The sequence below is a fragment of the Melanerpes formicivorus genome, unplaced genomic scaffold (assembly GCF_026170545.1).
Source record: "Melanerpes formicivorus ecotype bairdi unplaced genomic scaffold, bMelFor1.0.p_v2 SCAF_18, whole genome shotgun sequence".
In the NCBI taxonomy this organism is placed as follows: Eukaryota; Metazoa; Chordata; class Aves; order Piciformes; family Picidae; genus Melanerpes; species Melanerpes formicivorus.
In genome coordinates, this window is record NW_027142370.1 from 6655545 (window position 1) to 6799723 (window position 144179).

The 144179-nt window shown below is 39.8% G+C and overlaps 1 long non-coding RNA gene across 2 annotated transcripts; it reads right to left on the reverse strand.

Moving 5' to 3' along the window:
- Positions 1 to 34676: 34676 nt before the first annotated feature.
- On the reverse strand, positions 34677 to 92231 carry LOC137446648 (uncharacterized). Of its 2 annotated transcripts, XR_010988688.1 has the most exons (9): positions 92107 to 92231; positions 66594 to 66642; positions 65139 to 65298; positions 57233 to 57367; positions 45029 to 45192; positions 37258 to 37389; positions 36613 to 36831; positions 35742 to 35840; positions 34677 to 34874 (listed from the first exon to the last, which is right to left on the reverse strand). It is a non-coding gene; the product is annotated as an uncharacterized lncRNA (long non-coding RNA). The 2 variants fall into 2 exon arrangements; XR_010988689.1 differs by lacking the exons at positions 34677 to 34874; positions 35742 to 35840 and adding an exon at positions 35867 to 35923.
- Positions 92232 to 144179: the final 51948 nt, after the last annotated feature.

The following is a 144179-nucleotide window of genomic DNA, read 5'->3' on the forward strand; positions in this document are numbered from 1 at the left end:
GTAGATCAGTGGGAAGGTAACTTTAAGATTTTGCTCTGTGCAGTCAGTCTCAGTCTGTTTCAGTCTTGGTCTGGACAGCTGTTTCTTCCTCTTCTGTGCTTGGCACTGACCTTGAATGAATGAGATAAGAAACTAATCCTTTTTTTCTTCCCTTAACATATGCTTTGAACTAACTGAATTTCCCTCAATAATTACTTTTCTCTCTAACCCTTTTTGGGGGAAAAAAAGGAGGACATGGGAAGAGGGGTTTTGGGGGGGACCCTCCTCCATCGAGGAAGGGGAAGTTTTCTGTGTTGTGTTCTTTCCTGTATATTTTTTGTAAATACTGCATATTGTGTATATATTCATTGCATTTCATCCTGCTTGTAAAAATACAGCTCTTTTCCATTTTGCTTCTCCAACTGAGTTAGCCACGGGGTGTGTGTGTGTGTGTGTGTGTGTAGAACTGGACTTCTCTCACTACCACAATGACTTAAGTCTATATTCAAATGATTTTCAACAGAACCTACAGCAAGGTTTCAATGCCAGCTCCTCCTGTGCATGCACACAGAATGTGCACAAACATCACTCCTGAAAGTTCCAACAGAAAATTATAGATGGTGCTACTGTAACAAAACACCAGCTTGTGAAAATGGCTGCAGTATTCTTCACCACTCATGTTATTAGACATATTCTGCCAAATAGGCCAATTTGAACTATTTTCAAAACAAAGGGAAAGTAGCAGCGAGCTGTATCACACAAATGTTGTATTAAAAATGTTTATGAAAAGTGTGAAGCAGCTATCCCAAAGTTTAGCAGTGCTGTAAACACAATTCAGCTGATCTTCCTGAATTTTTGTTGTTCAAGAGATAGTTCTATGCCACTTCCTTTTGTGTTCCTTTGGGTGTAATTAGTTCCTTCCTCTTGTCTCAGAAGAAAATAATAATTTGAAACAGCGTCCATGAAAGACACAATGCTGCTAATGGGTTCTCAGAACCCAAAGCATGTATTGATAAAGTGGAAATGCTCTAAGGGAAAATTTATTTCACTTGTAATTCATTTGGTTCCTGCCATAATTGGACAAAGGAGTTGAGTAACTGCCAGGGAAAATGAGAAGTTGAGCACTCAATCACCACCCCTGCATTTCCAAAATTTTAATTGCATTGTTCACTGTCAGACTTTTGGGGGGAAAAAGTGCTGAAGATGGAACGTGTCATGAGTATTGTATTGCTGACAGAGCCTTTTTTTCTTATTCCAGACATCTCAATCACTGCCAAACAGCACAACCCAGCTCCAAGGAGCGCGGCTCTGGTACGGACAGCTCCTGCGTCAGTCACCGGGGAAATGCAGGCAAATTATGCAGATGAGGAATGCAATCATGTGGATCTTCAGGGGAAAAGTAGAATAATAACATTCCTCAGTTATGTTTGAGTATTTAAATGAAGCTGAACCTTTCATGTGCACAAATTGCAACAGCGGTGTCCTACTGTCTGATTTGTAAGTACTTGATTGAGACATTGGGAGCTGGATTGACAGGGCGGTTAGTTAATTTTGTAGATACACACTGTCGTGAACAAAATCTGTGCCTAAACCTGTAGGTGCCTAAAACTTCCTCTGCATCAGCTTTCCTCTGGGAAAGCTGTTGGTGCATTGTTATAGCCACTGAAGTCTTCACAGCACTGAGATACTTGGCAGGTGACTAAGGCCTAAGTCCTGCCAAGGTTCACAAAATATTCACCTACTTTACCTGGAAGTCTTGAGGCAAGAGATGTGTTTGGGCATGAAGTAATTAACAGTGTATATTGGCCTAGAGTAAGAAAATGAAAATGCACGTGAGTCTATTGCTTTCAGTTCATGATAATCACTTGGAGATGCCAGGGCTGGCTTCCTGCCTCTGTGCCAATTAATGTTCTAATCACTAAATCAGTATTTTCTAGTCTGGTGGGTAATTTCTGGAAGGTAGAGGGCAGGAAGGGGAAAGTATGTTATTTCCCTTTGCAGTCATGAAGGAGGACTAGCTGGAGGGTTTCCACTTGGGATGGTGGAGAAAGGCTATCTGGCTTGAAATGAGCAAGTAAAATAGGGTTCACCTGTGAGAGGGTAGCATTTTAAAGGGAAAGGTAGCTCACAGCAGCCATTCCTACAACTCTGCCTTTCTGGCAAGTCCTTAGTCTATTTTATGGGTGAAGTGGAATACTTCTGAAAAGCATGAATAAGAAATTCCCCATGCCGTGATGCTGCTCTGCTCCATCTGCACTCTCTGCTCCCACACTCCTGGTGAGTAATCCCAGTGGTGAACTACTGACTGTAAACTCCTCTTGTGCTTGAAACAACCTGATGGGTTCCTGGCATTCATCAGAAAGAGCTTAGTGTTGTGAATCTCTGAGAGCATTAGAACACTAATGAGAAATGTATCTTAAATTACACTCCTCTTCAGCCATGTCTGCCACACTGGCCATCAAAATCCAAGTACAAGGAATTTTGACCCCCCCCCAGTTTTTGTGCACTTCACTGCCCTTGTGCTGGGGTGGCTAATTTGAATGGTCTGCATTTCACAGGGTGAAAGATCATTGAAAATACAGGTTTCTGATATCCCCAATATTCTCCTGTGAATTTATTCTTTAAGAGTATTTTAGGGATAGCACTCAGCACACTGAAAATGTTAACAAGTGCAAGTTTAAGTGCCACTGGGTAGATTTTTTTATGCCAAATAAATAGTCTTCATTGTAACTTTCAGCTGAAGTCAGAGGAGTTCCACAGCATATTGAGGTAAGTTCAGTAAGGTGAAGTATGAAGCAGAAGTGTCCTAGAGTTTTTATAACAGGACAGACATATTAAACCTTCCACAGTCTTGTTTGTGTTTGAAATAACTTCACAAACAGCTATTCTTCTTAGTGCTGTGAAACCACCCACCACCACCCCACCCCACATGTAGCTTCAAAGGTGCTAAATACTTGTGATAATTACTGCATCAGATAATTAGAGGTGTTTGCATTATCTATCACTGCTCAGTGCTGGAATGGTGAGCTAGAAAGTTACTGTAGAGTTCATTAAAAATAAGCAATGGACTTGGTCACATCATCTTACAAGAGAAGTTATCATTGGGTTAAGACATTATGGATGTCTGTGAGAGGTGATAAATGTGGCACCAGGCACACTGGTAGAGCAAGGTGATTTACTTGTTAAATTGCTGGCATAGAACCAATTGTCATTGCTGCATGTATTATAAACAAAAACATGTGTTCTGCATGCTTCATACATGTAATCTGAGGAATGGGGGAGTTTACTACAGCCTGATTAGCTGAATGATTTATGATTTATTTCAGGGCAAAAATGGAATGACATGGGCTCATCTGGAGCCAGCTGAACTGCCACTCTGCTAATGTTTCAACACTCTCTTTGTAGGTGGAAGAGGAAACAGTATGAACTATCACATGGACTGCTTTCTTTCACTGCAGTTTTGTGTGCAGTAGAAGTAACTGCTTTCCATTTGAGTACTGGTAAGTAGCAGAGGACACAGTTTTGATACAATTAGAGTTTAAATGGGCTGTAATAGATTATTTCCTTTTTAGTCTGATTTAATCTATATTAATTTTTGTTTTAAATGGCTTGCTTGTAATGGTTTGTTGCCATGCTTTGAAATGCTATGCAAAGTATATTCAGTCTTGTAGTCAACATAAATGAGCATAATTTAAAGCCTACTTCACATTTAAAATGTGTGGCCCATCTACTGTGCCACAGAAAGCTGGAAAAGCTTTAGGTTTTTTTTTTCTGTGTATGATTTTTATATAAACATAGAGGAAGAAGTAATGCAAATAGCACATGAAACACACAGCTTATGAAACTTGCTGAAATGATCAATGGGTTTTATCCCACAGGATTGGGTTTTTTTTTTTCCCCATGTTCTCTTGAGTGAACGTTGCAAAAGTAATTTTGGCAGCATGAATTCTTAACTGTCACTTACTTTGTTAAACTGTGTTAGTCTGTGTTCTACTTAATGTGACTGTGGCCTGCATTACAAGTGTTTTCCCTCAAGCTCATTTCAGACATATTTTGGTGCTGGAAATGGCTGATGCGTGGTTTTCCCCCAGTTTTATAAGTCTGCTCTTACTGGTGTCATTGTGTGTTGCTGTAAATCTCTACAGTAAAGCAAAGAAAAGATGAGCTATAAAGAGTGAAGCCAAAAATGCCTTTTTCTGTAATTACTCATTCTAGCAGTCTTTGTATGGGGTGGGGAGAGGTGTGAGGGCAGGAGACAATTGTGTAAATAACCTTTAGAATTAGCCGTTCACCTGGATGTCTGGGCCACAGCAATTCGCTTTCTAGTTGCAGTTCTGTCAGAATATTGAAAGAGTTAAATGCATTATAAAAAGGGAGAAAGGGGAACTACTGCTGTAACACTGAAAGTCTGGCACAAACCAAACCCACCCAAAACTAATGGAGAACTAAAAGTGTAAGACTGGGGCAGAAAAGGAGTCACTTAATGCCTTGCCTGGACAGCCTTTGCTCAGGCAAATTTGGTGATGTTGGAAGCTATGAACTGTTGGGAGAACTGCAGTGCCACAGCTCTCACCTACTGAGAAGGTAGGACTTTATGGCTCCCAAAGTCTGCTCTCAAGGCTTGGGTATAGGACCAGTGACACGTAATTGAATGTTTCCTGTCATAGCACAGATCTAGCTGTTGGTACCCTGTTGCCCTTCAGCTGGATGGAAATTCTTGGGGATTTGTCTCATGACAGAACAATTTAAGTTATTATGGGTTTGCTGTAGAGCTTGAGGAATAAGAGCACACAGTCTCAAGCTGCACCAGGGGAAGTTTAGGCTTGAGGTGAGGAGAAACTCTCTCAGTGAAGAACTCATTTGCCATTGGAATGTGCTGCCCAGGAAGGTGGTGGAGTCACTGTCCCTGGAGGTGTTTAGAAAGGGATTGGACGTGGCACTTGGTGCCATGGTTTAATCATGAGGTCTGTGGTGACAGGTTGGACTTGATGATCTTTGAGGTCTCTTCCAACCTTGGTGATCCTGTGTGATTCTGTGAATAGGTTGTGGCTGTTAACCAGTGAGAATATCTTACTGTTTTAGCTCTACAGAGAGAGGTTCCATGGCTGTTCTGAGCAGTAACAGAAGATCTTTGTTGTAAAATCACAAGAAACCTCTTTCTGGCACCCAAGAATCTTGTAAGGCAAATGTGTTATATGCCAACTATGCCTCCCATGTGAAAATATTATAAATCCTCAGTGTTTTATTGGGAAAGCACTACCAAGCTCTGAGAAAGGCTGCTCTCAATAGCTTCAGTTGTTTGTTCCTGTCTTAAAGGAGGAATGTTGAAATTTGTTGTGAGCAGGAATTCCTGGCAAAACAAACTCCTGGGAATGCTGGAGACATAACTGTTTCTCCCTGCTAATAAACACTTCAGGCTTTAATTAGATGAGTCCAGGCAGCACCAGGGTGACTGTCCCAAATTTTGCACTAATTGGGGAAATGAAAGAATAGATGCACTTCAGGAAGAGGAGTAGCGCAGCACTTTCTCTTCAAGGTACACATACCTGTATGGAGATGGGCTCTGCCACTACTCATGCCACCAGCAGAAAGGATGCCTTTGGAGTTGTTGGGTTAGGAGTAGCTCCCCTGTTCTGTCAACAGTTCTTTGTTGTAATTAGAATGTTGGACTGTCATGACTTTTGGCGAAAGTCTCTAAGGTAGCACGTAGTCCCAGGCTGTTTGGAAGTTAAATGTCTCATGACAACAAGTACACCTGGGGAATGCAGAAGGTTGATCTATGCCCTAAGTTATCCTGGACTAATTTATATTTGTGTGCCTGAGATTGCATCTGTATTATTATTATTATTTTAAACTTCTTTTCCCCTCAATCCTATTAACTTGAACAGTTCTTTCAAACTATTGTCTGATGCACAGGGATTAAAGTCAATAAAAGAAGGAAAAGCAGCCTCCTTAATTTCACTGTAGATTTTAATCACAGCTAAGGAAAAATTTGGTTGCATTCATCGATATAGATCTGGGCTGATTCCTTTGAAACCAGGAAGGCTGCATTGAATCCCTGAATTCAGTGCTGGTGCTGTGAATTTGAAGGAGATGTCAAGAGAGAAGCCTGTTCCTTAGGATTTGAGAGGGCCTTTGTTTTTAAAAGGACCAAAGATACTGAGGAGATGCTGCTATTAGAAAGTGGAATTATTTTCAATACTTCTTTTTTAATAGGTAAGAATATACAGTGAATTACAACGGATTTCTTTCATAACAAAAATGACTTTTGAGGGGCAGATATTGTATAAACCCCAACATACTCTCCTAAAAAACAAAATCTCTTGTGAGAAATAGAATTCTTTGTCTTTCAGTGAGGGATGTGACTTTCTGGCTTTAATGCAGTTAGTGCTGAAAACAAAAGAGCAATTCCACTGCAAAACACAGGAAAAGCAAGCCTTTGGATTACCGCAGTGTACAGTAGCTGCAGTCAGTTCTTATCTGAGGACAAAACCCACCCTTTGCAAAGCTAAGTTATTGGGTTGCTATAATGACTTACAGAAAAAATTCTAACTGTCCAGAGGGCAGTTATTAGGGCAACAAAAAAGGAAAAAAACCAATTAAAATTTGCTTACATTTTGCTTTAAAATCATGTCAAAATAAGTCAGGGGGAAAAAAAAAAACACATGTAAGAAAAGTTAGAAAATACTTCCTAGTTTAAAGTGAGCAGGGAGGTCATTCTGACCCTGTACACTGCACTGGTTAGGCCACACCGCCAGTACTGTGTCCAGTTCTGGGCCCCTCAGTTCAGGAAGGATGTTGACTTGCTGGAATGTGTCCAGAGAAAGGCAATGAAGTTGGTGAGGGGTTTGGAACACAAACCCTATGAGGAGAGACTGAGGGAGCTGGGGCTGCTTAGCCTGGAGAAGAGGAGGCTCAGGGGAGACCTCCTTGCTCTCTACGACTACCTGAAGGGAGGTTGTAGCCAGGTGGGGGTTGGTCTCTTCTCCCAGGCAACCAGCACCAGAACAAGAGGACACAGTCTCAAGCTGAGCCGTGGTAGGCTTAGGCTGGAGGTTAGGAAAAAATTCTACACAGAGAGAGTGATTGCCCATTGGAATGGGTTGCCTGGGGAGATGGTGGAGTCACCATCATTGGAGGTGTTTAGGAGGAGACTTGATAGGGTGCTTGGTTGCATGGTTTAGTTGATTAGGTGGTGTTGGATGATAGGTTGGACGTGATGATCTTGAAGGTCTCTTCCAACCTGGTCTGGTCTATTCTATTCTATTCTATTCTATTCTATTCTATTCTATTCTATTCTATTCTATTCTATTCTATTCTATTCTATTCTATTTAATTCAATGCTGAGGTGGGAAAACCATCCACACTCTGAACTAAACAAAGCAGGGCTTTTGGATACAGTTTTCTTCCAAATTCCACGTGATGTAAAAATTTGGCAACAGACTTCCTGGTTTTTGATAGGAAACTTTGTTCTCTATCTGATCAAAATCAGTTTTGCAAAAGTTGTTTTTTACACTTGATGGTTTTGGCCAAAAGAAAAAAAAAAAAGTGCTTATTTTAAGAGGTTACATTTTCTGATAGACAGTTGTTTTCAAAATATCTCAAGAAAGGTCTTACCTGAGCTAACAAACTAAAACTGACAAATGGCAGACATCCAGCAGCTGTAGGCAAAACAATATGTTAAAAATAGTGAGTACCTCTATATTACTAGGATTTCTGTGTAGAAATCACGTGAGAGAGCAGAAAGCAATATGTATAACAGGATCACAGGATATTTGGGGTTGGAAGGAACCTCTGGAGATCATTGAGTTCAACCCCCTTGTCTAGTGCAGGCTGCACAGGAACACATTCAGTCGGGTCTTGAATGTCTTCAGAGGAGGAGACTCCATTACCTCTTTGGGGAGCCTGTTCCAGTGATCTGTGACCCTTACAGTAAAGAAGATCTTTCCCATGTTGAGATGGAACTTCCTGTGCTGTAGTTTACATCCATAAGCTACTTATCTACAGCTACTTATTTAAATCTGAAATTTCCCTGGGAAAGCAGCAGAACAGCATTTTGAATGAGAAGGGGGAAAAAAAGGAAAAGAAAACAAACACTCTGGCTTCTAAAAATTACAGATAAACCTCTTTTAGATCTGCTGGACTAAATCGCTGCCCAGAATCTTACGCACCATGGAACAGGGTTTACATCAGAACCCCAAGAAATATAGAGATGTCAAACTCTGTTTTTTTCCAGACAGAAAGGATGTTTTTGTGGAGTGTTTAAATTTTCACAGCCTGTCACTCAAGTGATGCTGTTGGCAAGCCTGGCCTGCTTTTCCCAGCGCTAACGGAAGAGTGCCAGGTGGCAGCTAAGGATGGGAAAGAGCAAAGAGAAATTTAAAAAGACCACTAGAGAAAGTAACTAGAGAAGCCTGTGGCTGAAATTCTTCCATTGTGAATGCTGTTTGTTTCATAGCACTTAATTTTCTGACAGGCGTTAGTGGATGGAAGAAAAAAATCCTCTTAAAAAACGTGTAATGGAAGAAAGCATACACACAACACATCCTCTAATTTGCACTTAGTTTGCAGCTTGGCCTGGAATTTCTGCAGAAATGTACACTTTACTGTCATGTGTTTCAGTTTTGTTTCTAAAAATGTTTCTACACATGGTTTAAGTTCTCTCTGAAACTGAGGGTTGTGCTATTTTGAAATGGAGATACTCGCTATGGGGTTGTTTTTTTGTGTGTGTGTGTGGTTTCCTTATCCATCTTTGTGGTTTTTTATATGGTAACTCTAGTAACATATCCTGCACAAGAATAAAAAAGAAGGCATCAAGTTACTGATACGAAGGGGAAAGAGTTGACAAAACTAGCCCTCTGACTTTCACCTCATCTTTACTTGGCAGTTTGGTTCTTTCTTGGGGGTTTTGCTTTCCAGACACAAGTCAGAGTAAATAATTTTTATGATAATCAGGAGCCTGTATCTGGAGGTTACACACCTGCTCCAGGCTGTAACCACATGAACTGTGGGTATTGCTCAGGTGTACTTTCCCCTCTGTTGCCCAGGATAAATTATGATGAGAAAGGTTACATAGGGGCTGTTTAAAATGAGCTGATGAGGCTCCCGTGAATGAATTGGTAGTACAAACCGTAGCGTCAATGCTTCAGCTGGTAGCACTGCTCTGTCACAAGCTCAACGTGACACTGGGGGCATTGTACTATTGAGGAGTTTCCTGCTTTGTAAAACAGATGTCTGCATCCTGCTGATGCACAGGAGCTTGAATGTCTGAAGAAGTATTTTTCAGACTTAGGTGGTGGTGGTATTCTTCCTAATAATTACCTTCTACTAATGTAAAATGCCCTATGCTTTCATTCAGATACCTTTGATGTTTGTCACTTTTCCTCCTTTGCAACTTTTCTTTGATCAATAAGTAGGAAGCACCGTCTTTTAGTACCTCTGTAAAGTTTTTACCTCAATTTGTAAGTCAAATTTATTAATGTTAACTCTAATTACCAATAAATTAAAGAAAAAAATAATCTTTTTATTTATGGCAAAGATAGTTTAAAAAGAACATCTGAGAGCTTCCATTCAGTTTTGCTCCTGATCTTATTGAGACAGATTTGAAACAAATTAAATGATTCATGAGTTCATCCTGGCTGGATATCAGTACTTTTCCTGATACAAAAAGGTTAATGAGCTGGAAACTGGTGAGAAAAATATTCGAAATGCTAAGTCTGCTTTCAGTAGAAGTATCTTGTGTGCTGGTAATTTCCCTTCCGAGCTGCTGCGCTCTATGGTGTCAACAGTTACTTAAGGACTGATTAGTACATGGACTATCAACACAACAGGCTGTGTTGTAATGCACTTTTGAAGGTGGTATTAGGATTTTTCCAGAGAGTACATTCTCAGAAACTTCATATAAGAATGTTTGCATTTTTAACTTGGTGTCACAGTTCCTCTCTACAGCAGAGCTGAGAAAAGTGCAAGGATTTAAAGGGTAACAATATAATCTGGCCAGCTAGAATTAAATAGCTGAGAAGGCCTATTGCAGCTGGCACAACCTGCAAGTCCCAAGCTGTGTAAATGACACCTGACCTTGCCTACTAAAGGGGTAGTTCCAGTATAGTCCTCATAGGTGTTTTCTGGTCTTTCATGACAGCTGCCAGTGAGTACCAAAACGCTTAGGCTGAGGCTGCATGCTGCTTCCTGCAGTCCTGAATTACCCTCCAATGGATTGCTTCAGCTGCTGTGGGTTTTCCCATGAATGCTAATTTTTTGTAATGTAGCTGTAGCAATACTACTGTAATATGTGGGTCTGTATTTTAACATCACCATGTCAAGCTGTGAACATGCAGGAGGAGATAAGCTAACTACTGCTAGAAGTAATCTTTGTGCAGTTTGGGCTTTTTTTTTCCCCCTTCTTCTTCTCAAATTGAATATAAGAGATGAGAACATTTCAGTGTTAAACAATGTCTTAAATTAGGTGTAGCTCTGTGCATAAGTGTATGAAAATCAGTAACAGAGGACCAAGGGTAAGGTTTGACTTTCATACTATTTTACTTCTGTATTACTACTTCTTGAGCACTGCAGTGTGTAAGGCACCTCTGAAAACAAGAAGACAGACTTATAATGAGTAATTATACCGTTTATGACCTCCACTGGGTATAATGGCTGAAAATAACTGCTATGGAACAACTCTGAAGATTGTACTATAAGCATGATTGTAAAGGCATGAGATTGAAAACGTTTGAAATGCAGGTGACTGTTGCCTAGGCAATAGGAAGGGCTTTTTCCACCTTCCTTATATAGCTTTGCCTACAGAATCTATTTCTTCTCGTGAAAGCCCAACCACGCCAGGATGAGAAAATGGCAATGAAAAATAAGTGCTCTTTCAAGGCAGAGTGACCAGATACAAGTTTAGCTTTTAGCGAAGCAATATTAGATATGGATCTAAACCCAGCTCTCAAACCCTGGCACCATGGGGTGGATGTACATGTAGAGGAGAGATGCAGGTGCTGTTCTCCTCACAGAATATATACACCTCATTATAAAACAGTGGTGTCTGAGCTGTTGTCAGGAAAGGACTAAAAGTCCTTGATCAATACTTTAATTCTGTTAACTCCAGAAAAGCCATCAGACACAATATTTCTCTCCCCACTGTGTTTTTCCCTTCTCTCCAGCTCAAGCAGGGAGAAAAGAGCACCTGAACTAGGTTTTCCTCTTACACCAGCATTTCTGAAGCATGTTTAAAATTATCTCTGCACCTGCAAGGTTAGGAATAGCTTTGTGCTGTTAGCCCTTTGCAGAGACATCCCAGCCCATTTTCATGACAAACCTGGATATGTATAAATATATTTTTAGCTCCCTGAGGGAAAAAAAAGACATTTATGGAGGCCTGAAATACTATGTGGGCTGTTCCAGCTGTGTTCCTTATCTGGACTCTTAAGAGACCAGGACCCCTAGGAGCTTTCATGGAGCTGCCCTTTAGCTTAAATAAAATTGCACAAAATTTGTCATCATCCTGCAGGAACAAATCTCTCCCCCTAGCATTGTTTACCGAAGTGATCTACTATCATTAGTTCACCATAGTGACAAGGTCCATCTCAGACTCTACACTTGTTATTTATGAAGATCAGACAGTGTAAGGCACACATGGTGAACTCAGTCCTGCAAGCATCTAAGGCAGGTCTGGAATCTGACAATACTGGTCATTAGCTATGACTCTGTTTGGAGGCTTCATTACTTAACACTTATTACTGCAAGAAAGTCAGTCCAGGGGGGTGGTCGAGGCCCCATCCCTGGGGGTGTTTAAGACCAGGCTGGATGAGGCTCTGGCCAGCCTGATCTAGTGTGGGGTGTCCCTGCCCATGGCAGGGGGTTGGAACTAGATGATCCTTGTGGTCCCTTCCAACGCTGAATGATACTATGATAATATGATAAGATGTCTTTTGTTCATTTTAAGGTATTAAGAATTTGTTTCATATTTCCCAACCCTTAAAGCTTTCACCACCCTTGAGGCTCAGTTTCTGCAGTCACACAGCAATCCCTGGGTCCTTGTGAAGCCAGCTATTGAATATTTAGATCCAAAAGAACAAGAATAACAGCATCATGAGAAGCTCAGTTTGCCAACTTCTTTTTCATCACTCTGTATCAGCCCTTAAAAAATTACCTGCAGGTGTCACAGGGCTCTCCTTTGATAGACACAATTTATAAAATAACAGCAGTTAGGCATTACCTGAAACATTAAGTGGATTTTTCTCTTTTGGTATCATAAGCAATAATGCAGGCAGTATGTAAAAAAAAAGGCATAATTCAGTCATATCAGTTGTCATCAGGTGTAAAGGAAAATAAGACCAAGCTTAGTCCTGTACATCAGTCCTGAGAGGAGTCATAATATAATGTCATCTGCATCTAAGTTCATATATTCCACATTTACATTGGCTGCACCTAGTGAGTTCTCATGCCATGACCAACTCTCAGCTAACTTAGCAGAATACTTTTTCCTTGCCATAACTAAAAAAAAAATGGAACAAAACTTGCAGTAATTTTGTTTTGAAGTCGGTATCCCTCCAAATGTCTGCACCTTGGGATTAATTGATGAATAACACATGAAAATCATAAAGTGTGTATCAACATGTCTGCCACTATCAAAATTCATAAATTCTCAGAGGGTAGAAATATAAAGAACTTTCTGATTGATTGAGAGACAGCTGTGAAGCAGAAAAATATCTTAACCAATGACAAAACGAATAGCCCAGTACTAAAAATGGGTCTCAAGTGACCAAGTTGTTGCTGCTGTGAAACATCTTGACTGCTATGTGGTGTGATCTAAACTGCTTTAAAAAAAGTTTAAAAGAATCATTTATTTATGGAATTAGCCACAAGAATCTGCTAGCAGCTCTTCACTGTGAGGGTAGTGAGATACTGGAACAGGTTGCCTAGGGAGGTGGTAGAAACCTCATCCCAATCCTCAAGGTCTCTTCCAAGCTTAGCGATATTGTGACTGTGATACTGTGATCTTTCCAACCTTATACTGTGACTGTGATACTGTGAGGCCCCCCTGCCCATGGAAGGGGGGTTTGGAACTAGATGATCCTCGAGGTCCTTTCCAACCCTGAAAATTCTATGATTCTATGAATTCTTTGACCTTATAATCATGTATTGACTTTTCCTTGGGTCAATATTTGGAGAGAAAAGAAAAACTGTCAACAATGGCTCACTCCTGCCAAGTGCTAATCACTGTGGTCTGACTACATAGACCACCACACAGAACATCAGGATTTGATCCCCTGACTCTCATGACAAAAGAGCAGGAGTGACATTCCTCTCAGTTGAACATGTGCTTTCCTGTTTGTCTGGATTATAGCACGCCTCTGGGAATCAAACCCTAAAAGCATAAATTGATAGGATTTATAAATCTGTGCTGCTTTGAGCTGTCTTCAGTAATATTAATGTATTAATTTCAATGCCTCTCAGTTTGATTTTGTTGGCAGTAACTTCTATTTTTTAATGTATATATACCATTAATCAAGGAAACGCATCCTAATTGGGCAGGTGCCAGTTACCCAAGCTTGTGTGTAGTCAACATCAGTTTTGCACTTCTAATTTAGTTACTTTCAAACTGCTATTCACTGTGAGACTGAAAAAAATTCCAAATCATGTCTTTGGAGTGATTAGACTGTTACTTAGATTAGAATGTTGATGCCTCAAGGGTTTGGCTTGGACAGACATTCCAAAAAACAAACACACACCAAACAATAAACAAATTATGCAAATCCTGGTGGAGACAGTTAGCAACTTGTTAGATTTTTCCTTGACTTTCAACACAAATTTATAATTTTTCAATGGCATCACTTGAAAAAGACAGGTCTCAGTTGGAAATTTCCTGCATCATGGAGCATTGCCAGTGCAGGAGGTGTCTTGAAATGCACCTCTTTCTTCTGATCATTTCTATGATACCTTACAGGTGCAGGGATGTGCATGTTTTAGGAGGATGCTTCACACTTGTGGTTATTTCCCTACACTTCTAGTTAGGGTCAGGTATCCTATTTAACTAGTGGAATATGTAATATAGAATCAAACCTTACCTACTCTATATTATGAACCTAAATTCATTCTTTCACTTGTATTGATTCTTTGCTTCATAGTTTTAACAAGGATAATGACATTTTCACAGAAAGAATAGCTTCAACATTTGTGTACTGCTGGCAGCCTTAGTTCTTTGTGCAAATGATTAACAAAACTATGAGAAACTTATCATGTAATGGTGGTAAGCTTTAGTAGCTCTTATACCAAGAAAGGTAATAACTACCTGAAGGGAGGTGGTAGCCAGGAGGGGGTTGGTCTCTTCTCCCAGGCAACCAGCACCAGAACAAGAGGACACAGTCTCAAGCTGTGACAGGAGAAGTTTAGGCTTGAGGTGAGGAGAAAGTTCTTCACAGAGAGAGTTGTTAGCCATTGGAATGTGCTGCCCAGGGAGGTGGTGGAGTCACCATCCCTGGAGGTGTTCAAGAGGGGCACTTGGTGCCATGGTTTAGTAGTCATGAGGTGTTGGGTGACAGGTTGGACTTGATGATCTTTGAGGTCTTTTCCAACCTTGTTGATTCTATGAACTACTCCTTGCTTAAGGTTTTGCACCTGTGTGTGTAGTCCATAAACATAGGGAGGCTGAGATGCAGAGAAAGTAGAACCAAAATTTCCAAGTCAGCACAAGCTTTTTTAAAAGTGAAAGAGCTGATCACAGGAGGAATTTCTGACAGTATCTGCCTCTATGATTTGTTCAGTACTACTGTCAGCCATGCCACATTGTCAAAAAATGCAGAAGCCCTTTCACATTTTCCCATGGAAGCTCACACAGGATTTCAGGGCACTCCAGGAAGGCAGCCTTAAGCACAGGAGGTCCTTGGGTACGAGGCCAAAGCTCTCATGCAGATGGCAGGGAACTTGACTTTTTTTTCAATAAGCATTTCCAACAAACCCAGAAGCTACAGGACCTTAGAAAAAATGAAATAAAGAAGATTACAGAATCTTAAAATAATTGGAGTGGTAGAGCAAACACAGTCTGGCTGTTCTGTCTGGAAGAGAGAATGCTGAGGGCTGAAGAGCCTTTATCATAGTCTTCTCTGCATCTCCCAGATGTTTCTGGAGGATCTCTCAAAGTCTCAGAAGAAAGATGATGGAACTCTGAAGTGTTATTGCCTGAGATCAGTTCTGTGATGCTTTCCACACAAAATATTGTCTTTGTTGTATCATATGGTAAAATAACAGGGGAAATGTCCTTGCTCTAAGAAGGCATCTTATCAGGAAAGGTCCTTCAGTCAAGAGGTTAGCAGGGAACAAAAAACTGTGACATCAACTCCAGTGGGTCTGTCAGTATGCAGTGGATTGGAGAACTGAAATGGAAATTTCATGCCTAAAAATGTGTGGTGGTGTTTTGTCCTTAGGATTTGATCAGGTAGATGCAACAGCAGCCTTATTCACAGAGAAGTAAGCTAAACCAATGTTTTATTAAGATACAATATAGCTTTCAACATAGGTGTAGCAGATGACGCAAGCAGAGTGAGGACTCTACAAAGAACTCATTTCTGAATCACTGTTTGTCACTGCAGGTGATACAATGGCAAAGAACAGGCTTTCTTTTGAAGTGATATCCCATTGTTTCATTTCATATTTCTTCCCAAAGGTATAATCAGCTAATCATGTGGAAGTCATTTCTTGAAGTGCGAGAAATAAAGCCCTTAAGGAGATGCTTCATCGCAAAGCGTGGCTGCTATAACGTGAAAGTTTTTTAAGTGGTGTAGCACTGGGCATGTTGCCCACATGAAAAGTCACCAGATGGGTAAAAAAAAAATAGTTCTCTAATAGATTGTTGTTCCTTAAGTGAGTATGAATCATCAAATGGTTGAAACTTTTGCATCTGCATGAATTTACTCATTTTGATGAGAATGAGTCAATGAGTTAGAAATAGGCCGGTTAGGGATTTAAGGTGTCTTCCAAGCAATGGTACAAATAAAAGGAACATTATCAAAATATAGTGTTAACAGCAGTAGGATCTGTTTCTGAAGTCTTGCTTTGACTGAACTTTAAATAGCTGGTGCTGTTTTGACTATCATGCTGACTTACATGTTTCAGAAGTCTGAAGAAAAGATATTCTATGTAAGGTACCTGTTTAGCTGCGAAGTAGGGCCAGAAATCTCTCATAAAACAGGCTCATCAAAACCTAATAAACAGCTGCTGTCATCACAGTTTTATACTTAATCTAGACAAGATTAAGTTTTCATAAGAATTAAGTATAAGATATGTCTTTAACTTGTCCTTCAAATCCATTAGAGTTTTTACCAGAAAACAGCATACTAAATTTTAAATCCTTAAATGTCTTTCTCTGGTGAAAGCTGAGGTCTTTCTCTAGAAGCAGCAGAACCAGTGATGTAGGGCAAAGGAAGGAGTGGAGTAAATGGGGCTACGAATGGTAAGAACTCCTGCTTTAGACCTGGAGACTGTAACAGTGCTCTGCCATGGCATTTAGTTAAGCTTCACAGATTTTAGTTAAGCTTCACAGATAGCTATGGGCCTACAAGTCCACCAACTTGCTTCTAGCTGAATCCCTTCCAATCTGAGCTTGGCTGTAGCTAAAGAGTTGCCACCACATGTGATAAGTCCTGTGCTTCACTAAGCACTGGTAATGAACATTTCTGCCAGCTGCTCTTCTCTGCTACATGCCTTTGCCTAACTCAGAGGAAGTTTCAGCTGGAAGCCATCACAGAGAGTTTGGCAATCGCTCTTTGCCAGGCATGCTATAACATCAGCCCAGCAAAGGCATCACACTTTCTGCTGTGTCTCTCACCTACTCCTCCAGCTGCTGGAAACAGCAGCCTGAAGGAATTTGTGAAAAGCTTTTGCTTCCTGCATAGAAATCCATTGCGTCGCTCAGGCTGTTGCAGCTGCTGCTATGGCAAAGCCATCATGAGCTATGAATTTTCATGATAGTCAAGGGTGAGTCACAGTGTTTTACACCTGCCCCCAGGCACTTCCTCCAAAAAAAAATATTAATAATCTAACAGTACTTTTCTGTAGCATTTTGATACCCTCCTCTCATATACATCACACTAATGTGTTATTAGTTCCCACTGAATAAACACTCTATTGTTGTCTCTTAAGCATAAATGGATATGCAATTATGGGAAAGCCCTCCTGTTTGGAACAGAAATCAGGAGATATTATTTTAAATACTTCTATTTGCCAAATCATGGTGTTAGACATTATACCTACTTTATGTCTTATTTTCTTTTTATGTTAATGTTTCTCTCCCCTGTGGCTGTATTACACATATAGAAGGTGGTGACTGAATACAGTGAGGCAAATGCTTGGTAAAAACAGTGAAATAGCAAAACCCTTCTTCCTTCTTCTCACCCCTCCACCTGCCTCTAAGTATAGTCAGTTTCATGTCACATTAGGAAGAAACTTGAAAGACTTAAAAACAGGAAAGAAAAAGGCAGAAGAAAGGGAGGAGCATACTCTGGCATTAGGAAAAGCTGTGCATATTTTCTGTGCCCTGTCATCTCAGGCATGCATCAAAAAAGCTCTCCTCTTATTTGAGAGGAACGTGATCTCTACTCCAGCACACAAGCAGGAGCTGCAGGCTAATTGGAGTGGCAATAAAACTTGGGCTGTATGAATGTAGGAGCTGATTCTCAGCAGTATGGTACAAGCTATTGTGATATTCAAGGCTGGACATCACCTGCTGAAATTAACAGTTTAGCTGAGTCCAAAAGGATGGAAACAGCTGCAGGGATAAAGGAAGATGAATCACATGACACAGAGTAAATGTAGCTGTGATTAATGGGACATCACAGAACAACAAAAAAGAGAAGCAACTGGGGAAAGAGATAACTACCACCACAATGAGCAAATTATTGTCTAAGGTGATGTAATTAACTCCAAGCCTCCCCATGGCTTGGATGGCTGATTCTGAAGACGCTTACTATTGTGCCATGATAACTGCAAGATTCTGGATTCTTAGTTTAAATACTGGGCTATTAAGCTTCATTTTTACCCATTGCAGGGAACTGATAGGGTGTCAGAGTTGAATATATGGCAATTTGTAATAGTACAATTACCATACACTGTTGTGACTCATACAACTAACATTCTGTGTGAGAAGACAATTGGAAGAAAAGCTTAAACACGGTGCACCATGATTTATGGGGGGCCTTTAAATGTTTGAATTCAAGACCTACCTATTGATTATATATATATTTTATTTTTGATCTCTGTATGAAGTCAAAGCAGCTCCCCCAAAGTGTTTTGTTACAGTAGGTGTGATTAAAAGCGGGGTTTGCCCTTATTAGTTATATCCTGGGTGGTGCACGCTATTTTTCTTGTTCTTTCCAAAGAACTGTTTTAGCCCTGGGATGACTTGCTCAAAGATTCCTTGATTCACAATATATCATCTTCATCTATTTAGCAAGACAAAAGCTTTATTCAGATCGTTTGCTAGCAATTCCTACTGCTTCCTTTCTTCAACTTAGAAATGAAGATTTATAGGTACCTGAAGGGAATTTGCTGACAACTTAAAAAATTGGAGTATTTCTAAAAACTCAAACCCTGAAAACTGATAAGTGGAGCCAGAATTTTAATTTTCTCCACTGGCTGTGACAGTCCAATGGTTATTCTGAGCTGTCCTAAAGATAAATAAGTTAAATAAGGCACTCCCTATAATTTGCTATTCAAGTGCAGAAAGAAGTTTTAAATTGCTTGTAATTTTACTATAAAATGCATGTTGGACTTGGTTCACAGCAATCTTGCATTAGATTCTGCTGTGGTGACAGATCAACTTCACTCTGGCTGCCATGTCTATTCAGGTCTGAGAGCTGTAGAATGATCACTGAACTGTAAATCAGAACTGCCAACATTTGAAAGCCTTTCAGATCAAAACTCAGAGCCCAAACTGCCTGATGATTGCATCCTTGGTTTCTCACCTTATTTTTCTTCAGACTTGTTTTTCCTGTGTCTGATTATCTCTATCTGTCTATTGTGGTTCTGCAGACAGTCCTTGCTGTGTCCTGCATGATGGTCTTTTAAAATTCTCTTCACCTCTGAAAACACAACATTAATTAGTCATATTAAATTTCCTGACTTCAAAATATTCATGTCTTCTAAGTGTTTTGCAGCTCTTGCATATCTGAGGTGCACTTGGCAAAGGTGATGCATAGGCATTTCTGCAGTTATTGCTGAGATAGCTTTGCAGGAACATTGTGGGCTGCTGGTTACATGCAGCTTTTTGACCACTAAAGCCAACGTTTTACTGCCTGCTGTCAAGGTTTAAGATTGAGAGATTCTTGCACTAGATCTGTCACAGTTCCATTTGTTTATAAAATGTGTTGCACAACGCAGCCCAATCTCTCCTTTGACCTATAGGTATTATAGCTGTATAAACAGAAGGTGAAGAGTAATAGCTCTATGCAGTCTATGATCTGATGTAGCTTTTAAAACAGTTCTTTGGGAAGGGAAGGTTTCATTCTTACCGTTCATAACATTCTTTCCCTCCTGTACTTTGTGCCACATGCACAGTAACAGTGCACTGCTTAAACTGCAGTACAGCCACAAAAATATTGTGGTGTTAAAATAACTAAGAGAAGCTAATAATTACTACTCCTTTTAAAATCACTGTTACATGATTATTTTTTATATCATGTTATGCAATACCCATGCAACCTGTTGTAGGTAAACCTGCTCTGGTAAGGGGGTTGTATGAAATGACCTCCAGAGGTCCCTTCCAACTCCTAGAATTCTGTGATACTGTCATTAAAATTAGGCTGGGATTTTGCTGGTATTTAGGCATGCTCATGCAAACCAGGATCAGTATCTGTTTGCAGAAGTAATAAATTGATAGCCCAGTATTTCCTCATAGATTTTAAATTCCTCATGCAAAAATTCTGTCAGTCTAAGGAATCCCAGGGAGGTGGTGGAGTCACCAGCCCTGGAGGTGTTCAAGACGGGATTGGACGTGGCACTTGGTGCCATGGTTTAGACATGAGGTCTGTGGTGACAGGTTGGACTTGATGATCTTTGAGGTCTCTTCCAACCTTGGTGATTCTGTAATATATTAGTGAAGCTCTTACATTGCAAAACAAAATGAGGAAATTCTGAAGCAAAATGTTTCTGATTTGCTCTTTAAAGAAATCTTTGAACAAGACAATTCTTTATATAAATGCCAGGTTTTAAAAAGCTATTAGGAGTACATCAGTCATACTGCAGTCACCCATGCTGAAGTTGAGTTTGAATCCACTGTTGAATGAGATGGGAGTGCTTACACATGCCATTGTTTAATTTTGCTGATCGCTGCAGGATTCTCATTAAGAGAAAAATCCATTACCAGTAAGCAGTTTACTTGCACTAGTTCTTCACTTTAGTTTTCTGCATTATTAATAAACATAATAAATGTGATTTATGAAAGACTAAACCAGCAAGTCCAGAGCAGAATGAAGTAGGTAATGATATGGCAGGTACCCATTATGTTTAGGATATGGAATTGTCACAAGTATGCTTCCTTAAGCAGAAGTGACATATGATTTCCCATTACAGGATTAACCTGGTACAGCTATTTTGCTCATAAATATTAAAAGGAAACCATGCTGGCTGGAAATCCAGTATACTAGTAGCTGGTGAAAACCCCAGAAAGCTCAATCATGGGACAGAATAATAAGAATGCTTCCTTATTTTACAAATTATTATTTAATAATGAATTCCTGTGTTTCATGCAGTACATGCCTAGCAGTCAAACTGCAGCAGATCCATATAGAAAGCAGGCAGAAGAAAGAGAAAATGTGCAGATACAGATAATGCAGCACTCATTAACAGCTGACAGCAGAATCATTCTTGGAGCAAGATCTGTACCCTGTTGAAGGCAGAGGCAAAAACTCCATTATCTTTAATGTGGTCAGTATTGCTCTTCTTGCATTTGAGACATTCATGGATAGTTACTTCACATTCTTTGGGGATAATAGCATCCTTGACTAGTTGCACTGAGCAGGCCAGCATATGGTTCCATTGCAGATATTATAGGACTTCTGATGGTTATTTCCTACAGACCATGTTATCTGGGAAAAAAATGGAGCCAGTGTGAAGTATAACTTCCTTTCCTCCTCAATTTATGGTTATTATTGTCATAAATAACCTCTCAAACTTCTTTAAAAATAGGTTCCAGACACCAGTCATTCTTAAAAGCTTTCTCAATGTTATGTCCCTAAACTAAAACTCTGGCTCGGTGGTAATTACTAGCTAAGAGTGCTCTTTATTCCTCCTCTGAAGGAAATACACTGTAAATGCATCTCACAGAATGACCTCTGAAAAAGCCCTGCCTTCATGGCCACAGCAATACAAAGCTGTATGCTTCTATGTGATCAAGTTAACAAAGGAGGCAGGGAGAAATCTGCAGATCCCTTCACTGTTTGCTACTCTGGGATTCTTTCAAGAAATGGAAGTGGTGCATTGATCACCCATGGTCCTTGAGCGGATCCTGAAATTTTCTTTCCCAAAACAGTATTTCCTGCAGCCAGGAATCTATTGGGAAGGAAGAAAACTGCTTGCAGACCGCATCCATTTGCGGATGGTAGTTCTGCATCCTAGGAGCTCTGCACAGGCTATTGAAGTTTTAAAAAAGGAGTCTAATCTTGCATCCATCAGCATGTGTGACTGACACATGCTTTCTAAGCAGTTAGATGTGGAGATCTCACTTGTGAAGCTTCATCCTGTTCCTCAAAGATAGGGTACACAGCAGAGAGGGAGATTATGCAGAAGGTCATGCAGGAGGTCTGGGACAGCTGTACTGGAGATAGGATGTAACAGCAGTACATTTGTCACCTAATTTAATCCCCAAGCAATTCTTGTCTAACTGAAGCTGTTTGGCTGCATATCTAGTAATTTCCTAGAGCAGGGGAACCTAATTAAAGCTTCTTTTTTTTCCCCCATTTTTGTTTTTAAGCATCAGGCAAACAATACCAGCAGAACTTTGCATATATTTTTTTCCCCAATTTTATTGGAGCAAGTAACAAAACATAAAAAAATATCAGACAGCAGTTATTTTCAGATGAAAGGCACAACTCACTTGGATATCATCTGTGTCTCAGAGAAAGTGTTCTTTTATTCACCCCCCAAAAAGAACTACTAACCCTTTTAATCTTATTCAGTCTAAAAGTATTCAAAGCCTTCTCAGCTCCTGCACCTGTGTCACCTATAGTTTTACATATGACTCATTAGCTTTTGTGCCACAAATATTTCTGCTTGAAAGATGTAGAAGGGTTTATTCTTTTCCCAAAGAGTCAGTAACGTTGAGTGCTCCACAACAGCGTGCAAGGCTTGGATGTCACGTCTAATGAATGGTGTTGTTAATCCTTAATTGTGTATTTATAGCTTAGTTTACGGTTAAACAGGAAGAAAACAATTTAAAAGTACTTATGGGAATGACAATAACTTTCCTTGGGGATTGAAAGTTGCCAAGATTAATGTCTCTCACAGAAATGGATTGTAGGAAAGAATGCTATCAGATCAAGGTTTATTCTATATATATCAAGCTGTTCTTGCTTTAGTTATCTCTGAATAAGCTATTGCCATCCTCATTGTGTGACCAGGCTTATTCAGGAAGAAAAGTGTGGGTTTTTTATTCCCTTCCCCCCCAACCCCTTCCCCATTTAGTTTAAACCATTTCAGAAATTCACTTTGCTCGCTCTAAAAGTCTTAAAATGAGTAGCAAAGTTGTTCAACTGGCATTACATTTAAATTATCTTTCAAACCCAGAACTATGTCTATTGCCTGTAGATTCCTTTATCTTCTTTTTTTCCCCCTGCAAGTGCACTGAATATCACTTTTGTCAGAGAATGATTACAGATACAAACACTAAAATAAATACTGGTTTAATGCCATGGAAAGCACATGGAATTGTGCCACTAATAAACAGAGAAATCCACAGTGCTACAGCCTGCTCTTTTTTTTCAGTGCTTTGTTTTCTGGTAGGTCTGTGCTGTCTGCAGTGACCCTTAGGTCCTTCCCAAGTTTATTGCATTTGGTGTAGAGCTCAGGAACATGAAAGGGTATTTCATATTTTATTTTTGTTTTTATTCCTCCATGTATCAGTTTGTGGTTCTCCATCACTAATTTCATTTAAGGATAGAACTGTCCAATTAGGACTGGAAGTACATATTTCATAAGTACAGTAATATGGTTATTGGATTTAAGCAGCACAGAATGAAAGGTCCATAACCTGTGGCATTCACTTTTTTTTCAGTGTTGTTGCTTTCACAGCATATTGCAGAAAATAGTAAATAAATCGAATGGAAAAGGACTTTCAGCTCTCCCTTTCTTGTACTGGCTTTAAAATTCACTGTGGATCTGGCATTCCTTCATCCATGTGCCTTTTGCAGGTCATGCCTTGTGCCTTAGCACATTACACGCTTTAGGACTCCCATTTAAAATTGATTAATCTCTTTATTTTCAGCTTTCACATGTTCTCCTGCAGCCAGTTTCTGAGTCTCAAACTGAATGATGGCAAAATTATCATTTGGAGTGGGGTAACACATCACAGGGCCTAAGTTTAAAGCCACTGTGCTAGGTGAAAATCACTTCTCTGCATTCCTGCTTTTAAAATACCTTTTCAGTAGAAGGCTGTGCCACAGATGAAGGGACCTAACAGTGAGAGTGCCAAGTAAAGCAAGCAGTAATTTCACCTTTCTGAGATTGTGGGCCATTTGTCATATATCCCAGAAATGGGTTTAGGTTTTTTAGGCTGTATTCTAGACTCTTTAGAGTTTTGGTTGGTTTGATGGAGAGCTACAGTTTATTTATTTACAATTACTAACTCAATTTTAGTTGCCCCAAATCTGAATGTTGAATGACCTTAGCAAGCAGCATCAAAGTAGGTTACCAAGCTGTGGCTACTCAAGACCTTCTTTAGTAGCTGGATTTACAGCTGTCCAGTTACAATGAGTTACACCTACTTGTGTGTTGTCTTCATTAGAATTTTACATCATTAACCACCATGGAACCTAAACAAGCATTTCTGCAGCAATAACCCAATCCCAGAGGATGTCTGTTTTATACCCACATACATTGCCCTCACTCAGGTTTTTCAACAGAATAGCAATTGCATCTCAATAACATGCAGCATGTTTAGCATGTAAGTGGTGTGTTGGAGCAGGGGAGTTAAGGATCATTGTCTGATAAAGCTTCTGGAACTGGCTTAGTAGGTGCTATTGGACAAGCTATTTCCTCTTTTTTCCCCCCATCCCTCATGCTTTATCTTTCTGCTGGGACTTAACAATACTGTCTTCTGTTGTACTGTGCCTTCAGAGCACTATAAAGGTAGCACTATAAAAAAAAGCAGCCTATTATTACTTCCTAGAGGAGGCACAGACTTTGAAGCTTAAGTTCAAAGCCTCTGTATTGAGGAGAAAAAAAATCACTTTCTATGCATTGCTTTCCCTGTCTCTTCTGCAAACTGTTCCAGCAACAGGATAGAGAGCAACTAAAAAGACTGAGGCAAGTGTTTTCTTGACCAGCAATATGTACCAAAATAGATTTAACCTATCTCCTAATTACGTGATTTTATGAGCAGAGCATTACAATTAAACATTACAAGGAGCAGCAAGCTTGTAGCTCAGCCAAATGTTTTGGTCCGTGAGGGAAGCATATCATAAATAGCTTCAACAATCAGTGGTAAAAAGAAGCTACCATCCCAGTCCTAGAAAAACAAAGCAGAAAAATGGAAGTGGAAAAGGGAATAATTAATCTGGAGTTTTGAAGAAGTAGGTGGAGTCTTGGTCTTCATGCTGAGATTGTTTTCATTAATTACTTTCACCAGCATACTGTAGAGATAGAACTGGCTCAGGATGTTGCCACCTTTACCTCCATCTCTGCCCAAATGCCATATGTTGGTGTGTGCTTTCTTTGTTCTGCATAGGGGAATATGAAATAATGTGGCTTTAAAACACTGTATGTTTGTTGTTTCCTGTGTGTGTTGATTTATTCTCACATGGGCTTGGAGTGTCTCAAAATTACACTTTTATTTTGCTGCTCATAGGGACTTTTTCCTTTCTTTAATGTCTAGTCATTTGGAGCAAATGAAATGTTGCTATATTTTACTTCAGATGTCAGACACACCTAGAAGCTGAAATTCCTCTCATGCAAAGATGACCTGGAACATCTTAGGCGCTGAAAGCTTAGGAAGGCATTTTTTCTAAGAGCTGCTGTGTCAGCTTCTCTGCTGCCTGTTTGACAAATCTCTCGTGTAAAGACATTCTCAAAAGGCTGGTTAAGCTAGTTTACAGCTGTTTTGTGCCACTGGAGAGGGCCTGAGGATTTCTGAGATTAGCTCCAAGTGGATTTGGACATAAACCCATGTAATGCTCTTCCCTGCCCCCCCAAGCCCCCAGTTTCTAAGTGTGTTAATGAAGATTTAATACATTTTACAAACCAACCAGTAATTCAGCAACACATAAACAGATAATGGTAGTGCTGAATGTTTTCTTGAACACCTAAAATGCAGAAAATAAACACCACATCCATGCCCAGAGTGTAAATTCCCAGTAAATTGTCAAACAGAACTGCATCACAATCCATCACGTCAGCTACTGACCATTTGCTTCCACCAAATGACTGTACAGACTCAAATGTGCTGTTACAGTTTTTAAGTGAAAAGCTTGCCATGATGCATTGGATTTTTCTCCCTCCTTAAAATCTGGGGGCCATGAGAAATGTAAATTTTCTACATAGCTGCAATTCTGGCCTAATTATTTCTTGGTCTTCTTCCCAGTCTTTCTCCACCCTAACAATTAACTCTTCCCCCTAATATTTAGCCTAAATCTTCTTTCCTGTTAATTAAGCTAGCTGCCTTCTTGTCTTACACACAGTGAATAAGGCAAAATGATCTTTCATAAGTGCTCCCCATGCAGATCTCCCTTTTTTTTTATCACTTACAGCCTGAAGCCGAGATGACTTCCTGCACTGGTGAATACTCTTTATACTCTGGCTCACGGTCCCCAGGTGAGGGACCACCGACAATTTAAACATGACTGAAGCAAAGTAATAGGGGGAAAAAAAAACCAAACAAACAAAAAATGTATAGATATAACTGAGTTTTAAAAGGGAATAAAATTGCACAAGCTTTTTTTCCCCTTATTCAGGTAGTGAGGCTGTCCTACACAACAGAGACAGCTTTTTCCAAGGTGTGGTTTGCAGGCTGTTCTACACTGCCTAATTTCCTTACAGAAAATTATGGCTTGGGCAGTGTATTAAATGAGAGAATGATGCTCTGAGTTTTGTGGGACTAATTGATATAATGTTTAGTCCTTCAACTCACAATAATATCTGCTTTTTCAGAACCATATATATATAGATATATATATATATATAAAATCTACCTGTTTGATGGACATGGAGTGTGAGGTGAAATTAAGCTTGCCAACATGTTGCATTTAATAAACACTAAGTTTTTTACTGCTCCAAAATATTCTCATGGCTACTTGTACACAACATTGAGGAGGACAAGTGAGAAGCAGTGGAGTTTTGCAGTTAGCACTGTCTCATTTTTAACATGGCTGTCCTGTAACTCCTTCATATATCTGTTTCTTAGGTGTATTTACTTGACCCAGAAAAAGACCCAGATGTAAAAGTCTAGTTGATAATCACAGAATTGCAATTAGCTGAAAAGTCTGTTAAGTCCATAAACAAACTTAAGAGCACAATCACCATTTAGCTGAACAGTGGTTTTCCTTGAGCACAGGATATACCAAAAAGCCAAACATCAATCAAAAGTGCTCAGTCTGGATAATAAGTCTTAGTCTCTGAGGGCTGTGAGTCAGTGAACTGAGTAGAACTTTCTTGTTTTACAGCAGCTGAAATGTTGGTGACATTTTTTATTTGTTTGGGTTTGGGTTTTTTTTGCATTTTGGGGTTCCAAATAGTTGCAAAAAGACTAAAGTAAACAACATTTCTTCTTTCCCGTTAGCTGACTTAAAGGTCAGCTGGCACATGCCATTGATTTGTGTTCTTTGAAACTACTGTAGCTAAACAAGTTTTAGAAACAAATTTATTATAGGTGTATTCATTGAGTGCTTGTAGCAGCACAGGAGAGTTTAATTTTGAATGCAATCAATAGGACTCTCTCTTTCCAAAACAATGTACAGCTAAAATAACTTTGATATGTACAGAGTGGGACTCCTGGCCACTGACATTTTCAGTCAATAATGTTTCTGAAATACAACAAACAGTGCCTTTAAAAATCAACTACACATTCATTGTTCTTGTGATACAAAGGTAACTACTTCAGAAATAAAATCATGCAGGGAAGCAAACACTCTTCCCTCACCCTCACAACAAAAAGAGCTGTTACAATAATGTTTATTTCTGGTGCAGGAAGTAATAATCAACAGTAAAGAGCAGCAAAGGATGGCGGTCAAGGCCTCTTACGGTAATAGCTTTGAATGCACTCTGTTCCTTTCCTTCCTGGGTTTCTCCTAGGACTTTTTCCCTAGCAACAGAAGTTATTCAACAGCAAATCAACTGAGTTAAATTAAAATAAAAATAAACCAATTTCAAACTACTTTTTTTGGGAAATAACATAAAGACATGAGTGTTTTGTCATCTACTTGAAGGAAGTTGATAGAGTAGATGTATTTTAGTTTTTACTTTGATTTTTCTACCACAAGGCTGCAAACCAGCTGTCTTTTTATAGGCATAATTTTAAAGGGGAAGGGTGATCAACTTCCAAATATATCCTTCAAAATATTTGGGTGTTCCTTGAAGTTTGTCTAGTCCAACCTCCTACTTCAAGCAGAGCCATCTGTGAAGATAGAACAATCTCCAAAGCTTCCTTCCAGCCTGAACTATTTTATGGTTCTGAAGTTTGGAGGGGTGGGAGGTGGGGGGTCTCAAAGACTCTACAATAAAGGTGTTAGCAAAGAGTGACCAGGATTAGAGTGTTCAAAGTTAATCTTATTTCTCCAGATATTCTTTAAAAGGCAGCTAGTTATCCTTAGGCATAAAAACAATGTTATAATCCCAAATCTCTCTGGCTGTTGTACAACTGAGGAAAGGGAATTTGGTTTCAGTTTAGTAAAACTACTGAAAAACTCCAGTTTCCTTTAACACTGTGGACTGTCCTTGCCATATAAATTTTAATATAGGAAATACCAACAATTTCCACTGTTCATTAATCTCCTGGGGAACACTACTGTGGGCTTTCCTCCAGTTTTCATCACCTACTACGAGTTTTGCAACTTCAAATATGAAATGCTTCTTGTCATAAACTGACAGTTCTTGTTCCACCCTTAATCCCATGAGGCTCTTCTGAAGAAAAAGGGAATGTAACAATCAAATTGCATGATAGGAAGTGACAGGTTGATTTGTAGCATTTAAAAGATGGCTGCTATTATTATTAGACAATTTGATAGAGTGGAAAAACACAATTCTCTCTCCTACAAACACTTTAGCACAGTTTCAGTAACAAAGTTGTCTCTTAAATATATTCTATTCACTGGGAGTTTTGCTCCTACTTCCACGAAAATAGCACATCTCTTATCTCAGAACATATTTATAGCCCTTCCTTTATAACTCTCCAAATATTCACACTGTGTTGCCAGTCAGGCAAATAGGTAGGGAAGCCCTGTTTTAGATTAACTATGAAATGTGTGTATGTAGCTACTCTCCTCTCAAATGCAAGTGCCTATGTAAGTCACAATTCGTTCAGTTCCATTCATCACAATCTAATGTCTTTCCCATTATGAGGTATTTGGTCCCCTGAGCATGGATGAGTAAATGAAAAGTGAGTCACCTTGGCACATTCTGCAGCTTACCAAGTGAAGAATTACTTAGCCTTCTGATTTTCACTTTTTTTTTTTTTTACTCCTCAAATTCAGAGGAAACATTCTTTCAGTTTTTTGGTACTTTGTCACAACAGATGGCATAGGAAAAACTCTGCATTTCTGTAATTTGGGGTACTGACCTGCTACCAGCCATGGGATAGCACACATCAAAAAATAAGAAGACATGACCCATTAAACACATGCAACAGCCTTCTAAATGCCTTCCCTAAAAAAGGTGAAACTGAATCTATTAAAATCTGCTATAAATTACATGTCATTTGTGAGTCAATCCAAGCCATCCACAGCAGTGATGGATGCCACCTCCACTGAACTAAAGTCAATAAGGAAGACAAGTCAGGAAGAAAGAACCACCTGGGTTTATGTGCTGTGCATCTCTACTCAGAAATTAGAGTTATTTATATACAGTCTTGTGGACAACTTTCTTCACTGCAATTGAAGCCTGATGATTGTTATGTTTTCCTCCTGCTTTCTTTCACTGATTTCATTAGAGCTACATTGGGTTACTCTTAAATGCAGCTTCTATTAAAATACATAGGATAAACCATCATTGATGTACAGACAAATTAATGGTAAGCAAGAGGCATCAAGGCACATGGTTGGTCCTCTACTTTATCTACTGTTCTGACTCTGTCTTAATCTTAACCCTTTTGGAATCGACTGAATGACATAAAAGCATTTTGGGCAGTCAATGCGCAGCCTTCAATTTCTCTTTAAGAATACAAGCAACAAATATAAGGGACAATCTGACAAATATAAGGACCAGTCTTTTAGCCATTTTTAATCCAACAGAACCTTGGATCACTGCATAACTAAAAGAGTGACGAATGACTGAAACTTCATTTAACAAATCAATCATTTTCCTCTATAGCTTAAAAAAGACAATCTCTTATTTCACTGATAAATGGACAGATATTGCTCAGAAGTTATAACATTTCCCACTGCTCAATTAATCTTCTTGTACTGAGTGGATTGACTCTAATGGACAGACTAAAAAAGAGAAAGAAGCAAGACTTGGGAGCAGAAGAATATAAAATGTTATCATTTGGAGAAGAGGCCAACTCTTGCAAAGTGCTACATCCACCGAAGGCAACGTGCTGTCACGTCTTCACAGCATGAAAAGCATCAATCAAAAGGGCCTTTCCAAACAGATTTTTCCACATTTCTCCAAAATAATTAAACTCACTTTTTATATTTACGTAATGAATACATGTCAACTATGAATACATGTCAACTATCAGTCTGCAGAAACTGCTGTTGCCAATTACTACACAAAGCCAGCTTAGAGCTGAAGCTCGAGATGCATATGCAATGTACATGCACGTTATCTCTTGGCTTAGGATCTGGAGAGCCAGCACACCCTGAGAAAGTAACACACTGAGAAAGGAAATCTATTGTCAGCAGACCAACTGCTGACAGTAGCCAGTAGCTGGCTTAGATGCCATAACTAGGTCTCTTCTTTGACTGTACAGCATGTCTGGGAACCCTGCGGAGTAGGTGGCTTGAATTCCTCATTAATCTGTTGCTCGCAGAACAGCAGCAAGAGCTAAGCCACAGCTAGCGGAATGTGGCTCTTCATCTCTTCCTGCCATCCACAGGCAGTCTGCGGGAAAGCTGGGAACTGCATTCACTTCTCTTAAGTGCTAATTACATTTCTCAGCTGCAAAGCAAATGTCTTGCAAAAACCTAAATAAACTTATGTGAGATACTTAACAAATGTGTAGTATAAATGCCCAATAAATCAGGGAACTTTTCCTGCAAGGTTTGACTATGAAAAAACACTTCATTATTCAGCAGCTGTGCCTGTAAACTCTGCAGTCATTTTATTATAACATATCGTTCTCTAAACTATTAGCATGAGTGTTGCAAGCACAATAAGGGTAAATGGATAGAAATGAGACATGAGAGAAACAGCATGACAATACCTCGAGTTCAAAGATGATCACAGAGATATTTTGCAACATATTTTTTTGCTCTGGTTGGTTGGGTTTTCGTTAGACTAGGAATATAGGTATCCTGAAAGTAGCTTTTGTTTGGGGGAGGGGGAAAACAGGCAAAAAGTTTATTCCTGGCCAGAAATGTGCATTTGTACTGTAGCACTTTCAGGGATGACCCATGCAATGTCCACACATTGTAATCTGAACTCTAGAGCCAATATCAGAAAAGTGAGTTCATAGACTCATAGAATGGTCTGGTTTGGAAGGGACCTCCAAAGGTCATCTGCTCTAACTTTCCTGCAGTAAGCAAGGACATCCACAACTAGATCAGGTGGCCCAGAGCTCTGTCAAGCCTCACCTTGAGCATGTCCAGGGATGGGACCTCAACCACCTCCCTGGGCAACCTGTTCCAGTCTTCCACCTCCCTCATGGTAAAGAACTTGTTCCTAACATCCAATCTAAATCTGATCTCTAGTTTGAAGCCATTGCCCCTCATCCTATCACCACAGGCCTTTGTAAACAGTCTCTCTCCATGTTCCATGGATATGCTGTGAATTAAAATTATTTCAGAGGTAGTTTTTGCAGGAAGAAAAATGATAAAAAAAAGAAGTAATGTGTGGGAACATTAGTAAAGGAAACAGAGGAAAACCTGGCCTGACATAGAAATTCCTCTGTTTTATCTACTTTGGGCCAAAATCTTAATGTCAGATCTTCTTTTCTTAAATTTCCCATTTACCACTGCAGCAAATTATAATATATTTCATTATGAACAGTGCAAAAATTTCATGAAGAAGGAAGTTTTAAGATAAAAGATTTCCATAGAGGCTCTTTCTAATTGGTCTGGACATTATAAATCTGGTTTAAACTCTCTGAGTCCCTACCAGCTGTGTGACAGGAACCTTTTGTGACAAACACTTAAATGGGTAAAACTGAATTTCACCCTCATCTCTCTCAGTTGTTACTGCACTACCCACTTACATGAAAGAGAATTCACTTTACTGAGGTAATTAGTGCAATAAGTAAAGGCAGAATGCAAAGCAGAAAGCAGACTGGAAGTTCACAATATTACCCTTATCCTCCCTGGGTCTGAATTTGGTTTCATTTCAAGATGGTAAAATACTGCCCTGGCTCTTCAGGTGCAGAGCATAGCCAAAGCATTCCAGCCCTCAAAATGAAACTCTGTGTTCTGCATCCAGATATAAAGATTCCTGAAGTCTAGGAAGACATAAAACAAAAATTAACTGTAATTTCATAACAGTCCATAGAGTCAGAAAAGCAGAATGATTGAGAACCATACAAGTAAAACTATAATTTCATCTAATGTTTCCACCCTAAAGTGTCATTTTCAGAGCTGAAACACCAGCCACCTGAGAAACATGAAAATCTTCTTGCACAAGAACAGTCTCTAACTCAGAATAAACCACAACAAACTACCTAATTATATTCAGATCAGGCACTCTCCACAGATGTTACACATAGGATCAATATCAAAGTGTAGTTACCCTGATACCTGACAACTGTAATTATGATCTAAATAAGCAGAGAATAAAATAAAGCAGAGGACCAGATGGAAAGTTCTTTATAAAAGCAATTTCAGGTACTGTAATGTGACAATGGTGATGAGCACACTGCACTTAAACAGCTTTCCCCAAATAGCTGGGCAGTCAGAGCATATGTCTGAAATAACAATCAGGAATGGTAATTATTGTCTAGAAGGCATAGCACTGTGACACAGAGCACAGAGTTGATTAGGCTGAACACTAACTCTTAAGTACTTCATAACCAAGGAGCTAAGAGACCAGAGACATGAAATTCATAACCTGTTGTTATGTAACTCATCCTCAATCACGTGTCAGGGGCATATTGTAACCCACACATGACAACAAAATATCTACTGAAACCAATCTTTGCTAAAAGCTCCTAAAATTCATAGGAGACATTTCTCTGGTGTCAGAACAAGAGGACACAGTCTCAGGCTGCGCCAGGGGAGGTTCAGGTTGGATATTAGGAAGAAGTTCTATACAGAAAGAGTGATTGCCCATTGGAATGGGCTGCCCGGGGAGGTGGTGGAGTCGCCGTCATTGGAGGTGCTCAGGAGGAGACTTGATGGGGTGCTTGGTGCCATGGGTTAGCTGTTTGGGTGGGTTGGATTGGTTGATGGGTTGGACGCGAAGATCTTGAAGGTCTCTTCCAACCTGGCTTGGTTTATTCTAAAATAAAGGTGTATTCTAGTGGCATGAGGAGACAGTATCAAAAGGTCAATACTAGACAAAACCCAAAGATGATACTTGATCCAATTGCTTCTGTAAAATGTTTTCTAGTGAACATGAAGATAATTTTATGAATTGTAACACAGTCCACAATTTCTATCCCAAAATGGCATCTCTTTAGTTGTTTTGTATGCTACCTAGCACAATGGTTTCCTGAGCATGTACTGTGGGGTACCCTGGCATGACTAGCTGTGAAATCTGAATGCTGTGCAGGGAGCTGCCTATTGCTAGATATTTTGAAGTGCTCCAGAGCAGGATGTGTCTTAAACTCTCTTCTCTTCAAGGCAATTGCCAACAGTATTATTAACCCAATATGACTTTTCTTAATATATGTTATTTAGTTTGCAGGTTGCTTGCAAGGGGTATACTTAGGCTGTTTTCCATAGCCAGCACACTGTTTGTGTTATGAGCTATTGCCCTAAACCACTTGTTACATAATTATGAGAAAATAGGACTTTGCTCAGGAGTTAGGATACTTGAGTCCTATTCTTGTCTTACTCAATATACATATCACTAGGTACTAATACAAAGAAGCATTATTCCAAGTCTCCAAAGACAAAGAAATTAGTCCATGCTAGAAAACTAAACAAACAATGAGACAAACCCAAGCAAACATCTATTTAAAGGTAAGCTTGAAGACACTACTTTTTCAGTAACTGCTTGATATAAGTACGCTTCAATCCTCTGTGTTATGTAGAGAGACCTGAGCTAGCTGCAAACAAGCTTTTGTACCACAGACAATCTGGTCACAACAGCATGGCCATCTTGGCAGCTTCAGTTGTCCTGCCTTTTGTTACTAGAAAATGATTTTGCTGGAACGTGAAAATGTTATTTTTTCTCTTTCTTTGATTTTGTAAGGACTTTTCTCTCTAAAAGCCTGACCAAAACCCAACAAAACATGCAAAAAGCAAAGCAAACCAAACAACCAACCACCAAACCAGAGATAATGCTTTTCCCCTAGTGTTTGATTTAGCCCTGGTGCAAGTAAATCTAAAACCAAGGCACTTCGTGGCACTTCCTAGCATGGGGCTTGAGGCAAGGAGGTATGAGCTCTAGTCCTGACTATTCATGTCACAGATGAAAGGGCAAATGCTGTGCTCTTGGCCAGAAACAGGCAGGTAGGAACAGCAGGTAAGAAAACCTCATGTTCTGCTTAAACTCTTATGATATGACAGTCTCCAAAAAGTCAAGGCTAAATAAGCCAAAGAGTGACATTTTGGGGTCCTTTAAGAATGGAGCACAGCAGTTTCAAGCTCACAGATTCAAGATCAACTGCAGGGAAGTGTAGCCTCTTCACTTTTGAGAGAGAGGCTTCACGCAGGGCCCTGCTGTGTTCTTACTGAACTTTTCTGTGTCCTAATGTCAACAATCCCTCAGCTAGACATCAGACTTCACACAGAGAGGTATGTCACTGGGCTGGGGAAGGAAGGCAGAGCCATGCCTAGCACACAGAGCAAGTCTGCTGACACTACCCAGGCATGGCACACTCGATGTCTGATTACACAGCAGCATTCCTGCTGCTTTAATAAGACTTTCCTCCTAGAAAAAAAGCAACTAAGTGTCAGGTTGTGGGGTGGCTTTCTCACAGCTCTCAACAGTTGGCACTTGTAAATTACTTTCATCAATGACCTAAATTAAACTGAACGAGAACCTAATGCCCACAGCTTCAGAGCCCCCGCCCTGTGTGTATGTACAGCTTCACCTGTATCATCTAGGGTGTGTTTCTTGACTCATCTGGGCACAGAAGTGGCAGCGCTGAATTAATGGTCACAAACACACATGGATATGGATGCCACTCTTTGGCCACCTTCACTGCTGCATTGTTGCTCCCATCCCTGAAAAGCACACATGATGCAACTGCAAATCAGTGATGCCCAAACCATTTGTATTAAGCAGCATATTTATTTAAAGGTAAAATCATTTATTTGAATAGGATCAGAATATGAGAATTGTATTGCACTTAGAGCATCAAGTGGCCTGGAAAGCTTCATGAAAGCATATAGCTGTAACTGATTTGTAGTCAGAGAAACTGAAGCAAACTGAAATCCAGATCTTGTCTTTGACCTATTCCTATCCTATAATAATTCTGATACCATTGTAAAGTCATTCTAAATTTCTCTTTTCAGTGCAGCTACTTTCACTTACCTTCTTCTGTTTTCCTCTAGCACGTGTCCTGTCTGCAGGTCTTTCTACTTCTCCCCCCTTTTGTTTCTTTCATTCTGCTGTACTTCCAACAGCCTTTTACCTTGTATCCCCAGCAATCTGTCTCCTAAGACACTAAATCAGCACTTGTGGAAGGCGATCCTCCCCTGACTGACTGCTGCTTCTCCAAGTGCCAATTCTGCTCAGTGGGAGGCTGGCGGCCAGATGGCAGCAGCAGGACACGTTTAAAAACTGTGATTCTTCACTGTCCCTGTGGAAAGGGTGGGCTTATGAGACCCAGAGTAGGTGGTACTGTTTATGTTCTTGCATTAAAAATTAATGTGGCACAGATTTGTTTATTTGTAGTTATCAGTGCAGTCTGCCCAAGTCCTGAGTATACTGATTTATAATATGCTTCTCAGAACTAAAAGTAATGTTTTCACTAGAAACTGGCACCATGTGAAATGGTCTTAGGTTTGTGTTTTGTCAGAAATTGTGATCTCAGACTGTGGCTAAATAGTGTGAAGATGTGAATAATCTGGAGAGAAATTCAGGCTCACCTCTGCTTTGATGTTAGCAAAAGCCACAGCTTCCCTGGTGTTTTCTTGGGGATGGAAAAGAACAGCACACTGTGACAGTGAACCCAGACTTGTCCAGACCTGAGAAAACAAAGTGAAATCTGGAGCTGGAGGTGGGATGTAGGCAAACCCCAGTGGAAAAAAACTGCAGCATGATCAGGGCTCTGTAAAGAAACCACACATGGGAATCAAAAACTTGAATCTGAGTACCACATGGGATCTGAGCTTAGCCTGCAAAGACAAAACATAGCCTAGTGCTATTCTTGTTGGAAAGGTTTTCATTAATTTGGCCTATGGAGAAAAGTTGCTCTCTTCTTGATAATATTAAGTCATGTAGAAGCAGACACTGGAAATCTGCAGACTCATTAGTTTGTTCATAAAGAAACATTTAAATACAGCAAAAAAATATCTACTACTTGAGAGTAAATTTTTAGTCCTCTGGTGAGTTCTTTCTGGAGAAGAAAAATATGTGCTCTGAGAAGTTTAGTCACATTACCACAAGAAAGACATTTCTGATCTCAGGTGTGAAAATGCAAAAACTTAGGTAAGACTTGCATAGTGTCATAGTGATACTAACATCTGCTTTGTCTCTTGCAAGGAAAAACCAGGAAGGCCTTGCAAGACAGAAATGACTGGATTATATTAGACTGCAGCTATGAATTAACTTAATCTCCCTTTATCTGGATTTTGCAGATTATTTTTTTATTGTTAGAGCCTTCAACAGAGGTGGTGATTAAATACTCAAACCAGCATACTGTATGACAGGCATATTTCAGCCAAAACCTCATGTGTGTGGATACTTTGAATTACCCTTCTTACCCACACAGTTTCCCTGATCCATTACTCAGCCTACCTTTGCTGTCTTTTGTTGACAGTCCTTTTGCTGTTGTAAAAGATTCCCGGGGATTCAAGCACAACCTCTGGTATTGCAAGGCCTCTTTTGAATACCAAATACACTTTGGCTCCAAGTCTCAGGTGATTAGGTGATGTCCTTCTTGCCTCTTTACATTCCTTCAGATTCATTTCAACACCAAAGGACATGGAAATTTACTGGAGGTAACTCTGAGATATTCTGTGAGTATAAAAAAGATGGTTAAACCAGGGAAAAGAGGACACTGCAGTGTTGCAGGGTGGTGATTCACCAGGGTCACAACTTCCTCCCTTCCTAATCTATGTTACAGCAAACCCAATGCCCTTTATCTTAACTCACATGAAGGGTCATGCTCATCCTTCAGCCCAAAGGAAAGAGGGAAAAAATATATATAGCTTTAGGTCAGTGAAGACAAGATCTAAAGTGGTTTGTGTAACCCTTCTGAAGTTTAAATTGTTTTGACTCTAAAAAGAAACAGTTTAAAAGATAAGAAGTCAAGTACATTTTGACCTTACTTTGAAATTTAAGATGGTATTACCTCTGACTAGCCATGAACTGCAAATTAAATTCAATTGATTATTTAATGAATCCCATTTTTCCTATGACTTTAACATGGATGAAAATTACCTTAGCTCTTTGAGCAGCAGGCCTTTTGTAAGGCTGTATTTAGCTCTTTGTCCTGGATCCCTTGATGTCCATTCGGCATTTCTGTCATCCTTGCTCTTTCTTCTTCTCAAGCTGACCACGTTTTTGTAGCACCTATATGAAGAAACAAAAGTTTCCTGGTTCAATCTTTTTAAAGACCTCGGCAGCAGATTAAACTGCAAGTTAAGTAGCTGGCATCCAGTAACCAAGGTCAGACTTCTGAAAGCCACCTGAAGTTTTATCAGTGGATGCATTAATATCAAGTAAATGTCATCGCAGAAATACCCCGTGTCTGTTCTCATCTGAGCTTTTTCCCCTGTGCTGCATGAATTCAGCTCCTAGCCAAGAAAGTCTTAAATTTTATACTTTTCACAAAATACTAAGGCAGATTTCCTATAAGAGATGAATATAAGCCATCCAATAAGTCTTGAAGCCTTTCCATCTCCCTGGATAGTTCTAGTGCCCTTATCACTTTAATATCAAAGCACTTAATATAAAGTCCTTGATGATCTTCTAGTTTGATCAAAACAAACCTGGCTTTGATCCTTTTCCCCATATAGGACTGAAAATGAAGAGGTTCTTGCAAAAAGGATTGAAATATTTCATCAGTGGGAAAAATTATTGCTTCTGTCAGTGTCCTTTCCACACCTGGGCAGCATCCAAATTTTTACTTTCCAGTTCTTTGCAATCAAAAATAGAATTCTTGTTCTCCACAACTTAAATTTCCAAAAATGGGATCCAGCTGGGACAAAGTCATGACAGTTTTCCTAGCTTGGAAAGTATTTGCCTATGCACATAAGAAGGTATCTATATATCTAGACTGAGAATGTTAACACTAGAATAGAATAGAATAGACCAGACCAGACGAGACCTTCAAGATCATTGCATCCAATCCATCAACCAATCCCACTCACCTAAACAACTAAACCATGGCACCAAGCACCCCATCAAGTCTCCTCCTGAACACCTCCAATGATGGTGACTCCTCCACCTCCCCAGGCAGCCCATTCCAATGGGCAATCACTCTCTCTGTATAGAACTTCTTCCTAACATCCAGCCTAAACCTCCTCTGGCACAGCCTGAGACTGTGTCTTCTTGTTCTGGTACTGGCTGCCTGGGAGAAGAGACCAGCATCCACCTGTCTACAACCTCCCTTCAGGTAGTTGTAGAGAGCAATAAAGTCACCCCTGAGTCTCCTCCTCTCCAGACTAATACACAAGTCCCATCCTAGGATGCTGGAGTCAATGGAAATTCTTCCAATTGTCATCAACAAAATAAACTTTCAAATCAAAACATTTTAGTGAAAAATAGAAAGGAATCTATGGGAATAAGTTTGGTTTATCAAAAGCCTGGTGGTAAGCTGAAAAATCTATTTAAAGGCTTGAGAGAAAGGGGCAGAGAAGAAAAAAAAATTAAACCCCACAACTTTGATATTTATGGGCAGATGTTTATTAAAATGTCTTTGTCATCTCCAGCAACAATCATAAATACAATTTATAATCTCCAATGTTCTAAGACAGCATAATAATTTCTCCTCTCTTTTGTTCAATCATCATTTTGTGATTAATTCAGTATTGAGGTTTTGTAGCCCTGTGAGAAGCGCTCAGATAACGGTAATGCAGACAGACCTAGTTAGGCTGAATCAGTTGACTGATCATTTCTCTTTTTTTTTTAATACATATTAAAAAGAATCCCCTCCAGACTCACAGAGCAGTGGCACACACAGTGCTTGTCACTTACTCTGCCTACCAATGAAATGTTTTGGCTGCTTAGGCACAACCATGCACAAATTAATCAGGTTTGACCGAGCTGCATCCTAGCTAAATCCTTATCTTCTGCAACATTGGTTTCAGAGCCTACAGTAGGTACTGCATATATTTTATCATTATTCAAGGCCCTTTGGTAGAGTCCCCTAATTTCGTAAACATATTATAAAGGAAAAGTGAAACCTGTGCTGCAGGAAGAACCTTTGTAATTTGTTTTGCTTACAGACAGGCTGAGCTACTTTTACTTCATGAGCTAAAAAAAAAGATTGAAAAAATGAAAAATCCCAGTGTGCACAAATATTTCCTGGCAAGCAACTATCATTTTTAGTCAAGCAGATAGCTTAGATCTAGATCTAATCCTCTGAAACTATGGGCTGTTTTCCCCAAATATACTTACTGTGCAGCAGAGGCCTGGGCTGGCTGTCACCCCCTCTAGGCAAGTTCTACCCTTGGTGCTCAAGGACAAAAGGGAAGAACTGAAGATGGAAAGCAACAGTTTTCATTAAAAATAGACAGATAGTTATTTGAGCACTGATGAGTGTCATGAACTGTGATGCTGCATGGGTTTATATGTCAGGATTGATTGACCTGGACATTTAAGAAAGCACTAGTTCTAATTCAAGCATCTCTATAGCTCCTCTGCTTATTAAATCATCTTCAGTGTAGACTCTCCAGTGTGCAACAGCAAGAGTGTTACACTGAAGGGTTTCCACCAGGTTAGGTATCTGTAAGATGTTCTTTGTCTCTCCAAATTTCTATTGTCATGAAACTTCATTTTAAAAAAATTAAAATAATGACTTTTCTTTTTAAAGCTTGTACCCTGAGTGAGATTTGATTAAAATAGGGAATTTGACTGAAATAGGCATACCAGTTCCAAAGGTGAGGGAAAGGGACGGCTCTGACAGATGCAGACACCATAATAACATAAGCCCTCTTCCCTTAGGAGGAAAAGTCTAATAAAGAAATCCTGTTCTTTCCAAAACCAAGAAGAGAGCTGTCACTTCTTCTGTTGAGGTCAGAAACACCAAGCCCAGGATGAGCTGTCAGATAAGCACTGCTGCAAGAGAGTAGAACTCAAGCAGTAGTTATTACCCCTTTACTGGAAGAATATCTTCAAAACAGAAAAAGAAGAAAGATGCTGGGAACCAAGGACAAGAAAATCACTCAAAAGGTCTAGGATTAGGAGAGACAGCAGGTAGGAATTTGGGTAGGATAAAGTCAGATACCGAAAAGACAACGAGCTGTGTACAGGGTAAAAATGCTGTGTCTGAGAGAGTGGAATAAACTAGAGATCACAGAGGCATTTGGAAGTAATTACATTGAATTTCGATAGGACAGAATTCTTGTTAGAGCACAGAGTTTGTGACAACAGGGAGAAAACAGAAAATAACATGGCTAGGTGGAGTAGGCAGATGGAAGAATGGATTGCTGGAACACTGGCTGCTTCAGGGAATGCTGCCTGTTTAAAACTGAAGATTAATTTCATCATCTGGGGCTAGAGAACCCATGGCATGGATTTTTGAATGATACAGGGAAAGAGCCATGGCTTTCCTGCTGTGCCCTCTCTATATTGCCTTGTAATATCTTTTTTCTTTCTGTTTAATTTCTTATTTATGGATTTTTGATCCTTGCCTTTTCAAATCTTTCCCACTGTTCAGATTCTTTCATTTTTGCTTGCTTTCCGATACCTGCTGTAGTCTGTTACCTCATGCAAAAACAAATGGAAAAGCCACTGAAAATGGAAAAAACAAGGTCAAAGTGTTATTTGGTATTGCTTCAACTTTTCAGACTGTTTTTAACTTGCATTTTGATTATCACATCATTGATTTCTAGCTCCTATCTTGCCCGCATCCCCTGATGCGTGTTTGATCATTGCTGTTCATGTGATTAATATTTAAATGAGAGCCTGCTAGGAATTTGCCTAGGTGTCAGAAATGGTTTTGCTATAGAAATCATAGGAATGGCACGCTGATGGCCTGGAAAGTCAGTCATCTTTTTTTGTACAGGCTAGGTGCTTAATGGGAAGTAGAAGTAAAATCATCCCAAGGTGGCCTGCTGCTGATTTACACTGTAACAGGCAAAGGACCAACAACAGGATTTCAAGAAAACTGAAGAAAAAAAACAAACAACAATAACAAAACAACCCACCACCAGAAAACAAATCAAACCAAAACCAAAACCCCTGCAGGACAAAGCCAACAATCATTTTTAAGATGTCTCTCCCATATTCCTTAATCTTGCAGACTCTGAGTTTTCACCAAACTCTCACTAGGACTTTTTTCCAGTCTTATGAATCAGCCTAATTGCACTGGTCTAGCTCCATGATTTACCCCAGCAGAATCCATGCTCTGCCTCTGAAAACAAATGAGAAAGCAATAGACAGAAAAAATCTCTTTGAATCACTGATGCTTTTCTTGTTTGGGTGCACTGTGACTTGAGTAATTTGCTCCTTTTCACAACACCGTGGCTCATATTTATCACTTCTCATGAATAATGGCACCCTTGCCTGTTCATTTCCATATATGCTTTTACTTTTCATGTCTCATAGGGAGTTTTCTTAGGAGAGCAGCTATCTTCTTTCTTCCTTAGCCAAGCAGGCACTGCAACTCTCTGGCATGTTCAGGAAAGAGTAGACCCATCTTTTTGTTACTCTTCTCAAAGGGCCGTCAATTAGATCTCATCCTCTTCAGAATTTTGTAAAATGGATACAATATGCCTCCAAGATACTTTCAGCTCATTTTTTTTTAATCATAATTTCATTCTTACCTTCAATGGCTCTCAGGGATGCTGCTTAGCTCCTCTGACAGACCAGGAAGCCTTGATTTTAACTTCCATGCATATCTGAAACTTTAAGTAGTTGCATTCAGCAGCACTGTGGCAGACTGGGAAGCTCCCTAGGTGCAGATGTGACACGACATTCCAAGTCTTGCAAAGTTTGAGTTTAATAACATGATTTGATAAGACACAAGAAGTATCTGGAATCATGAGGAGAGAAGGGAAGATGATGTAGGACTGTGAAGAAGAATCTAAATGAGATGGAGGTCTCACATCTGAGAGTGGGATGGTTACTACACTCTGTATTTTTGGTGTCCAGCATGCCCTGCAAAGGTTGGTAACAGCCAGCATTTAGATCAGAGAAAACAGAACTGGCTGAAATTTGAAAGAGCATTTTTCACTACAATATTGATGAAAATATGTTTTCTGATTTCCTGTGCTAAAAGCTTGTTTAGATAAAAGTTTTCCAACCAGCTCTAACAGCAGGCAATAAAGCTGAGTGTATTGAACTAGAAGTACAATGGAATAGTTTTTATGATACATGTTATCTAAGAATGAAGGAGCAGTACTGGAGTGCACTTGCAGATTGAGAATGACTTCAGAACTAATGTCACAGAGAAACATTTAGATAGACTGGAGTTGATTAACACAAGCAGACAGGACAGTGTAAAATAGCCTAAGTATGAGCTACAGCAGACAGATGCAGAATGCACAATGCAAGTCTCTGTTTTCTAGACAAGGACATAACTTTTAACCTCCTCATTATTTTCTCAAGGCTATTTCTTCTATGTATACTCAAACTCCTTGAAGTGACAACTGCCAATCAGATGTAACAAATTCCTTCACCGAAGGCCATACTGTGGCAGCCTTTTTAAGCAGTGATTTTCCTTGATGTTAAGACTACATGATTTATCTCTTCTTTTCTTTCTTTCTTTTTTTTTTCCCCCCCCTAATTCTGAGGAAACCCACCATCTTGTCACACATCCATCAGCCAGAACAATCTCCAAACTTCTAAACAGATTTGTGGGAGACTGCCAGAATGATTTTAAAAATAGACTGACTAGAAAAAGTGTGAAGCGTACACCATGTGTGACCCCCTCTTCTTCTAAGGAATGATTACATGCCAATTAGTGAAATTCTTTCATGTCCATAGGATCCTTCAGAGGAAAATTGGTTTTGACTAAAAAAGCGAAAAGAATCTCATGTAGATTTATTTGCTTTGAAGCAGTATGAAGGGTGGATGACTATGAAGCTAGCTCGTATGCTGAAGCAATTAATCATAATCAGAATACTCAGATTACAAATAAAGAACTTATGGGTTTGACTTTTGAACACTCATCAATAACATGCAGATGATTTTCTGTAAGATTTAGCAAAGTAGCTATGCCACTTTCAAAACTGGCATTCCAATCACTCCACAACTTTTGAGACATTACATGCTAGCTACTCGATCAGAAAATGATAATATGAAAGTAAACACTTGGAATGTTTCATATTGCTCCTTTTGTCCAGGTGGTGATGCATACACTAAGGTTAATAATCTATCAATGATCCAACATAGCTAATATTTGTATTCTTTAAAAGTCTTGATGCATGATGCTGGCATTGTCAGCAACCTGTTTATTTGTTGAGCTTCACAACCAATCTTGATTGCATATGAAAGGATGAGGAAATAAATTCGAGTTGTTAACAGCTCTGTTTTGAAGCAAAGAAAAGAAGAGTACAGTGCTGAAAAATGAGTGATCAGCACTTGCTAAGATCAATAACAATCACAAGAAATGTTGATCAGGAAGTTATTTTCTCCCTCAGTGACAATGCTAGCATGCTACCACATCAAAATCCAAATCCAGTTTTAGATTGCAAAGGGAAAAATAAAAGGGGGTAGGGGGTAGGGGGAAGAGGGGGCATAATTGCAAAATTGTTAACTATCTCTAGGTATGAGAGGTTCATAATCATTTCTATGAAAATTATAAAGGAGTCAAACTTCACATGGAGGTGTTCAGGAGGAGACTTGACAGGGTGCTTGGTTGCATAGTTTAGTTGGTTGGGTAGTGTTGGATGATAGGTTGGACATGATGATCTTGAAGGTCTCTTCCAACCTGGTCTATCCTATCCTATCCTATCCTATCTTCATCTTCTTCCACATTGATGGATTTTAATGTTGATCTCTCTCTGTTGTTTATCCACTGAACATTTTGAAATGCTGTGGCTGTAATCTAAATAACAGAAGAGTCTGCACAAAACATTTGCCTTAGGATTTTGCTACTATTAACAGAAAAAAACCCCACAACCATACAATAAAACCCAACAAGGGCAAACCCCCCAACCCAACACATTTTAAAGGAATACCTTCCTAGAAATTTAATTTGTGATTATGAAAAGCCAGGGACTGAAAACCAATCTGAAAGCCTTTGTTTTCAAACTCTGAGAACTTGTGGAAGTTTTTCATGAGGTCAAATGCCTTTCAATCCTTGCTTTTTCAGTAGCAATAACTCACTGCTTCTCTACTTTTGGTGTGAAAGGATCGCTTAAGGAACACATCTTCAAGAATAAGGAAACTTAGTTTACCCTCACAGCCTGACTTTGCCTTTTTGGAGGTGTTTCCAACAAATCAGCTTCCCTGCCATTACAGACCATTCTGCAGCAACACCTGTATGTGTTGCTGAAAACTGTTTGTAGTGTTTCTGAAAAGAGCAAACACTTACTCTGAGATACCATTACTATTTCAGGTGATATTTCTTTGCAGCTGTAGGACAGCCTAGCTCAACTTCTCTTTTCTATCAGCAACTTTCAGACTGGTTTTACTAAACAAAAGGATGTGACTTACAGTTGGGCTGGATGATCTTGAAGGTCTTTTCCAACCTGGTTGATTCTGTATTCTGTAACATCCTTTTACACACAGGCCCCTGAAGATTACTCCCCTCCCTTCTCCATCAAGTTAACTCCATTTTTCCTATATGCCCATTTAATTCTTTCCATCAGAGTAGCACACACTTGTTTGGTGTTCATGAAAGAACTTAACTACTTGTTTGCAAAGCAGTTCAACCCACAGTCTCAGGTTCAGTTTGGGTTATAAACATTTGGGGTTTTACTAGTGACTGTCTCAAAAGTTCAATCTGTACTGTTCTCCTGCTACGGCAATGGATGTCTTACACTCAGTTTGTTGGGGTTTTTTTTAGTGTCATCAGCAATATCACATGTCTTTAACTTGCCTGTGATTTTCCAGGACCTGCACATGCTTCAGTATTGATTTTTTGCACTTGATCGATTGCCTTGGTAGGTCTCTTTGCCAACATGCTGCGTGTTGTTTTGTTGTCATTTTCCTGGCTTGCTCAGGTACTCAAAGCTGCTGGCATATTTCCTTCAGGCCTGTTGGCTTCAAAAGAAAAATATTACTTTGTTTTCTGAAGTCAGAATGCAGTTTGTTTCCTTCCTTTTTTCTTTTTTTCTCTTTTTTTTTTAACCCCTGTGGGAAATGCACTTTACCCTCTTGTTTTTCCTCATTCTTTTATTGCAGTACAGAATGCTCAAAAGCGTGTGCTAACACAACTGTTTCCCTTACTGAAATGCTGAAAATATCTGCCTGAAGTAGGGCTCTTTCTTTTATCTTTTTTAATTATTCACCTTGGTGATTGCAGTTGGGAAGTATCTAGAGTTTCTTTTCAGCTTCTGCCCAGTGCCTGCCCATGTATTACAGCAGGGTACAGTTTGTGAAGCATCCAGCCAGCTTTTCACACCTTGTAGCTCTCTAGCAAAGGAGAAATCATCTTTGTTTTCATAAGCTTCATAATACTCTTAGAAGATGGGTAGCAATAAATCACTTGATGCAAGCAAATGGTGGAATAGGAACAATTTGATAGCAATTTGGGGTGGCTCAGACAGGAAACACCCTGCACAGAAATGAACAGGTATGGCTGTACAAGTATTGTATGAAGAAATAAAAGGTCTGATATTTCAGACACTCCATGTGCTCACTTCCTGTTGATGTTGAGAGTATTCTCCATCTCACTACATCTCAGTGTTGAAGTAATTTGAGAGATTATATTCAATAAGAAGTGGAGAATATAATTTAATGACTATTTAACACCTCTAAGAGCTGTTTAGAAGTTTGGAAATCTTGTTTTCACAAGATGTGCCAGTCACTCTTCTAGCAATCAGAACATTTGTCATATGTCTAACTCATGCCATTAGCATGCAACTAGAGCAATAAATATATTTCAGAATAGTTTTCTAGTGTCAGGCTTCTAATGAGTTCCAAAACCAAAACTTTAAGGTTTCACATAGAGGTCAAATTCCTCAAAACCCCATTAAAAACCCTGAATCCTGGTGTTGTAGACAAAGCATAAAACACATCCATAAACACATTGAGGATTTTTGTTCTGCAGTCACAAACCTGGAAGTCAATTGTACTTTCTGTGGTTTCTGAATAAAAGTAGCATTTCTAAAATGTTTTTGTATCAAGAGAAAAGCAAGCATCCACACCTTCCAGCAACCTCCTGGTTTGTCTTTTTCCTTCAGTGACACCCTGCTGTGTCTACTCAAACAGCAGATTTTGGAGCTCTGACTGCTACAAAAGCACCCAAGATTCCCTCTCAAAAAGTCTTATGAGGAGAGTGGGCATTTCACCTCTGCCATCTTTCATGTGCTCTCTTCCTTCATCCCACAAACCCAGAACAACTATTCCTTCATTACACTGTTTATACCTTTGCCCAACTCAACCTAGTCTGTGGCACACTGGAGTCAGACATGGACTGTGATACGGAGCTTTGGCAGGGGGGCAACAAATGAGAATGATTCCCTAATGCAGACTTGAATTGTGGTCCTTTCCCCAATCCTCCTCTCACTGAGCTACCCAATGGAGCATCACTACAACCATACAGTGCCCTTGGAGAATGACTTAGGCCACCCAGCTCTGTTGCTTAACTACTGTGAAAAGGTTACCGAGTGTGACTTCCTGGGGGAGCATTAGGGAATCTACAGAAGCAGAACAGATGTAAAGCTCTGCAAAATGCCAAGTTTAGTCAGAGATGATTAGAAGATGTTGAATAACAGACATGAAAAGGCACAGGTTACAGTTTGCATTAATTATAAATACATTCACACCTTGGTTAAGCAGACTTATGCTGTGGTTATGTGGACAAAAAAGACACAGGCATCAAGAAGCAAGCTTGCAGCAAATTTCTTTACATTATTTTCCTTTGGCCATTTCTTCCCCACCCCTCTCCCCCAGTTTAAGGATTACACCCCCCTACATGAGCTTCTTTTATTATCTTTGGGTCTGCCTACCTAGTTGTGTTTCTATGACTGGTGTTATAATTTTCGCAGATTTTATTAACTTTACCCATCTCATAGGTTCCATTTTCAAGCTTTGCTTCTTTTGGACAACAAAACCCACCTGTGTTTATTCCCTGAAGTTAAAAATGCCATGCAGTAATTCATGATAAGTGTTATTAAATAAATATGATGAATTGCAAGGTTGGGACTAGCTGGGGAAAGTGCTGCGAGATATTATTGAATGTTTAATGTATAAAATAATCTAGTAGGAAAAGAATATATATATATTTTCTCCTGTTTGGTTTTTATTTGCTTATTATTACACTAATTATTTTAAAGAATGATTTCAAGCAAAGCCTAAAGATTAGGTTTTAGTCCAGCGGTTCTGATTGTATTATTCTTAGGTTCCAGACAAAACCAAGATGGTGGCAGAAACCCTTCTAACAGGTTAAGCTGGGATTACCTGGTCACACATAGGAGAGCAATTTTTTTGTGGTAGAATCAAATTTTGCTTGTATAAGTTGGTGAAGATTTTAGATATGGGGATAAAATGGTATTTAATCTGTAATTCTTAACCCATGTTTCACACAGATCACATTAGTTGGGGTCATTTGAAATGGTTATATAATAAGCTCCCTGAGGGAGCTAGGATTGTTTAGCCTAGAGAAGAGGAGGCTCAGGGGAGACTTTATTGCTCTCTACAACTACCTGAAGGGAGGTTGTAGCTAGGAGGGTGTTGGTCTCTTCTCCCAGGCAAGCAGCACCAGAACAAGAGGACACAGTCTCAAGCTGTGCCAGGGGAAGTTTAGGCTTGAGGTGAGGAGAAAGTTCTTCCCAGAGAGAGTTGTTAGCCATTGGAATGTGCTGCCCAGGGAGGTGGTGGAGTCACCATCCCTGGAGGTGTTCAAAAAAGGATTGGATGTGGCACTTGGTGCCATGGTTTAGTAGTCATGAGGTGTTGGGTGACAGGTTGGACTTGATCATCTTTGAGGTCTTTTCCAACCTTACTGATTCTATGATACTTAAGTTGCATTTTCAGCTGTAGAGAACGTACATGAAATTCATCAGCAGATTTACATTCTGAATAATTCTCATTTACTGTTAACAATGGTTTCAATGTCACTAAAAGGCCCTGAAAAAATGTCTTATTCCATATTGTTCAGCTTAACTGGATCTAATAAATTCAGTTGGTAATTGAATACTGCAACAAACGATGAAAACATTTTTGACAGCTAACACTTAGAAATTGCTGATTATTTACACAATGATTCCCCTACTTGATTTTTTTAATTTGATTGGCTTCACAAGACATCTTTTGCCTTATCTAAATGGAAGAGTTTGACTTAGAAATGATATACATTCTTACATATAAACTTCATTCCCTGCTGAGAGCAATAAAGGATGAGTCTCCAAATGGAAATAATTTCACAATGCACAGTAGAGAGAGGCATCCCACTGCAGCTTTTCAATTATTGTCTTTCAGGTGACTCACTGAGAGAATTAATAACAACTGAGTGGAAACAGCAGCCCCTGGGTCAAACATTGATAATGAGACTTTGAATTACACTTAACATGAAATACACTATGGTGAGCCTCTTGTGAGCTAGCTTTTCTTAGTCATGTATTTTTACACACATAGAAGTCATTTTCTCTCCTTAACCTGAAAGGGAAGTTCAGCAAACTTCTTAATTCAACTGAAAAATGGAATAATCTCTCTGAAAGAATTATAGAGGTAGTTTACATATTTGCACTATTATAAGCTATTTAACTGCTGTATTTATAGTGACTCAAATAACTTGATAGTGATTTGTGGATGAAATAGTTTCCTCAAAGTACCATTTAATAACAGATGGTAACTTCTATAAATTATGTCAAATGCACACAGCTCAGGATTATTTATGTTCTGCTTATAAGTATTTTCTACACTATAGCATTATTTGATATGTCCAGTTTCAATCAAATGGTCATTTCACATCTACATGTATACATAATCTTTAGGTATCCTTATTTTTTCAGGTAGCAGCATTCAAAGATCCTATAAACCAAGCCAAAATGGTAAAAGCATTGTAAATCCAGTTCAGGAATCTTCCCCATTTCCTGGATTATATCTATTTCATGATGATTCTTCCGTGGTCTGTAAAAGTTAATAGACTAGAAAATGGGCTGTGCCATCTGTTCCAGTTGTGATGAGTTCATTAGTCTTTACCTGAAAATTTGAGTGTAGTTCTTAAACAGCTTCACTGTTGTTTGTGAATTTATCAGGCTTGTCTCTGTGAAGACTCTTTTCAGTTGTGAACTACTCTAACCAGTATTTCACCTTCTTGTAAAGAGACCACTATCCAAATTGTCATGCTGAAAATAATCAGGGATGTTAAAAGAAGGAAGAGAGCCTGCATTAAACCAAACTCACTGAGTGCAGGTTGCCTCCCATGTATTTCAAACAGGCTTTGAACACTCATCTAGTGAGATGAGTTCCTCAAATTGTTACTTGATGGTAAATCTCCAGGGAAAGAAATGCTCTTGAGATGTAGTGATATAGTTTTTCTTTTACAATCAGGGAAAAGTCAACCATAACCAGAAAGGACATAGTAGTTTGAGTTTTAATTAGGGGATGACTTTGAGGGAAGAGAGGTACTCTTCTGTGAAGTAGATTAATTACTTGGAGGTAAAAAGGACAAGTTTTTAGAAACTTCTCAATACCTTCTTGTTAAAACTCAGTGGTGATCCATGAAAGAGAGATTTTGAATGCTTTTTTTAAGTCACCTCAGTTAGCCTCAAAACGAATATCCCAAATAAGCATTGTATGTTCTTAACAGGAAGGAAACTATGCCTGTGAAGTAGATGCTCTTCCCATATGAATAATAGGTTAATATATTATTGGTATTGGTCATTGAATGTATTTCTAATGTGGACTTCCTTTTTTTCTACACTCCCCCATGGTGGAGATATTTTAGCATATGAATATTTTTTATAGTTTCTCTTCACTAGTGCTGGCAGACAGGGCATGCCTTCCCCCATTACTCACACTAAGAATAAAGTCTGTCAAACCCTGAACCTACCAGTGTCATGGCCTGACACACAAGTCTCACAAGCTGGGACTGCAGTAAAGTTTCAGCTCTAGAGATGCTGCAGACTTTTGATTTAAAGAAGTGTTAGGGATGTCATGAGAGCTGCCCTGTTTGCTTTAATCATTAGGATAAAAGGTTTTGTTTACAGTAGCAGATGGTGAACTGCTTCGATCCACTTCTTATGTCTCCATAAGTTTTATAAACTGTTAGAGCTGGTCAAATATCTTCAGCTGACATACAGTTCACTAAGACTTGTTTTTTTGTCCAACTTGAATGATTTGAGTTTTATGGAATCTTCTTTTGGGAAAGTAAAAATCATTGCTGGCCTTCAGGTTAGCTTTGCATTAATCTTTAGTGAGACTCAAACTCTCAGACTTTGTATCTCTATGAAGCTATATCATAAAGCTCTTGTTCATCTTCCCCATAGGTCTGGGGTTTGTTTCTTGGGCCTCATTCTCTGATTCTGCTCAGACCTGAGCTCACAACATGCTGTTCCAGCCATGGCCATTCTTTTGTGTTCCTGCTATCTGCCACCAAAGGCACGAAAGCACCTTTTTAAAGGACTCTGGTGCAAAGATGTTTCATCTAGGACATAACTGAGACATCCCTTCTCATCAAGAGAGCAACACTGATAAACAAATACCAAGTCAACATCACTTAGTTCATCAGCTTTGTCATTTTTTATAAATGAATGCTTGGTTTTCATTAAGTGGAACTCACAAAAATCCCTTGCCACTGGTGTATTTTTAGCACAGAATAAAGAAACACAGATAGGAGGAAAAACAGTGCTACATAATTGGCAAATGGGAAGTGTTTTGCAGAAATCACTCAAACTATTTTGAATTTCATTTCTAGTCATGGTTTATTTAACACTGGCAGAGTGATAGAGGAGTTTCAGAAAAGACTGACGATCCTCTAGAGCAATTCCTAAGTGCAATATTATGTCTTAAAGAATTATGTCACTTTCTTTAAGGGTGCTGAGAAAGATATTACTATTCATCAATAAAAACCTTAAGTTTTACCAACCATCTGTATTGCATAAATCAAGCAGAGGGTAAGGGTTTCCCCAGAAAACAATTATGGAATGGAAGGAGATGGCTCAAAAGGCATTTACTGCACTAAAGTGTGTTGCCAGATGCACTATACTGCAGCTACAGTGAACTTCAGAATAAATTTTAAGGACACCATTTTCAAGGATTTGTGCCCAGGGTCCTGTTTACACAGGAAATGGTGTTTCTGATCCTTTGAGCTGAGACTTGTCTGCAAAGAAGAGGTGTACCTACTCAGTTTGAAGTGTAGTTTGCAAGCCAGTTTAAGGCTGGTGGGAAACACTTTTCAGCTCAGTTTGGTCATTTTCTTTTAAATAGACTCAAACTGATTAGAAATTTTTCAGCTGAACTGAACTAAAATGACTTCAAAATAATATGTGTGTGTATGTCTACACATGAAAAGTAGAAAAATGTCATAATCAAGTAAAGTAAAAAGACATGTTTAAAATAAGTACCTTTTTTTGTTTGTTTGTATTAAATTGTAGAAAGACTGCAGTCAGATTAGCTCAACGATGTTAACTTCGCATTTACCACCTTGCTGGGAAATCTAGGCTGCTTTACAGCCACTTTACATACTTTGGAGGTGCTCAAGGAGGTTAGACAATGCCTGTCTAATCACTTCAAAGCTGATTAAACACATGCTGAATTCAATTTGCTGCACTGAAGATGCCAGCACATCCACATGCACACCTAATACATGCAACATAGGTAGCTAAGCATGAATATATCTATTACTATTAGGTAAAGAGAAATTCTGCTTGTCAGTTCCCACATTATTTCTAAGATTTCTCCAACAGCTTCACAAATGTGGAACAGAAGTTCAACTGAGTGCATTAGAGTCGTTCACAGAGAACTGAAGTTAGATCTCCATTGGTTATTTAGCAAATATACAAATTTTGTTTCATAAGGAAGAGAGAATAATCTCGAGGTGAGAATTTTTGCCAGACCAAAACTCCCTTCAGAAATATTTATCTTGATGCTAAATCTGTTTAAAGTAAGAATTTGCAGTATAGAATCTTTGTGTGAGTGAAGGAAAAACAGCATGGGGTTGGTTTCTGAATCCTGGTGTTGTTTATGTTGACAAATGGACCTTTGGAGTGGAATTTATTTTGTTAAACCCAGTGAGCAGTTTAGGGTTAGACTGTGCAGTAAATGAAAGCGTGTATTTTTGAAGGAGAGGAACCTTTCCTTGAAGTACACACCACGTAGATTGATCAAGAATACTGATATGATCTCTCGAGGGATCGCTAAAACACCAGTTAGTGAAAGATTGACAAAGCCTGTGAAAGGTTATACATAATGCATGTGTGTTCTTCTCAGCCCTTTGTGGCCCTTGGGACCTGCTCCAGCTTGAGAAGCTGTCACCCCAAGACAGTGCCATATGTGCCTGGAGGCAAGGTGGACTGCCTGACCACCATGCCAACACTGGGAGGTGCACTAAGACCACCATATAATATTGCAGGCATTTTGGAGCTATGAATTTCCATCACTAATGAGGTGGGGTGCAGCTGGAACAGAGTATAAGTGGTAGCGGGGTCTGTTCTATCAGTTACCCAAAATTACGCCTTTCCCTCTGGCTTTTCACACAGCAGTGTTTATCAAGCTGTGATGGCTGTACCTCACTCTTATCAGAAGTGCTGTGACATGCCAGTCTTTCTGCTGGGTACCTACAAAAAGAGCTGATCAATCTCATTTAATTTCCTGAAAACTCAAGACCACTCTACAGCCCGCTGAAGCACTTGGTGATATGAAGCAATGTTTATTCAGGGAATATTACAATGCAGATCACCCTAGGTGGGCTGTTTGAAAAACCCAGAGGGTAGCTCTTGTGAGGAAAGCTCATTCTCAAGTGTTGTGCTTTTAAAATAATAATGGTCATCAAAAGCACGTCCCTCTCAAACTGGTGCTTTGTTACTGGTGTTAAAACCCCTCCAGTTCCCTCATGCAGTCCCAGCCATGCTGCCAAATCTAGAAAATTACCCAATTGTTCCAAATTCCTCTTTCAGGCCTTCATTTCACTTTATGTGTGGGCTTGGCCCATGGAAAAGCTTGTAGATACTTCTTTCAAGACCACATGGTTTTGGTAAGAGCTAGTAGTGGCCTGTCAAGTCCTTGATGTGATGTTTTCTTCACTAGATACAAGTATCTGGTGTATTACAGTAGAGGCAGTTTGGAACTTTCAAAGCGACTGGGAAGCAGCTTTAATGTTAGTAAACATCCCGATTGATAAACAGCTGGGAAACAATCCTGAATGTCTGAGAAGTCTAAGTTGACATTTTCCAGTGAAATGATAAAATCAGTTTGTTGTGATTAGGACACATCATACCCACAAACACGTGCACACAAATTTCTCCACAAGAGCTAAAAAGCCAGCTTTTTTTTTTTTTCCCCTGCAGAGACTGTAAATAGGCTGCCTCAGATGCAGAGCAAAGCAGATGATCAGCAAGATTTCTAGGATTCTCCAAGGTGGCTCAATAATACAAAAGGGAGGAGTTTCCAGGGGGGTCTTCCCTGATCTTAATTTCTAATGGTTATTTGTGCTGTGAATTTGAGCCTGCCCACAAAAAAAAGAATAACAACAGAATACAGAATTAACCAGGTTGGAAAAGACCTTTGAGATCGAGTCCGACCTATCACCCAACACCATCTAATGAACTAAACCATGGCACCAAGTGCCTCATGCCACCTCCCTGGGCAGCCCGTTCCTATGGCCAGTAACTCTTTCTGTGATGAATTTCTTCCTAACATCCAGCCTAAACCTCCCCTGGTGCAGCTTGAGACTGTGTCCTCTTGTTCTGGTGCTGGCTGCCTGGGAGAAGAGACCAACCTCCACCTGGCTACAGCCTCCCTTCAGGTAGTTGTAGACAGCAAGAAGGTCTCCCCTGAGCCTCCTCTTCTGTAGGCTAAGCAACCCCAGCTCCCTCAGCCTCTCCTCATAGGGCTTGTGCTACAGAGCCCTCCCCAATTTTGTTGCCCTTCTCTGGACACCTTCCAGCAACTCAGCATCTTTTTTAAATTGAACATCCCAGAACTGGACACAGGACTCAAGGTGTGGCCTAACCAGTGCTGAGTTCAGGGCAGATTGACTTCCCTGCTCCTGCTGACCACACTATTCCCGATCCAGGCCACGATGCCATTGGCCTTCTTGGCCACCTGGACACACTGCTGGCTCATGTTCAGCTGGCTGTCCACCAGTACCCCCAGGTCCCTTTCTGCTTGGCTGCTCTGCAGCCACTATGACTCCAGCCTGTAGCACTGCATGGGGTTGTTGTGGCCAATGTGTAGAACAAAGGGGAAGGCTTTGATATCTGTCATTTCTGTGTTTAAGTACTGTCCAGCTTGTGAGGTTTACAATATCCCACTGGAAACAGGACTGCATGTTTAAAATCAATAGCCCAGCACTCCAGATTGTACAGGAACATTCCTAGGGCATGTCTTGCAGTGGGAGATAAATCAGCCTATTGCGTAAGTCTGGAAAGCTGGATTTGGAAGGTACTAATATAGTGACAGAAAGTACTAACAGAGTGATATTTTAAGAGTTTTATTCAACATTTTATAAATGCTAATGCTGCCCAGCTTTGCTAAATAAGGTCTAAAGGGCTTTAGCAGATGAGGTGTGATGAAACTCGCTAAGTTATTCACAATGCTGGTCCTTTCAAAAATCTGCTTCTCCTTCTGCTGGAGATTACTATTGGATTTGTTGACCTCCATGACAAAGCTCATTTTTTTAAATCTGAGCTCCTGATGAGGTGTGTTTAGCCTAAAGGGTGAATGGTCAGCTGGGGTGGCCAAAGATCATTTTCTAAGGGAAGAATTTCAACAGAAGCAAAAGAAAGTTGCAAAGTCTTAAAACACTACAGCGAGGGCTGCTAAAGCTTTGCAACCAAAGCTCCTGAACTCGAGTCTAAACAAGGATGCCTCTACATTTGCCAAGTATATGTGGGTGTCATGAAAGCTCAGTTTCTCTCTCTACTACACATGCACCAGTTATTTAGTCTCAGTGCTAAATAGCCAAATAAACAGCTGTGTAACCAAAGTGTGCTAATCTGATAGGTCTAATAAGAGCAGTGCAGATCAGCAGAATTAAAGTTGCAAATTCAGCATCTGTAGTTCAGCTAAAAGCCTGCCCATCATCAGAGGTTAGCAAATAGGTTTGGTTTACCAGAAAACCAGCCTGGAGAAGGAAATTAGTTTAGAAGGCAGCAAAATACCACAGCAATGAGATGGACTAGGTTCTTTCAAAGCTTCATGAGTACTGATTGATTTCAAATACAAGATGAGTCTTTTCAATTACTTCAGGAATGAGGAAAAATTGCAAGGCTGATATTTATATATCTTTTTACCATGGTTAAAATTAAATACTATCAGTCCCCAAACAAGAAACTGTTTTCTTCCCCCCTTCTCAACAGCACAATTTCTGACTATACAGTTTCCTGCCACAGCTACTGCTATGTGGTTTATATTGCCACATAGTATGTTTCATCCATACTTCCCAAAACAGTTTCCTCAGGAAAATGAGGACTGTCAAACTCCATTTAAATCAGAGAGAGCTCAGAACATACTCACTTTGTGTCATGAGGCACAATGAAGAGACCTTCGAGCAAGAAGAGAGCCAAGCTGGTAGAAAGCCTGGTGTGGTAACATACATAAGTATCAGCAGCTGAGGCTTTCCTTAGCAACACAGGTGTGTAGCCCAGGGCTGAGCCAAGGCTAAGGTTCCCCTTCCTCAGGAGGCCTAATTAACAGTTTCCAAGGTGATGGTGGCTTGGTCTTATTGCCACTTGGTCTACAGCCAGTTCAGTAAACATCACCCTCAGGAACTTTGCAAACCTTTTATTCCACTGCTGATATGCAGGAGGTAGTTTGGAGGAGATTTTTGCATAGTCTAGGAACTGCACAATGGCCACTACTGAACCCAGCGGAGTGCTTCTCTGAATGTTTTCAATTATTCTATCTGCAATTTTCCATTTGCAAACTCCCAAATATGCCAAGTAAAAGGTTCAAAATACAGTTTAGGAGCTCCACAGATGACTTTGGGTCTCTTCCTTTAACAGTTGTGTGAAGGCATTGCAAAATGATTCAGAAATCAAGATAAAGCCATTTCTTCATCTTATTGTCTACATTTTTAAAGCAAAAATATTTGTTTCTGATTCTAATGTAATGATTTATAGATAGTAAGCACAGGCACAGGCTTTTCCCCTACCATATTTTCAGTCCTGAAGACAAATTATTAGTGGTGAAGATAGTTAGTAACTTGTTAATTTTCTACAGCTATTTACGTGACTAGAGGATAGTGCCAGCTCAGACTGAATGCAAGATGTTCCCAACAGGCTGCGAGCATTCTCAGCATAATTACTAACCCAGAAGCAATAACAGAATTTTCCTTGCAGCCTAAATATTCCAAGGTGATCCAATCTCTCCTTTCCACCACAACAGTTTTGAAACTTAACCATTTTTGCCTTCCAGAGAGCTTTAGGAGAAGTTCATTCCAAAGTCAGCATTATATAATGGAAGCAAGCCAGCTTAAAATTAATGTGAGACATGAAATTACTCACAAGCTAGCATTACGGTGTGCCAGAGCCACAGATCTTATTTCTACCTGTGTTTTAGTAAGAAAAACATGTATTGCATCATCCATCAAAGCTTGCTAACTGTGTCCTCATCATGACTTGTATTCTTATTGTGGAGAACACTCTTAATCAGTCAATCTGCTTTTCATATTGGAAGAAGATAAGGAAGGCAATGCCATAGGTTGAGCTCTTAGTGACATTATTTTGCTTCAGAAGTATAATGACAAGTCTTCCTTTTCTAAAAAGGAATATCTTCAATATCAATATTCAATATCAACATAAATCTTTTATTTCAAAAGACACATCCACAAAGGTTTACTCAAATCCATGTGATGTTTTTGTATTCCATTAAAAAAAAAAAGGGGGGTGGGTGGGGGAGAAAATGAAGGAAATGTAAAATCTCAACAGTAACAACTCCAAGATTCTTAATTTTGAAAGAAGCAAAAAGTACTTACAGGACTGTTGGTCCTTGCTCCAGTTTGGAGGTTAAGGCTGCCAAAAATTACTAATGAGCAGATGTTCTCTGACTAATGATGAAACCAAATCAAACGAAACCTTGTTTTCATAAGGAGCCTTCCTATGGAGGAGCCCTTTTGGGGAAAAGAGAAAACTTAAGTGAGATAGAAGTTTGCAGTGCGTCAGTGTGCCACAGTTGTGTTCAGAAGTTAAAAAGAATAAATGCACAGATGCAGCATGTCAATAGGGGCGATTGGAAAAGCAGACAAACAAACAGAAGTTCCGAGAAGATGCTTAAAGAGCACACACATAAAAGGAAAAGAACAGATGCTGGAACACATTATTTTACAACTTTTTACTATTTTACAAATATTAATGTCCTTGCATTTCATTATTCATTCATATTCATTCATATTCATTGATGATCTGGATGAAGGGGTAGAGTCAGTCATCAGCAAGTTTGCAGATGACACAAAGTTAGGGGCAGATGTTAGTCAGTTAGAGGGTAGAAAGGCTCTGCAGAGGGACCTTGATAGACTGGACAGATGGGCAGAGTCCAATGGGATGGTATTCAACAAGTCCAAGTGCTGAGTGCTGCACTTTGGCTATGGCAATCCCATGCAGAGCTACAGGCTGGGGTCGGAGTGGCTGGAGAGCTCCCAGGCAGAGAGGGACCTGGGGGTGCTGATCGACAGCCACCTGAATATGAGCCAGCAGTGTGCCCAGGTGGCCAAGAGGGCCAATGGCATTCTGGTCTGCATTAGGAATAGTGTGGCCAGCAGGAGCATAGTGCCCCTGTACTCTGCTTTGGTTAGGCCGCACCTTGAGTCCTGTGTCCAGTTCTGGGCCCCTCAGTTTAAGAAGGACATCGAAACACTTGAGCGTGTCCAGAGAAGGGCAACAAGGCTGGGGAGAGGCCTTGAACACAAGCCCTATGAGGAGAGGCTGAGGGAGCTGGGATTGTTTAGCCTGGAGAAGAGGAGGCTCAGGGGTGACCTCATTGCCCTCTACAACTACCTGAAGGGTGGTTGTAGCCAGGAAGGGGTTGGCCTCTTCTCCCAGGCACCCAGTACCAGAACAAGGGGACACAGTCTCAAGCTGCACCAGGCGAGGTTTAGACTCGAGGTGAGGAGGAAGTTCTTCACCGAGCGAGTCATTCGTCATTGGAACGGGTTGCCCAGGGAGGTGGTTGAGTCATCGACCATGGAGGCATTCAAGGGGAGATTGGACGTGGCATTTGGTGCCATGGTCTAGTCATGGGGTCTGTGTTGATAGGTTGGACTCGATGATCCTCGAGGTCCTTTCCAACCTAAGTGATACTGTGATACTGTGATTTTGTTTAGATGTGTCTAACTGTTGAGTAGAGGCAGAGACTTTATGGGACAACTCGCTTAGAATAAAGCACTTATTAAGAATCGCAATTGCGGCGAGGGGAACCAATTTACTGATCTATTGAATTGCTAGGATTAGTTTAATGGCGTTATTTACCACATACAAGAACAGTCTAAAACCAACTGTGGTATCTTCCATCTGTTTCATAATATATTTGACTTTTTAAAAGATTATTTTGGGCATTAATATTGGTTGTTTTACATAAAAAGCTGAGTCTTAAGCTGTGAGGAGCCATTCTACCCAAAGAAATGACTCTTCTGAGCGTGGATTTGCTCTGTCCTGTTTCCATCAAATGAACACACACTTGCCCAGCCTCCTCCACAGGATGCTGATTCAAAGGAAGGAGAGGTGAGGGGGCAGAGATTATAGGGATGTAGCATGGGTCTGCAAGAGATGTGTGGTGTGCTTCATTCAGAGGAATGAGGACAGGCCAAAGCTAAATTGATTTCTGGAAGAATGTTCTTCCAGTGATCCAAACCAGGCAGAAAGGTATTTTTTACCTCTTGAATTACAGTCCTAGTTTTTCTCAAATTCCATTTCAAAGTTCCTAGGAAGCCTCTGGAGTTAGCTACATGACAATCTGCCAAACTTGCCTCTATTTATCTATGAAAAGGAGACTCCTACTGGGAAGCTCAGTGTTTTCCTTTACTTTAATCCATTCATATGGTATTAGAGTAAAAAATGAGCTTTGCTCAGGTATCTTCAAATAGATGCTCTGGTGAGCTTGATGTTCTGCAGCTCCACAGCAAGGTAGATCTCATTTCACACAGTACTTATATCTCTTCCTATGCTTGCTTTTGTCAGTGGTCTCAATTTATTGCTGACTCACAATTCTCTTTCTGAGAGGGTCTCTGTGCTACAGTATGGAGTCCAGCTCTCTGAAGGCATAACCAAGCTACATTTATTCTAGCAAAATTTCAGTACCAGAAGTGGCCTGTTGTGGGTACATGGCATGACATCAGTGTGGACTGCTTTCTGGTAATTTGCCTTGCTTCTCCTATATGCTTATAGTGCACACAGAGGGCCAGCTGTCTCTACTTTTTTACTGTAGCTGATCTACACATCCCTTAACAGGATATTTTAAAGCTGGACAGCTGTGCCTGCAGAGCAGTGACTGCAGTACCTATCACCTTAGGAATACCAGAAAGTGTATAAGCAATTTCTAACTTTGGCATTTAGCCTGAAGTTGTCTAGAGTTAAGATTGACAGCTAATTTTGGCATTTCTCTATGACCACTTTGATGATATTCCTTTCACTGATATGCCTCTTTCCCTTCTTTTCTATTTGCTACATTCCATATATTATTCATTAATAGAAATTTCACACATTCTCACCCAATAAATAAATAAATAAGATAAATATACAGCTGGCAACAGGCTATAGAGCAATATCAAAATGATATATTGTGCCTGAATCCAACCTAGGGACTACTGTGAAATATATTGCAAAGGCTGAACCCTCTGATGGATAGTATCACTAAACTATTTGAACTGAAGTCTATGCCTTAAGGAAGACCAGAGGTATTGTACAATCAGCATAAAAGTTCACTTTAGGTACCTTTCACCTTGGAAAATGAACTTTATTTTAGGCCAGTTTCACACACTGTAAAAGCTGGTTTGGAGGAGGTAGTGAGTGCTCTCGGCCTTTGCCATATGCCGTCTCTTTTCTCAAGGCATGTTTACACTCCAAAGCTGTGACTGCCATCCTGCAGTCATACCCTGGGTAGCTGTAAACTAGTTAGGTCTGATACCAGTGCAGGTGCTGGCAGGATGGAGTTCAACATGTGGCACGCTAAACCTGCCAGTGACACTTAGTAAACATGCAGGGCAGGTGTCAGTGGAAATGTTGAGATATACTCAACTCTGGCTGTAAGGAACAAGCTTTGAACTGAAAACTGGTTGGCTGCCATCAGCACAGCATTGATCTTGATGAGAATTTAGGCACAACACAGTGCTTACTGTGCTGCAGACAGCAGGTGTCCAGCCAGCCAAGAGAATGAGGGAGGGGAGGGTTCAGGTGGCCAGGCAGACTTGCAGACTTGTCTTGAGATACCCAGCCAGGCATGCTGTTGAGACCACCCTGTAGCTACGTGGCTGCTTGTAGTCAAAACTGTTTGCTGAAAGCTGACCTGGGGACATGCATTTGGCTACAGTCACACATCTCACTGCAGTGCAGACACATATTTTTTGCACACAAACACTGAGAAGCTGAATTATGACTGAAAAAAAAGCACATTCATTTGGAACTCCAAAAGGCTGCTAGCAGTGGGGTGAAAAATCTATGTCAATTAGGTATGGCAATTAAATGCAAGAAATGCAGATATTGAAAGAAAACCTCCAGCTATTAAAATGCCTTGATCAATGTGCTGAGGGATATCTAGAGTTATTTACTGAGCAGTTCTGCTGCAGTATCAGTCAAGGGATATGGAAAGGGTTGCTGACTTAACTGTGGTAGGTGTTTATTAAATAATTGAACCATTGCTGCTGAAGGGAGTAAGAACTCAAGGAGTGTTTGAAAGAAATTGCATTTGTTCTGTGCTGACATAACCTTCAGAGTGGAGCATGTACAGCCCCTCCTTTAATATACATAGGAGCTACTATTTCTTGCAGTGTTTGTTTTTCTCCTTCTGGCTCTTGTGTCTCTAAGTCTGTACCTGTAGGAAAACGTTGAAGCTCACCTTGAAAAAATGAAAATGCCTGAAAGTAGAAAGGCCACAGAAAATAGAAATATTAAGTGCAATCCTAGGGCAGAAAACAACGTGAAAAGGAAGGAAAAGAAGGAAAGGAAGGAAGGGATTCAGAAGGAAGGAAGGAAGGGAGGAGAAAAAATGAAAAGGAGAGTGGATAAGTATATAGGAAAGTAATCATGTAGGTAGGTAAATGAAATGAAAAAAGATTGAATTCAAAGACTAGAAGTTGGAAATGAGAGAAGGGAAAAAGATCATCTGTCATCTTGGGAACTACTGGGCAGCTCCAGGGCTGCTTTGTTTGGAGACCTTGCACAACATGAAACCAGAAATAGACCCTGCAGTCCCCAGGACCTTCTTCCCCTTCCCATTAGAGCTAGGTACATAGAAGGATTGCAAACAGCGCTTTTACAGCTCAGCAGCTATGACCTCATTCCTCCTACAAAACAGAGGTTGCTTGTAGGAGAGAGGGGAAATTGAATAAGTGAGGTGACATGCAGAAGTTTATTTGTACAGAATTTATCTGGGTTTTTATTCCCACACATGCATGCACACATTTGACCTCCATACAAGGAAAAGCAGCATTAATCATTTTGGCAAAAAAATAATTTCAAAGACTTCTCCCCTTGCTAATGAGCTTATGTTGTTCTCCTTCTAAGTAGCCATAAAAATGTGTGTAATGCTGTGTTAGGCAATAATTGAATATCTGTGAAATATTATTACTATTGTTTTCATTCTAGTGTGTTCTGTTTAGGTAGTACCTGCAATGTATTAAGCTCTCCTCAGCCTACAGCTAAACGAAGGCATTTCCCTGAGCTGAAAATGTGCTGATCAGTATGATCTAAATGTTCATAGTATCATAGTATCATTCAGGGCTGGAAGGGACCACAAGGATCATCTAGTTCCAACCCCCCTGCCATGGGCAGGGACACCCCACACTAGATCAGGCTGGACAGAGCCTCATCCAGCCTGGTCTTAAACACCTCCAGGGATGGGGCCTCAACCACCTCCCTGGACAACCCATTCCAGGGTCTCACCACTCTCATGGTGAAGAACCTCCTCCTCACATCTAGCCTGAATCTCCCCACCTCCAGCTTCATTCCATTCCCCCTAGTCCTATCACTACCTGAGATCCTGAGAAGTCCTTCCCCAGCCTTCCTGTAGGCCCCCTTCAGATACACAATTAGATCACCTCATGGCAAATATCAAGCTATGAACCTGATCTTCACTGAAGATACAAACAGTTTGGCTGTATGCAAATGACCATCACATGTAAACAGTGCTTCCAGGATATTTTTTTTCCCCCCTGTGAAAGTGAGGTTGATAAAAATGACTGTCAGGTGCAGACCTCTGAGCAAATGGAATTAAACTGTCAGAAAAATCATCTTAATCTTATGTCCTCAAGTCATGCCCTCTGTTCAGCGCTGGTTTATAAGCCTGCCTGAAACAGGTTTTAAAAACCTGCCTGAAACAGAATTTAAATCCCACAGAAGTCAAGACAGTTTATGTAAATAGTCAGGGGCTTTGCTGCACTGGTGCCTAGGTTGACAGCAATCCACCTGCTTTTTAATATATTTGCAAATTCTTCTTGATTAGGTTGGAACAATGCACCAAAGTAAACTTCTGTGGCACAAGCAGTAGACAAACTTTGCCTCTATTTCAGTATAGGTCTACAGTATTTGAGGCTAATAGCCACTCTCTCAACTCAGTGACCCATAGTTCTTCTGTAAGGATACTCAAATCCTTCCCCTCAGATGTAAATGTGTGATGTTAATCAGTACTCCAGCAAATCAATGCTTACCTGTTAAGCATTAATAATACACAATGCACTTAATGAAAATACATTTAGAAATAACAGATTTAAATGAATCCCAAAGAAGAAACTGTCAATTACTATGACTAGTGTTTTGTACCAAGAAATCAATCTTTTTTCAGCCCTGTCCTGCAAAGCTCATTGGATATTTAAGGCATCAAATGAGCCATCTGGCTTTCAAAATTCAAAACAATTTATGCACTTTCATAGTAGATCAAAAGTCCTTAATGCAATTATTGTAGAGATTAATACTAGAAATACACAGAAATTACTGTTATGTTTCTTTAAATGTAACCTTTCTCTCCTCCTCAAAATAGTTATTGGTAAAACAATTTTCCTACCCCTGGAACTTAGAGAGTAATGCTAGTAAAATAAACTAAGTACCATTCATTATTGCCAGCATTTGTAATTGTTTGTATTATACTTTATGGAAAAAATACATAAAATGCCACATTTGAACTCCAGACTATTAAAAGTGTCAGCTCTATTATATCATTTCTGAAGGCCAATTTGCCTTTTTTTTTTCCCTCTCCCCCCTGAAGGTTGTAATGAGCCAGGTTCATTTTGCTCTCTACCATTTATCTTTTCAGCAGTAATGGAAAATTTCCCCCTCAGGCACAGCAAGCTATTCTTATCTTAGACAATTAGGCAGAAATGAAGGGGGATCATAAAGGTGAGATTTCTTCACAAACAATGCTATGTACTTCGTGCCATTTAACACTGAGGAATATCTGACAGATAAATTCTGAGTGGTTTGTGAAGGCATTGTGGCTAATAGCCAACTCTGAATAATGCTTCAGCTTCTTAACACAGGAGAAAGAGGGTAGGCAACCAGGGTCACTTAAAGATATACTTGGTCTCTAGTTCTGCTGTTGTTGACAACAGTTCGTTTTTAACAGGGCCTGGAGAACTTACACTGACACTGAAAATAAAGAGAAACAAGGCCTTGCAAAGCAATTAATTCCCTAGAATGCAGGGGGGGGGGGAAACACACAGCTGGACAGCTTCTTTTACCAAAAAAACCACTTAGTTGGAAGGTTTGCAGACATCAAGTGTGCTTCTGGGGTTTTGGTTTGCTGGGGGTTTTTTAATCTTTGTCATTGTTGTTGTTTAGTTTTGAGTTTGTGTGTGTTTGTGTTTTGTTCTTCTCTGGGTTTTGTTTGCTGTTGCTTGTTTGTTTTGCTATTTTTTCTTTTACTTTTAAAAATTCATTTAATGAGTGGAATGTATATAATAAAACACTTGCTTAACACTTACAAAGCCTATTAGAAAAACCAGATGAATAAGTTAATAACAATTACTTGCAGCATGCTTCGCCCAAGAAACAGCAAGATACAGCACCTATGTGCTGATTCCTTTGATGGACCCTTTTGGTGTCTGCATGTCCCTGTTTAGGTGCTGGATGTATCACAAAATTCTTTCTGGTGCCTTTTCCAGAGATGATCTTCTAATGTGTGTCAACTATAGACTAGTTTGTTCTCTACCATTTCCATCAGGAGATGATGGGTTAAAGAGAAATTGCATTAATAAGGTTCAGTGATGGATTGGTGTTTTGGAGGGTGGTTTTCCATACTATCTGCCTCATCCTTTAAAGGATGAGTAAGATATTTTGAGGCCAGAAACCTGTTGTATGGCCAGTCCTTGGTTAGTTCAGGAGAAAATACTCCTTAGTCTCTTTTAACCTTTGTAAGTGATGTTACCAGGTGGTACCAGTGTTACTAAGAGTAGGTAATTCCCAATTAGTTGAGGTGTACACACATACTATGATTATCCTACCTTCTCAAACACAGAGAATGAGAATCATGACATGAGTCTGTGAGTAAGTCCACAGAGAAGCAATGGTAAGGATTCCCTGTGCAACAGCTGGGCAGTGATATCTGAGAGCAGTTATCCCTCAGGGGGCACAAGGATTTGTAACTCTCCATGCGAGAAGGGAGAGATAAGTTCCATTTACTGTGTGTACCACAGGATTAACACAGTAAGCATATAACAAATAATAATTTCAATTATTTACCTTTTTTTTTTTTTTTTCACCCCTTCTTCTTTCTCTTTGGATGGTAGCAATATTCAATTTACCTTGTGGCCCATAAATCCAACAGAGCTATTGCTTTCTTTGTAAGAGAGAATAATTGCTGCAGATTATCCCCCCCTTCAGTGCAGAAAGAGGTAAAACACTGAAAACAAAAGAAAAAAGACAAAAGTAATAGCACATATATTTTACAATAATTCAGTAATGCACTACAGTAGTATTATACATGCCACATATGCAAATAATACAAATGCACAGTAATTGATTAAATACATGTTGATCCTGGTACACCAAGGAGAAGACTCTACCAACTAAAGAGCAAAAAGTGGCAAAGCTTCAATAGGAACAGAACTGTGCCCCTAGTATTTACCAATACTCCTTACTGGTCTTCAGATTTGCTGGGAAACTGCTTGGGTGGGCACCTTGTAACTTAGATCAAACTAGTTAAATAGTTCAACTTAAATAGTTAAATTAGTTTAACCTACCTAAATAGTTCAAAGTGATACTTGATATTCTGCCCCCTTTTCACCAAAAGAGAGCAGAAAGTGCTTACCCAAGCAGTGAACTCGCGGCACCTAAGGGGCAGCACTGCACAGTAAAAGAGGCAGGAAAGATTAGAGAGAAGGGACCAGTTTGGGTGAGCTGGTGGTTTTTCAGCTATAGCAGCTGCAGCCAAATGGTGATATGTGTTTTCTTTATACTCTCTGCTTTCCTGCTGGCTCTTCTCGTGCATTTTCAGTCATACTAGTGAGAATGTGCCTGGTCTCCAAGGTGATGGCGTGTGATGAAGTCATCTCAGTGATTGTGGCATTTCTAGAATGGCTTCTACAGTACTACCCCAGTAACAGCATGGAAGCATAGATGCACTGCCTGCAGCTGCCTGGCCACTGTTTTGCAGCACCTCCGCCATGAATATAGTTTGCAATTAGAAAATTTTGTTCTGATGATGGCCTGTGCTCCACATACACATATATCTTTTTCTGAGAGCTACTGAGCTGGGAAATGGTGCTAGTTTTACCCTAGACTCAATATTTTCTGATTTAGAATTTCTTTATGTTGGTTGGTGTATTCTTCACCTTTGTCAGCAGTACCAATTAAGAAATGGGAGCTCATGACTCTGGCTTCTTGAAATAGAGTCAGAGAAATCCTTCCACTTAGATGAATCAAAATTCTACATGTACATTATTTGACATACCTAATTTACAGGATTATGAGTGTTGCCAGTTTGACATTTTACACTTCAAGTAAATTCACCCATAGGCACAAAGCCACTTTACACAGATTTTCTTATTTAAACAAAATGTCACCATAAGAAATAGACAAGCTTAGTAAAAATTACCACTACCCTGTAACAAAAGAACAAGTTGTGACATGAAGAACACTGGCTGTCATCTGCAGAAGTGAATATATTTGGGAAAACTTGTACAGTAACAAACTTACCCTGAATGAAATATGTCCTCTATTTTTTTTTCCTCCATGCATCCTGCATCTGTAAGATTAAGATGAATTATTATCAGTAAAACCCTGAAGTGAGAAATACATAAAGAAAATATGTAATAAGGAATTTCTTAATCATGCTGCAGATTTTTGTTGCAGAGAATGTTCCCCTCATCCATCCTAAAAATTAAAATAATAAGCATATAATAGGTTCTACTAATATATCTGCAACAATTCTTACAGCTCTGCACACATGGCCCACAGCAGCTTGATCACAGGATTATAATGATGCTTGGTGAGCAGAGGATAATCAGACAGCAGGGAAGAGGCATGAAAGTGTGCAGAGAAAGGAGAAAGAAAGTTGATGTGATCTAGTGTAGCTAATAAGCCTTCTCTGCAAGAGATTCAAATAATGAAAGTGATTCAGAATAGTTTTCCTTCCACCACTGGGACAGAGACTGATGTGATTATAATGAGAACACCATGTCTGGTTAGCACCTGCTTCAGGTTGCACACTCCAGTGGTCCAGAAGTCCAGTGGACATGTTTGTGTGCTGATTATATGAAAGGAAAATATGTGAGGACATTTAAAAAACACGTGGTGAATTGTTTGGGAATCCTTAGCATCCTTGCAGAAAATGTGAAGTCATCACATATGTTGGCCTCACCCTATATAATAATTTTGTGACCCCATAAAATTGTGAAGAAAAACACCATCTGAGATCACACGCAGAAATATTACTTCATATATATGATTCCTTCAAGAACATGAAAGGCCCAGCAAGTAATCCTTCTGAAAGTTGTTTTCTATTATTCCCAGAGTTATTCACTGCCTGTCAGAAGAACGAAGGTGACTTAGGAGAGTGCTCTCGTCATGAAAATCAGTGTTATCCTCCATCTCTCTCTGAAAACAAGAAGCCATCATCAGGTAAGATAACCACCCTGATAAAATACCTTGGAAATAAAGTGAACTTTGCCTCATGGTGTGATCTTTCTGATGTTCCTATTGAAGTTCCTGATGGATATCAATACTTGTTGATGCTCAGACATCAATGTGACTTTCAGAGATTATGCATCAAACAACATTATCCTCTACATCAGTGAACAGTCTGAAATGTGTTAAGGCTTGATCTTGTGTCTGCTGTTCGTAGGTAGATGCTTTCAGAGACACTTTCTGAACACATATTTGGGGCAGATATCTTGCAAGAATATACAAGATATCTGCAATGTGACAAGTAACAAGCAACTGGTAGCCATTTATATTTAAGAACTATTATACCTAAGAACTTTCAGACATTAGAAATTATAACAATCATCTATTGATTAGTGAAAACACTTTGGAAGATGGACTCGATGATCCTCGAGGTCCTGTCCAACCTAAGTTATACTGTGATACTGTGATACTCTACCACTGTGGAGGACAAAGACACCTTCAAGAAGATCCAGAGAGGAACTTAGTCATACTTACACACAGACTTCTGATGCTTATGCAGAGATCTGTGGCATTGTAGCATTCATCACCTTAGAAAATGTAGAGTTTTCCACCTCATTTGGCAAATACGAATATTTCTAGCCTGCTAAACCTAAGCAACATGTTCACTTCTCCCTGAATCTCCAAACACTACTGAGGCCATTTTTATTTTTTTTTTGAGGAAAGGATTAAAAAAAAATTCTGCAAATGTGCAAAATATACCTCACAAAGTTATCTGAGATATTGGTGGAGGCTGGACACAGCATTTTCCTACAGCTATGGTGGTGACATCCTGTTACTGGTCATGCCACCAGTACAGAGCTCCTTGTCCAAAATGCCACATGTGGATGGAGTTTCCTTCTCACATTGGGTAGTAGCCAAGAGAAGTGTGCCACTGTGGAAGTTAATGTAGAGGGTAGTAGTAGAGGGCTGGAGCAGCTCTCCTATGAAGACAGACAGGGAGTTGGGGCTGCTCAGTCTGGGGAAGAGAAAGTTCGGAGGAGATGTTATTGTGGCCTTCCAATATCTTAAGGGGGCTGGTGAGGGACTTTTTAGGGTGTCAGGTAATGGATCAAAACTAGAAATGGGTAGATTCAGATTGGATCTTAGGAAGACCCCATGAGGGTGGTGAGACACTGGAAAAGGTTGCCCAGGGAGGTGGTGGAAGTCTCATCTGTGGAGTTTTTTAAGGCTAGGCTGGATGTGGCTGTGAGCAACCTGCTGTAGTGTGAGGTGTCCCAGCCCATGGCAGGGGGGCTGGAACTGGATGATCCCTGAGGTCCCTTCCAACCCTAACAATCCTATGATTCTATGAAATGGCTTAGCTGATGAATGGAAAGGTTACATATCAACAGCAAGGAGATGCACACTTAAATAGGGGATTTGCACATCCTGATGTCATGAAATTAATTTGTATGCTGTAATTATTCCTTAGATGTCCACCTCAGCCGAAGGCCTTGTGATACACAGCACAAGATTTAAAAAGTCCATATCAACTGCACACAGAAAGAAAGTTTTGAGAGTTCACATGAAAAGGTTGTGGTGGTGATGAAGAGTGGTAGGAATTATTGATTTTTTTTTTCCCCCCATTGCTTTTCCACTTAATATGACAGCCATTTGAATCAAACCAGATGTGAACAAGATACTGTAGAGACTGCACAGAGTCCATTAAGAATTAAATGATATAAACTCAGCAACAAAGAATAGCAACAAAGAAACTCCTAGATTGATACTCTTATGACACTCTGAATCATTTTAAATAGCTCCCCATCTCATATCAATCAGAATGTGAGTGCTCAGGGCAGCTTTTGTGCTTTCAACAGGAGTCTCACAGCTTTGACTTATACTGACTTAATACAGCCAAATACTGCTCAGAGTTCCTCTGAAGTTGCTCTTGGTTGTCCCGAAGGTTCAGTGTGCCCTAGTCAGCCTTAATCTTTGGAAAGCAGCATGAAGGGAGAATTTAGCAGAATCAGAGAGCTAACTCATGATCTTGTATCTTTTTTTTCCCCCTCCTTTTTTCCTTTTAGGCAATGCCATCTCAACTACAGATTTTGTTTTCCTTTTTATTTTCTCATCAAATGTAGCGCTGAAATGTCTCTTAATGCATAATTATCTTCATAAGAGCATAACTTCTTAAGGATAACTCACAATGCTGTTATAATTAAAATGCTAATAGCTAATTGACCATGTAATGAAACCAAACCAGTTCATTGTCAGTCCAAAACAGAAGAAGGAAAAAAAACAACCAGAATTATTAAACAAGAGTCAGTGACCAATCAGCAGATGCAGGACTGTTGTGTATGGTGACTAGAACCGTCCTTCAGGGGCAGAACTGTTTTGGACTGTGGAAGCTTTCTGGTCTTTTCTGACTGATCAGCAAATTTCTATATGGAGTTGTTGGAGTCAGAAGGGCAACAACTCAAGTGACAGAAAAAGAGGAGGAGGAGGAGGTCACTTGGTTAAAATTAAAACACTACAGAGACTGCTGAAGGAAGGATCACTAAGTGCCATTCTACATTCTCTGTTGCTTTGTATGCTTCCATTTCACGTTTGACCTATTCAAATTGCAAATTCTTTAGAGGCAGCAGCTGCTGCTTAATAACATACACATTTTCACTACAGGATCTTCATTGCATAAATAGCAATGTATTCCTTTAATAAATAATAACTTGGAAATACTGTGTATACAGAAAGGTAGTCACAGGTATCTGTGGTGACATATATCTAAACACTTCAGTTCTCTCTTAAAGTGTTATTGCTTCTTATTTTTAAGTCTGCAATTTACAAAGTGTCTAAACAGCTCAAGATGACCTTACTGCTTTGACACTAAATCACACAAAGAGCTTCTAGTGTCAAAACAGTAAAAAGAAATGCCAAGAAATCTATGAATACGTCACTGCAAAATAAAGCCGTCAGCTCCTGCTTAGAGAAACATCAGATTTACATTTACTTCAACAAGTAGTAAACAGTCCTGACAAGTGAAATGTTTCTTATGCTTCATCCCTGAGAGGATTTAGGGGAAGAAAAATGCTGCTGTTTCAGAGAGGTTCAAATGTAGGTCAGGATGCCACTAGGAGGACAAGTCTGTTTGAGGGAAGCAAGTGTGCCCTGTGGTACTTCCCTGTCTGATCCAGATGGGATGGCTCTACTCATACAAATTGCCTCTGGTCCCCCTCCTCTTCCCTCTGCCCCATGGACAAGTTTTTCTTGAATGCCTGGTGCAAGTCAAGAGACTATGAGTTGCAGGCAGCCACTACCACTTGCTACCAACATGCAACAGGATTTTTGCTTGCATCAAGTTCAATGTCAGGACACTGCTTCACTCCACAGGATAAATAGTTTGTGGCTCCTCAGAGGGTGTTTCCCACTGAGCTGTGTACAGAGTTTAATACATGACACAAATACACAAATACATATCTGAACAATACACTAAGTAAATCAAGTAGCCTTTAAATGCTGCCATTGGGTTAGTTTGATACCTTGGCCAGTGGGAAAGTTAAACTTCAAAGTCTATCCATCTCTTGGTTTGGTACTTTGGTCACTGGAAGAGTGGCCTTGGCCCTGTTAACAGTGTTTAGTGTAAGATCACAGCTCACATCTCCTATTGTGCTGATTTGTATTGAAATGTGGAGCAGTAATGATCTTTGGTTTTTAAAATCTGGTTTACCACTTGGTTTCATAATCCTAATCGTACTGAAGAGTTATTCTTTGCAACATATCCTATTATGCTTAGTTTAACTTCATAACTGTAGGTAAATCGTTCTAAATATGCTTGGCTAAATATGTTTTGGTTTTAGCTGAACACATATGCCACAGTCTAATATCACTTTGGACATGTAAGCAGTACCAGGAGTGCTGCAGGAGATGAGAAGCCCAAAAGATTCCATTACAAATGCTCTGTCTCCTAGCATTTTCTCATCTTTTTGAGCTACTCATGAATTTGGGATAGGCATAGATCCTTTTGCTTTATATTCCTCTCAGGCTGTATTCATTTCTTGTTCTTGTTTGGTTTGGTTTTCCTTCAAATTAGGATATGCTCTTTTGATTGCAACATACATTTCTATACTGTGAATCCAACACTTTTATTTCAGGATTATGATATAAACACAAACTGCTGTTTCTAGTCACACTTTATGCCCAGCATTGGAAAGAATGACTCTAGAAATCTTTGACAGTCAAAGGAAGTTTGGGCAGACAGGGTAACACCGACTGAAATGGTCTCTCCTTGGTTCTCTTGTCAAATGCAAAAGACTTTGAATCAGTTAATCTTGATACTATCAAGCAGTGTGCTATTCAAAATGGCTTTTCTTTTTTTTAAATAAAGATTTTTACTGTATATTAAAACTCCTAAGAACCTGCTACTCCCAGTGAATAACACTAAAGAAACATCAAACATTCTGATCTTTCACTGATGTTGACTGTCTCAATGTTAACTGTTTTGTTTTATTTTGTTCTGCCTAAAGATAATAACAAAGAAAGCAGGGTGGGGAAAAGAACGTGCTGTTCAACTCCAGTAGCCGTATATGAGAGCCTTTGTCTTCCCAGAGATCCAGATAGAATCTATCATGTGTGTGATTACATAAAGGATTATCATTCCATATCCATTCTTCTCATCTTAACTTGGAAGCTGTGCTGTGTACTCTGTTTATGCAATCCAATTAAAATGCCATCATGCTTTAAAGTAGCAGTACTCATAATATTCATGAGCAGCCCATCACTGAAAAGTCATAAGGTGCAATATTTCTAAGTCAGCTACAAGTTGCTCTTTCAGATGAGGAATTTGAATGCAAATTGGAAAGAAATCATTGCATTGTGCTGTTGATGAATACAATGGAAGAGATCCTGGACCCAATGAAACTTAAGAGAAGTCCCCACTAACTCCCACAGAGCTAGGGTATTATCCAGTACATCTGATGCTGTCTTTCACATGCATTCCTAAAGAGGCAATTATGTCCTCACCTCGTATTAGTATTTTGGTAGTGTCAAGAATCCCCAGTGAAGACTGCATTCTGATAGGTATTACACTTTAATGTGGCTTATTATTCTTACACATGTCACTCCCCAGACTACAATAGGATCACAGCAGCTATATATAGTTTTATATTAACACAGAATCAGCACCTTTCTCCTGTTTTGATTCTGCAATTGAGTTTAAGGCTTGAGCTGTAAAGTAAAATCCTCTTTAAAATGACATGCAAGGTTTCTTCCTTTCAGGGCAGCTACATTAGGTTCAAAAGCTCCTTTCAGGAGATGTTCTAGCCTTTTCTGAGCCTGCCAGTTTTCACACTGGATTTTGCACCTAGATGAGCATGCACACACATTCCCAAGCAAGTCAGAAATGTGCCAGGGAACACACAAAAGCAAATTTTCTTTCCTCAAAGTTCTTAATAGCCATGAGCCCTCAGTACTTTAAAATCTGAGAGTTTAATTTAAACGTCAGTTTCTAGCCAGCTTTAAAGGTTGCTTTAAGCAGATTTCTACACAGAAACTTCTTTTTCTCACTAAAGAAGCTAAAAAAACCACCCACCCAGGTGGCCTCTTTCATTGCCTGAAGATGTCATATAAAAGCTTTCTAAACTGAAGAATGGCTCCTGTGGAGCACAGGGCTCTCAGGTGATAGAAACCATAGCCTGTGCTCAGGACCACTGCCATCATATCCACAAGCAAAGCCAGTTGCATGTCATTTGATATTAGGCTCATACATACATGCAAAGAGCATGCCACCAAAGAAGTACTGTGCTCAGGATTTCATGAACTGGAGATATGTAATCTCACAATAAAGTCTAACCTTATTTTTATGAGATGGTTTTATTGCTATGAACAGCCAAGGAGAATTCAGAGATTCCATAGTATGAGAAAAAGATTTAAAAAAGGGGGGGGGAAAGAGGCTCCAAACCCATATCACCATTAAGATCACTTTTCTCAGTAAAATAGCTCCTTTGAAAGTTTCCAAGTGAAACTCAGGTCTCATAATACATGCCAAATTAAGTGTTCTGGACCTTCCTGATTTTGTTCCCTGAATGGTCCCATTATGAAGAACACCAGTCTTCACTTCTTCTGTAAATCAGGGCATGTCAACACCTGCCATTTCAGTATGGTGAAATGAAAATTTAAAGTGGAGTAGATATTCTTGAATAACCCCATGCTTGGACATGCCTTTGCCCTAAGAATGAAGTCCATGTCTCCTCAGGCATTCACTTCCTTCTTAACCAATGTGATGGTGTGATTTGTGTTCAGTGGAGTTTGGATTATGAGTTGTTGAATGCTAGCTAAGATCCTACTCCTTATAAATCCCTGTGTTAAATTTGAGCAGGTAGCATTAAATCATTACCTATGTCTTGAAAGAAGTTCTGTGGCATATTATAAAAGTTTTTTTCTTAGATTTCCAGTCAGTTCAAGCAGATTTGTAGAGGCAGAAGATGAGTCCTCCAAACACCAAAAACTCTAGCACACAGTCAATACAAAGTTGCTAGCACAGCAGAGTTTGAGCAAATCTATTCATTAACCTTAGACCTCATGTGTAGTCTGCTGAACATTAAATCATCTTCAGGCAGTCTGAAAGTAAATTCTTATGCTAGTCTTTATGTTGCAGTTCACCTTGCCTGGCTTTGCTTTGTAAACCAGAATAAACAGAATAGGACTGAAGGCTTTTCTGACTGCTTCAGGGAAGTTTGATGGACCTCTCTCATTGACCTTTACTCACTTTCTGTCATGGGTACTTGTCAAAATTGACAGAAGCTACTTAGACAGCTAAGTCTTTTCCATATGTCTGTAAGTTACGTCATCATCCTAAAGGTTTTTATCAAATTAATTAAAGCTGCATAAAGGTCAAGATTTGCTCTTGACAACATTGATTTGAGAAGCACTGAAAACTACTCCAAGGTCTTTCACAGCTTGCTTTGAACCCACGGTTGCAATCCATCTGAACTACAAAATGTCACAACAGTCACTTGAGGAAAATCTGCTGAAGGATTTTGCCCAACATGATCAGCATAAGTATGCCCTTTGAGTTGGTAGAGTGAAATTCATGACTGCTTAATAAAAATGAAGAGTTAAAAATGTGACTAGAAACATAGATCATAAAGCACCTTCTTTCTTTAAATAGCAGCATCACAAAGGTTATTTTATTTTTAAAGGGCAACCTTTTCTCATTTACAGAGATTCATATTTTAAATGCTGCATCTTTTTGACATAACTGAGGGCTGTATGCCATGGGTTACTTTTGAGAGATTTGATTGCTAGCCTTTCCTTATCATCTCTTTTCCTAGCTGCACCAATTTTCAAAAGTAATGTGGATTGGTCACCATTTTCACCTTCTTTGAGAGAGGCCAAAAGGTTTGAGTAGGTTTGAAGGAAAGTGAAGCTGCTTAGCAAATTGCCTCTGGCTGATTTGTCATCCTTATATAACCTAGGGAGCAGCATTAAACAATTTAAGCATATGTTACATGACATATCAGTTCCAAGCTTTAGAAATGATCCTACTTTAGGGGAAAGTAATATGAAGACCATGATAATAACTTCTTATTCAAAGGTGAGCAAAACTTAGCTGAGATGAAGGACAGTTATATAAATCTGTCTACATGAAGTAATCAGCTTGTCTTTAAACAATTCTATTGAGCTGAACAGGATCTAAGAAATCTCTAAGAGATGCAAGTAGTATTAACTTGTCCAAAAGAAAAGTAGGGAGACTGATGCTACAGCCTGTCAAGCCATGTGTCTGCTGAAAAGGAGAAGGAATTCCAGGCTATGCTCCAAAGCTTTTCTGCAGGCTGTTCTCTCTCCTACAAAATGTCCTGGGCTACAGAGCTGATCTTTTTTGGTGCTTTTCATTAGCAGTTATTTACTTCTTCATTGTAAAATAGAAGTGGTGGTATTAACAGAAGGGGTTGAAAAAACTCATTCACAGAATAGACTAAGAAATATTTGGGGTCCTTTTTGAATTTAAATCCTTTTGGAGATTTGTTACTTTCTTGGATCTGTTCCTGTGTCATCTGCCCTAGGTGATCCTGCTTTGCCAGGGGGGTTGGACCTGATGACAACTGGAGGTCCCTTCCAACCACCAACATTCTGTGACTCTCTGATTCCCACTTGGGAATATTCACTATACTACTGGTTAAAGAGGGAAGGAAGAGAGTGCAGCCCTGCAGCCATTGCTGTTGTGACTTTCAGGCAACTGCACAGTTTGAGGGTCAGTTTCCCACTGTTGATGTCTTTTTGTGTTCTTGCAGACCAGACTTTGGAGCTGAACCCCATCATCAGTACAGTCAGAAGAATCCCAGCTCCTTTCCTTAGCCTTTACTACCAGGTAATTTAGGTGGTTTGTAGCTCAGTGATACCTGGTGCAGTTTTAATTCTTCCCTTTCCTTAGAAAGGTATCTGAAGAAGACTGAGTGCCACTGAGAAGCAAGGTGACTAAAACAAAACACTGCAGTGCTAATCATGGTAGATTTAACCCACTGCCACTGGGCTGTTAAGAGATGTGCTTCAGATGTCCCTGATGCTGAGCTTCATATCTGCAGCAAAGGGACCATTAGGCTTGCCTATGTTACCCAGCCAACTGCTGTGAAAACAAGCCCAAGAAAAATCAGTGTTGTCAGCACTGGATGGATCTTCAGTCTGTGAGCCTAGGCTTCTTGAATTATGGTGCCATATACATCTATAGCAGAGTGGGTATGCACCATAAATACCACAGCCATAAAAGCATGCTTGGCTGAATTCAGCCACAGCATACTGGGTGCAGTAAAAGTGTGCAAAATTCAGAGAGCCTTGTCCCACTTGCCCCAAGACTTAATTTGGCCTGTTACCTTTCTTACCCTGTTAACATTTATTTGTACCTAATAAGGCATGAAATCATTACTCGTGGTATATGTCCTAACATTTAATCCCATGTCCAATTTTAATTGGATAGAAAGATTATCTAAATGGTTCTAATTCCCCAGGGATGTGCTTATCCACTTGTAATCACAACCCTTGAAACTCCCTTATTACTTTTTATTAAAACAAAATCCTTCATGTTTGAAATACTGCATATTTTCCAAATTGCACCAAAATGAACTTAATGCTTTAAAAAGACAGATTGCAAATTAAATTCTTACAAGACCTCCCATAAGTAATAGCTTGTAGAGCACCTTTCACATACCAAGTCCCCTGGCAATGAAATGAAAACACTTCAAACATTCAAGAAGTGTGGCTGAGGGCATCATATCTTTATAGGCCCCATGAGGGGTTTGTAAGACTCAGACCAGTAAGTATGGTTTGAGGCCTCAGCCTTAGTTATGTATATTATATAGCATGTGATCAGCTGGAAAAGAAGCACTATTTGCTGTCACCTCCTGGGCCCTAGCTGATTAAGCCACTCCATGCAAATCACCAAGAAAAGAAAATGCAAAAGGAAAGTTATCACTCATGTTTCAGCTTAGTCCTTTGGGCTACAATACAGTCAAGCCAGTCAATGAAATAGGGCAGAATTCATTTCCTGAATCAAAAGGTGAGAAACAAAGCACAGCTATATCCTCTGCTCCCTGCCCAATGGAGATCTAGTCCCTCCTGCCTTGTGCTGTCTCCTGACCCCAGCACAGGCTCAGCCTGGGAGTACCCTAGGTTCACATCAGGATGTTGTTTCACCCATGAGCAAGAGCATGCCAGTGCTTGGGCTATTTCTTCCTAGTTGGATGGGCATCACACAGACCATGGCACAAGACCATGTACAGGGAGTTTTCTTATCATTCAGAGTAGAGTCAGCACTAGTTTGAAGCCTGCTGAAAAGCAGGAAAAGAAAACCATCTAAGAGTGAAGTCTAAATGATGTAATTCAAATTATGTAAAGTATTTAAGTAGATGGAAAATAAAGAACTTTGCTAGAATGTCTGAGAACATCAACATTAACTCATAATGTTCTCCTTGAGGTAAAGAAGAAACACCAGGAGACCTTTTAAGACCCCAGTGTTCTTGTTTTCTGTTTTAGGGAAGACACTGTGAGAGCAAATGGAGGCTCAGAAGAGCCTGCCCAGCTGAAAGCACCCCCCTCTGGCAAGCACATTGCCCCTCAGGGTTAGCTGCAGTGTACCCACTCCTGACAGCCTTTTAATAGGCAAGGCAGGAGGGAAGGTGGTATTTTGTTATAGGTCTTTATAAAGTACTAAAAGGCAAATATAAAATGCTCATTACACTTGAGTAGCTCCACTCTACTTAAATATTGGCTCCAGGTTTACTTCATTATCCTCTTACCAGTAATTAAGCTACCTAGGGACAATCAGCAAATAATAAAAAGCTGTGGTAGAGGAAATTAGTTTAGACTACAAAGAATTGAATGAAATTATTTTGCAAAATAGAAGAAAGCAACAGCATATAAAAGATATTTAGCTATCTCTAGATAAATGCATTCCAAGGGCCATAATATTTCCTCTACATGAAATAGAAAAATTGAGGGTTTGGAGGAGTCCCTCCTCATTTCTCCTCCATGTAGTCTATTAGGTAAATATGGCCTTTCATTCCCACTAATGTCTGATCTGTGCACCAGTCATTTTCCTAGACTTTCCTCTGCCTACAAATCAAAGGCTAAATGCAATGTTTGACTGAAGCGTAAGTCCCCTCTCAGCCTCTATCTTCCGTCCCATTGCCTGAGGAATACAGAGATATAATGCACAGAAAAAAGTGATTTCTCCTACCTTGAGCTGGAAACGAGCAAAGAATTGGAGTCAGGTCATCCTGGAAATGAGGCTGGGAGCTTGGCTAGGCATTTCTGTGCTGTTTGGCTACTCCCACTCATGCAGGGAGACTGTACATTTCCTTACCTAGCCTAAGGAAACACTCCTGAGTCTTACCCTAGGCAGAGTAGGGCAGGACACATTAACAGGTGGGTTGAGAAGAAGTTAAATTGTTTGAACATTTGTGTTGATTTTATAGCATGTGCTCCAAAAAGCAATTAAGGCAGGACCATTTGAGGGAAGGAACAGCAGAAGTGGGGGGAGAAGATTTTCTTTCGTGCAGCAGCAGTAACTCCTGGTTAAATGATTACAGTTCATTTGTCTGGACTAGATTAGAAGACAAGTGGCACACAAGGGATGTAAAAACTATTCACTTGACTGCTCCTTCTCATCCACCCTACAAACACTAATGTAAAACCTGTGAGGGTTAATTGATTCCTATAGATGTGAGACAAAAATCAGCCATCAGAAAGCAGGTAAATTTCCAGAGGCAAAAGCCTTATACAACGTGGGAGCTACATTAAAGGAACAACAACCCATGCCCTTTTAAAAGCCAGTAGGTGACAAACCATAAAAGAAAGTGAATACCTTCATGGTGCACTTTAAAGAAAATAATGCCCTGGACCTTAAATGCCATCAAGTGTTTTCATCAGTTCTTCAGTCACAGGAAGTGGCTGTGCATGACTGGTGTTTGTAAACACGATGGACTCCTTTGATACCACAGGAGAAAAATACAGACTCTTCTCTGTGTGACTCCCAAGTACTTAATATGTTAATACAATGTTTTTTTCCACAGAACACAGCTCCCCCTCAAAAAGCTGAATTTGTTCAATTTCACACTGCAATGGGCAAATTGAAGACAGCTGGCTTTGTTCATCTGTGGGGTTTTTTTCATTTTGGTTTTGATTGATTAGTTGCTTTGTCTCAGGCCTTATTGGAAGGAGAAACAAACAAAAAATTGCAGCCAAACTGCTAACAATCTAATTAAAATTGTATTATTGTGCTGGTATTGTGTAACCTTACATTCTTAAGATATAACTGAAGTAAAGTAGTGTCCTCCCTACTCTAGTTATGAGGTCTGTGGTGACAGGTTGGACTTGATGATCTTTGAGGTCCCTTCCAACCTTAGGAATACTGAATGATACTGAAAGCCCAGTGAAAACAAATGTACTCATGGCAGGGCATGAAGATCCACCTGGGGTTAGTAGCTCTCTTATTTAATATATTGAGGCTTTAAAATCAAAAAGCCCTAAAAAGGAAGTCACGTCTTTCACTGTATTTATATCTCTATTTATATTGCCTGCTGTCCTGATGGTATTGCCATCAGTCCAGTTCAATTGTGAAGAAAAGAGATTTGATGTATTTCTGAAACCCAACCTTTCCTGAAGTCATGTGATTATGACTCCTTCCTTTTAGCTTTAGTAAGTGCTCTGTCTTCAGCAATACAATGAAACCTTAATGAATTCTAAAAGGTCAAAAGGCAAAACCTTAAAATATGTGTGAGTCTTTGAAATACAGTTTTAGTCCTTCCTTATAGTACTCAAAGGGTCTGGCTCTATATTTTTCAGTGTGCAGGATAGATAATGCTGAATACCTCAGTTACATTCACAGCCATAGGAAAACATGTCTATGCCTTGGATATATTCCCTTTGAAAAAGGCTGGTATTCTAGGAGCACCATCCATGCACTTAATTGCAAACAAGCTTTTCACAGGGTATTTTAACAGAAGCATGCTCTCATATATTGCAGAGACTAACTTGAATGATGCTTATTTCATTATTAAGACCTAAAATTAACGGCAACCTGTTTTAAAGTACTCTGTTGGGCACTTAGGCTGGATGTTAGGAAGAAGTTCTTTATAGAAAGAGTGATTGGCCATTGGAATGGGCTGCCCAGGGAGGTGGTGGAGTCACCATCACTGGAGGTATTTAGGAAGAGACTGGATGAGGAGCTTGGTGCCATGGTTTAGTTGACTAGATAGTGTTGGATGATTAGAATAGAATAGAATAGAATAGAATAGAATAGAATAGAATAGAATAGAATAGAATAGAATAGAATAGACCAGACCAGGTTGGAAGAGACCTTCAAGATCATCACGTCCAACCTATCATCCAACACCACCTAATCAACTAACCCATGCAACCAAGCACCCTGTCAAGTCTCCTCCTGAACACCTCCAGTGACGGCGACTCCACCACCTCCCCAGGCAGCCCATTCCAATGGGCAATCACTCTCTCTGTGTAAAACTTCCTCCTGACCTCCAGCCTGAACCTCCCCTGGTGCAGCCTGAGACTGTGTCCTCTTGTTGTGGTGCTGGCTGCCTGGGAGAAGAGACCAACCTCTGCCTGTCTACAACCCCCCTTCAGGTAGTTGTAGATAGGTTGGACTAGATGATCTCAAGGGTCTTTTCCAACCTGGTCTGGACTGGTCTATCCTATCCTATCCTATCCTATCCTATCCTATCCTATCCTATCCTATCCTATCCTATCCTATCCTATCCTATCCTATCCTATCCTATCCTATCCTTTCTGTAGTTTTCCTTAGCTGTTTTTATCATCAGAGTTTTGCCTGTACAAAGAAATCTGATGGGTTTGCATGTGCTATTTTTTTAATTAATGGCATGCTGAAAGTAATGGATTTTGATTATTTAAAGGAAATGAAATACAGGCAGAGCTGGTTTTAAACTGAGGTTAAAGTAAGACATTTTCCAATGCTAGGTAAAAAAATAATTGTGATGATAATATGATAAGCAGTATGACCTACAATTTGGAACTCAAGAGGTGACATTTAATGTGGCATATGAATTCTCAAGTAAATATCAGTAATGGTGCGGTTATTTTTCTCAGTCAGCTATGGTAAGTGAAAATTTGCTAGAACACTTAAATACACTTTCAAAGATGATCTCCCATAAAACTGCTAGAATGTTGTAAGCAGAATCCTTGTGGCTGTAAGCAGAATCCTCACATTACACAATTTGAAATGCTATTGCAGATAATGATGTAATAACAAATATCTTCTGCAAGAAAACAGAGTTACTAAGTATGTTCCAAAGTGGATCAGTTTAAATCCTCCCAAGAAGTGAAGTGCATTATGAAAACTGATCAGGTAGGAGCTGACAATATAAGCAAGGAGTTGCCAATATGGGATGGGATGGGATGGGATGGGATGGGATGGGATGGGATGGGATGGGATGGGATGGGATGGGATGGGATAGAATAGAATAGAATAGAATAGAATAGAATAGAATAGAATAGAATAGAATAGAATAGAATAGAATAGAATAGAATAGAATAGAATAGAATAGAATAGGAGTAGAGTAGAGTAGAATGGAATAGAATGGAATAGAATAGACCAGACCATATTGGAAGAGACCTTCAATATCATTGTGTCCAACCCATCATCGAACACCACCTAATCAACTAAACCATGCAACCAACCACCCCTTCAAGTCTTCTCCTAAACACTTCGTATTATGGTAACTCTATAAACAAGACTTCTTTTCCTGCCACTAAAATGGAGGAAAGTAAAAGTTGAAATCTTGCTAATTTTGATGCAACCTTACCTGGGATAAAATAATATTACTTTGTCCTACTAATACATTAAAAATCATAACTCCATCAAAGTCCTTTAAGTGGCTTACTCAAAGACTCCTATTCCTAGAATGCAAAGTCACCTCTTCTGCAGGAAGAACATAATTCCTTCACAAAGGGGTTGGTGTTTTGATTTTTTTTTTTCCCAGTGCACTGTATTTGCATAACTTTTACATTGATTTCTTTTTCTTTTTTAAATATTGAGTGTAAACAGAATATGGAAGGCACAATGATCACCAAGATCTATTATGGCACTGTATTTAGTTTAGAAATAATAAAAAAGGTAAATAATGAATAGGAGGCAAAGGCTTAGCTTCCTCCTCAGCCTGCTCCACATAGTGCTTTGTTCAAAGTTATTGGCATTTTCAATAAAATGTATCAGTGACTTTAGTCAATTAAAACTTTATTGTGATTCCATAGCAAGATTCATCCTGCCTGTGGAACTCGTGGGAACTTGGAAACTTCATTAATCTTACAAACTCAGGTTTCTTTTCTGCACTAGGCTTCACAAGTGTAAATATAAAGGATATGATTCTGGCTATCATTTCTCAGCCCTTTCACAGCTGCCAGGCTGTGATTGTGTCTTGACAATGTTGTTAATGGATTGCACATTCAGAAGAACAGAAAGTGTGCAGTGTTCCTACAACCTGCAGCTATTCCAGAAGACTACCAGGTATTACTGAGACATGAAAGTAAACACATGCTCAAGGCCTAGAGCTTGATTTTCAGCCACTGGCATCAGTGCAAATACACAATAGCACCAGAGAAACAATTTCAGCATTACTCAGAAGGAGTAAATCTTGTCCAAACTGCTGGATGTCACTCAGAGATCAGAAAACATAACAGAGTAATACCAGTGACATGATTGAAAGTAATAAAGCTCTGTGCCCTCAGTCTTTTCTCCATGTAGTCTTATATCCACACCACACACTGAAGGTGGCATCAACTGATGTCCTTCCTGGAGATCCAGGTAATCTGTGGGCTCTAAGCTGGGGAAAACTGGCAGCTACCCTACCAAATTCAAACAAACTTAGGTATCTTACATGCAGTAGAAGACTTGTTAGCATAGCACATACTGTGGCTCTTTTCTAGCAAAAATGACAGAGGTCTCCTATTTTTACAGGTAAATTGGTCTTTTTCTCACTGATAACATCAGTTTGGGATTCACCTCATCTTCTTCAGTTCAAAATGCTGCAGATTTTCTGATTTAATTATTCTTCATAAGAGCAGTGAAGGCAAATGTGTGTATCTTCTGTTTACCTATGTCTCCTTACATCCTTAATTTCTCTTCTTACTTTTGGCATTTTATTTGTTGGGGAGAAGTTCTGTTTAAGCATGCATTTCTTCTGCTTGTTTCAATGGAGCTAGAAAATACCTGCCCACCTGTCTTAGTTATAACAGGTGGTTATGTGGAGTAGAACAGGGATCCCTGATACAAAGAATTCCTTGAAGCACTTACCATGGGCTGTGTTTGCTGCCAGTCCCTGCTCTGTTGCAAAGAAATATAAGAATGGCAGCAGTGGCTGGCTTGGTCCCAGCCAAGAGGGGCAGCTGCAGTTTGCAAAGTGGGTGCAGCATCAGCACCATTTGATGCTCCCAACAGCTATTGAAGAATTAAGATTCAGATTAAGAATTTATGGAAGAAAAAAACCAAAATAATCTACTTACAAAAATAATAAAAAGGACAGAAGGGAAGGCAGATTGGAATTTTTCTTTAGTAAAGGGACTCTTTTTTTTTTTTCAATGTCATGGATGATAAAAAAATTTACCACCACTAGGCATCCTCTCTAGAGTACCGAAATCTTGCATCCTCCTGTGTCCTTCTGAAGACCCATGGCTTATTAGTCAGCTAACAGTGCTTTTTCTATGCCTCTGTGTAGCCTCCAGCCCTGCCTAAAGCCACACTAGACAGGTCCTTTGACATTGCTTCTTGCCAGCATCTCTTGCTCCGTCTGTGTTTTAAATGAAGCTCCCAGTTCTGATCTATCCCAATCTGAATAATACAGGAGATGGGAGGCTGCTGCTTGATGCTCAGTTAGCCAACTAATCACCTGCAAAATGATTGCACAGAAAGGACCTCTTTTATCTTTCTTAAGAAATTATATTCAGGAAACTGAAAAGATCTAAGATTTCTTCTTCCATGAGAGTAGAAAAACTTCATGTACTGCAGATCCCCCACATCCAGCCAGGACAGTATTGCTCCTTAAAAGTATTTTTATGTTCAACACACTGGGTCTGGTTCTCTGTTTGTCTTGTGACAGAAAGATGTGGCATATATCTGAAGGATTTTGTAAAGACTGTGTGATAAAATAGTAGAAAGGTATGGAGATGTCTACCAGCTCCTTTTCTTCCATGCTACTTACTGGTGCTTGACTATCACAAAGTCATCCTGATAATCTGGGTGTGTTGGGTAAGGTAATATGCGTCATGCAGTAGCATTTATACGTAAAGGAAACGTGAGTGTTCAGGGGAAAAGATGAAATCTGGGCCATGTCCTACAGAGGAAATGTTAAAAAGACAATATTTTACTTCATGCATTTATTTTTCATTTCTTTTTTACCACAGGAGATAGGGTCCTTAAAACTGCTTTTCCCCACCTCCTAAACTAGATAAGTAAATGACAGATTCATTCTTGGTTTGTGACAGTCCTCTAACCAAGCAGCTGACGTGCTGTGCTTAGTAGCATATTACATTTGCTGAAGAGGAAAAGTGCATGATTCAAATGTTCAGACTTGGGATGAAGATATTCCTTATATAATAATATTCCTGCAATCTGGAAGATGCACAAAGGCTTAGCTGATACTAGCAGTAATATCAAGTGAATTAAAATTAGATATGCTTATTGCAGATCAAAGACACTGCTTAATGGTGTCATGCTGCTATGGTTGGGAAAACAGAGGATTCTGTTTCAGAGAGCTCAAAGATTTTTCCTCTCAGTCCTCAGAATTTCAATGACTTACCCAGCCAGGATCCTTAACTTCCAAAGTTAAATCAAGTGAAAACTTAAACTCCAGATAAATTGAACTCCAAATCCTTTTCTGTTAGCTGCCTACAATTCTCTTATGAAACGAATAATGCATTTGTGACAGAAGCCCTAATCTGTACGTGGGACCAAGACAGATTAACTAATTTAAAATGCATTCCTGAATGGGGGCTTGCCATCAAACTTGGTTTTGTTACAAAACTTGTTGTCAAAGAGTTCAGAATGTAAATACATTTCTTTATCTGTTTATAAAGGAGTTGCAAAGGGAAAAAAACCCAACAACATAAAATGAAATTTGCCTTAAGGCATTGCTAGAGCAAAGTAGAAGTCAGTAAAGCAAGACATGGAGGGCAAGGAAATCTTTCCTGACAATGTAGTTTGCAACATACTGATGTATGACATGGCAACACTGCATTAAAAATCCTATCCTTTTTTCCCTTTTAAGTAAATCTAATACATGGCGATCATATTCTAACCAGAAAGTCCCTATTAGAAAAGACTTCTATAACTATAATAATTCAAACCATGATCTTAGTCAGGAATAAACCCCATGTTTTTTTTATTCCCTATTTCATTTTGTAGGCACCCTGTTTAGCTGTTGCTCACATTTGAATGATCAGGCAGTACATACTGCCTTCAAATCAATGAGAATTGTTTCCAGCGCTGCCATCGATTTCACATAGTTCAGACTAAAATAATGACACATTGAAAAGCGTAGTTAAAATATGCTGAAGAATAGCTACATTCCTTACAAACAATAATGCACAGTGGTAAGGTTAGAGACATTCCGTGGCTTTTAGAGCTGACTAGGTTATTTTAGAGGAAATCTGTTTGATTCATGAGATGTTATTGCTAAATCTGAAACTGGAGATCATCCAGTCAGACAAGCACTACAAAAGAAACTTTAGTAAAAGGTTTGGAAAAGGAAAGGCCTGGAAGAGGTCATCCTGTGTATTAGCTGTGTTCCTGTCTTTAATAGAAAAGTTTTAAGTCCTTCACCTGCATGATCACCAGTGATGTGGAAGGATTACTTCCAGCAAAGCAAAATTGCAACAGATAAGGGCATCCTTGTTTCAAAATGTTTTATGTGAGAGATTTTGGCTTGGAAATTTTTTTATTGAATTTGAGATCAATTTCCTTTTTATTCTAAACTTCTTTCAAATGCCAGAAGAAACTTGCATGAATTCTTACTATCATTGCTTTAGCCAGGAGCAGTGCACATCAAGCTGTCTATAAACCCTGGGGCTTTATTTTGGGCATTGGTTCTCAGGTACCTTGAACAAGGAATTAATTGTTTCTCCCTCACACAGCTCTCTCCCTTGTACAACTGCACACAAATTCAAAGGAAGGACCCTCACACCAACATCTCAACTCCTGCTTTTCTGGAAAAAGTTTTCTCAGTATTACTTTTTGGGCCAATTCAAGGCAAGAACCCAGGCCTGAAATATCAGATGTTGCTGCCCAGAACTTTTGTTCAATTATTCATTGTGGATAGCAGAACTTGGTAGTGTTTAGGGAAGCACAAATGAATAGAGGAGTTGGTTTCTTCTACATTTAATTCAGTTACTCAAAGAGTTAGCAACAGAACCCTCTAGATATGAACTGGAAACTGATTTACTGGTGTCAGTTGAATGTGGAAATCACACATGGGCAGAAATGCCCTAACCTGGCACGTAGAGTGCCACCTGGACTGCCACTGTGACCAACACTCTTTGAGGACACATTCTCTCTTCTGCCTCCTTGTAGACACCATCAGTGCTGACATAGTTAAATTACTCATCCATCCAGGCAGTCCCCAAAAAAGTTACTCATAAAATGTGTGTGTATTTGTAAAGATGCCTTTGAACCCCTCTGTGTCTCTGATTAAGGACCTTGTGGTCCTTAAGGATAAAAAAGCCACTCAAGTTTTCTGTAAAAATATCACCCACTCATTTTTTGGGGCAACCTATTCCCTTGCTCCTGATGTTAAGCATTTATACAAATATCCATGCTGATTTCACTGGAACTCCTTAATGAACTTATGAACTTTTCAATTCAACCATATGTGTTTTAAAAAGGTCCTTCCATAGCAGGAGGTTCCTAAGATGATTGATGTAGAGTTTGCTTCCTTTCTTCCTAATGCAGCGCTTACACAGCCTCGAGTACAGAGAAAAACTGACTTTTTATGTCTGTGAGGCAAAGTCAAGTACCCCTGTCTTGGAGGAGCTCTCTGCTTAACTGATGAGTTTGATTTGTTCAGGATGGGCTGGGAGCACATGGCATACCTAGTTGTGAGGGGCTATGCAGTGTCTGATAAGAGTTTTGTCCTGTTTTGCTTACAATCTTGTGATATTCTGTGAAGTTGTTTTTTTTGCAGCTGCAAAAAAGGCTGCACCGTGCCAGCTACCATGCAGCCAACAGAAGCTGCAAGAGGCTTAGCATCTTCCAAGATTTGGCCTCTCAAGTGACTGAATTTTCAAAGCCAGCACTTTTCATGGGTTGTCTCTAAAGTAACATCTTTTCTTTATGCTGAATAAACCCTAGATAAAAAGTAATCATTCCTCCCCCTTTCCAATCCTCACTTGCCCACTCCCTCCCACACTCCATTCTGGCCTGCAAAAGCAAGTATAAGGTCATCTGCAGGATGCTTTTCTTCTTCTGCAGAATAGTTCCTCTAAGTATTTCCCAGACCTTGGTGTTTCCTGTTCAGAATGACTGTTTTGCTTTCCAAGGTCTACTTTATAAAGAGATATATGTGTGTTTTGTTCTTCTTTTCTATTCTTAGGCTAGGGGATGTAGTGAAAAGGAAATTAATTCAGTCCTGGCATTCCTTCAGTTCCTTCACAGCTCTCAAACACATGCAAACTGCTCACCTTCTGCTCACCACTTACTTGGTTCACATTTTACCCAGTTGATTTCATTACTCAAAAAATATTTTAATATAAATAAACTGTGAGTTTTTACAGCTTTCTCTGGTACAGCTGAGAGCTTGACTCTCAGGTGCCTGTGCTGATTTTTCTTGTTCTGACAGGGTGCAAGCGGTAAGCTTGCAACCAAGTGCAAGGCACTGGGCTTGCTTTCCAAATACAAAAGGTAATGTGTTTTGTTTAATAATGAGATCACAATCAAGGTCTGAAATTCCCTTGTCTCAGCAGCTCTGGTGGCTCACACGTTGGAAGGTGATTACATTTCCTACTGGTGAAGGATTTTTTAGCACTCTTTCTGCAGACCTTGATAGATTTAGCTTTGAAATGAGGCATTTTACTGCTCTAATATTAAGTCCTTTGAGTACAGTGGTTGTGTGCTCTGCAGACAACTCATTGAATTTTAAAAGCATCTTATTGCCTGCAACAGAAAGCATCTAAAACTGTATCAAGCAAGCCTGTCCTTTTAAAGGTTTCAGGTTTAGTGTAGGGCTCATAAACATGTTGGAGCAGGCATGAGATAAGCAGATTTCAATTCCATGTGATCTTTCTGCAGGGGAGATGTGTTCCTGTGTGCTCCAGGTATCAACTTGTGCCGCCAAAGTCCTAGAGCTCCTGATTATTACTTACACATCTACAGAGCATCAGTAATGAAAATGGTACACACAAATACCCCCCAAACCAAAATACAAGTTTCTCATGGTCCATGAAGTCCATCATCACTGTAAAAAACATATGGGTCATATGTAGCCTAGCTTTACTTCTGGCCTATAGCTATGTACACACTGATTCTAAGGAGAGGTCTGGCTGCCCAGTGACTTCTGTCTATGTGGTTTGGTATTCCTTGGCTGCTTTATTTCAAAACCTGGGATTTTCTGCTTAATTTTAGACTCTTGCTAATCTGTTTTTTTTTGTTTTTGTCACTGGACCTTCTGAAATCTTATATGGATGCCAAAAACTGGATTCCTCTCCTTTCTTTCTAGTTACATTACTCTGAAGGCAGATACTTTCATAAAAACTTTTATCATGGGAAACCTTACTTTTCAAATAGATGCAAAGTTCATTACAAGTGCTTTACAGAAACCTTTGTGAACCAGTAAAGATCAAGAGTCATTGTGTGGCATTTTCACAAGGCTCCCATTTGCACCTAATGAATGATTCTTGCTGGTTTTTTTACAGAGTGACTGATAAACACATACCTTTAAAAGCTGCTACAGAAAAATTCTTAGCTAAGTGGAAAGCCTGTAAGCACTAACCTTTTGTGAGGTCAGTGGAGACCTTTCTCAAATAACATTCTGATCATCCAGAGCTACAGCACCTTTAGCAAGCAAGTTCTTTCCACATATTGTGGAATTACCATTTGAGTAGATTTGTGGACCTGGGAGGTTAATGCCAAACCACTCACAGCTTAAGTTCTTCAGTTAAAAACTGTGATCCCCAGAAAACCAACTTAGCTACTGCACTGACAGAAAGAGCCAAAGCACACAGCCACCTCTGCCTAACACCTCATTATTAATAAAGCACCTGCTTGTGAAGGTGCTCATGAACACATTTATCTGTCCACGATGAAAGCTGACATCTAGCTCTTGCTAAAGCTCCGTTGTGCTGCTGCTGGCTGAGGGCTTTCCATGCAGGAGCACACCAACTCCTGCTTCTGGCAGTCCCTCTATGCTCATGATGGGTATTTGCTCTGTAGTCAGTAGTCATGTGGACATGGCTAGATAGACCTCAGTGTAATCTCTTTGCCTGTTTCTGGGCTGTGTCTCTCAAGAACACACTTCTCTTCATGCCTAGACTCTTGAGGAATCAGCCTAATACACAAACTAGTTGCTGCTTGTATGGAATAGGAAAGAGGTGAATACAGCTTCTGGCTTCTTTCACTGAAGTCTCTGTTTGGCATAGAAATTTAGTATTTAAATGAGAACTATGTTCTTTGTCTAGCAGTAGTAAACTTGCCAGCAGTAGATGAGAGCCATGACCAAGTCCTTGCTCTGTTGAGTGTATATGAAGTATATGAATTCCTTGCAAAAGAAAAAAAATCTATAAACAGTCAGTGGGACAGAAGTCCACACTGAGGAGATATTTTCTACCAAAGCCTTTTTCAAGAGTGGTGTGATTGTCTCAGGAGTGGTTAAACCATCTCCTTGAGTTAACAATGTGATTCAGATGGAAAGCCACATGAAGAGGCACAAAGCATGTCAAAACTAGGGAATAAGGAGGATTGAAGAGCTCTGGCTAAAATGCTGTAGTTTTTCCAAATATATAACATAGAATTAACATGCATTTGTAGTATTAACAGAACAAAGAATAAAACATTGATTTTTAACCAGTTCAAGTAGAAAATTATTCTGTTGTAGATATTTTAAATTAATCTATACTAACTTTAAAGTCTTTTGACCTAAGCATTGATCAAAGAGCTAAGAAAAATCTGTCATTGACTTTACTGGATTCTCAGTGGCTCTTTTCTGAGCAGTGACGTTTCAAGTCACAATAAACAGAAGAAGACCACAGCTGAAGACAAGCCTAATGTGGGTCCATTAATAACATGAGAGGTAAAAGTCTGTATTTTTTAAAGGGCACAACTGCTCTGTGTGTTTCAGGCAAAAACTTGTTGCTGACACACAATTTAATTCCTATCAAAACCCAATGTGATCTTGTTAACATTGTTCGGACTTTGGGACCACGTTAACCATTGATGGGTCAGTTCTGAGTATGGGCAGATCAAGTTTATCTCTTCCTACTTTCAGATGTCATGGTGATAGGAAACACCAGGCCAAGCTTTAGAAGTAAATGAAGCTTTCGACCAGTAAACGTTCATTCATCATAGGCATTTCTTTCAGCAATTTTAGTCTTGTGTTTATTTGAATTGTCCCGTCTTTGACACAGACTTCCATGTGATAGTGGGACAGGAATGATAATTTCATCAGCACACGAGACATTCAGACATGATGAAAACAAACATCTATTTATATGCCTGGGAAAGGAATGAAGAGTGGAAAACACCATTGATGATGTCTAATAATGTTGATTAGGGGAGCAATATGATCAGATTGGTTTATGAATGAAACTTGGGCAGACTTTGGGCTTGTTAAATCACAGTGTGGTTTCAGGCTCTTTTGCCTGTAAACTAATTGCATCTGACCTCTGAGGAAGTTTGTTACAGCTTGTCTCCACAGAATTATAGCCAATCTTGTTGTTTTCCTGATTAAAACTCTGATTAATGCTAAATTCCCTCAAACTACTCAGACAAATGCTGTCATTACCAGGGTTTATTGGCATCAAAACAAATTAGATTTCAGCTTTTTCTTTCTTTAAGTAATTTTTTAAATTAAATCTTATGCAAACAATAGCTAATCACTCTGAGAATAACTCTCAAATTCTTAATGTAAATACTTCAATTATTCACCTAAGAGTAATCTTATTTGTTGTGTACTCCTGCTTATTATCCAACCCTACAGCTTTTCCCATAGGGAAGGCAATATATTTTACCTTTTAATTTTTAATATTCTTTGTATGACTTTTTAATGTCTTCCTTTGAGAACAGATTTTATCTCCAATATGACTTAAAGCTTACATTGATCTCTTTAAAAAAAAACCCCAATCCTCTCAGCTGACACCATAGGATGACTTTAAATTGCATGAAAAAGTGTTGAGAATTGTACTATACCTGTGCAAATAAGGAAAATGTTCTCTGGATGAAACCAAAACCAAGGGAGTTTTGATTTATAATCTATTCAACATCATGTCTGCTCACTTAGTTACATTATTTGCACTGTGAACCCAGGAAAAGAATGGAATGGAATGGAATGGAATAGAATAGAATAGAATAGAATAGAATAGACCAGGTTGGAAGAGATCCTCAAGATCATCATGTCCAACCTATCATCCAACACCACCTAACCAACTAAACCATGCAACCAAGCACCCTATCAAGTCTCTTCCTGAACACTTCCAGTGATGGCAACTAGAATTACTCTTCTTCATTTCACCTGGAAAATTGCTTTCCACCTTTGGTGCACTACTTACTTCACATTTTTAGATATTATTCACTTTATTTCTCCTTCCTCTAGCCAAGTAAACATTTACAGAAACTAAGCAAGTAGAAATCTCTAAGTGAATATATTCTTTGAAGAAAACAAACAAACAACAAACCAACAATGTTTATCCTTCAGGAAATGATGAAATAAAGCATTTTAGTAGGCCCCTTTTTACATTTACCCTTTTTAAATGTTTTAATTTTTTCCCCCCTGAATAAAGTCAGTTGTCCTCAAAAAAACAGCTTTTAGTAAATGGTCACTTAATCAAAAGAAAGACTTGCTGCAAATAGAAAATACTGTAAAAGTACATAAAAACGCGAGCTTACTAATTCGGGCCAAATCGGAATAAAATATTCTTTGTTAAACCGAGGAAGCCGAGGTGTTCTTTCCATTGGAGGTGATGTAGAAAGCAGGACAGAAAGAAAACCTCTTCAGTTTTCCCCTCATCCCAACGGACTCGCACCCAGCGCAACAGCTGCAGCGCTGAGTGGGTTACACTTCTGTATATGCTCGAGCGCCATCTAGCAACCCTCCTACATACTGCACCTCACGGCCCACCACTGTTCCCCTAGTGTCTTTAAGCTGAAATTTAGACTACTCCTTTTACTTTTTCCAAATATAGTCGTAGACGTTGCCAAATAATATGCTTTGATACGAAATAATAACCAAAAGTATGTCAAGATAGGATTCCCTAAGTAGGCAATGCGTGCAAACGGCTCCACAGAGTGCCTGGCAAGCCCTATCTCCAGAGCTGTTTGTATATATGCTATGACTCACCTTTTGCTGATACACACATGGATTTATTAAGGAAGTGCTGATATGGTACCACACAAGGTCCTCTTATCTGATAATAAATGTCAAAGAAAGGGTAAGCATTCAAACTGGGCACCTTTATGGCAATTGCACTGAGCTCAGACTTTCACTGGTTGTCTTTCAGTGAAAACCAGACTTACAAAGCCTTACTATTTTGTTATAGCTCTGCATCATGCATCTATACTGTTATTTTTCTGAAGCAGGCATTAGCCAGTGACAACATATGGGACCTTCCAATTGTGTACATCCAAGCTCTGGGCTAGACACCAACCTGCAGCTAAGACAGCACATTTTGGAGAACTACTACTACACTGGAAGGCTATCCTGCCATCCAAACAGATCTAGACAGGCTGGAGAGCTGGGGAAAGACAAACCTCATGAAGTTCAGTAAGCACAAGTGCAGAGTCCTGTATCTGAGGAGCAATAATACCAGGCACCAGTACAGACTAGAGGTCGTCCTCGTGGAAAGCAGCTCCACGGAGCTGCTGGGGAAAATATCCCTGGGGTCCTAGCGGATAGCAAATTATCCATGTGACAGTAATGTGCCCTTGTGGCCAAAAGGGCGAATGACATCCTGGAGTGCATTAAGAAAAGTGTGTCCAGCATGTCTAGGAAGGTTCTCCTCGCCCTCTGCTCTGCCCTGATGAGACCACACCTGGACTACTGTGTTTAGTTTTGCGCTCCACAATTCAAGAGACACAAAGATCTCCTGGAGAGAATCCAGTGGAGAGCTACAAGGATGACTGTGACTTGAACATCTCTCCTATGAAGAAAGACTGAGAGACCTGGGGCTGTTTAGGCTTGAGAAGAGAAGGTTGAGAAGGCATCTTATAATGTCTGTAAATATCTGAGGGGTGACGGTCTCTTTTTGGTGGTGGCCAGTAATAGGGAGAAAGAAAAAAACAACACCCAAAATATTTATTTTGCTCCTTCAAAATTAAAACTACAGTTGTCCAGGAGAAGGGAAGAAAGATACAAAGATTCACAGAAGGAGAAAATCCCCTAAACCAACAAAATCAAAACTACTTTATCATACACTCAGGCACACCTTTCAGATTTTTGCCTGGAGGATTTCACTGCTAATCTACTGCATGATCTATAACCCCAACCCCCCCTTACTAATGACTAAAAAAAAATGGTCTGGACCCTTTTCAGCAGTAAGTCTTCAGCTGGTTGTGAGGATTTTTCAAGATAAAATAAACCAAACTCAGAAGGTGACAAAAATGAAACTTTCTACTAGAATCAGACCTGTTTTGATCAAACTTTAATTGGGAGAATAACTTTTGGTTTAGGTTTGTTTGGTTTGGGTTTGTTTTTTTTGGTTTGGGTTGGGTTTTGGTTTATTTTTTCTCATTCCCAGGTGGATTACCTTGATAAAATATCAGTTAAAGAAAAAAAATATCTAGAAGAGAACTTGATGGAACCACGTCCCCCAGGGCAAGAACCATTTTGTCTAAATCACCTCTGAGAAGTGATAGTCCAAATTACACTAGACAGCCTCCAATTCAGTGTATTGCTTGGCTTTTTTTCTTAGAAATCTTTCCCTTATTTCTGAACAAAATCTTGGGGTTTGCAACACAATCCCATTATTTCTTGCCCTATCTACCCTGGATGTAAAGAAGTAGCTCACTCTAGGGTTACCTTTTACCTAGGCAAAGTTGCGACCGTGGCCTGTCTTCAGTCTTCTCTTTAGGCTAAAAGTCCCAATTCCTTCAATCTTTACTTAGCTGTTTTTAGACTTGTAATCACTCCTGACATGCTCTTGTCACCTGGGGCTTAGGGCACTCATGTGGAGAATATTGCCAAAATCAGACACAACGAAAACAAAGGCAAATAATAGCCCTGCAAGAAACAGCATTGCAAAGCAGTACCTCTGACCTAAGTTTTATATGTACTCTCAATAGTGGATGGCTTTCAAAGTATGCAGTGATATTGGCTTTGAAAGTATGCAGTGATATTGGCTTAGTTTAAGTAGATCATAGATGCTCATATCTGTTAGCAGTTATTTCACATCACTCTGCGTCCTGATAGGGAGCCATGAAATATGCATAATATTTTGATGTCTGCAACTTGTCTCCTCTTCAGCAATGCTTGCAGGCCACCAAGCAAGTTGTCAGTTTGGATTTGGTTTTGAAAATAAAAATAATTCATTAAGTCAGGTAAATAAAAGAGAAAAAAGAAGAAGAATGGAGCAGTTTCTCCTAAGAAAACCTACGTCCTCCATATCATGCTAAATAATTAATAGCACTTCCCATGCCAGCAACTATTAGGAGACATCTCCTGGAGATGGCCTCTTGCTCTCAACAAACACAATGACTAATTTTCACAAGTGTCATTGGTCTCAGAAGCATGCTCATTCCTGGTAGCACATTTAATGATCTGCAAAGCATGTCTCCTTCTAATACTTAGCAGTTATAGAAAGCACCTCCTACACGCTGCAATTAAAGCATAGTCTGTAAAATAATTAGTCACAACGAAAGAACGTCAGACAAGAACAAGGGTTCCTAAGATCACAATCATTTCAGCAATAATTGAGCAAACTAGGGGTCTATTCAGAAAGCTGCTCAAAGACATAATTTCAATCCTAACACTATTTTATGAGGAGAGTTTATAAGAACTATCCCAAGCGTGTGAATTTCATAAAAAGAAAATATGCTGCTTGGATATTTATAAGACACACCACATTGCTGAAGTAGGATTCACAGCTATCCCTTGCCATGTGAGAATCAGTTAGCTACTATTAAATCTCATAATATCATTTAATTTCACAGGCTACTTCAGCAACAACATTCCTACCTTCCTTCTAGAAGAAAATAGAGAGGAAGAATTTAGTAGGAAATCAACTTCAATGAACATTAATGTTAGAAGCAGAACTGATAAGGTGACCAGATCCTGTCATAGACCTGGGACATGGATTCAAGCCCTGGGCCAAGCTTGTGCTAAAGGCATTGCCCATTCAGTGCCACTGCAAAGCAGTGCCTGCTGTAGTATTGATGTGTGGAAAAAGGAATCTGAGGGATCCATCCACGAGTATCTGAGCATCAAGCTACAAACTCATGAGTGGAGAAATTAAATTCAAGGCAAGAGCTACACAGAACACTAGGTCCTGTCCTTTCTTTGCACCTCACTGGCCACAGGCACTACCCAAGCTATAGTAGCTTGAGTCTGTCGTACAGGGGCAAATATTTGACTACACTTTCACTCAGCACTCAAGCTATCTTCTTCCTGAGTTTGCAGTGGATATTGTCTAACACTATGATTCACAATTAGTTTCAGTGAGCTTTTGGAAAATCCTGTACAAACCTTCAGCAACCTCCAAAAACGAGGGTAAAACACATCCCATACCTTTAAACAATGGAAATCAACCTTGTATTAAGTCCCTGTTTTATTATAGACAGCTTCCTTTGACCTTGAAGTCTTTGTTTAGTATAACAGGGGAGTGACATTGGGCTTTTCCAACACAGTAGGTTTTGGCTTCTAGTTCACAGATGATCATTGTTATTTTAATTCTATTTTACTTTTACTAAAAGGGATTTCCCCATTTGCAAAGGTGTTTGATCTAATGGAAGGCAAGCAGCAGATGGTTCATACAAAATCTCATTAGTCTCTCTGAAAGAATGTTTCATTACTGTGTGGGTGGAAACATCCTCTGTTTTCAGAGTAATTGTAATATAGCAACTGTAATGTGCAGTACACAATATTCTGGGTTTTACATAGTAATTGCCTTAGATAAGACTCAAAAAGAGAAACAGTGAGGTCTACATAAACATTCTTGACCTTGGCCATGCTGCTGTGCTAGTATTTCCTTTTGCTTCATTTACTGTCTTACCTTACAGCACAATTTTTTTGACACAGAGGATATTTTTTCCAGGTAGTCATATAACAAGATAGAGATGCCTCTGTGCAGTCAGGGCTTCCCTGTTTAGTGTCATAAAATTAAACAAGAAAAACAAGAAATGGAATAATATCCTTGGCCTTTATCCTGCCATAGTGCTGACGTGTGGAAAGAGGAGTCTGAGGGTGAGGATCTGAGCATGAAGTTACAAACTCATGAGGGGAGAAATTAAACTGAAGGCATGAAGTCAGAGCAACTCACACTGTAGTCACAGCATACAGATATGCAGGCATTGACTTTGTCCTTACAAAACTTTGAAGCAGAAGAGGAATAGGGCAATAATATCTGGATGGTAGTAGTAGCACAGAATGAACTGATAATTCACAATTAGGAACTTACCCAGCTGCTAGAGCGGATCATGCCGTTCTGAGATGCATACTTCAAGTTAGTTTTGAATAATCCTCTGTCTGAAGACCATGGAAGGAGAGAAGAGTGAGGATTTGCACTGTGGAGCATACTGATACACTACATCAGTTATGATAAGCACACCATTGGTTTTCTGTTGCCTTAGTGAAGAACCTGTGTAAGACAGGACAACATAAATTCCAAACTGTTCTCTTGAGCTATGCACCAAGAGAGTATTTGGCTTCAATATTTGCTTGCTGAGGTATTGATACCAGCTCAAACTGTTTGATATTCATGAAAAGAGGACTTGATGCGATGACAAATGATCAATTCACATACAGGAAATTTTCCCCCCCATTACTTCTTCAGTTCTGATTATAAATTTGCATGCCTGATGACAGTAATCCTGAGATGGTGGTGCCTGTAACTCTGGGGCTGTGTGACCATACATGCACAATCAAACTTCTTGTGTTACAACCGCCACTTAGTGCAGCAACACTCTGCATTTATTATGTTTCAGCACTGCTTTTGCTATGATTGTTATTGACAGAGAGTACAAAAGCTGTCTGGGTTTTTGTGCAAAAAATAAATCTTTTCTTTCCAGCAGAACTGACTACTTTCTCTGACTCTTGAGTTTAGAGTAGTCCTAATAAAGATCAATTTGATTCTGAGCTGTAACAGATTTATAATGTGGTTTTTCAGTAACATTTTCAATATGTCAGAAAGCCAGCATGCTCTTTCTGATTTGTTCTAATTTGCTTTCTTCTAGAAAGCAAAGTGAATACATTTGGGCTACAGAGTAAAAACCACACAAAATGTAATCATTTGCAGAAGTGACTTCTATAGAGCTCGCATGTAAACAAGAACTGAATACCCTTATCTGTGGTAGGTGAAGGGAAGTGAGTAGTTACCACCAGCCAGCTGCAAGGGCTGCTGGAATGGGTAGAAAATGTTCACAAGAGGGACTGGGCAGGCAGACAATGATGTTACCAGGTGTGTGTGCTGTTAGTACCGCCACATCTATAGAATCATAGAATCAATAAGGTTGGAAAAGACCTCAGAGATCATTAAGTCCAACCTATTACCTAACTAAACCATGGCTTCAAGTGCCATATCCAATCCTTTTCTGAACACCTCTAGGGATGGTGACTCCACCACCTCCCTGGGCAGCACATTCCAATGCCCAACAACTCTTGCTGTGAAGAACTTTCTCCTCACCTCAAGCCTAAACTTCCCCTGGTGTAGCTTGAGACTTTGTCCTCTTGTTCTGGTGCTGGTTGCCTGGGAGAAGAGACCAACCTCCACCTGTCTACAACCTCCCTTCAGGTGATTGTAGAGAGCAGTAAGGTCTTCCCTGAGCCTCCTCCAGGCTAAAGAACCCCAGCTCACTCAGCCTCTTCTCATGGACATCTCCTCAAGACCTCTCCCCAGCCTTGTTACCTAAACTTATGCAGGAGGAGAAAAGGAAGGGAAAAATATTAAGATATGCACTTTTAACTGCATGTTATTTCTAAACAGTACTTTAAAAACTGTCAGTCTTATCTTTTAATAGATATGTGTGTGACTTTTCTTATCAGTATGAGGATATTCCTTATGCACACTGGTTGTTCTGGTTTGTTTTTTTAAATAATGTGGCTAAATGACAGCCTAAATCTATTTTAAAGTGAATTAAATCTGGATTAGAGCACAACATGGATATCATCTCAGTAGAAAATTTTACTGTCAAAAACTCTTGGGTTTTTTGTTTGTTTGTTTGTTTTTCAGTATATTGTGAGATAAACAATTTGAAAAAATAAGTTAGAATGTTGCTTTCAGTGTAAATTTTAATGGAAATCTTCCAGCTAAATGACTGCCTGGGCCTAGAACTCAAGTATTTTATGTTATCTACTACACATTTAGAGATATGAGCTCTCTGATGTTTGAGATACCATCCCTGAGATGGGGTTCCACATAGTCAGTTCCTATCCTTTCCCATCAAAGAGCCACACACTACCTACTATACCTCTCTTACTCTGGGCCTGACAGCCACTTGGCCATATCTTGGTGAGAGACTTTTTATCCCTTGGGAAAGCTTTCATACACTGGAAGAGAACTGGCCAACACCATGCAAGAGTTTTTTATCCTGAAATGGGGAAACTTCAAGAACCTTCAGTGGAAAGGTTACTGCTAGAGAATGGTTTTCATTCCAAATGCCTATAGAAAATCTTCTCTCTCATCTGACCTTCTTGCTCTGTGAGTCTTTAGAATGGAAATCTGGGGTACCTTGGGGGGGTTTTGTGCCTGTGTTTACTTTTTGCTCTTGTAACAGCTGAAGTTTACTAGAATTCCTTGACTTATGGAGTAAAGAGCATAATGTTATGACTACATACTAGAAAGCTAGTTTTGATGCTACCCAGTACATTGGAACAGTCTGTTACTCTCTTCTCAGCCAAGCAAAATCTACTCACTTGTGCATTTTTGGCAGCAATATGTGTTTTGGAGGAAAGCTGCTATTGTTTTGGTGCCTGATAACATAACAGATCTCAACTTTTTAACATACTATGTGCACTGGGCAGTTACAGGTATTCATTGCAGTTTTACCTAGACTTTTGCAGCGATATCTACAAATCATATTCAGACTAAGATCACATAGACTAAAGCTCAAAAGTTCAAATCAACCAAGGCCAGTGAGAACTTTCTTTGATATCTGTGTTAGAAATGGAAAAAAAAAAATAACCTCTGCCAAAAAAAAATTAGAATCCTCCATCAAAACAGAACCAGTTCCCCAACAGTCCTTAATCTCATTCATCCAATATTATTTTTCAACACAAGTAAGAAATCAATGTGAGAAGTGCAGTCTAGAAATTAACATGCAGATAAGAATATGGAGCTTTCTGCTTTGTGTGAGTGCCTCCTTAGTCATTATAATGAGAAATAACCCTCTAAATTAAAAGAGTCTAGGCCAGGTGTATGGACAGCCTCATATTTGCTGCACTCAGATAACCATTTAAAATGAAGTAAGTTGTGTAAGGGTGAATTCTGAGCATGTTAAAGCTTCCTGATTGACAAGGAAGATAACCAGAAATGTCTGCTAAGAGAATATTTCCAGGCTTATCACTGGCCCTTTGCAAGGTATAAAGCACAGACAACAGTTACAGCAAGAAACTGTTATTCCACCCATGTAAAAAATTGTTCTTTGGCTTCCTACGACATCATCCAAGACTTTGACCAAAAACACTTAAACTTTGTGGGAAAACAAACTCTCTCCTCCTACAAAAGAATGTGGAGAGTTTTAAACTATTAATTCCACGAGTTCACGTTTCTGAGGGAAATAATTTTTTTAGGATTAAAGCTGACCAAATTAATGTAGATTTTAAGAGAAAAAAAGAAAAGGGAATTTAATTATTACCAAAATGAGAAGGGTGATGGTTTCCACTGCTGCATTACAAATAGGTCTCCACCTCCGAGGTGCTACAATGGACCAACCAACAAGCTCAGCAGTTCACTCGCTCCCTAGGAAAAGAAAGAGAGAAAGAGGGAACTTGGTTTATCTCTCTAGAACATCAAATATTTAATCAACCAGTACAATACTAGGCAATGTAGATTATATTTAGAATAAACCTTTATTTAGAATAAACCAAACCAGGTTGGAAGAGACCTTCAAGATCATCACGTCCAACCCATCAACCAATCCAACCCACCCAAACAGCTAACCCATGGTACCAAGCACCCCATCAAGCCTCCTCCTGAACACCTCCAATGATGGCGACCCCACCACCTCCTTGGGCAGCCCATTCCAATGGGCAATCACTCTTTCTGTATAGAACTTCTTCCTAACATCCAACCTGAACCTCCCCTGGTGCAGCCTGAGGCTGTGTCCTCTTGTTCTGGTACTGGGTGCCTGGGAGAAGAGACCATCATCCGCCTGTCTGCAACCTCCCTTCAGGTAGTTGTATTGCCCCACACAATCTGCTATTCTGCAGAGGGCAGATGGGTCCAGATCATAGAAAGCTCTTACAGTTAAGTCTCTGCATCCTACTACCTTCCATCCCACCTACCCACTCCGCTTTTCTTCCTTTGACTCAAAATCCCAGAGTCATTTTAGGCAATACCAAAGCTCATGTTGAATCCCACAGAATCAATGTTACCCTTTGCCTTAAAGGTCTGGAGAAAAAGAAGTAAAAAATCATATGGACCATTTGATTTTTCTGAGGGATAATACATCATTACCATCATGGAGGTAGAGTATATGACAGACATATTTTGAGGCTCTCCACGCTTAGAAGCATTTCAGTTACCTAATATTTCAACTCCCTTGGACAAACAAATGTGGTAAAATAGAACACTGTTATAATGAAATGTCATTTGTCATTCAGTGCTACAGATGATGTTGCAGAAAGCACCAAGTACAGAAATCTGTGTACTGAAGCCAGCATTTGTCTTCAAAAAAATCAATGTGCTAAGTAATAATAACTAACCTGAAAGAAAATGTATTTGCAGAAGCTCAGCTACACAGGAAGAAAATGGATGTGAGTAGAGAACAAATGCTCAACAAGAAATAAGGCAGCAATTTGTACCTGCTCAAGATGTTTCTACAGAAAATTTCAGCAATTTTCTTTTCAAATCATATATTGTAAGTTACAGAGATGTGAGCCTCTCACAGCAAACCAGAGGGACCAGTGCAAACTCCTGGACTCAATGGACAAAAGGATTTTGTTAGTGTCTCAGGCATTAATCGTGTTGAAGGTGCTACCCAAAAGTGAAATGATGTTTGAGCTCCAAACGATTTGAGGAATTATACCACAGAGATGTTTTGCAGACGGGCATCTATTTAGTGCTCAGTGGAGCAGGTGAAAGTGTCTCGTGCACTATTGAGCCTGTTTGTTGTGAGACATCTTGCCTCAAAATGCACACAGCAGCCTAATTATAGAGGAGCTTGGAGGTAATTATACCCTAATTTATTAAAAGGTATCAACTTCTATTACAATCTCTTTAAATTTGTTTTCTGAATGTCTTGACTTCTGGATTAGGGACCATGAACTATCCCAAGGGCTGGTGCTGCTACTTATATGGTCTTTAAAGGATGTACTTTTCTTTCTTTGCTAGCTTAAATTATTTATATGTAACAAGCTCAGAAGAAGTCTTTCCTCACACAGCACCTATCTTCAAATTCACTGAAACATACAGCCAACACTTTTCTCATAAAAAGTTTACATCTGAGAGCTTATTATTATGAGGGAGGTTGTAGACAGGTGGATGATGGTCTCTTCTCCCAGGCAGCCAGTACCAGAACAAGAGGACACAGTCTCAGGCTGCGCCAGGGGAGGTTCAGGTTGGATGTTAGGAAGAAGTTCTGTACAGAAAGAGTGATTGCCCATTGGAATGGGCTGCCCAGGGAGGTGGTGGAGTCGCCATCATTGGAGGTGTTCAGGAGGAGACTTGATGGGGTGCTTGGTGCCATGGGTTAGCTGTTTGGGTGGGTTGGATTGGTTGATGGGTTGGACACGATGATCTTGAAGGTCTCTTCCAACCTGGTTTGGTTTATTCTAATAAAGATTTTATTCTAATAAAGCTTGATGAACAGAAAGTCGGCTCCTAAATTGTTTTAATTACAAATTCAGTCACTAATGCCTTTCATTCTTTTCTAATGTAGTTCAGGTTACAGAAAGTTTGAATATTAAAAAAAAAAGAATGTTTCCTTTAGCCCCCATGACATTTTTCAAAGCAAAATGTTCATTTTTCCTTCACTCAAATCATTCCATTGTTCCTGCCTGAGAACAATGACAAATTCATTTAAATAAAACATCTTTTCTTTTCTTCCCCCCCCCCCCCCACTTTTTTTTCTTCTTCTTTTTTCCCCCCCTGTTGCTATGCAAGAAATACAAGCTGCTTTCTTGTTTCATTTCATGGCAAATTCTCATTTTTAACATCAGCAGCTGGTTTCAGTGTCTGTCCACTGGATGTGACCATACCTTCTCCATGCAAGCTCAGAAACGCATTTGGACACACAGCACCGGTGTCTGAATGATGACCCCTGCAAATTACCAAATCTGAGGAGGAATCAACAAGCTCCAGAAATGCAGCCTAATCACCATGCCCGTGATCATTCTCTCAATTACAAGAACAGTATTTTTTAACACTTGCTTTAAGCAAGCATGAAATTGGAGGCAGTCTCAAAAGAATAAATTCGTGGTGCTGTATACAGAAGTACTTCATGCTAGGAAATGGACTTTAATTAGAACAACACTGGTGTCAAATTTCTAATAAAATGCTTAAAGACAAATGGAGAGAGCAGAACCTTAGGAGCTTTGCTAATGTAGAAAGGCCTGTTAATTGCAGGGGATTTACTTGTTGACATTAGCACAAAGTCTGAGGCACAAAACTGATAAAGGGACACAGAGGCTTCCTATACTCCTAAATTCTTTTCAGATTGCCACATAAATGGTCTATTCAGATAGTGTGAAGCATCCATGAGCTTGTAGACCCCTCACCACATATTCCTCTGCAGATGTAGCCCATGTGGATTAGCTCCCACCTATAATCTTGTTCATATTTTATTGTCACTTGCATGGACAGATTACTATGGACTCCCTGCATCTGCATTTAGAGTAAACTCAGTTTTAGTCAATCTTTCCTAAACTGGCTTGGAGACAGATAAGGATTGCTATTTTGATAGCTTCATTGCCTGCTTACTTGAATCTCTCCCATCACTACTGGAACATGATATGCTGTCCTCTGAAGCATAATATTCTGCTGAACTCCATATGGGTTTGCAATAAGAAATCTGATAAGAGGTTATTGCTTGTCTTCAATGAATGACCCAGGGTTGTCCCTGGGGTCTTTGAGGACCACAACATTAAAAATTTCAAGCTGCAGGGAGCAGTGCAAGCAGACATTTGAGATAAATGGATCCAAATTATTTTTGTCCCTTGTGAAGGTGTCAAGTATGATTGGCCAGTGGAAGTAATATGGACACATGGCCAACCACACTAAGAGTCTGGAAAAAACCCCAAACAAACCCAAACCCAAACTCTGATGTAAAAAAAAAAAACCAAGCCAACCCCCCCAGTAATATCAGAGATGCTCATCTTTTCTACTCAAAATACAGAAAAGTGTTATTTAGATTGCTGTATTTTCTTTCACAAAATGAATACTTTGAAGCTGGTCTATTTTAAAATGTCTCTGTGTACTTCCAGCATCAATTTAAAAATCACAAATTCAGAAATGATAATTTGGGAACTGTGGAGTGGACAGAATCTGTTGAGAGAAACAGGCAGAAATGACCTGTGCAATCCAAATCTACTCCGCATGCTGTTGTACCTCAATAGCAGAGGACGGCTGTGAAGAGAGGGAAGCAGTGATACGTATGTACACAGATATTTGTGCAAATATGTTTCAGCAGATTAAAGTCTCTTGCATTTCTGACTAGGACACTAGAGTATTGAGGCAATTGTGTCAAGGTAAATGAGCTCCATGCTCATGGAGAAACTGGCACACCACAGACAGAGAAGGTGGTGAGCTCATGCATGAGGAATGTGAAGGTATCTCTGTCCTGCCACATGCTGATCTCTGCAGACAGCCTTCACACCAGAGGCAGCTTCTCAGTCTTGACTCTGGCATTTATACAAGCCACCCTTGTTGCCCATCTCATCCTGCTGCAATAACCCCAGGCTTTAGCTGTCACTTTTCATGTGACTGTTTGTAGAACTGCTGTGAGTTCTCCTACTGCACAAAGACAAAACTTAATAAAAGAAAAAGACAGCTATGGAGTCTAAGAAGCAGAGCTGTAGTAGTGCCATTGATCTCAGGCCAGTTGGATGAGATCCTGGGAGATTTGGAGGACCTGTATGGACAAGGCTCTGAGCAATCTGAGTTCTGTGGGCAGGGTTTGAACAGTTGGTTGAAGACTTGGATATATCACAGCAGTACTTCACAGGGGGTCCACGTTTCATACCACTACCCTACAGCCCACTCCTTACTTATTAAGGACAGAAAAAGGAATGACACCAGGGCTCTAAACACTGGATTTGTATCTGCTACTAAAAAACCTCCTCAAACAACTCATGTTTTCCATGTAGTCATTTAAAGTAATTGGTTTACATAACATTCATGATGTTTCCATTTGCAGAGAGGAAAACTAAAGCTCTGCTAGAGATGAAGTGACCGTGTATGCCACGTTTCTCTTTTGCTCTCACTGCCTGAGGAGAACAGCTTTTGTAAGGCAGGTGCAGTAGGGCTGTTGGGGTTTTTTTTTTATCTGCTGTTGTGATTTTGCAATTCCATTGGCTAAGTAAAAATCTGCTGTTCAGAACAGCAAAGCATTCCCTTCTGCATTCAACCATCTGTAAGGGACTAATAGTTGTAAAGCATCTTCAGTTCATCCAAGGTCTATAATACCAAGCTGAATGTGCTTGCACAGACAGAGAGTGCCCAGAGCCCCTGATACCTCACTCTGTGGTAAATAACAATTAGACACTCTTAACAAGTTCTGCTAATTCAGAGTGAAATAATTAAAAGTTACCCATAAAAGTGCAAAGAAACACTTCTGAGATGGAGTTCATTTTATTAAGCTATTTCAAATACTAAAGTTTATTACAACATAAGAGTTTTTACTCCTTTAATTGAATTTCTGGCACTAAAAGCTTGGTAATTTGAATATCTGAATGATCTGTAAGGAAATAAGTGATGTATATTTTTAAAGTGATAACAATCAACTATGTCACACATCCCTGGGATGGCTTGGGTGCTATCTCAGGCCTAGCATAAGGAAATTTACTTAGTGAGGAAGTCAGGACTAAACCAGGATTCATTAAATCATCCTTCCATCTCCAGCAGTGCTTATTGCAGGGGCACAGGGAACTGGAGCAGCTTTAGTCCTGATCTACAGTTCCTGGGATATTCCTGCCTGCTATCTGCTCCCACAGAAATTCTTTCTCACTGTCTGTCCTATGGAGTGTTTTTAACCCCCAGGAACACAAACTTTGCTGTAGATGGTCTGGCCATGGAAGCAAAATTCTTGTAGTTAGTCCCAAGATTCAGCAAGGGCAGAGAAGTCATTTGAATCCTTAAAATTCTTACAGTAAATTGGAATTGCTTTCAAATCACATGTGAGCACAGTCCATTTCCCTTCAACTGGCAACACCTGGGTAAAACTGTGAGGACATCTGGCCATGCATCTTTTTATTAAATACATGAAAAAGAACATTCTTGTTCTAAGGATTCTTTGATAAATGCATTATTAGATAGTACATAAATTAACCCCTCTGTACTTTTTTAATCCAGTATTAAAACATACTGCACTGAGAGGCATGGTGAGCACACTGCAATGAACTGGAAAGATAAAAGCCAGTCTAACTCTATTTGTTATCCAACAACAGTCAAAAGTCAAGTTAGTAGCATTTTATATAATTAAATTTGGAGGTGTGAAGAGAAAGGAGCTAGAGCAGGATAATTATTATTCTTTTCTATGCAGGTTACTACTTGACAAGAAAACATTAATGGATTTAATGGTTACTGAGAAAGAAGAAATCTAAGTACCAAATACTGAGGTTCTAAAACAGCTAAGACTTAAAAGACAGCTTTTTGGATTAAGGACAGCAGGATTTGGTTCTTAGCTTTTAAATGGTGAAACTCATAAATAGTTTTGAAGATGCAAAGTCAAGAAAATAGTAAATAAAGGTCTTTGAAGGATTAACTGGAAAAAAGATTCCACTAATCACTGCTTGTGAAGGGGTGACCTTCAACATAAATAGAGCTATTTTGTCAAACCAAAGTCGATTTGATGGAAACAGAACTAACAGGGAATAAAATCACAAACTGTCTGCAATCAAAATGCTTTGTGCAGGGTTATAAAAACATTCAGTACATATATCAATGGCAGGGCACTCATATTTTAGGTCTGTGATGGTGAAGAGTGTGATATAATAGACTCATAAAGGCTAAGGCCAAAAGGACCCTTAGATCATTTATCTGACCTACATCATAGGACATCACATCTTCCCTATGCACCACTACACTGAGCACAACAGTTCTTATGGGCTAAACCATGGCTTTGCTATAAGCTGTAGGAGATGTGTGTTCTTGCATGGTCTGTTAAGGTTATAGACTCAGAGAGTGACCAGATGACCTACATTCCCACATGGGTTATATGGTCCACTTCAAGCCAGTGGTTTGAGTCTGCCATGTACAGAGGAGGTAAGATGAGAAGGCCTCTAACACAAGAACCCCAGCTAGCATTCCTGAAACAAGGTCTTGAGACAGGTGATGGTTGGTCCTAGAGGGTGATAACATACCATTCCAGCCTCAGTCATAGGCCTTACCTTCTCCATAAGAAAGAGAAGTGCTTGGTCTGGCTTCCTCTCACCCATCTTCAGATTGTCCTTCTGTCTTTGCCCATGACAGCAATGAATTATTCATATTCATATGATGATATTAATATTGCCATCCTGGGAGAGAAAGGTCTAGTGACATTCACTTGTCCTGTGCTGCAGAGAAGCTTTGAGAGGGCTCCAGGCTCTGACTGGACTGTATTAATGACCTGGTGCATTGAGAGAAGAGTGAAAGAAGCTGCTGTCATAAAACTATGAATTCAGCAGAGTTGTAAGCACATGGGTTCCTTGTGAACACTGATCAGTATCCTAGAGCTAATCACTGGGCTAATCACTACATCTTTCCTTGTTCAGACTGTAGAACATGCTTGGAGTCTTCCTTTTAGCCACCACACAACCTGCTTACACAGTGGCTCTACCTTAGCTGCTTTTTTTCAAGCTCAATTCCTTCTGATTTATTGTTGTGGTTTTTTCCTTGTTGTTTGTTTGTTTGTTTGTTTGTTTTTATTGTTATTGCAAATGCCCAAATGGTGTAGTATAGTTTAAAGGGAAGATGATGTTATTAGCAACTTAACTGGAGAGCCGATGAAGCATAAAGAGCACATCCCCCACCCCCCCCCCCAAAAAAAAGAACAAAAAAGAAACAGAAAGAGAGATTAAAAGGAAATATAATCTCTTGGCTAGATACATCCAGGATTTAAATAGATATATAGATATTCTGAGTTGCAAATTGTCAAGCAAATTAATTAGTCCATCATTAATTAACACTAATATTCTTCTTTTCTCTACTTCAGAAAAAAGAATATAAAGATGACTGGGATATTATCATATAAACTTAAATTCATTGAAGCATTGGCTTTACTGAAGTTTGGACCAAACCTCAAGATTTAGTGAGTGTTACAAATACAAAAGAGATGAGATGGAAGGATCTGATTGCAATAGCCAGGCTGGAGGATATGGTTCCCTATGGTGGGCAAAACAGCAGAGGAAAAAAAAAGAAGAGAATATTTCTTAGTTGCAACTTGAGTAAGGAAGACAAGCTCAGTTGAAAATATACCAACGTTCACATGCATTATCATAAAAAGAAGGGAAAGAACAGGAAAATCTATTGGGAATGGATAAAGAATGCATGGTCACTGGATGGTGTACATAACAAAGCATGGTCATCCAAGTGGTCAAGCAATTTGAAGGTAAAGATGATTATAAAAACAGTAAGACAAACTAGAAGTGTGACACTGTTAGATCTGGTGATAAGTGAAAAGGAACTAAGAATGCCCTGGACTCAACTGGAATGGTTGAGTTTGTGTAATTTTTATACATTGGTATGTAACAAGAAGTGTGACCTTGGAGAGGAAAGAAGAAAATGAACACATCAACCCAAAACTCCTTGCACCATGCAAAGTGTCAGGACTTCTTTGCCCCACAAGTTACAGTAAGAACTGGAGGTGGCAGGATATGGTAAAAGGCAAGGATTACTAGTTTAGACTGGAGGTAGGAGAGAAATGGAACAAGTGATAACAGAGGATAGCAATTCTCTTGGCCAAATAGAGGCATTTCAGGCTGAGAGCAGAAATACTGTCTATACAGAGTTTTCAGCAACTAATAATCAAATCCATCAGTGTTCTGAGTATCGCTGGAATGTTTCTACCTTTCAAAGAGCACTCTACCAAATTTCTCATTAATTCAGAATATTTTTTAACATATTCTCTCAATTGTCAGTGTTAGCTGTTGTTCTCTCTGAACCACCCAGAGACAAAATTGCCATTTAATATTCTTTTCTTTCTTTCCCTTCCTAGGCAACTCCATGGTTATATCACATCATTGGCTTATTCAATCCTAACATTACCTATTGATCTGAAAAGAATAAAGATGCAATTCGTTCTATTGCTTGTGCTTCTTGAGAGACTTTAAGGATCGAGCAAGTGCATGCCACAGCCAACCTATGAAGTAAGTGGACATCTTGTAAATGAGAACTTGCAGAGTCTTTAATTTAATTTTCCTTTGACATTTCAAAGGAAATGGGCCAGATCTCCTCAAATTAATGGAAGGGCAGAGATACCTTCACAAATAATATTGCTAGGCTTGTGAGTGGTGTTACTTTTTATACTCAGAGAGCAGGGGATCTTTATGTCTCAAAAAGAGAAAAAGGGGAGAAAAAAAGAGTAATTAGACTCCATAGTGGTGAAATACAGGCATATGAATAGGTTGAGAGAACTGTATATCCACAAGGTCAGTTCAACATTCCTATTAATTTAGACCTAAGATTGTTTCCATTATACAGAACTAATACTGCCTTTCCAGAGACTCCTGAGTGGTAAATAAAGTGGTAGACTTTTATGTCAGTAATTGGGTGGTATTGAGTTATTGAGAAGTGGGCTGAAGGGGCATGATAATGTTAATGAAAGCTCTTGCACAATGCATGTACTTGAAAGGAGTACAAAGGTATAACTTGTCTAGGATGGCCTATTTCACTAGTCAGTAAGAAGATTAATATGATGGTGTCAAACAGAGATAATTGATACCAATTTTATATATTTAAGTTTCTATCAAGGAAGTGCACTGAAATCAATCATTCCATTTGCAGTGACAAGTTGGTGTAATAGCAACAGAGTTTTTAGGCTTAATTCTTTCATAACTTGTGATAAGCTGTTATTCTGAATTATCAAGATTATGTACTGGCAGATTTAAAGATCACACTTGGGGCCCAGTAATGCTTTCCATATGAAAAAGGTATTAAAAAAAAAGATGGGGAAATATTTCCTAAGAACCAAGCTGTCAGGAAACACTGGAGCTGTATAAAAAGCTTTTCAGATATAAGGCTACCAAATTTTTCTTTCTGATAGGCCCCACACAGAAAAGTCTTTGCAGGCAGTGATCCCAACAGCCCTTCATCACAGCAGTATCAAACCTTTCATCAGCACCTGCTATACACCCAGAAATCCTCACTGTCCCCAGTATGCCTTAAAGCCCCAGAGTACTGAAAGCATTGAGCAAGCACTCTATAGTGACTTGCTGTAGAAACAATCAGCATAACAGCTTGGAATGGTCAGTTCACAGTGGATAAGTAACACATCCTTGATTTACATAAACAATAAAACCCTTCCAAGGAACATCATCTTCTTGGGAAAGATGGAGGTCCACCAGAGGACTCTGAAATGCTTGTGTACAGACAGCAGCAACAACACCTGGAAAGGGCACTGCCTTGACCACACGCTGAACCATGCAGGATCATGCAATTCTTCCTATAGTCTGACTACTATATATACATAACCTCTTGTCCTGAGGAGAAGAGAAGAGAAGAGAAGAGAAGAGAAGAGAAGAGAAGAGAAGAGAAGAGAAGAGGAAGAGAAGAGAAGAGAAGAGAAGAGAAGAGAAGAGAAGAGAAGAGAAGAGAAGAGAAGAGAAGAGAAGAGAAGAGAAGAGAAGAGAAGAGAAGAGAAGAGAAGAGAAGAGAAGAGAAGAGAAGAGAAGAGAAGAGAAGAGAAGAGAAGAGAGAGAGAAGAGAAGAGAAGAGAAGAGAAGAGAAGAGAAGAGAAGAGAAGAGAAGAGAAGAGAAGAGAAGAGAAGAGAAGAGAAGAGAAGAGAAGAGAAGAGAAGAGAAGAGAAGAGGAGAGGAGAGGAGAGAGGAGAGGAGAAAAGAGCAGAACTGCTATAGCTTGCTGAGGATCATCCTGACTCTGACTGATACAAACACAGTCGAATCCTCAGTCGCTGCCTTATTGTACACATAATAAAGTTCCAAAATATTTCCTTCTTCATTAAGAGATGCTTCAATAGAACATTTTATTCCCCTTCAGGTTGAGTGGAAGCACTGCACTATCATTTTATTTACATTTTGCTCACAGTCCATTTAGCCATGGCCATCTTTGTATACACATAGAAAATCTAAAACCAAACAACCTTTTGTTTAGCTGAAGACCCTGCAGCCTGAAGTTTAAAGAAATTCCTTGGCAGTCCTTTTCTCCTTCCACTTTTCTGTTTTATTTTCTTTTGTGCTGCCCAAGAAAATTGGTATATAAATACACCAACAATCTCCATATGGTTTGGACCTGATGATCTTAGAGATTATTTTCCAAGTGAAACATGAATGAATATTTCACTGACTGGCTTTTATTAAATGACTCTACACAAACTTTCTCTGAGTTAGAGCATAAACACAGAGTATATGCTCTGTTATTGGAGTAAGCTTTCTCTTTTGTTTGGTTATAAATGAAACTGAGGATCCTAGATGGCAATTTCAACTTTGCAACAATTTGTGGCAGTTGTTTTGTCTTTTTCAATGCTGACAATGCATTTACAGGGCCTGTGTGATGGGAGTGACTTTTTAGTTATTCTTCAGTGTTCTAACCTGCAAAGTCATTTCATAACTATTGAGGCCCAGCCCAATGCACTAAACTCCTCCTTCTGGTTTCTGTTTTCCATCACTGATTACAAAATGGAACAGCAAGAGCACAGACTCATTCCCTCCCAGCAAGCCTGCACCACCCTGTATGTTCCTCCTTAATACTTGATGCATTAACACCATGAAATTTATCAGTTAAAATGGTTCCCCAAGGAAAGTTTGGGATGCTGTTAAGTGACTTCTGGTACAATTTCCTATTTAGCTCTGAAAAATATCTGTGTGGAGGTAGGGAGTAGGTAAAGCAATTCTCAAAGTAAGGTGTTTGGTTAGAAAATGAAGATATTCCAGTTCAGATGGGCTGCTGCTGTTTATCACTGGAGTTTGGCTGTGTTTCATCTCTGCTCCCCGTGGGCTCATCTCATTGTTTTGAACTTTTCTTCACTCAAACATATTTTTCTTTTTAAAAAATCTGGTTTTCTAGCCAGGCTCCAAGGCTTGGTGCTTGTGGTAAGAGGCAGACAAAAAGCAAAAGGATTTCTAATTGCCTACTTTGTGCAGGGAGTACTTGCATAGTATTTATTTACCACTAATACTAGATATTACAATTAATAATATAATTAATTTAATGTCTAATTTATGTGTAGATTTATACAATTAATTTTGTAATCCACATCATAATAAAACCTACAGGATATATGTGTGGTTATTTTTATACACATAAATATAAGATGCAAAATGTGCAATTACACATTATATTTATATTAGTATAATTAATATGCATATTATGCATTTATGCACCTGCACCTGCAATTTGTCCTTCCTCTAAGAGAACTGGAGACCATTAGTCTTATAAACTGGGATTCAATTTTATGAAACCTGGTGAAAGGGAAGAGAGGTTTCTTTCCATCTAGCACTGCCTCAGCTGGCTGAATGTGTGACTGCTGCCTGAAACAGATGACCACTGATAAATGGCAAAGCTCGACCACAGTAGTCCTAATTTAGATCAGCATAGATTGAACTGAAAATCATCAACCATCTTGCCCCAGGTTTTAATTTTTCACTATGCCAGATGTAAATCCTATGAGATTACATCAGTTACAACAAAGTCTAAGCAGCTCTGTAAGTGCTTCTGCTGGCTATGCCCACTCTGAGGCTGTAAATTAAAACTAGGGACTCTTAGGATTTGTAAGCATATTCATTAACACTCAAAACCAAGTTAAAAATAAATGCCAGCTAGGTAACTGTATTTCTAGTCATAAATACAAGTTCTAGTGAAATAGATGTAAAAGCAGCAAAAATCCAGCACTTGGAATAACACAGAATTAATTCATCATTCTGTAAACCAAACCAAAGGATGATTAGATACAGTTAGGCAAAGAGCAAGGATGAAAAGGCTTTAATTTTGTTTTCTTTATGACTACATCCATCCCTTTCCTGCTCAAATCCAGGTTGTGTTTGTACTTCAGGCTGTTTGTTTCACATTTTTCTTTAGCAAGCCTGCTCAGCTACACTTTTTGTTCTTTGCTACCATATATTTCAGCTCATTTTTTCTCTTCTTTTATCTACTACAGAAATATTAGGAAGCATGAAGATACCTACACCGGGAGTGAAATATTTACATTTACTGATACAAGGTTGCACAGTAAAGATATGAAGCTGAAAAGCTGCAGCAGGTTCAAAGCTCAAACATCTGACCTATTAATTTCAACTAAATATTAACAAGACCTGGACTGCCTCACGGTCCTGCTGCTTAGAGCAAGAGCAACAGCCAGCGGTGACTGATGATGAATAGACTCCAGGATCCAATAGTATCATAGTATCAGTCAGGGTTGGAAGGGACCACAAGGATCATCTAGTTCCAAACCCCCTGCCATGGGCAGGGACACCCCACACTAGATCAGCCTGGCCAGAGCCTCATCCAATACAAGTGCTTTCCTTACTTGGGCAATCTTAAAGCAAACCAGCAAGGCTCACATCATGTTAACTGGAATACCCAACAGTTAGACGACACCTACAGGAGGGATAAAATCCCTGGGCATCTTTCACTAAACCTGATCCTTTCTTACTCTACCACTGAATTCTAAAAAAGAATATTTCAAGCCTTTTACAAATACCAAATATTTAAGTTTCCAAATTTACACAAGAGAAGATGTGGCTGCTAGTGGGTTGGATAATAGGTTGGACGCGATGATCTTGAAGGTCTCTTCCAACCTGGTCTGGTCTATTCTATTCTATTCTAATAGAAATGTCCTTTCTATTCAAAAAAAGAGGCTAAGGCCAAAGCCCCATATTGCAAAGACTGAGGACATGTTATATTTCAGACCTGGGAAGGGCTCTACCTAATGGATCCTAGCTGCCATTAGGGTTTCAAGTCAGACCTGGTTTTTGTAAGTCAAACCTGTCTACTTTCAAAATTCTTTATGGCTGAGATTTAGATCCAAACATTTAATCACACTGCTCAGAATCAGCAAAGTTTGGACAACCCCTCAAATTTGTGATAGTCTTTCCTAGCTCCTTAGAATGTGACCACAAATATAAATTACAGGTTGACACTTCTCCCCCCTGAAAATTAGCAAGATTTCATTTACTTAAACCAAAATGAAACTAAAACTGAAAACCTTACTTCATTATCTTTTTTGTGCAGCTCGATGTGATGTTCACTGACCCTGGTATCCTCCTGCCAGATGATCTGGCTTGCCCTATACTTTGAAAATGTGTGTGTGTTTAAATGGCTAAATGCTTCACTAAAAATAATTAGAGAATGAAACAACACTGATGCCAGCTGCCCTAATTAGTGTAAAAGCCAGATAGAGTCCTCAGAGAGGTGGTCTTCTTTGCATTACACTTAATATTAGTTAGAGAAAGAACTGAACCAGGTATCTTAGTGCAATCAGGCTTAAATATATGCCATTTAGAACAGGGTGGGGGGGAAAAAGAAAAGATATTATGTGCTCTGGCATTACCTCTGGCATATAAATGATAGCAGTTAAAGACAGCAATGGATCAGTTCTGATCCAATTCCTTGCAAGTGAAGGTCCACAACAGCACAGTCCCATGCTTTCAGGGAGGCTCACAGAGCCTCGCTGAGTCTTTGTCAGTCTGTGTGTCTTGGATTTTCAAATAAAAGAAGGGAATGACTAAAGGTGAATCCTGTCTGGCTATGAAGTACCATTTGAAGGAAGAAAACAGTTAAGTTCTCTGTGGGGGTGAGCACTAGTAAAGCTTTTAGATTCTTGACAGCTACAGGGATCTTCCAATGTTTAAGGAAGTTGAAAGTACTTTCAGAAATCCTGAATAATCAGGAAAGAAATTTTAAGGAGGCTAACCTCAGGGAACACAATGCTTTCCCTCACCCCCCTTACCTTACTGAGTGAGTGTTCTGCTTTAAGAAAGCAACTATAATAGTTAAAGCAATTTGTTGAGATGACTTTTTATCATATTTTTTCCCTTCAGTTATAGCTGGAGTTAAGATGGAAAAGGGCCATAAACTGCATCAAATTTTGCTCCTGACTTGGTTACTCAAACCCAGGAAACTGGCTGCACCATTTAGAAAGACTTGTTAAAACATATGCTGAAATGTCACAGCTGCTTCAGCTGAATGGAAGGATGTTAAGTCAGGTGTCTCCAGTGATATGTAACAGTGAGATGAACATGAACCTCTGTGAAGTGGACTATGCTGTTCTACAAAAGCTAGTTTTGCAATGACTGAGCATGTTTGTTTATTTATTTATTTATTCCCCCCCTGAAGGTCAGTATATTAAGAAAGGCAGAAAAGGAGACTGTTTTCAGAGAGGAAGATCACTGTGCTCATGTTTCAATCATGTATTTGGTTTGCATGGCAAGGTTTTTGAAGCAGGGGTTCTAAAGGGCTGGCTTCTGTAAGAAGCATGATAGCAACTACAGCTACAGGGAGAGGAGAACGTGTCAGAGAAACAACTCTGCAAGCATCAAGGTCAATGAAGAAGGAAGAAGAAGTGGTGCTCCAGGTGCCAGAGTAGAGATTCCCCTGCATCATGGTGAGGCAGGCTGTCCCAGCACAGCCCATGGAGGTTAACAGTGGAGCAGATACCCACCTGAAGCACACAGAGGACCCATTGCTGGAGCAGGTCAATCCCCAAAGGAGACAACAGCCCCATGGAAAGCCTGCACTGGAGCAGGCCTCTGCCCGGACCTGAGGACCTCTGGAGAGAAGAGCCCATTCTGGGGCAGGTTTGCTGGCAGGACCTGTGAGCTCATGGGGGAGAAGTTTGTGGAAAAACTGTAACCCATGGGAAAGATTCATGGTGGAGAAGTTCATGATGGACTGTCTCCTTTGCAAGGGACCCCATGCTGGAGCTGAGGCAGAGTGTGTGAAGACTCCTCCCCAAGAGGAGGAAGGAGCTGCAGGAACATATGATGAGCTGTCAGCAATCTCCATTCTCTGTCTCACTCATCCTCTCAGAGATGGAAAGAGGTAGAGAAAATAAGGAGTAAAGTTGAGCCTCAGAACAATGAAGGAGAAGGGGCAAGATGCTTTTTAGATAGGATAGGATAGGATAGGATAGGATAGGATAGGATAGGATAGGATAGGATAGGATAGGATAGGATAGGATAGGATAGGATAGGATAGGATAGAGTAGAGTAGAGTAGAGTAGAATAGAATAGAATAGAATAGAATAGAATAGAATAGAATAGAATAGAATAGAATCTGGATTTGTTTCTCATTATGCTTTTCTGATTTGATTGGTAACAATATTTCATTTTCTTTTTCTTTTTTTGTTCTCTCCCTGTCCTTATCTTGACCCATGAGCCTTTTCTTATATTCTCTCCTCTATCCAGCTGAGGACAGGAGTGACAGGGCAGTTTTAGCAGGCATCTGATGTCCAGCCAGGGTCAGCCTATCACAAATCAGAATAGAAGAAATGTGTGAAATGTTCAGTGATAAAGTGCCTGCAGTAGCTATAATGTTACTTCTGTGTCATGACAATGCAAGCAAAAGTGGTATGTGAGATAATGAAAGTTTCTTACAGTGTAGAGCAAGGTGAAGTGAATGATCTGTTTTCCTACTGAGAGATCTGAGGACTGTGTCTGCCCCATGAAACAGTGGGCAGTAAACTGAACAGCTGATTTAGGACAGTGGGCAATGGTTGCTCCTTCTTTGTCAGTACAAAGGAGCAGCTCCAAAGGGTAATTCAGACTCTCTGTAAGATGAATCACTTTTCTTTCTCTTTAGTGAGGTTTGGAAAAGGGAAAACTCTTGTAAGTTGGATCCTCAGCCTAACAGTACGTGGGTTTAAGAGAGCTGTATGCATTAGCCAAGAGAAGTCACAAAAACACCCGGAATGGTCCAGCCAAGCAGCTGGCACAGCAAGATGCTAGGAAAGTATGATGACTATCATTAAAGAAAAAGCTCCTGCCTTGATTGGATGTGCTGCTCTTGCAAATCTACCATTCCTATATTTCAATATACAACAAACTGTTACGAGGTAATAAACCAGAATAAAATTCCCCTCTCCAACTAACTACAACTGACAGAAGACCTGATCCAAAGCCAGCCAATGTTTTTCTACTGATTTCAGTGGACTTTAGATCATAACCATAAAATAAATTCTAAATTTTCATTGAACCACCAAGGGGGTACAGCAAAGACATGACTTATTTTATTGCAGGCATTATGTAAGGAAGAACTCTTCTCCCCTAGACTCCACACTTGTTTACCTGATCAGTGTTAAGTACCAGGCTTTGCTCATGTTCTATTTAATGCTCCCCAGCTATAAAATCATGACTGACACTTTTCTGCAAAAGAGGAGTTAGGTCTGGTATCTCAACCAGCTCCAAATTTGGGTAATTACCTTCTGCCCCTGCAGTTTAAACAAGATACACCATTTGTCTTCATTACCTGCCCTAAAATTGCTGTTCCAATTTGCTGTGCTTTACTGCAATAGCTGCTGCATTTCAGGGCAGAAGTGGCTGCTTTAAGTGGTAGGTGAGCCGATTTTAGAGAGATAGATAGTTTGTATAAAATATTTTGTGGTCCTTTGAAGTGAACAGTGCTCAGGCTTAGTTTTGATTTTTTTTGCAGTCCTTAGGAGCATGCCAGGATAGTCACATTAAATATGCCACTTGGCAGATTTTATTTTTAAAGATTACCATATGGTATATGCTCATCACCCAAGCTATCTCATAGAATAATTCCATATGAGTGTTTGATGTTAATGTTATTTGGGGCTGTGCTGAGATCGTCATGCCAGGTTAATTAAAGCACTACAAAGAATCCTGCACAATGAACTGATGCTGAAACAGAAGGAAGTGTCAATTTTTAGTGAGTAAAATAGCAGCGCTAGAAGGCAATTATCTTCTGTTGGGAGCAGAAAGAAATTAAGAACATTGCAGAGCTCTGTGAATACAAAGAAAAAAAATAATAAAATAAAACTTGAAAAGAACACCCCAGCAACAAAAAGCTGTCCAGGACTTATAATAAAGATTAACAACTTGGGTAAATGCATTTCTGACTTGGCAGCACTGAATGTAATATTCAGAACATTGTCATATAACATGTCATAAGGAAGAGCGCGCCCATGAGTGAATAGGGATGGAAGTGTATTTCAGGCTTGTGTGTACCATTCATTAGCTTATGAGCACTGATAACTTGAAATGTAAAGTGCTTTCTCCTCCATGGGTGTGACACAATCGGCTCAAATAAAGCACTTAGAAGATTAAACTTATCTCTATTCAAATGTGTTTCTGCCAGCGGTCTTGCGCAAAAGTCCCTTCTGCAGCCCTAGATTTGGCTCCCATTGTAATTCAGGGGGTTTAATTAATCACTAGAGTGATTCAGTTTTATACCTGTGCAATTCCCATAAATTTGAATTCAGGCACATTCATGGTACCTTTAGGTATGCAGTGGTGAACAAAATGTCATGCCAGAAGACCAGCAAAACTACGGGAGGGCAGGAAATACCTTTTTGTCCCGTCATATTTCAGTTAAACTGAAATAGATTTTGTCCCGAATCAGAAAGAAATGTAGTATCTTAAGGCTGGGAAATATTCTGCAAAGGCAAAATCCTTTAAAATCAAGAAGAAACCACTGATGTTTCATTTTGACTATTTCAGCTACTTTTAGTGATGCTGAACATGTATTCCAGCAAGTAAGTCTGAGTCAGAATGTGCACATTTTTCATTCAGAATAAGACCAACTTGAATATTTATACCTTCCACAACTACTGACACCTTTCTGCATGCTTCCACCCAGCTGCAGTTCTGTTGCATTTCTTACAAAGGGAAAGCAGACAATTCTGGAAAACTGAAAACCTCAGCTCCAGGACAGCAGAGGTAATGGAAAATGCAGTGTGATTAGTCTGCACTGTCAGATTTCATGTTGCTCATGGAAGAACCAGCATTTCCTTCAGGAAAAGGTGGAACTCAGTGAATATTGTCTCCTGCCATAGCATTCCCTGTACTGGAGATGCCAGTTCTTAGCCTTCACAGTACCATGAGAAGGGAAAATCTGGGGATCAGGTGGTCCTTACAGCACCCGTTTCCTCTTCCCTTTCCATGAGCAATGGGGTTCACATCATACAGTGATCTACATTGTAACGTATGGCACCCCAGGGCCATACTTCACAAACTGTACAATCCTCTCCCTTTTACACCATGTCAAAAGTTTTAAAGCAGTAATGGTGCTATCACATCTGGAGGTCCTGCACAGCAAACCAGGCCCGCTAAAAGCCCTGAACTCCTCATCAGTGTCCAAATGATCAGGACAGTGCTAAATACACCAGAGAAGCACGGGTTACATGTCTCCGGATGGCAACTTCATGACTCCTCATCCTATAACGTTACAGAAAGGACAACATCCATAGTGAAAACATCTTCATCCTTGGGTTTTCATAAAACAAAGTACAGGGCTGAGTACTTTCACATCTTGATTTGCAGGCAGCTCAAGCTAAAAGGTAGTCAGACAAATATGGCAGTGTGAAGCCACATATGAAGCAAAAAGGAGATTCTTACATTTTTAGAGGTAACAAATATTCTTCTTATTTCTGAAACAAAAAAGACAGCTGAAGCTTTTTGGAGCTAAGCCTGACCTTTTCTGTAAGACAGAACAATCACCTTTAATGTGTACAATGTGCATTCTTGGTCTTAAAAGATTAATATAATTGTATTTAACTTTGTTTTCTCGGGAGGAAAAGCAGCATCTTCAATTTAATTTAACATTTTCTTCACTGTTAAATAAAGGTCTGCATGCACAACACACATCAAACTGTGACTGGTATTTCCTGGGAAGTTTTCTAACCTTGCACTATGGTCTGCCCCTTCTGCTTCATCATTATGTGTTCATTTGGCATCAGACTCGGCAGACATTGTTAGCAGAGGTCTGCCACTTTGTTCTGAGTGGCCTCTCTGGGTATTTTATGCAATACTGGTGAAAGTTGCCAGTTTGAACATGCAATATGCAAATGGTACCAGTGCTAGATTCTGCACATAGGATGGAGTAACACTGGGCACAATATAAATTGGAAGAGGAGTGGCTGGAGAACAGCCCTGCAGAAAGGGACCAGGTTGGGACTGGTTGACATCAGGCTCAATAGGAGTCAGCAGTGCACCCTGGTAGCCCAGAGGGCAAACCACAACCAGGGGTGCATAAAACACCTTATAATCAGATGGTTAAAAGAGGTGATTGTCCTGCTGTATCCATTGCTGGTGCAGCCTCAACCTGAGTATTGTGTGCTGTTCTGGGACCCACAGTTTGAGAAGGATGTTCCGTACTGGAATGTGCCCAGATGAGGGCAACAAAGGGTGGGAAGGAACGTCATAGAATCATAGAATCATTAAGGTTGGAAAAGACCTCAAAGATCATCAAGAACTGTGAGGAGCAGCTAAGGACACTAAGCTTGTCAGGGTTAGAAAAAAAAAGTAGGAGCCTCATTATTCTCTACAGCTTCCCGAGGAGGTGAAGTGGAGAGGGAGGTGATGAGTTCTTTTACCTGTTATTCAGTGATAGAATGCGTGGGAATGGTTCAAAACTGCACTGGAGGAGATTTCAACTGGACACTAAGAAACAGTTCTTTACTGAGAGGCTTGTCAAACATTTTAATAGCCTTCCTAGAGAGGTGATCAATTCCCTAAGCCTGTCACTGTTTAAGACTCATTTGGACAAAGCCCTTAAAAACATTTCAACTTTTGGTCAGCCTTAACACAGCCAGGCAGTAGGACTAGATGACTATTGTGGGTCCCTTCCAACTGAAATTAGTGTAGTCTAGTCTAAAGTGCAGTAAGAATCATATTTTTTCCACCTCTAACTTCCAAAGAGATCCAAGTTGTTAAAAACCATCTATTATCTGTTGTTTCTGTGATTGTTTGTTTGTTCTGTTACTCCCTGTAGTAAACTATGTGTAATAATTGAGGGCTCTGTAAGTATTCTAAGCTTGCTTAGTCAGAAAACCAGACATGAATGAACAGTGTCAGAACTTGCTGAATGTGTCTTGCATGCTTGGGGAATTGGTTGTCATTCATGTCTGCTGCTTCACTGCGGCAAAGATTTTTAATTGAGACTCTGCCTACAATCTCGCTCAAAAAATGTCCTTTTCCTTGAAAAAAAAATGTGCCAAATGTCACTGCTCTTCACTGATAAATCATCATTCCTACAACCTCAATTTAAAAACAGGCTTCTCTGATCTCAGCAAATTCAGTTTTCCTCCAACTCCGTGCTCCTTAACTGCATTCTGTTGTGGCCATACACGTGACTTTTATGCAGGTACCAACATTGTTAACATTGTTTCATGCTGGGAAATGAAGAGTATAGCTTTTTTTTTCAGCTCCTGTACATAAAGCCACCAGAAGGTACCACTGATTTCTTTGATAACTGCTTGCTTTAGAATAAAGTTAGAAAAAGGGGACAAATTCCAGCTATAAACCAATGGCAGAAAATCACTCCTGGTGTAGACAAAATGGAAAACAAGGCCTATTTCCTTTAAAAAAGCTTTAGTTCAAGCTCAGCTGTTATACTGGACACTGAAGAAGTACTGAAGCAGGAAAATCCCATCTTGCAAAACAGATATTGTTTTGATGATAAGGTTTTGCAGTTTCGCTACCTTCCAAAACCATCTTTTATACACACATCAGCAGAAGTTCTGAGTTTTCTCTTAGCATCAGCAAGTATGCCAAAAACTCTTTGTTAGACTGTAACTAGGTTTTTGTTTCTCTCACAAACCCTAGTTCAAATAAGCTAATTTGGATAATGATCATCAGCTTGCTTAAGGCACAAAGCACTCAGGAAGGCCTGACAGATTTCATTATGAAACATTGATACTTTTTTACCTCAAAGCAGTTAAACGTTTTGGAGGCTTTAACTAAATTCATCTCAAAGGAGTAAAACCAACCAAAAGCAAATTAAAACAATATTTTAAATATATTGGATCTGATCAGAGAATGAAGTAAATAATTTCAACTCCAGATTGCTGGGTGTTTTTTTTTCCTAGCTTCATCTATCACTGAAAATGTTTCAGATACATATACATGTGTTTGTGTGAATCATCACATTTCCCACATATTTATGTATATATTTATTGACGAGTGGCTGTGCTGTTGCCAAGGCTGTCTAAGTGTATAAATGAAGCTATATTTGTAGGGAACTGTAATAATCTTTATTAGACCAACTGATACAGCTGGTAGGAAACAAACGAGCTCGCAGGCTTACAAGCTCTGCTCCAGATCTGGAACAGACACAGCAACCTCAGGCTAAATACTCGCTGCAGACAAGTGCTCTGAATTTCACTTGATTATGTTAAACAGTCAGACAATTTGAGAAAAAATGTGATGGGCATGAGAAGAGCAGAAGGGCAGGTTAGAAAAAGGGCAGATGATAAGGCTGCTTACCCCCATGGGACAAGAGGAAATGGAGAGAGGGGGTAATTACCAGTTTGAGCTGAGAAACACAAGTGCTGCTTTTTTACTTCAGCTAGAGAATGAGGGAATTAAATATCTTTTAGTTTTCTGACAAATAAAACAATGGGAGATACTGCTAAAGGCATCCACCAACACAGAAAAGCCTAGCATGGTGATGAGGAATAGGCTGATATGTATGCCTTGTGGAGATGCGTCTGGTAATCAGCCTCTGATTTCCTTAATCTTGAGGTCCAAACCCCAGCACTTCACTTGTGTCAAGCAGTATCAGTGAGCATCATGCTGAAACAAAAGGGATTTCATGATATAAGGGCATCAGAAGGACACTGGATTATATAGACCTGTTCAGCAGGCTGCTATGCTTTATTTCTGGTCCTATTTATTGATCCCATTTGTGGCATTTTCCCTTGCCTCGAACAGTCCTACTGCACATGTGGTGAGATATATATATATATATATGTGTATTTCAAAGATAGTTTTCATGAGGAAATACTTGATTTCATATTTCATAGGATCCTAGAATGCATTGAGTTGGAAGGGAACTCTAGAGAGCATCTAATCTAACCCCCCTGCAGTAAGCAGGGGCATCCCCAGCTAGATCAGGTTGCTCAGAGCCCCATCAAGCCTGACCTTGCATGTCTCCAGGGATGGGGCCTCCATGACCTCCCTTGGCAACCTGTTCCAGTGTTCCACCATCCTTAGAGTAAAGAATTTCTTCCTAATGTCCAATGTAAATCTATTCTACTCTCCTCCACTTTAAAACCATTTCTCCCTGACCTGTTGCTACATGCCTTTGTAAATAGTCTCTCCCCAGCTTTCCTGTAGGCCCCCTTCAGATACTGGAAGGATGCTATAAAGTCTCCCTGGACCCTTCCCTTCTCCAGGCTGAACAACCCACTTGGCACTTGGATAGATTTCACTTCTAACATGGTTCTATTAAGTAAAAAGAATGGCCTTCCGTTTCACTGGAAGCCCTCTGACGTATTTCATCATTGAAATCTAGAGATGATTTTCATCCTCCCTTGAAGGGCAAGGTGTAAACGTGTTTGATAGATTCATTATTTACAATGCTGCAGATGTATTTGCTCTGGAAAATCTAGTCACCAGTAATTCACTCACTCATGGCTGTGTAAAAGCATTAGGTAGAGAATGAAAAGAGAATAATTCTTCTCCACATAACCCAGAAAGGAAGAACACTTCACTTTAGAATAATTTCAAAAAACTACCCCATGGAAAGCCTTCTTCCATCAGAGCTAAATGTAACTGTTTAATCCTAAAATATTGTGAAGTTTAAATCTGAGGAGAAAATATGCTGTGCTGCAGAAAAGACTCTGTGAGGTCTGTGCACAGAAGGGAACGTGCAGCAATGGAGAGGGCAGTGCCTGCAGTGCATATTGAGGAGCAGCCTGCGTGAGGCTGCAAAGGTCTGTCTCTAGAAATGGAGATGAGGTAGAGACACAGGATGAAAAGAGTTGACTCAGTTCCCTGCTTTAAGGCTTCATTTGTGAGTTCACTTAGGACTCACTCATTAACATCACAGCCACACTCACATTTTAGGCACCATTCTGGTAGTTTTGTGGGTAATTCTAGTCCAAGTGCCCCTATACAATGACAAGAAAGAATTATTCACCTTAATAATGGGATTCAGTGATGCCAGCATGCTAGTCAGAGAGCCTAAAAATATCCAGAGTCATACCCTGTATGTCATGAGGCTGACAGAGCGACGTACAGTAAAGGATGCTATGAAGATTGGGGAAATATACACAGCTAAGATAAATAGCAATCATCATTAAGCACAGTTTCAGTGAGTCTTATTGTTCCTCTTTGGCTTCTTCTCAGTAGAAGGAATAAGAGCAGAAGGAGAATACAGCATCAGTGAGGTGCCTGTCATCTCTGTGAGATGGATATCAGACAATACATATGTATGTGCAGTGACACACGTGTGTATATACACATGTGGAGCAGATTCCTTCATGGAACTAATTGCGTGGTGAATATGATCTCCCAAACACAACTTGATCCACAGACAGACCCTCCCCACTCAGTCAAAATACTAAAACAAGCACAATGAAGAAGAAATGCTTGATTCAGTAAAAGGCTTTTAACTGCAAACCCAAGCCCCCTTCCCTGCTGTAGGCACATCCTCATTTTGAAGCCTGAGGAGAGTGCTATTTTCAGCATGGACGCCTTACTCCTAAATCAAGATTTAAAAATAAACAAAACAAAACAATATATCTTACATTTTCCTCATTTTTTTTTCACAGCTTTCCTTAACAGAACTCATTCCCATCTGTGATTCTTTCCCTTGAAAATATGAGTTTTGCCCAGTAGTAGTCACAGATGCATTTTCAAACACAGTGGGGTAACAAAAAAAAAGGATGTTTGATTTTTTTTTTGGTGTGGTATGTTTTGTTTTGTTGTTTTCCCCAAGGACTTCCCCTTATGCTATGGAGCAACCTCCATTTTCCTTAGCTTGCTTTTCTAATCCACCCCTTTAATCCAGATACTCATCTGTAAAGTTCTACCTCTTTCATTTGTACTTTCTAGGCTCAGATTTTCATCAGCAAAAGAGAAAGGATTTGGTTTACGTCTTGATTTAATTCACCATTTCAGTAAATTTTTCCTGACAACATTCATACTGTAGTTAGTGTGTGTGTACCAATGATAACGCTTGCATTGATTACTTTACTGACACATAATATAAAAAGGAAGGAAGCTAACTGCAAGGCTTTCTCAAGGAATGAGAATTTTTTCCTGTATTATAAATATAAAAGGAAAGGCAGAATGAAATAAGCTGCAGCAATAAAGAGGAAAATTAATTCCAAGCTTTTACAGATGGCTGCAGCTGTATTACTTAGCATGCGTGTCAGCTGTAGGAGAACAGTTAAAAAAGGAGATTCAGCTCTGCAGTAACAAATCACACAGCTTCCCAAATGGACCAAATTCAGCACTGGAGTAAAACTGAAGTCAGAACAGTTACAAACCCGGTAAATTTAGCACCATATGCTTTAAGGCTTTTAATACTTGCCCTAAAACAAAACTGAAGGGGAGATACTTACTCTCTACTCTGTTGCTGTTGCAGATTATCAATAACATATTAGAATGAATGCCAAAGGAAGATCAAGTGATTTCCTTTCATTTTTATTTACTGATCTAAATACAAGCATCCCATGACCTTTCAGTAAGAGGAAAATCACACTGATCCTAACAGACTTCGATAGCTGTATTCATTGCTCTATTTGTTTACTTCCATCTATGGGGAATTTGGATTATGGTATTAGTGTGAGCAGAAGTTTAAAAAGAGAAGTCTAATATTTATTAAACAGAAGTCACCATCAGAGTGTTCACCTCACCAAAAAGCTTGCTGCTGAAAAGCCATGATATGCTCTAAGGGGAAAAGACAGAACTAAATGAGAGCTTGGTGCATTACCATGATGTAAGGAGAGTGCGTCTGTGACCTGCACTGATAAAGTTCATCTCCACAGTTAATTACAATATTTTCCATGGTATATTATTTCCTACATGATGGACATTGAGACTCTTGAACATGTCCAGAAAAGGGCAACTAGGCTGGGGAGATATCTCGAGCATAAGCCCTATGAGGAGAGGCTGAGGGAGCTGGGGTTGTTTAGCCTGGAGAAGAGGAAGCTCAGGGGAGACCTTATTGCTCTCTGCAACTACCTAAAGGGTGGTTGTAGCCAGGAAGGGCTTGGTCTCTCCCCCCAGGCACCCAGTACCAGAACAAGAGCACACAGTCTCAAGCTGCACCAGGGGAAGTTTAGGCTGGAGGTGAGGAGAAAGTTCTTCACAGAGAAAGTTGTTAGCCATTGGAATGTGCTGCCGAGGAAGGTGGTGGAGTCACCATCCCTGGAGGTATTCAAGAGGGGATTGGATGTGGCACTTGGTGGCATGGCTTAGTAATCATGAGGTCTTGGGTGACAGGTTGGACTTGATGATCTTTGAGGTCTCTTCCAACCTTATTGATTCTATAATTCCAGGGCATAAAATATTTGTGGTGTGTTGTTTTTTTACCATCACCATCCCTGAATGAGTTCAAAAAGCATGTAGACATGGCACTTTGGGACATGGTTTAATGGCCATGGGGGTGGTAGGTCAATGGTTTTACTTGATGATTTTAGATATCTTTTCCAACGAAAATGATTCTACAATTCTATAAATTTCTGCATATTCTAACACCAAAAATAGATGAATAAATTGTCCTTACATTAGAAAAGTGACTCTTACTGTTTTCACATTGATCTTTTGATTATTCAGAATAATATTTGAAATTCTAAATGCAGAAGAATATTAAAACAAAACAAAACAAACCCCACAGCTGACTAAATTACAAGGGAATTTTGAATGTACTACTTTGCAAGAGAAGCAAGAAGGCACAGAATTGTTGCTGCTAGCATTTTCCTAAACCAACAGTGACATTTGCAGAAGCTTCTAGATGATTTAGGCTTTGAAGTCCACTTTTATAACAAGACTTTTATAGCTCCAAAAAAAGACATTTTATTGAACCTAAATTTCAAGAGTTGCATCTGTGCTGCAAGATAACTGTTCTCTGCAGAACTGAGAATCTCTGCAATGAGATTCTCTGATCACAGAGCCCAGGGTGCTAATGGATGATCTGGGTGAACCGCTGCCAGGTTTCCATCAAAGCGAATTAAACTGCAGGAGGGTTGGTGACCATACAGGTTTCATCCTCAAATTACTGTCATGAGGAAGCCATATCCTAACAGAATAAAGGGTGACTGGAGACAGCATTTAATTTGACACATAAACCTCAAGCTTGCAGGGATTTTACTTGTTGATTTTCCATCAGCCTCATTGGGACATCTATTTAAGTTTAACTTGCGGTACAGTTTTTTGGAGGATTGGAACCTAAAAGAGAAGTGACCAGGGAGGCGAATACCTATAGAGCAGAACTGAGGTTAAGACAGTCTCCTCCCAAACACATTTGCTCTGGAGGGTTCACCCTGCTTTAGCAGGCTAGCTGATCTCTTCCTTTATTCAGGACAGAAGAGTGGTCCCACAGCTACTGCCCAAGTAAACTGTTTTGACACTTCTCAGTTAGACACTGGCCCACACAAAGCTGTTGCTTTCACACTGGATCCAGCACCTCCTTTTCAGCCTCAGTAAATGCTTTAAGATCACTTGGGAAAGAGAAGGCTAACCAGCATGAACACAACCTTATGATGTTTTGATGTTGGGTGTAGTCTGTCTTAGCCTCAGTGACTCCTCCTGGGTGAGCTGAGATCCTAATAAGATCCTCTGTTTTTCAGAGTCACCTGGAGGAGTGAAGCACTTTGCAGGGACACACACTTGCCACAGCTGCTGTGTTGGACAGGAACCTGATGCCATCGTTCCCTATCCATAGAGTCAATGCATTTATCACATTCAGGCAGAGGACAGAGAGCCCTCCGTGTCACATGAGTTAACTGTTGGGCCTGTCTTGAAGAAGGTAGGATGTGGCTTCTACACCAGAAGGGCAACAAGGCTGGTGAGGGATGCTGTGTTATATAGGGGTGCAGTGTTATGTACGGTAACAGTGTTGTAAGGGGTTGCAGTGCTATGCAGGACAGCCGATTGTCACCCGAGGCTCCTGACTCCTCTGCCCCCAGAGGTGTATCTTGTGATTGCAACACGCTGGCAATGGCAAGCCAAAGCACAAATCAGTACATTTGAAATATCAAGGTATGAAAAAACAAAATTGGAACTTGTCATGATGGACACATTCTTGCAAACACTCTTGACTCATAGCTGGCAACATTTGCCAATTAAAAACGATGCCATGGCGGGGGGTAGGGAGAAAAAAAATCCTAAAGCCCAACCTGTTCTTGTGTTCCTTAGCATTTACCATCCTTGACCGTTTGCATCTGCTACCTGGGATGAATTGTGAGATGACTGTGACTGATGTTTCTAAAAATCAAAGCTGTGAAACCTGTGATGGAAACCTTCCCATGGAGAAGTGCAAGTAGTTTAGTCATCCCGCTTGTCAAACACACTCTCAAAAGGCGACGCATTTAGCAGTTACTCCTTTCAGTTGTTCTGTCTCATCTCTTAGTTATTTTAAATCAAGCATGAATATCTGGACAACTGATTAATTACCTTCATTAAGAAATATTTTGATGGTCTGTGCATTTTGGAGTGTGACATTTGGTTGATTTAAATGGAAGCTTTCTGCTGTAACTTTTGGTGAGGAGCTACATTAGATCTGTGTTATGATTTGACCATGGAGGAATCAGAGGACTCATCCATTTCATCTTGTTCCATTAAATCACTTTTTTTTTTCCCCTGAGACTGTCACTGATTAATTATATGTAATTAAAAATTATAATGGGACTATAGGGGTGAAGAAAAGCAGGAACATGAGACTTGCTTGATGATTGGATTTTTTTTTCCTCCCTTAAAGTCGAGGTAGTAAACAATGGTAGCAGCAGGTTCATTAAGAGAATCAGTACTTTTTATGGACAGTTAAATACTAATTGTAAAGATTGTTGGATTCAAGCTGAATTGTATTTTTTTTAATTAGAGGAACAGCTAAGGACATCAATTTTAGAAGAACCACATCCTTCAGCTAGGAACATCAATTTTAGAGGAACCACATGGTTTTATGTAATCAGACATTGCAATCAACTTCGTGATACTGGCATTACTTAAATGAGGCAAACCATGAGAAAAACTCCAATTCCTTCCCCCCCCCTCCTTTCTTTCTTCATCTCTTTCAGTTTCTAGGTTTCTAGATGCCTGTCTTTTTCTGTATTGTTTGATTTTAATGCCTCATTTTAATTGTGTGCCTGGATGGCAAAGAAAGAAATGAGGTTTCCTATTTTTTATAGCAAAGTTATATACGAATTCGACAAAAAAAAAAACAGAAGAAGAAAATCAGTGGCTGTTGTGAGTGAATTGCTGCCTATCTTTCTTTTCAACAATATTCTGAATCCCAACTTTAAGAAAATGACCCATTTTTCATTTTGTTTTTGCTAGTTTTCCTCATTATCTCTAACTCTCTATCTGTACAAACAAGCTTAAGGCAAAGGACTTGAGGAATATCAGTGCTGAGCAGAAAGGCAGCAGTGAAATACAGTAAAAAAGTATTTCCTGGTTACTAAAGATGGATGCAAACTGGAATTTCAAACCTATCACATATTCCAATATTTCAGGAATGGAATGGAATGGAATGGAATGGAATGGAATGGAATGGAATGGAATGGAATGGAATGGAATAGAATAGAATAGAATAGAATAGAATAGAATAGAATAGAATAGAATAGAATAGAATAGAATAGAATAGAATAGAATAGAATAGACCAGGTTGGAAGAGACCTTTGAGATCATTGAGGCCAACCTATCACCCAACACCATCTAATCAACTAAACCATTGCACCAAGCACCCCATCCAGTCTCTTCCTAAATACCTCCAACACCTCCAACTCCACCACCTCCCTGGGCAGCCCATTCCAATGGACAGTCACTTTGTCTATGAAGAACTTCTTCCTAACAGCCAGCCTAAACCTCCCCTGGCGCAGCTTGATACTGTGTCCTCTTGTTCTGGTGCTGGTTGCCTGGGAGAAAAGACCAGCCCCCACCTGGCTACAACCTCTCTTTGTTTTGTCCCAGATAGGAATGAAAGTCAAAACATATTCAGGTTTTCATACAATGGGAATTTTCTAATGCCTGCTTTGAATTTTTAAAATTCTTCTGATTTGGGGAAAAAAAAAGTGTCAAAAATTCCCACAGGAGCCAAAGTCCATCAAAAGCTTGATCCTTCTTTTCTACCAACTAAAATACAGGTTCTTTGACCTGCTCTCTGTAACACAAACACAACATGGAATAGACAATTAAAGAAAATAAATTAACTAAGTGAAAGAGGAGTCAAAACAAATCACTGCGTATACAGTTAGTTGCCTAGGGAGAAAACGACAGAGAGTGGATAAGACATGACTGAAATTAGTCAGAGTGCTTAATGTGCTTCTGGAATCTGCTCTCACATGATAATGGGGTGGGGGGGGAGCTGTGTAAGAATACATAAAGCAAAAAGTCTTTCTCTTTGTACTCTTGCACTGAATTGAAACATTGTGCTTGGTTTTCATTTGTTACTGAGATTTCCCTGTGGCTATGGCTGTATAAGCAAGCAAGTTGATGCAGAAAGAAGAGATCACAGAATCACAGAATCACCAAGGTTGGAAGAGACCTCAAAGATCATCAAGTCCAACCTGTCACCACAGACCTCATGACTAAGATCAATAGATCAAAGCAGTTGGCACTCAGGACCTCAAATCCACACTGTATGTGGCTAGAGACTTTTACTGTGTACCAAATTTTATCAAGTCCCCTCAACACTTTTTAATGAACCAAACAGTGATGCAAACTCCCAGCATATCGGTGCACACCTGGACCAGGCCTCTGACCTTTGGAATATGACTACCTTCTGCTTACTGAAGCCTTTTTCTGCCCCAGTCCAATGTGTAGTAAGTGTGAACAAGAGGGAGACAAACTTCAGAACTTCAGCATTGTTCTCCACAAAAATGCTGGTTTAAACACAACCTACAAGTTGATAGCTGTAGTTCATGTGCTCATGATCTCACTTGTAGCAATGCAAGACAAGCCTAAGTTTACCATGCTTGTATTTTCTCTACTAACTAAAACAGTGCCAGGAGCCCAGCTTGACCTCAGGACCATGCTATTGCTTGTATTCCATACTAATTCTCTGGCTTCCCACTGCAAGTTGTGGCATCTACAAGTAAAAAATCACTTAAAAGCAGAACAAGGAAAATGAAATGTCATAATATAGATGTTTTATAGATGTTGGATTTGCTTCATACAATGCTTGCAGGGCCAGATTGAAGAAGGCAAAGACATATATTACACTATACAGCAAAGTTGTTTAGTCTATCAGAAGGCACATGTGTCACCTCTCAATTGGCCATTTTCTACTGGCATACATGTAATTAAGGCATACAATAGGTCAAAATAACCAAACAACATGTTAACACATCCAACCAAATTCTGCCCAGTTTCTCTCCTTCAGTTACAAGCTGTTTACATTACCCTCAGAGTCAAAGACAGAACATAGCTTTCTCCAATTCGAGCAAAGGCAAATCTTCCCTATAGCCCACCAAAGCTACCTGAGAACAACCCTCTTCCCACATCTCCCCCTTTCTGTTTATTAATAGAACAACACTTTTGATTGATCTTTCTCAAATTCTTTGCATGCATAGGAGCAAGCAAGTTAAAACAAATCAGATCCTGGGCTGCATCAGGAGAAGTGTGGCTAGCAGGTCGAGGGAGGTGATCCTCCCCCTCTACTCAGCCCTGGTGAGACCCCACCTGGAGTACTGTGTCCAGTTCTGGAGCCCCTATTACAAGAGGGATGTGGAGGTGCTGGAACGTGTCCAGAGAAGGGCCACAAGGATGATCAGAGGGCTGGAGCACCTCTCCTACGAGGACAGACTGAAGGAGTTGGGGCTGTTCAGTCTGCAGAAGAGAAGGCTCCCAGGTGACCTAATTGTGGCCTTCCAGTATCTGAAGAGGGCCTACAGGAAGGCTGGGGAGGGACTTCTCAGGATCTCAGGTAGTGATAGGACTAGGGGGAATGGAATGAAGCTGGAGGTGGGGAGATTCAGGCTAGATGTGAGGAGGAGGTTCTTCACCATGAGAGTGGTGAGACCCTGGAATGTGTTGTCCAGGGAGGTGGTCGAGGCCCCGTCCCTGGGGGTGTTTAAGAGCAGGCTGGATGAGGCTCTGTCCAGCCTGATCTAGTGTGGGGTGTCCCTGCCCATGGCAGGGGGGTTGGAACTAGATGATCCTTGTGGTCCCTTCCAACCCTGAATGAAACTATGAAACTATGAAACTATGAAAAAGCAGGAGTTCTGTAATTCAGTGTGTCTAACAGCCTGTTGTGACCCATACAAGACACAGTGCTTAGGTTGAGGGAATTGGAACATTCTAGCAGAACTGGCATAACACATGGTTAAAGACAACAAAACTTCCAGCTCATTTTGGTAACAAGCACACACATTCCTTTGGAAAATGTCCCTTATAGTTTCAGATATATTTGTGCTTATAGCAGCTGATTCGTAAGTAGAAAAGAGAATATGGTCAAGTTGTATTTGTCTTGCACTTCCAAATTTGCTAAATGAAGATAAACAGAATGGGCATGTTAAGATTTCTCTTGTATTTATTTTGTTTCTTCTTTCTTTCTTTCTTTTATTTATTTTTTTTTCTCTCCTGATTAATTTTATGGTAATTCAAAGTGTTTCAGTTTTAAATGAATTGTTTGAATACTAAATTATGCAGCTTTATGATCCAGGAGATAAGCAGAGCTCTAAAGATGCCTCTGAGACTTGAAAGAGACAGCATTAGAAGCTCATTATTGCCGGCACATTTAACATGGTTAAAGTAGGGGAAAATAGCCATTAAGTTAATGTAATAGTTAAACTGCATTACTTTGAAAAACTGCCCAGTGAAATGCTTACACTGAGGGGGTATATATCTAATATTTCTTTTCCCCCATTCTGTGGCATTTTCAAATATTCAAGAGTCAAAACCATTTGAAAAGCAGTCCTTTTCAAGCAATTTAACATCGTGTTTACACTTGAAGAGATATTCAGGTTCTCATTCCTATGTGTGTCAAAGTACCAACATTGCTAAGGAGAGAAGAGCAGATGTTAATATGCATAAAAGATGAGATCACGACTAGCTGGTGGTAGCAAACAAACAAAATAAGCTCCACCTCTCTTTCCCATTAGCCCCTTCATCCTCTGGGTCCTTTCTTCCAAACACTGAAAAGTAACAATAGTTCCTGAAAGTAACAGCACCTCTCTCCTGATTAAAGGCACCAAAGGAAGCATTAAAATCTGTCCACAATGACAGCCAAAAGAGACCAGCTAAGTCCTTGCAAAGTCCACATCAAAGAAACACAAGGATTGCCATGAGAAGATTAGTTTTCATATAGCTCATGTTTCCAAAAATGAAGTAATCAATCCCACAACAGCAAAATGCAGGGTAATCTCTACCTCACAGAGTTACCACTTGCTCCAGGGTGGTTTCAGAATACAGCCTAGTGTTTAATGCCTCTTCCAAAGTGTGTTGATATTAATTATAACGTCAGATAGTTCTTATGGCTGCTGTAATTTTGCAGTGTTTTTTCTTGTTCTCTCACAATTTTGGTCTCATGAATTTAATGAGAAACAGAGTCCACAGTTCAACCACGTTGGGGGAAAAAAAGGTGAAGTTTTTTCTTCCCTGTGTTTTCTCTTCAAATGATTTCTTGTGTTTTAGATTTGAGAGAATGATCTCCTAAGGTTCTACTGTTCAAAATTCATGAGGATCATTATAAATCTCATAAACACCCAGGGGTTCTGGCTGCAAGTAGTGGTTAGACAAAAGCAAGTTGGCTCCTTTTACAGAGCCACAAGCTGAGGGATACAATGTGGAGTCCAATTGTCTCAACAGCAGACATACAGTAAGAGCAGGCTTTCCAGAATTGTATTCCCAGGGCATATTCCTACATGGAAGCATGGCCATATGAATGCCTCCTCACCGTATTGTTTGGGGAAGGAGGAATTCAGGGAAACTACTCTTCATTCTTATTTGGTCTCTTTTCCTTCACGTTAGCTATGACTACAGGATCACAGGGCTCCTTCTGCTAAGTAGCAGTGGAAGGCTCAAAAGCTGCAGATATTACTTCTTTGCAAAAATAATTAGAAGTCTATGCTGCATATGGAGATAAAGAGGCTGCAGCCTTCTGCTGCCAGCATCACTAATCAGGGATTGGTAGTACTGGAAACCAAATACCTGGGTGCCAAAACCTGAGTACTTCAATTTTAACATGGAGAGGTGGAAGCACAAGATGCTGAAAGACAGCAGAAGCATTTTACAGCTTTAAAGTGCAAGAAGCCTTAGACTTCCTGAATGCCCAGAAAAAAAAATCCCAAGTCTCACAGAGGGTCTATGTTATGATTTAATAGCCAAACCACATCTGCTAAAATAAACTCAATGGGAATTTTAGCTAAAATCACCCCAACTGGCGCTCTGCTACTACTTGTCAGAGATTGCAAGTGGGCACAAAATAAAGTTAAAAACTCAGTAACTTTATATTCCTTTCAAAGGATAACCTTTCTACTACTATATCAGCTGCAAATCGATTGGGATAAAAGCATCCTATAATTTACTGTTCCCAATACCTGCACTGTGCATTGCCTTTCTGCTTGTCATCGCTGCCTTAAGCACTGCTGAACTTTACTGCCTCTAAGTAAAATTGTCTTTAAAAAAATAGAGGAGAAACAAAAGAAAGAAAGAAGTTGTGTTGTGTGTATTTTTCACCCCAATATGCTCAAATACTTGCTTAAACATTTCCACCAAGGAATATAAGAACATTTTATTTCATTTTAAGAAGCCACCAGTCTACCCCAAACTGCTTTGCTTTTTTTATGTTGTTTTAATGTATTTTTTGTTGTTTGTTTGTTTTTCTGGGAAGAGATTTTTGAGACCAGCTTAACAATTTTCCAAACCAGAGAAACTGCTACCTGATATTCCACGTCAGTGGAATGACCACACGGACTAATGAAAGCTGTTTTCTTCCCTTCCCACTGTAATTCCTCCTCTTTCCTGAATTTGCTACATTGGTTACACAATTGTGTGACCCTTACTGACATCAAATTTGACCAGATTTTAAAAAGGAAGAGGAATTACACCAGAAAGAGTAGCAAATAGCTTTTCATTTGTCACCAAAGTCACTGTGCTAGCTCCAAAAGCAATTTTAAACAGACAATTCTTTACAATGAAATCTGAGCAAAGTTCATGACCCTCCTAGCAGCAGCAGAGCATTATTCCAATGTAAAATATGTTGTCCCAAATCATCAGACTTTCACATAGCCTAGAAGTTTCACATTTATATATAAATAATGAATGGATATGTCTTGAAGGAACTGGTCTGCCCAATTTAGCCCTGAATATTTGGATTTAAAAAGTGCCCCAATGAGTATCATCAATGGTTTGAAATTAGAGAAGAGTAGATTTAGCTTGGATGTCAGGAGGAAGTTCTTTACCACGAGGCTGGTGGAACACTGAACCAGGTTGCCAAGGGCGGTAGATGAGGCCCCATCCCCTGTTGAGGCTCCGAGCAATCTGATCTAGCGGAGGATGTCCCTTCTCACTGCAGAGGTGTTGGACTAGATGACCTTTGGAGGTCCTTTCCAACTCAGACCAGTTTATAATTCATCCTCATTTGGATGCAGGTGCATAAAAGGTACCTCTCAGGATTGTGTGCCTGTAGAATAGCAGTGTGTATATCTACTGCACTGCAGATACTTCTAGTTTTTTCCACTGGTACTACTTTGATTTGAATTAGTCTGTATTTCCTCTGACCTTTTTTTATTCCCTTTTCTTGTTTCCTTTTCTGTCCATTGTCTTGAGTATCATTTGAAGAATATGTGTCATGCCATTCACTCTAGAGCCAAATAGCTCTACGGTCAGCCACAGTATCACAGTATCGCCAAGGTTGGAAGAGACCTCAAGGATCATCGAGTCCGACCTGTCATCACAGACCCATGACTAGACCATGGCACCAAGTGCCACGTCCAATCTCCTCTTGAACACCTCCAGGAATGGTGACTCCACCACCTCCCCAGGCAGCCCATTCCAATGACTAATGACTTGCTCGGTGAAGAACTTTCTCCTCACCTTGAGCCTAAACTTCCCCTGGCGCAGCTTGAGACTGTGTCCGCTTGTTCTGGTGCTGGTTGCCTGGGAGAAGAGACCAACCCCCTCCTGGATACAACCACCCTTCAGGTAGTTGTAGAGGGCAATGAGGTCACCCCTGAGCCTCCTCTTCTCCAGGCTAAGCCATTATGATCAAGTGGTGCCCACTCTGAGAGTTTATTCCATTGAATTCAAGCAACTTTCCATTTAATATGGAAATAAAGCTTTCATTCCAGTTACAACCTCAAAAGAGCTTAGACTGGGACTTTGGGTTGTAAAATTCAGATCACTGGATTCCATATTTCTTTGTTCCATACTAATTAATTCTCCACAGACTGTTAACGATGTAAACTAAAGAAAAAGCTCTTGCGCAGTCAGTTCTACAAGAGATCATTTCCCCCCAAAGTGAGGTTCTCTCAGTGTCCATTCTCTTTTAACAATGGCCAGCCATGCCAAAGTGACATTAGGTGAAAATATATTCCATATTTTCAAATCTTACAACGTGCCCAAGGACTTTCTGCCAATTGTTCTGCTCGGCTTGCCAGGTGACGCTGCGCAGACGGGATGACTTAACGCCACAAGAAGCCTCCTTTTGAAGGAGGCTTGAAAGTATAAATTTTAATTAAACTTGAAAATAAATTAAAAAAAAAGCCATTCTATGTTTTAAGCACACAGCTAATTGCTTCTTATCTTAGGGAAGGCTATATTCTTGTCTCTTCAATTAATACAATTTCCATTAACAAAGAATATAAGGCTCCCAAAGAGTTGGACGGAGCAAAATGAATGTGAATCTCTTTAAACTTAAGTACCTGCAAAATACCATTAACTGATGTAAATTTGACAGTCAATTAGCCTCTCTTATGTTATAAGTGCTTTTACTATTTGGAAGAAAAACATCTCAGCCATTAATTCTGAATTAAAAATAAGCTTCTGGTGGGGGATTCTAAACTTTTTCCTGCCACAGTAGAAAGGTTTTTATAATGAACAATAAGGATTCTGAAAACAGTTAGCATAAATCAGGCTGGGCCTGTGTCACCTTTTCTCAAGTGTGCTCAACACTTCCCACACATACTGGGCTTTCACTTTCATATAATATTGCCAAATTTCAACAATTTGTAATGAAAGATTTTACTCCAGGTGCCTGTCTATAGCTCATCATTTCCTTACCCCTGAAAAATTCAGTGAACTGGTTCAATATATGGCTTTACAATGTTAAAAATGTATTTCAGCTTGGAATTATAGAGCATTTGTTCACACCACAGCTTCCACTGACTTCACTTGCAGCTGTGTGTACTCTGCACCTGTGCAAATCAGACTCTAGAGTTTCTCACTATGTGCCCAGAAAAAAAAAGATCAGGAAAACATGCAATTCAGCCACCTGCAAAAAGATTAACAGTTTGATCACCAAAAAAAGTTTTTAAAAGGACATTGTGCTTTCCTCACCTTCCTGTTACTGGGCCACTTCCAGTGCACATTAGAAATGAGACATGGGCACCTATGCCCTTCATGATTTGATTATTATTGTGGGAGGACACTTGGCATCTGAGGCTGGAACAAGAAATTACTTAGTTCCTCTGCATTTACACTAACTTTGAAAGTGACTTCAACATGAGAGTGGTGAAACCCTGGAATGGGTTGTTCAGGGAGGTGGTCGAGGCCCCGTCCCTGGAGGTGTATAAGACCAGGCTGGATGAGGCTCTGGCCAGCCTGATCTAGTGTGGGGTGTCCCTGCCCATGGCAGGGGGGTTGGAACTAGATGATCCTTGTGGTCCCTTCCAACCCTGAATGATACTATGATACTATGATACTTGTTACCTCTGGATACACCTCTCTGACAGCTATGATCTCCACCACAGTCACCTTGGAAGAACTTTCCACTGGGATGCATCAGGTATGTTTAAACTTGAGTTCTGAGAGTTTATCAGCATTTTCAGCTGAAGGCTTAATGCAGAGGAGCCAAATGAGTCTACCCCTACTAAACCTTACTGCCAAAGGATTTGGTCTACTTGCCATAACTGCCTCTTTCTGAGATTTTACAGGCATTAGTGCACTAGGGTGTCTGACATTACAAACTGACAAAGTTGTGCCAACAGAACTTTGCAACAGAGAAAAAGCCTCTGAAGGACTTGGTCTCACTTGTGTAGTCATTTAAAACAGACTTATTTTCTCCAAGGCTGAAAGCTTCTCCTTTGGTGATACTCAATTTCAAGAGATCAGTGAAGAGTTTGCTGTATGAAGAGCCACAGCTCTTTTCTTTCTGATATTTCGGTTCAATCCATTTCATTCATTTCTATGATTACTCCTTATAAGGCTTCAGAACAAAACAGATTTTTGCTTGTCTAGTGAATGACTTCCAGTTCTCATCACTATTTTGCCACAAGAATACATTAATTTGGTGCAATTTTCCACTTTTTTTTCCCCCCCCTCTTTTTTCCCCTCCCCCAGTTATTATTTTGGTCCAGAGAGTAACAAGGAAACATGATTACCCATTGAAATTGCATGACATTTATGATGATAATGTACATAATTAGCACAAAACCCCCAACACTGTAGTTGCAAAATAGCAACCTTCAACTTCTATTTCCAGTCCTCCTCTCTCTCTCTCTCTCTCTTTTTTTTTTGCTTCAAAACATGCAGTGCTACAAGAGTTCACCACAGGAGACTGCACTTCATACAGACAAAACACTGTAGAGCCTAGCAGAAAGATATTTTCCTATTTGCTGATAATGCAGGCTTTGTTCCTTGCTAGAAAGTGCATTGCTCATGTGCCAATTTAACATTCATTAGAGAGCCAGGAGAATTTATAAGTTCTGTCTCCATGGGACAGTATAATCTATCACTCTGTCTTTTATTTTGATTTTTATTTTGTTCCAGACCTATCTTGGTTAAACGTGGCCAATACCCACTTGAAGTAATTTATGATGGTCTCAGAGGCAATGAACTTCTTAGAAGTAGAGTTCTTTTTAGTTGCTTGTCAGCTTTAGGGATTAGAACTTGCCAAATCGAGTTGTCCAACAGTGGTGAAGCTGCCATGGCTCCCCATGTCCAGCCACAGTGAGGCTAAGCACATCTATGTACCTAAACATGCGCACTTACACACAATGCACAAACATATGCACGTGGTCAAAAACTCTGCACTTCTGCAAACACAAACAGCACCAGCAGCCTCATCTTTGCCCCTGGCTGAACAGCCTGTTAGTGGAAATTGTGCATATATATATATATAAACAGAGAAAAGTAGACACACACTATATGGATCTCTCCAGTAACATAACTTAGACACACAGCCTATGTAGTAGCTGTCTCTGGATCCCAGGTCTCCCTAGTTGGTGGCACCCGGACACAAGAAGCCCACAGCCCCACTGCAGCTATTTTGCACATCCATGACAGCCACCCCCAACACACACCACAGATAAACACTATAGATACCCCCAGTAAGTGTCCTTAGATAATCTACCCTTTAGCTGGCTCCTGGCGTCTATGGTCACTTAGTTTGCCTCATGCACATACAAACATATCTCTCCAGTAGCTGGTCTGGTCTATTCTATTCCATTCTATTCCATTCTATTCTATTCTATTCTATTCTACTCTATTCTATTCTATTCTATTCTATTCTATTCTATTCTATTCTATTCTATTCTATTCTAATCTATTCTATTCTATGACCTCACCAGACCATCATGACTGTCCTCATGCCTTATTCTCACCCTGCTGTGCTTGATAACATGTCAGGTTCATCTTCCTTCCCCACTGTCCAACAGTGCATAAGGTCTGTCAGTAATATGTCTTCCTGATACTGACATCTCTGATTGATAGATACTGGAAGTTAAGAGGCAAACATCAAACCTTCAGGGTCAGTCCTCACCACCATGCGCAGAGGGAGTTAGCAGCCTCCCTGAAATAATTCAACAGTGCTTAAATCACAAGATGAAAATGAGAAAACACAATTCTTTAACAGATTCCTAACTATATTTGGAACAGGCACAGAAAAAAAAACAAGCAGCAATGTGATCACAGCATAAAACTTTGCTTCCTGGGATTTTCTGGTTAGTGATAGTCCTGCTGAACTGTCTTCTGGCACGTTTTCTCTAAGTGGATCCCAGTCATTGACATATCCTGTCCTTGGCTTCCTCCCTCTGAAGTAAATACAGACTGAAATGACTGTATTGATTTTACATTTTCTTCCTTAGGTAGAATTACACCAGTAAGTGCATATTCTCCCCCAAAGCTTTCTACAATCTTCAGTCCTGATGACTGATTTAATTAAGGCAACTGCTCATTTCTCAACTTCTGTCTCCTACAGGAATACAGTTTTGTTCCACAGAAATTCCCTTTTTTTCCCCACTCCATTCAAAGATGCCTTTGAAATGCTCCACTCTACCAGTGAGGCTTCACCAGTCTGACTGTGTTTTTGACTGTAAATCTGCCTAGTTACAGATGCAGTACAGCACATCCTGGCAGATAAATGGATCTTTCCAGATTGCATCTTCTCATCACAGATTTAAGCACCTGCTGCATGTTCATCATACAAACTCATAAGTGAGGACAATGAATATGCCTCTTTACCAGGCCTACACAGAGAGTAGACATCCTGTTATAGAAAAACAAATAAATGATTAGGTGGGGTGAGAGTGTGTTTGGCTTTGCTGGTGCCTAGAGTAGGCTTAGAGAAATGCTGACAATATTCTGAGGCAGTCCTACAGTGTGAAAATATTCTGCTGTTGGAACCTATCCACACTTTTGTTGGGCTGTTCATTGCTGGATCCTTGTAGACTTTAGGACTGTGCTGCAGGCACAAGGGGCTTGCAGAAGAAACCAGGGACGCAGGTGAAGCCCTGTTGGATAATATTGTTTCTAATCCTTGATAAAGATAGAAAGTCTTGTATTCCAGTTTTAGAATACTGTGCACTGCTTTCAGAAGCAGGTTTCTGTGTCAGGGCCAAACTAGTTAAAAAATGTAAAGCTAGAAGTGTTTATGCAAGGTCATCTATTGGCAATTATGAAGAAAGATGTCCCAGAGGGAATATAGTAGTATCTGTCAAGAAGAGGATTTTGCTACTTGATTCTATAACTGGTTTTGTGGAGGATCCCTATTACACTGATCAGTACTGGGGTCAGTATGGGTCAGTAAAATGATCCCCCATTGCAACATTTTTGGTGTTCCAGCCCAGATGAGAGTGATGCAAAATTCCCTCAGTATCCTGCAGCACAAACGAGGATGGCGTTTGGGAGAGTGAAGTGTCTCTGCACTGCTTCTGCCAAGCCACTTTTCCCCTGTTTTGTTGGCAGTGCCAGCAGTACATTTGTGTGACTATTCCTGTTCTGTTTGCAGTGCAGATCCCTCTCTAATCAGTACTGAAATGAAAACATCAGTCTCTTTCTTGCAGAATGCTGCACTACCTTCAGGGAGAGCCTAGGAGGGTCAAGGAAGAACTTTTTAATCTTTTGCTTCTGGTATAGCATTATATATGATTATTATAGCAATCTTTCAACTGCCTTGACAAAGGAAGAAGGTGCTTTCCACACAAATCTTGTATTTCTTTTCTGTGGAGAGGTGCTCTCCTTTTCTACTAATATCAAAAAATGCAATCCATCCATCAAATTGTCAGACACTACCTACAAGGCAGATTGACAGATTTTGCTCAAGTGAATGTTGAGAAAGCTGAATAAATCCCCTTTAAAAAAAAAAATAAATGGCACCAGTCCACTGTATCATTGGATCTGATTCTTAATCTGATATAATTATTTGAAGCTCATCCTAGATTATCTGGAATAATAGAATAGAATAGAATAGAATAAACCAGGTTGGAAGAGACCTTCAAGATCATTGCATCCAACCTATCACCCAACACCACCTAATCAACTAACCCATGTAACCAAGCACCCTGTCAAGTCTCCTCCTGAACACCTCCGGTGATGGTGACTCCACCACCTCCCCGGGCAGCCCATTCCAATGGGCAATCACTCTCTCTCTGTAAAACTTCCTCCTGACCTCCAGCCTGAACTTCCCCTGGCGCAGCCTGAGACTGTGTCCTCTTGTTCCGGTGCTGGCTGACTGGGAGAAGAGACCAACCTCTGCCTGTTTACAACCCCCCTTCAGGTAGTTGTAGAGACTGGAATTTGGCCCTATCTATAGAATATCACCTGCTACTCAGTACTAACTTGGACTGCTAATCTCCCCTCCTACTGTGGGAAATGCAGACTCCGTTTGCACTGGGTGACTCTGGTGGTAGTACACTTGATATTACAGCTTTTACTATAAAGTCATGCTTAAATTATTAACAATTGCATTATGGCCTTAATAAAGGCTGAAGGTACAATAAAACTATGATTAAAGGTGCTTTATGAGAAGAAAATTATAGCGTCTTTTAAGCTCCGTTGTTTACTGTTAGGCAATATTATTGCTGTGCTGTGACACATTTACAGCACTTTCAACCTTCAGCATTAAGCAGTATAGTCACTTCCCAGTTTATTTTGAGATAATTCTCCATCGTTAAGCAGAAAGTAGGATCAATGTGCACAACGTGGTGCTCTGGAGGTGGGAAAGCCCTGGGTTGGAGCTTCTCAAATATCGTGACAAACAGATACGTTTCCTTCAGTCCAATAGAACATAGGAGGAAAAGAAATTGCTCTTCCATAAGTGAAGATAGAGATCTGCTGTCAGAGGATTCTGCTTCTAGATTAAGAGTCTCAAGGTGGTGGTCAGGTAGACAACATTGGCTGAAGTATTTCTGTTTTAATAGTACCAGTATTAAAAGAAGGTCACAAGCATTTAGTGCACTACTTATCTAGAGTTTCCTACTGTAGGAAGAGACTACAAGACTTATTCTTTCCACTGTTGTTGCCAAAATGTGTTTTTCAACACAGTATATTTCTGGCCAAACCCAAGAGGAAAAAAGAAGTTCTATTGGAACACAGTGAGAAGCACAATTGTCAGTATAACTGAGCTGGCATAGCTCTGGTGGTGAGTTTTCCAGAACTCTCAAAAGGTTTTGGTATACTTTGTTTTGCTAGTAATAAAAGAAAGTAAAATAGAAATTAAAATAAAATAAAATAAAATAAAAATCTATGTCCACACAAGAAAAAAAAAGAGCTCGTGAATTACTCTTCAGAACTCTTCTATCATAATACATCAGCACTGATTATCTGGTTCCTGGCAATTCTGCTGGAAAAGTGCTGAAAAGGGTTTTGAAAGGCAAATTTGATATTGGTGGAAAGTCCACAGTTTTTATGAAAGAAAGGAAGAAAGAAAGAAAGGAAGAAAAGAAGAAAGGAAAGAAGGAAAGGAAGAAGGGAAGGGAAGGGAAGGGAAGGGAAGGGAAGGGAAGGAGAAGGGAAGGGAAGGGAAGGGAAGGGAAGGGAAGGGAAGGGAAGGGAAGGGAAGGGAAGGGAAGGGAAGGGAAGGGAAGGGAAGGGAAGGGAAGGGAAGGGAAGGGAAGGGAAGGGGAAGGGAAGGAAGGGAAGGGAAGGGAAGGGAAGGGAAGGGAAGGAAGGGAAGGGAAGGGAAGGGAAGGGAAGGGAAGGGAAGGGAAGGGAAGGGAAGGGAAGGGAAGGGAAGGGAAGGGAAGGGAAGGGAAGGGAAGGGAAGGGAAGGGAAGGGAAGGGAAGGGAAGGGAAGGGAAGGGAAGGGAAGGGAAGGGAAGGGAAGGGAAGGGAAGGGAAGGGAAGGGAAGGGAAGGGAAGGGAAGGGAAGGGAAGGGAAGGGAAGGGAAGGGAAGGGAAGGGGAAGGGAAGGGAAGGGAAGGGAAGGAAGGGAAGGGAGAGAGAAAGAGAGAGAGAGAGAAAGAGAGAAAGAAAAAGAGAAAGAGAAAGAGAAAGAGAGAGAGAGAGAGAAAGAGAAAGAGAGAGAGAGAGAAAGAGAGAGAGAGAGAAAGAGAAGAGAGAGAGAGAGAGAGAGAAAGAAAGAGAGAAAGAAAGAGAAAGAGAGGAGAGAGAGAGAAGAGAGAGAGAGAGAAAGAGAGAGAGGAGAAAAGAGAGAGAGAGAGAAAGAGAGAGAGAGAGAGAGAAAGAAAGAGAGAAAGAAAGAGAGAAAGAAAGAGAGAAAGAAAGAGAGAGAAAGAAGAAAAGAGGAGAAAGAAAAGAAAGAGAGAAAGAAAGAAAGAG